The sequence below is a fragment of the Salminus brasiliensis genome, chromosome 12, assembly GCF_030463535.1.
Source record: "Salminus brasiliensis chromosome 12, fSalBra1.hap2, whole genome shotgun sequence".
Lineage (NCBI taxonomy): Eukaryota > Metazoa > Chordata > Actinopteri > Characiformes > Bryconidae > Salminus > Salminus brasiliensis.
The window spans coordinates 29993333-30115789 of record NC_132889.1 but is presented as its reverse complement, the minus strand read 5'-3'; the positions used below and the strand labels follow the sequence as shown (position 1 = coordinate 30115789).

Genomic DNA, 122457 nt, shown 5'->3' with positions numbered 1-122457 from the left:
CCGTGCTAGGTTGTGATACAGCCCGTCAGAATACTCTCCACAGTGCAGGTGTAGAACGTCCTGAGAATGCGGGGGTTCATCCCAAACCTCCTCAGCCACCCGAGGTAGAAGAGGCGCTGATGTGCTTTCTTCGCCACCCGTGTGGTGTGTTCTGTCCATGTAAGTTCCTTAGTAATGTGAACACCAAGAAACTTTAAGCTGCTGACTCTCTCCCCAGTGGTCCCATTGATGGAGATAGGGGTGTGCACTCTCTCCCGTTGCCTGAAGTCCACTACCAGCTCCTTGGTCTTGCTGAGGTTAAGAGAAAGGTGGTTTTCCTTGCACCAGTGTGACAGGAAGCTGACCTCCTCTCTGTAGGCTGTGTCATCATCGTTGGAGATCGATCAGGCCCACGATTGTCGTATCATCAGCAAAATTAATGATGACACTGGAGCTGTGTCTGGCTGTGCAGTTATAGGTGTAGAGGGAGTACAGGGTGATGACGATGCTGCACAGATATACTGTGTGGTCCTCACTTTGAATTACTTCTGAAAGATGACTGAATTATGCAGAAACTTCTGTGAAACATCTGTGAAAGTTTGTATGCTGCAAATTATTTACACAAATCAGCCATAACATTAGTACCATTAGTGCCTAAGTTTAAGTAGGTCCCCCTTGTTTGTTTGTGCAGTACAAACATTTAGTACAATGTACATCTCTCCCATTGGTTCCTGGCACCATCTATTTGCATACTGGGCGTGTCCTCGGTCACTAAGACTCACCGTCAATGTGTTGTTGTGCCTCCACCTTAGATATGTGGCTGTGTGATCAACACAATATTGGGTTTTAATGGTTTTAATGTTATGGCTAATTGTGTAGTGCAAACCACTGTTGATGCTTTTCTGTAAAGAGGTGAAGGAGTGGGGTTAACACAACTATGTCAGGCTAGGACGGGGTTAAGGCTCATGTGGTCAGTGGCTATTGAGTGGACATACTGTACTATTCTGCAGTACATTCAGAGTGGATGCGCGTCCTCCTAGACCAGCCGACTCATTCCACCAGTAGAGGGCGGGAGTGCTCATCAACCCCTCCCTCAACCCCTACTACTTTCACCTCATGTAGGTTAGTTATAGTCTGTTTTTGAATAAATTATTTGGTTGGATTTGAAAGTGCAGAGGTATGGTTGCATAAAAGTATAAGGAATTGGAGTGGAGATAATCTACAATGGTATTTTAAATATACTGAAGTCAACCTTTGTCCAACAGCCCTAAAGTTTATTTATTACTTAAACTATAAGCACTTGATGCTCAAAAAGTTGTTTATCTGTTTATTAAATCCACATTATTTGTACGTTTGTTGTAAACTACTGTAAAATCAAAGCCCAGGTATGTTTACTTCACTGGAAAAATCGACGGTTTGTAATAAATAAATAAAGCTTAAGTTCCATTTGCTTAAAGTATTCAACATCCAATGTTACAACAACTCAGATTTATTACACTTTAATTCTACCGTTGATTAAGAGGTTAAGATTAATCATCCACCAAACACCATCACTCCTATTGGAGTACACAAGCTAACACGACTCTTGCACTCTTGTTGCTCTAAAAGTCGACAACCTTAAAGGCAAGCAGTCAACAACAACTTCAGCAAAATTGGCATATCTGATATATCTGATGATCTGATATCATATGATCCAACATGTTGTGATATTAATAATGCACTGTGTGTATCAAAGACTGGAGAAAAATAAATTATATTGGACAGATCAGCAATACTATTTCCACCACCTGCCTCATATTCAGTAGATCCTCTTAGTTTGTTTGTGGAATACAACCTTTGAGTAAAATTTACATCTCTCCCATTGGTTCCTGCACCATCTATTTGCATACTGGGCGTGTCCTCAGTCACTGAGACTCACCGTCAATGTGTTGTTATTTCTCCTGGACTGCCTTCTCTTGTGTACAAGTGCAGTGTTTGTATTGATTGACGACTTGTGCTTTGTGGGTATGGATTTCCAGTTTTTCAGCAGATTTATATCCGTCTGTTAATTAACACTTGCACAATCTTATATGTGTGTGTGTGTGTATATATATGGCCACCCAGCCCGAAGATTGCCCGCTGAGGTCCCCTCTACCTGCATCAAACCAGCTGCCGCCTACCGGTCTAACCAGCAGGCCCACCACCCAGCACCCATAGCAAACTATCATCTGCCTACCACTGCAACCTGTTTAATGACCATGTTAAAACCTAAATGGAATCGTAACTATCTGCCAATATTAATATCACCACTATTAACTGTCTGTTGTATCTGGTTTGGTCATTTTTATCATTAATGTTTAAATAGTTGTGACCCGAGGAGGATGGGTCGGGTCCCCCTTGTGAGTCTTGGTTCCTCCCAAGGTTTCTTCCTCCAGCTTTGAGGGAGTTTACCTTGCCACTGTCGCCGTTGGCTTGCTCACTGGGGGTCTTTGGTCCTTCATGTCTTACGTTATTTCTTCTTTCTTCTTTGTCTCTGTCTTTCATTAATTACTAATTATGTAAAGCTACTTTGTGATGACAACAGTTGTAAAAAGCGCTATACAAATAAATCTGACTTGACTTGACTTGGCTATATTTTCGGTGTGAATTTTCTTTTGTGTTAAGCAGCAAAATGATTGCACAGTGATGATGAGTCTTTGGTGTTCATGGCCCTGTCACTTTTTCAATGGTTGAATTCATATTGGTGGGTAGTAACTACTACACACCAGAAATACCTCCTAAGACCTATCTGATGGTTTTTGGAGATGCTCTGACCCAGTTGTCCAGCAATCGCAATTGTCAAGGTTTTTGTCAAGGTGGCTCTAAATCCTTATGTTTTATGCTTATGACTGTTCACTTGCTGCCTAATATAGCTCTTGGCGATGCCACTGTGGATGCTTTTACTTCACATGGCAGTGGAGCTAATGTTATAGCTAACAACAATAAAACCTCAACAGCTTGATGTTAGAAACATTTCGAATCATAGTTTCCTTTCATGCCAAAAAAAACCCTTTAGAAGGTAGGTCAGGTTCTCAGAGAAATGGAGTAACTCAGAACATTTACTGTACAAAAATGAACTGGATAAAGTGCTAGAGCTGAGGAAAGCTCAAGCAATAATAAATAAATAAAAACACAGTGCTTTGTCAATGTCAGTGAGAACAGCAGACTATATGATAATTTCTCGCCGCTCTGTTGAATGCTAAATTTTTCAAAGAATAATGCACAGCTATAAATACGCTCCCCTCCAAAGTTTTGTCCAATAATGACAAAATAATTTATGCGAAATGCCTTTATTGTGGAAACCTGCTGCTACATTCTTATGCAGCATATAATGTATTTCTAATTCAAATACACAATATGTTCAAAAGTTTGTGGACACCCCTTCTGATAAATGCATTCAGCTACTTTAAATTGCACCCATTGCTGACAAAAGTATTCGGACACCTGTTTATTCATTGTTTTTTTTTCTGAAATCAGCTTTTGATTTTGATGAACTGTCTCTACTGTCCAGGGGAGCCTTTCTACTAAAGGAGCAATGGAGGAGCATTGCTGTGAGGATTTGCAACAAGAGTGAGAACAAGATGTTGGATGATCACCACCCAACTTCATCCACAACTCCGTAAGTCATCTTAAAAATATTGGATGGAGCACCATCATTCCAGAGAACACACAGTTCCACTGCTCCATAGCTCAGTGCTAGGGGGGGCTTTATACCCTCTCTAGCCCACGTCTGGCATTAGGGATAGTGCCAATAGTTTCATGTTTATCTACTCCAGTCCTATTCTTCTCTACAGCTGTGTGTGTATGTGTGTCAGCAATAGGTGCAATCTAAAGTATGCATTCATTAGAAGGGGTGTCCACAAATATTTGGACATTAAGTGTGTTATAACCAAAACTGAGATGTGTGACTGAGATTTAACCATTAGGTTGAATGATTCTTACAACAGTTACTGTGAGTATGTGTTTGTCAGTAGAGCAAATAGACAAATAGAGATTGTCTCATACATGAACATCAATCAGCCATAACATTAAAACCACTAACATGGGAAATATTAGGCAGCAAGTGAACAGCCTATGCTTGAAAGTGGCGTGTTAAAAGCAGGGGAAATGGGCAGGTGTTAGGTGCCTGTATCTGAGCCACTTCAACAAGAACCATTGTGCAATTGTGCTGACTAGACGACTGGGTCAGAACATCTCCAAAACAGCACGCAGGTCTTGTGTGGTGTTCCCGGTATGTAGTGGTTAGTACCTACCAAAAGGAAGGACAACCAGTGAACCATCAATAATAGGGTCACGGGTACCCAAGCCTCATAAAGCTCATGAAGGCCCCACCTCACAAATTCCATGAGTTGCAAAATCTGCTGTGCCAGATGGAGTCCATACCTCGACGGGTCAGGGGTATTGTTTTGTTGGCACGAGGTGGACCCACACAATATCAGATTTGAATGGTTTTAATGTTATGGCTAATTGTATAATATAAACCACTTTGATGTTTTTTTTCTGTAAATAGGTGAAGGGGCGGGGTTAACACAACTGTAGGATGGACCAGCCCACATCCAGGATAGGATGGGGTTAAGACTCATGTGGTCAGTGGTTATTAAGTGGACATGCTGTACCATTCTGCAGTACATTGAGAGTGGATGCATGTCCTTCTGGACCAGCCCACTCGTTCCACCAGCAGAGGGCATGGCGCGACGCGGGAGCGCTCATCCCCCCTCCTCAGTCCCCCACCCAACCGCCCGCCCTCCCCGAACAGGACAATAGAGGCGCGAGGAGGAGCACAGTGTGCTCGCTCTGGAAGGGAGTGGGCATCCAGGCGCGGAGCTCTCCATGCCAGCCCGAGCGGAACCATGGCCCTAGGGCTGTTTATGGACTCTCTGTGAGCTTGGCCGTGAGCATGGCGCCCCGCTGCCCCTCGCTCTTCCTCCTGCTCCTCTTCTGCTGGCTCTGGAGGGCGCCGGCCAGCTCCGCACCCCAGCGCGGATCCCTCGGTGAGTTTTTCTGGGGTTTGTTTTGGTCAGGGCGACTTTGGTTGCTCTTCTATTCGCAGCGTCGAGGCTAAAGGCTGTTGTCCTCAGAGGAGCGCGGAGTCGCCGGGCTTTCCCGCTTTAAAGGAGTGGACTCGGGACGTTACGTAACGGAACGGCGAGCAGGAGCTGGAGTGGTCATCGGTGGGCTTCATTGGGAAGTAGCTCACAGTTTAGAAACAAAGGAGTCTTATATAGGACGGCCCTCCTGACTTCAGCGTGCTCCGTCCTGCTGATGGGTCACTGCAGTCCAGGCTGGGTAGCTGGAGAAGTGAAGGGGGCTCGTTTAATGGGGTGTTTATTACACACAGAGGGTCGCACTGAGTCTGAATGAGTAGTTTAGGATGGTCTGCCTGGTCTTTGGGTCTGGTCAGTCTCCTCATATAGCTATATAGTGTTTACATATGGACAAGCCTACTGTATACATTCATACAGAATAGCCCTGCATGGCCTCGGCTTGCTTTGGCTGTTGTCAGACCTTTGCTTCAGACACACACGTAGATACTGTTTGGTAAGCTTGAGGGCTTTACCTGATGTGTCATCCGGAGAAAAAAGAAAAGCACGTGATTAATAATCTTATTAGGTTTCGGTGAGATGTTCTATGATGTCTCATCTGACCATGAGCCGGGTCTTCATAGAAGCTGCCAGCTGCTCTGGTTGGTTGCATTGGATGGACGTACACAGTTTCCCCTTTGCTCTAATTGTAGTCGGCCTGTTTGTCACTATTATGACTGGGTAAGTCTCCAGAGCTGAAGCCCAGCCTCGTCTCTGGGCCTCCACAGCCGGAGTTGTTTGTGCAAACTCTCCTGCAAGCACTCCTTTCTTCCACAGGGACATTAGAAGAATATTAATGCGAGCTTTAAGCCGTCCTCCCCACTTCTACTCATTCCCCCCCCGCTTTTCCCCCCTCTCTGCACTCATGCCTGGCGATACTCCTGTGTCTCATTTGCTTGTGGTCCCACTTGCCGCAGAGTAACCGCCGGCTCTTCCTAACTCCAAACTCCCAGCCGCAAACATTTTGGCCTGATCTTCCTAATGCTGTCCCGGTTTTTCAGGAATTGCATACATTTTAGGCTCTGAACCCACAACCATCAGTTACTGTCTTGCATGCTTTTCTGTCTATTTCGACCTGAAACTTCTGAAACGTCGGTCATGCAGAACAGTGCTTGACCAGTCTACAGCCTAAGACCCCCAGTCTCCATTCCGCTCGGATATAGAGTTTCCTTTGAAGCGAAGGGAGCTGCAGACCCGTAAAGCAGAGTCACGGGAAGCTCTGAGAAAGCTCTGAGTTTGACTGTTAAAAAGCTCGCACAGCTATCTTTCCCTGTTGCTGTTACACAGCTCCCAATTGGAAGCGGCTTAGTTGACTTTGGTAGACGTGGTGGACCTGGCAGCGTGTCTCAGCTACGCTGGGAGAAAGCAGTAAGTCATCAGTTTTCCTACATGCAATTAACTTGTGAAGGAATAAAATGGGCACAAATCATTTTTAGGTGGCTATGTTTTGTCAGCTGACTGCAAAGCTCCATTTAACATGATCATGTTTGAGTGTTTGGAGAAGCTGTCAGCTCTTTCCCTGGGAATTGAATCAAAATCTTTAGCAGTCTAACTAATAGGAATTCTAATGATCAGATCCCACTTCATTGACCTTGATTGAGAGCAACAACATTGGCGTGTTAAAAGGGTGAAACCAACTTTACTCCAAGTGTAGTGGATCAGCCAAGGCAAGCTGGGTGTCCAGCGTTTGCTGGCTGTAGTTTGGCCCTGGAGCTTAGAGGCTAATGTAGCTATCGAGGAATGAAAAGTAATAGTCATGGCCTGCCAGTCCAGCACATAAACAATATCATTATTGTGAACAGTTTGGAATACTATCACTTCCTTCCCGTCAAACAAGAGGTTTTTAGACAAACAGAGGAGCTTTGGGTTTACAAGCTTCCACTACACAGTTTAACATTGTAATCCTGTGCTTTCTTTGAAGTCTGTACATCTGTTTAGTGTGTTGTTGGTCTAATGACCTTCACTACTCCAGGTCAAGGCCGCAATGCTGCCCATTCATAATTAATGTGCTATCTGAAGGACCAAGGGTCTGCCACCGGGCCTGAAAAGCCTAAAAGACTATAACAAACCAAAGAAAACTGTGGCATTTTGTTTTGTTAAATAATTTGTTTATTAAAATGAATGTCAGTAAATTGTATTTTAATTGTATTTTATACTATTATAATTTAGTTTGTAGGAAAATGTTTAAAACTACACTTCTTTGCCATTTTTATGATATTGAAGATAACCTTTACCGTGACAGAAAGCTCTAAAAGGACATTATGTAAATGTACAGTTATCTTATGATGTCTTGTGACAATGGTTTTGGACAATTCGGCACCATAAGTACTGAATAAAAAGGAGGAACGGGGGGAGAGAGAGAGCCATGGGCCTTTGTCATGTCAACTCCCAGGAGCCTGACTAATGCATATTTAGTCATGGATACATGCTCCCTGCCGCAGCTCTGATCGTTTCATACATATTAATGATATGTTGTTGCAGTTAATTTATCCTGGAAGCTGCTGTGTGGATGAAGCCTGTTCAGTAGGTGATAATATTATTCAGCAGAATAGCTCATTAGTTTATTAGGAGCAGAGCTCATTCTTAATGAATTCATTGATTATTTTCTCCTTCGACTCTGAAAATGGTAAGGATATCTTCATCTTCTGCTAATTAATGTGAGGAGTGGGGACCACTTACGGACCAGCTGTGACAGATGTATTTGAAGGACCCCTGAATCTGCATTTCTTAAGAAGAAGTGGATTTGGGTTTTGGCTTTCCTAGCAAGAAGATCTCCTAACATTCATACATATTTGATAAAGTGCTCCTCAAGAAATTCAACAAAAATATTTGCACCTAGGATGTTTCCTACATATCTTAGAATTCACAAGGAGCTCCCATTTGAGCATCCGTCCTCATGGTGCTGTTTTGTCAAGTACATGCACCCCAGGTGTCCTGCCATGTACTCGAAGAAGAATTGAGAAAACCTGTGTTCTGTTGATTTGTGGTACCCATCGAAAGCCTAGGCTGCAGCGGAGGTACAGCGGGTCCTCCATAGGACTGTCTTATGAAGACTTCTTCTTAGTAGCCTATTGGTCACACACATGAATCAAGTAAAGGTCCCGCCTCTTGCAATTGCAGCGCAACACGTGTCCTTATTATTTCTTCACGGAAATAAATTAGAATGCTAAAAACTAACATTTTTAAACCAACTCTTCATTTCCACCATATTTGTGGTGCCATTTTTTTTGTGGGGCTGGGAAGGATACATCAGCTGCGTCCTGCAAATGGTTCTGAACGTAGGCTGCATTTCTGGGCTGTATTTGAAGTGTCCTTCATTTTTGAACGGATATCTATGACATAGTGGCTGAGAAATGCAGTCTACCTCAGCTGCAGCCTAGGCTTTGGAACTCAGCTAATATGTCCTTCTTAGCGGCTCTGCATATGTGCCGACCCACAATTCTGAATGTTTTCATATGTTTTTCATGATGATTCTGTTTTCTCAGGTGCAGCATACAATCTGAGCTTACTGTTATTATTCGTTTGAGTGTTACAAAAGTGTAAATTGTGATTCAAATGAAAAAAAAAAAATCTTATCACCCAATTACCTTAGATTTATACTAGATATAGTGCTAGATATTGTGATAGTGCTGGAAACATAATCTGATATGGTGCTTTTAGCTTATTGAAATATCCTACCCATTGGTTTATTTAGGCAGCTTTGCATTATGGTAGCATGCTTTGACAAGGTAGCATAATAAGACAGTACACTAGCGCCACCATGCTACTGTTCTCTATTCTGGAGCTAATAACAATGGAATCAAAGGATGGAAAACTGTAGGAATTTCTCAAGCAGAAACTGTAGGAATTTCACATTCTATGATGGATATGTTTAGAGTTAAGGTTAGGTTTAGCTCATGTTTAGGGTAGAATTAGATTTAGATTGTAGAAGGTTAAGGTCAGGTTTAGCTCATGTTTAGGGTAGAATTAGATTGAGATTGTAGAAGGTTACGGTTAGGTTGACCTAATTATTAAGTATTACACTGGATGCTTTCTAGCATTCTCTGTTCAAATGGTTTGATTATTGCTTGTCTGGGCTGCATCAGTAATTCACAAACTGTCACAATTGTGCTACCTTGCAAAGCCGCTAAATAAACCAGTGGGTAGGATATTTCAATAAGCTAAAAGCATCATGTCAGAGAACGCTGCTAGCAAACGTAAATTTTTACATAGCATAAATCACTTTATCTAGCACTATATCTAGCATAAATATAAGGTAATTGGGTCAAACTATATTTAGTACACATACAAATCCTGAAATGGCTTTTTAGACCTCAAATTCCCTCTTGAGACCAGGCTGTCTCTAAAAATCAAACTGATGTTTGTTCCCATGTTTTTCCCTGAACACTGGTTTACACACGTCTATAAAAGAACCCATAAAGAGCCTGGCCTAGCCTTTGACAGGATGAGGACTGCAGCTTGCTACTGGAGTTCTTGGAAATGGAGCTCAGGATCATCGTACAGAAACCTTCAGTAGTTTCAGTGTTTCAGGAACCTGTTTATCTCTTTAGTTTTTACTTTTTAAGGAAGGCTCGAGGACCTTCTTGAGGTTCTTGCTTGGATTTGTTGAGATGTCATAGTTTTACTCTTTTTACGCTTAAGTGAGACTTCTCTGTGCAAGTATACGGTATCCCTGTCTCCATTGAAGTGAAATCTAACTGTACGACTCTTTACGTAACTGTAATTTCTCTATTGTGGGATCAGTTGCAGGCTTGCTTTAGCCAGACAGTTCAGCAGTCTGTAAAATTGGTCATACGATGTGAATATGATGCTTGTTTAGAATAACGTGGTTTATGGTATAAAGACTCATAAGACCGTGATTAGATATCCTCTTCATCATCTCATTATACAGTTGGTACAGTGCTGCCTGAATAAAAGGCTTTGATGTTTGGTAAGTAGTGCCAAGGCCTCAGATGGTTTGTGCTGACACTGCCTGGAGCAACTACCAAAGCATGAAATTTTGTTATTCTTGGGGTTTTGTTGCTGCATGGCGAGCACATGACCGTCCTAATCGAGCTGACACCCAGTGCAGCCTCCCCTGTGTCTGGTCAAAAGCCTGCGGAGGGAGGGCTGTGCTGGGGACTAATGCAAGCTGACTTCTGGGGATTTGCCCATGTCCAGCAGTGCCTCTGGCCAGGTGAACTGTGGCACTTCGGTAAAATTGCAGGTTTATGCTGTTCTCAAACCAGGTCGTTCCGCAGTGGTTAGGAATGGGCTTTAGTCTGGAGTATGAAGTGAAGTTCATCACATCACAGAAATCTCCTGAAGCTCATTTCTAGAATCAATTAACCTACCATTCAGTTCACTGACTACTTAATTATCATGGCTTCTTCAGTTCCCTACCCCACCACCATACACCATCAAACACATTGCACTGGATGAAAGTATTTTATGAAAATGGGAAAAGTTCATGGATCTTTGCCTAACTATTACAGTGTGTGGGGACCCTTTCTAATACACCTAGACAAGCTGGAGCTCCAGGGCCCATCACTTTTCAGCTAGGTTTACTTATACTGACTCATTCCCTCCCTCATTGCTTTATTTGAGTGTTGCTTCCTCTCTGTTATTTGTATGTAACACTATTTTATTTTCTTATTTAGTCATTTATGCATTTATTAATTTTTATTATTAATAATAAAATTACAAACATTTTTTTTCTTCCTCTTCTTTTCCCTTTGTTCTCTGAACATTTTTAGTATGTGGTTGGTATGTGTATATTTTTGGTCTGCATCTTTAAAAACTGGTAAATAAAACAATACAAATATAATAATAATATATGCCAGTAATAAAATCACATTGCTCGTATAATATAATATATAATTATAATGATATAATTATATATAAAAATAAAATAATAAAATAAAAATATAATTAATAATGAATTATAATTAAATATAATTTTACATTCTGGAGTCATTTGTTTTATTTGATTGTTTTATAGTGTGTTTAATATCTTAATAATATATCTATTATCTTTTAAAATCTGATTGATCTTCCTAATAATACACCTTACAGTTCCTTTAACACTCTGCAGTGAAATTACTTCATGTGTTATGTGTGTACAGGGTTCACTGGGTGCAAATATATAAATTCTGTTGATATGTACTCATCTCAAATGAACACCTATCTGAGTACACTAGGATCACCTGAAGAGAACATCTGGCATGTGTGACTGTCTCCTATAAATACGTACCAATGTTCTGGTATTGTGACATCCCTAATTTGCATTGGATTGTGGAATGAACTGTAGTGGATTTAGTCTGAGTGTCTATGTTTTATAAATGTTTATGGATTGATATCAGCAGATATGTACATGTGAAATTGCAGATATCGAAATCGGCCCACATATCCTTTTATTACTGCAGCTCTGAATATTTATGTCATTTTGTCAGTCGAAATATAGGTGCATTCCTAAATGTAAGCTTCATTAAGGTCTCTGTAGTGCAGAGGTGTTACCCCAGCAGAGGATGCGTTGAGGATGTGCCCCGGCCCCTTGCTTTCTGCTTGTCTGCTGGGCACAATGGCTGCATTATAGTATGCTAGTCATGCTAATTGAATGCCTCAGCATTTCCATTTGGAGTGAACGCTTTTAGAGCTGTTGCTTTATAGTCCCCCTGAAATTAGATCACCCATGACTTGAGTGATGTCAAACACGGGTCAGTCCGCAATAAAGAAGTTGTCCTAGGCAAGTCCTAATAATTAAGAAGCATGGCTGAGTAGGACTTTCTGCTGTCCTCTGTGGTGCGACAGGCAGCTCTAGGTTGTTGGATGCAGGTGTGCTCCAACATATCTGGTCTGCTTCGGCTGAATGTGATTACTGGCCAATTTCAGACTCAATTCCTTTTAGACTGGTTTATTGGTTTCTTGACGGTTCGTCTTCCAACCCAATGTATCTAATGTTTGCTTTGGACTGTTTGTTGCATGAGCTGGAGAGTTCTGGGCTGACCGCTGAGTGAGAACTGAGTGAGCTAGGCACAGTTCAGGCAGATTCAGTTTTAGGGAGTGGACGTCTGGCCCCGAGCCCAGCCTGACTCCCCCTGTTCTGCTGTTGAGGAGGAGGAATTTCCCCACTGACAGCTTGAAAACACTTGGAGGGAGCTGATTGCAGCCTTGCTGACTGGCCATGAGTAGTCTGTCCACATGGTACACTGCTGACTCTGATGGAATTTACACTGACCTCTAAGTGACTGTTTACATAGTACTGTACAATGCTAAATCACCACTGAATGTGTTCGTTTTGAGAATGGACTGTCATCAGTGTTTGAACCCACTAAGGTGGGGAATGAGGCGTGATGAATGTAGTACACACTTGCTCACCCTTAAAGCAGCATTATGCAAGAATTGGTATTTCTTGCTCCTGGGCTCCCCCTTACTGTCGGGAAGAGCAATTTGAGCTTTGAGCCACCTGACACACTTTACACATGCATTTCTGGACAAGCTGAGAGATACAGAACCATCACTGGAAGTAAAAGAAACATGTGGACCGAGGCAGTAAAGTAATCGTAAACGATTTTACACCGAAATCACTCACAGTTTACGCAGTTCTCACAAGTATTGTCCCGCTTGCTTCAGCAGAGTTACACAGTGCAGATAGCAGCGTGCCGAGTCCAGATAAGCAATGCCAGAGGCACTTTTCTTTTTATTACATGATTTAGAGGCTTTTTAAGGTGAAAATGCTTTATGATGTTACATCAACTATTACTGTCTTGGAGTTTGGATTGACAGACCATGTCTACATTAAAACAGCTATATAAAAAGCAGGGCTAAATACCAGACTCTTAGCAGCTGTCATACTCTTCTGGCTTAGATTGCCTTCAACACTTCAACACCTTCGAGAACTGGCTGTTCACCTACTGCCTAATAATTCCCACACCTTGACAGTTAGGTGCCAGCGTGACACGATAATCAATGCTTTTCATTTTACTTTTCAGTGATTTTAATGTTTCAAGTTTCAAGTTTATTTGTCATCTGCACAACATGTCAGGACATTTATGCATTGAAATGCTTGTGGTGAGGCTCAGGTTGATGCTCTACAGGAGGACAAACTGTATACATACTAAACATCTTAAAAATAAAGTTATTTATAATAATAATATATATATATATATATATATATATATATATATATATATATATATATATATATATATATAAATATTAAATAAATACAAAATTTACACAAAATACAGAATATACAAAGACAGAAGGCATCTGTAGAAATTCTTTGATATGTACATTTATGAGACAGGTATAGTCTGAGAGAGAGTGGAGCTTAATATAAATATGTATGTTTTGACTATTCCTTTTGTATAAAGTGACTAGTGATGTTGTCCATAGCAGTGATATATATAGTATTAATAATAATAATAAAGTGTCCGAGTGCAGTGGTGTTGGTGAACGGTTCACATCTTGTTCAGGAACCTGATGGCTAATGGCTTGTGGGTAGAAAATGTTATAGCCAATTCAGTTATATGTTGATTATTAAGTGGTTATCATCATTTTATTTAGACTGTTTATTTATTTGTAGTTTATATATGGCAATGACTCACTGAATATTAGCCCCACACTACGCTAAGATGTTGGGGTAGGTCCTGCAGGAATGCTGCACTCTCTGCCAGATCCCATTTACACTTTCAACTGACATGCATCCCCAGGGAGATTCCTGAGATGTGACTTTCCTGTATGTAAAGCACACCACTATTGCCATACAGATGAATACTTCCGGAATTGTATGGGGCAAGAGTATATCTGCAGATATAGCCAATCAGATTTCATAAAAATAAAGCAGCTAAATACCAATTTCTATAGCAGATACCACACTGTTCTGGCTTAGATTGCCAATATACATTTTGTCACAGGTGTGGAAAGTTATACAAGGCAATGGGCATCAGGTGCAGTGCTGTATGAGGATGCATAATTGAACAGGCAGCTAAACCAGGCCCAGAGTCTGGGATGTGTCTCTAGATATTACATGAGAGGCTAAGTGACATCCAATATTTGATCTAAATATGAAATAATGGTAATCATGTTCACTGGGCCTATTCAGGCTGATTGTGAAGTAACTTCAGCATAGGCCGTTTATTTCCAGTAAACACAAAGCAAGGAATTAAATCAAAGCACATTTATTTTCCGTTGACTGCACACAGCTGTGGCCGTCTGCCTGTCTGAATAATCCTTCTGTCGAAATCTGTGTAGCCTGAGAAAGAAACTACCTGTGTAACATTGTGTGTGTCTTATTTGTGCTGCGGAAACAAGTCTGACCCGTCGAGGCATGGTTTCACAAGACCTCTGAAGGCGTTCCGTGGAGTCTGGCAGCAAGCCGTTAGCAAAGTGCTGCAAGTTGTGTGATGGGACCTTTATGGAACACATGTTCACTGGTGGGCCTTCCCTGGTGCACGTTTGGTAGGAACTGACCAATGCATACGATGACAACCCCACAAGACCTAGCCATTAGAATGTGGCCAATTTTTCAACCTCAAGAACTGACTGTTGACTTGCTGCCTAATATGTAGATCCCGTCCCTTGACAGGCATCACCGTAACCAGTGTGGTTCATTTAATATGTTATGGCTAATTGGGTTATATACTGGTTATTAAGTGGTTATTAACCTTAACATTTATTTAGACTGTTTATTCATTTGTAGTTATATATGGCAATGATTAACCACCTGCTCCCATGCTTAACCCTGAATATTAGTCCCATGCTACACTAAGATGTTGTGGTAGGTCCTGCAGGAATTCTGAACACTCTACCAGATCCCATTACGCCGGGGTGCATCTCCACAATGAACCCTTGTGTTCTTGTGTCCTCCTGCCTTTTTCCCCACCTTACACAAATATCAGTGACCACCAGTAGGCTCTTCTTTGATATGTAACATGTAAACACAGCAACACCCTGCTCTGCTGTTTCTGCAGACTGTGGGAACTGAACTGTGCTGAACTGTGCTGGTTCCCAGCATAAGCTACTGTTTACCCAGATTACTGAGTAATAAAGTTGACGGTGTAACAAAACAGAAGACAACTGCAAGCTTCACCCATCCACTCTAGATGTCTGCAGCTAGTGCTGTAAAAGATAGGGCTAAAAATAGCCCTTCCTCACCGTGATCTTACTGATGACAGCTGGGTTTGTTGTTTGTAGAGTATTCAGGCAGTTAAATGCAAGGTCAGCGGTGGTGCCTCTACTCTTTCTGTATAAAATGTTCCATACAAATCTGTTCTCTCTGGTTGTGGACGCTACTGGGAGGTAGTATTAGGCTAGCTGCTGGTGGTCAGACTGACTATAGCAGTGTCCCTGGAACTTGAAGCCATAGCAGGCCTCCTCAGGAATGAAAGTTGTCACTGGTGTGTGGGTATAGAAGACTCACTGGGTTAACGCTGGTCAAGGTCTGACCATTTCTGAATGTGGAATCATAATCTGATTACAGCACATTCACCTGAACTCCAAATGTGTTCCAATCAACAGCAATGCAGGTTGGTGCAACTGTGAGCGATACTATTTTTGTAAAAGAGATTTTTCATTTGGTAAAGAACCTACATCAGCTTCTTCAAATCTTTTTTTAACTTACATCAACTTCTTTAAAAGGTTCTTCACCTACATTTCTTATATAACTATGGCATCACTCGAGTGAAGATGCAAACAGCTATGCAGATAAAGTGGCCAAATCCGATTTTATGAACAAATCCGTTGGGCTGTTCACACTATTCTCTTAATGAGACCTATATCGGACATCAGTCTGAACAGTTCAGAAGCAACAATGCTTCATGTGAAGTTTCAGCAGCACCACAGGAGCTATCGAGGAGGTTCAGTAGAGAACGTTGTGTTTAAGCTCGCTGTAAAAAGGGCACGTTACTAGACCACGCCCACTTCTTTGGTTTGCGTCTCTGGTTTCTTTAAACTTCGCTTTTAAGCTTTTTATTTTCCGCTGACGCTGCAGCCACCTTCACCTGTGGCTGCGTTTTGCCGTTTCTTTAGAACTGAGACGTCACCCTAAATATTTGAGGTCTCTTACCTCGCTATCCCACCACCTCCCTCACTGCTGTTCCCTTCTCCTCAGCGAATGTCGAGTTAGATTGATGTAAAACTCGCATAAAATCTGATCCGGGTTTTTATACCACATATGAAAGTGGCCCAAATGGGAACTGAAAATGTCAGATTCAGTGTGTTTGTCGTATATGATGTACTTATGATAAAAAAAATTTGAATGTGAGTCTCTTTCACCTGAGCCTCTGTGTCTTTCATTTGGCTTCAACACAAAATTGACTGAATTACTGTTGCATTATTGATCATCCCAGTAAACTTGCCTCTGCTCTTGATTTGAAGCCATTGTATTCTTTCTCTCTTGCTTACAGTAGTGAATTATTTAATGAAAAAGCTCAATAAGAGCAAATGAGCAGTGGGAAAATTTGTCACAGACATCAGTTTGAGTCGTCTTGGCCTGTGCAGATGTTGCAGAGCTCCTCAAGCCCCAGCAGACTCGTCAGACAGGGCTGACTCAAGCCACCGCTGGGATCCGTTTCCTCCCAGAGGAAATGTAAACTCTTTTATGAGCCATAGAAGTCTTTCCACTCACCAAAATCTGTACCTTCTTAATGAGTGGTTGAAGTAAATGTAAGACATTTCAGAGTGTGATGATGATGATGATGGTTAGAAGGGATGGGAATCTGAAGGCTTAGGCCTTTTAAACCTTGTGTGCTTGTGTTTGTGGACCAGTTTGTCAGATGTGTTTAGAGACACCTCATATTTTAACATGGAACACTTCGCTTGGTGTTCTGTAAAAGGAACTGTTTCGCTCCAGTTCGGATATTTTAGCATTTAATCAAGGTTCTCCCTGGACCGAACTGAAACCATGCTGTTGGTTTGGAGCTTCCTGAAACAATGGGCTGGATGTCCTCAGCCCCACTCTTCAGTATCCTCTGGCAGGATGTGCTTTCAACACTACTTCCTCCTCCAGGTTCCTTGATAGTTACACTATTCTGAAAGTCCCTCATTCATAACATCACACACATCTCAAATGTAAACAAATGGAAACACTGCAGAATTGCAGGGTCATCCATTATTGCATGGTAAAACCGGCCTTCTCAGGCCTCTATGGCTATTTGATTTTACCCTGATTCCAGATCAGTGGTGCTGCTGTATTTTTTCTCATGTCGCTGAAACACAGGCCTGATCTAGCTGAGGCCCGTTTCCTCAGCTCAGTCCTCCTGAGTGGAAAGTGGGTTAGTGAGTGTTGCTAGACTGGGGGATATCCTGGTGATGGCTTCCAGCTGGCGCAGGATAACAGGGTGGAGGTGATTTGGGGTGATTTATCTGCACCGTGCTCTTTCTAAAGGCCCTCCCACAGAACGGAGAGTTCATCTGTAACGTTGAAGCAAAGGTGCTGAGAAGTGAGTTGGAGAGCAGTGGGAACAGTTAAGATGCAGAGGTCTGATCCGAAAGGTCAGTGCTGAGCTGGTGGAGCTATGTTTTAAAGGCATACCTTTAAAGGGAGTGTGTTTACCCGATCCCTGATTCTGTTTTATTCAGTGACTGTTGTTGGAAGGACAGAAAGCTACATTTAAATTTTTTGTCCCATGGTTTTGGATCAGTAGGCCACTCGCTAAGATAGCCTTTGCTTAACTAGCTAGTGAGATACAGCTCAACCATGTATCATACAGCCTAGTGCAGCTGCTGCTGACTAACTGCAGAGCTACCGACATAAATGTAGACGATAGGAGCTCCTATATCTGAGAGAGCGAAGATGAGCGACTGGTGTTGGGAGGAACAGTAAGGCACAATAAGAGGCCGGTTCTGTCGTGTTAGAGCCGGCTATCTAGGCTTGGATAAGTTAGCTAGCAGGCTTAACACCACAGCACAGAGCGTGTTCTAGCTAACTGAGGCTTAAATCACAGAGGATTAGAGCATAAAGCCTCATATCTGAGAGCACAAAGTCGAGTGAATGGTCTTTGGAGTGTTTTGGACTGATTTCAGAGCCATTCAAACTCAGCGTCACTAAACTTGCAACTACGGTGGGCTTGTTTTTTTCACCAATCAGTGAGCACCTACAGCGCCCCCATCCTATGGCTCTCTTAAATGCACATGGGGGAATGATCTTATTTGGATATGTACTAGACAGACAGCTGCCGCTGTCGCTGCTGCACTGGCATCATTATCTGCCAACTTTCTAATAGTTGTTCCAGACACGAGTAGCATTGTGGGCCAATAGTGTCCATTGTAACCACACTCAAAAAACGACCGATGGCTAGCAGCACGGTTATCAGACACTCCTTATTTTTGCCATATCAAAAAAAAAAAAAGTTTCACACACCATAAAATATATTAGAACTTGCCGCAGAAACATTCAATCAGGACATCCCAAGTATTTCTTCTCTCCGAGCCCCCTGACTGTGGGCTGACTGTGGGTGGCAGGAAGAGGTGTTTTCTGGTGGTTGCCTGACTCAGGCCTCCTGATAGACTGCCACTCCTGCATGGCTGAATACACAAGCCCTGCTATCTGAACAAACGTCAGCGTGTCTTTTACGTGATTGGTGACACCTTGAGCATCTGTTAGAGGTAGTGGTGGTCAGTGGCACGGTCGACACTTGCCCGGCTGCCTTGCTGTCATTCTGTGAAGCAGTGAAGTATTCCTCCTTAAACTTTCTTAATTAAGAATTCAATATAAAATGTTTGGAGGTCTGCCTGCTGGCCAGAATTCCTTCTCCAGGGGCAGTGCGTCGATAACAGGATGTAGTGGCTAGCAAAAAGTCCAGCCATGTGACCCTCATAGCAAGGCATTTGCAGCAGTAACCGGATATGTTATAGGCGCAAGCGTGGAAAGGAAATTTTCTTTGACTGTCCTAGGAATAGCCTCAATGTGGACTACGGAATTAGCTTGACCCGCATGCCCCTTATTCCTTCCTCTGCTGCTTTGAGTTGTATTTTTTTCCTATTTCCTTTTTATACCTCCTACACTTTTTGGCAAAGCCTCTGTAACATACCACCCCGAGCATTAGCATGTAGTTCTCTCTGGGTGGGTTCCCCAGCCTCTCCCTGTCTACAGCTGTCCACTGTAGGCTGACATCGCCAGTGGAGTCGGTGGAATGCCACTTCAAATAAGCATTTGGACTTGACTTGGAGGCAGGAGGTGTTTGGGCTGGTAGTGCAGGCTTGTGCTTAACCCTTGTTTGCTTTAATGGGCTTATATCAATGCGGAAAGGACTCAGCATCAAAGCTAGCAATGGGATTAGTTTCTGTCGCAGGTCTCCGCCCTCTGAAGTTGATGTAACAGTACAAAGGCGGTTATTGGGAGTGCAGTGGGTCTGAGTGAAGCACTTAGCGGCGCTGTGAGTTTCAGCTCAAAGAATAGACTGGATGTGGAATGTGGCACCGAAAAGAGTGGCTGTGTCAAAATGACCATTGTTTTGCACAAACTGACCAATGTTGAGACCCATGGACCTCCTAGAGGGCTTCCTTCGTGCTCAGGATCTGCAAGCAAAGCGAGAAGTATTGTCAGTGGCTTCAGCTTGCATGAAATGTGCGCATAAGGTCCGGTGTAATACACTCTTACACTCTTTTAACCCAATCTCTCCCCAGTTTAGCTGAGCCAATTAACCCGATCAGTAGGAGTGGGGGAACAAGCAAATGCCTCCTCTGATGCATGTGAAGCCAGCCACCCCCTAATTTCACTAGGCAGCCAACACAGACAGGAGCTCTGATTAGAGCTGGGCAGTATGATAAAATCTTGTATTGTATCATGATAAATTTTGTTATCATGATACACAATATGCTTTTCTGGGCATATCGAGGATATTGTAAGTGCTTAAAAAACACTGAACAACTGCAGGTTTCATGAGATACACAGTAATTAGACTGGTTTAATTAGATGAAGTGTAATAAAAATGACTAAAGTAGTAGTTTAATAGTAGTTTACTGATTTATTTAGTGTGTGATCACATGTATTGTGATAAATATTGTATATCATGAAAAATGTCTGTAAATATTGTGATTTAGCATTTTTACCATATTGCCTAGCACATCCACACATTTCTATTACAGCACCTTTAAATAAAGGCAGCACCTATTTTATAGGTTTACTTTATAGGAGCTAAAATCTTTGGATAATTGATCATATTTAGCCAATATATTTTCATAATCCAAAATGAAAGACTTTATTAATTGATATTTCAAGTATTTATTAGTCTGTAATGTACAGTATGTACGTTTTTAGGAAGTCTCTAGGGTTATATGGTTGAGAAAACTGAGTCTTGCAAAGTTTGTCTTGTATTGGCCTTCATAAATCAAATACACTGCCTCTTACCTGAAGGCTGCTTTACACCACAAGCAAAAAGAAATGTAACTGCTTCAGATCAATGCCCATATTAATCAATATCCCCGTCAAACTGTCCATGTCCAGCTCTTCGGCTGTGGCCATTTCTTTTCTTGCTCAAGCAGCTTTCCTGCTGTTATTGATCAGAAATGCACTGCTGAATTCATTCCTCGCATCACGTTTGGCTCAGCCAGTCACTCAACACTCCAAATCACACTTTCAATGCTAACCTGTGTAGCTGAAGGTGATGAGCTATAGATACACAGGTCAGTGCTGCAGGTAGAATATTGTAGGCTTTCCTTCTTAACATAGGCAGAGGAGTGCAGACCTTTGTGGTTACAAGGCTTTACACATTCCCCTTCATTATTCCTATTACTGTATCTATAACATTATTATACTGCAGAAAGTCAAGTTACTCATTTTTCTTTCATGTGTCTTGACATTTTTATCCTAATTCCCATTAGAGCAACTTTTTGACATATATTTCTACATACATACATTTATATATAATGATCCAACCATCTCATTTAAGAACTCCCTGGTCACTCCATCTACAGAAGCACGAGGCCTTCACGAGGGATGATCAGTTATCGTTCTCAACTCATATTGCAAATCATGCAGGTTTCTCCAAAGAATTTAACCCTTCCTCTCTAGAGAGACCACCCAGGTGTTTGTTTCTTCCTCTTGTCATTTCTAGACATGACTAGTGCAACTCTCTTTTGGTTGGTCTTCCTCTGCACACCATCAGGCCCCTGCAATGGATCCAGAAGGCAGCGGCCCAGGTCGTCTTCCAAGTTCAGCTATGTCACTCCACTGCTGCGTTCTCTTCACTGGCTTCCTGTAGCTGCTTCCCGCATCAGATTCAAAACCCTGACGCTGGCCTACAAAGCCTCCGTACTTGATGGCAGATGTCAAACGATGATCAGTACCGAGAGCTCTTTGAGCTTCAAGTACTGCTCGGCTCGACCTGCCACCCCTTAAGATCCACGGAAGACAAGCATCCAGACTTTTTTCTGTCCTGGAACCGAAGTGCTGGAACGAACTTCCTCTGGGCGTCCGAACCCATCTCTTCTAAGAGTACTTGGGCGAAGTGTAGTGCCGAGTATTATGGTCTCCATATTGACTTTTGTATGTAGTAGTATCTAAAGAGGGGTAAAGAGGGGTCTTTTGGATCCTTGTCGATATAAACTAGCAAACTAGACAACAAACTAGGGTATTTTCTGAGTACACTGACTTTTCGAAGTCGCTCTGGATAAGAGCGTCCGCTAAATGCCTTAAATGTAAATGTATATGTAAGTAAATTTCTCAGTGTCTCTTAATATAAAAAATACTGTATATAACATTTATTTTTGCCAAATCTAACTTTAATGTTTGTCTTGTAAATAGAAAAACATTATTTACACTTTTTATTTTTTTAAATTTTTTCAACATTTAACTAGAAGTGTGTTTCCTGAAGAAACTGTGAATGTGTCTTTGCAAATCTTTGCAGCTGATTTTTGTAACTACAAACAAACTCTCATAACTCATAACTCATAACTTGTCTGAGTGAAGTTGCCCAAATTGCCCAAGTATTAATTTTATTCAGGAGAGGACACTTTGCTGATCGATTTGGTGTAAAAACTGTGTGGAATTCATCAGGAATATATACATTATATAGATGCACAGAGAGATATTTACTATTTTAAGATCCAGCATGCTGTGTTTTTGGGTTTTATTAGTCATATCACCACAACAAAGTAATACTAATCAGTAGCAAGATGCTTCTTAAGAAAAATATATAGTGTGGTCATTTTAAGTTTTTAAGAAAGCAATGGATTTTGAGTCCAGAAGTCCAGAATTCCCCTGCAGCAGTTCATCCCTTCAGCTCTGAGCTGTGCAGATTGACTCTCCGTACATGTGGAGTGGGGTTCTGAATATCTTTAGAGATGTGAAGTAAGTCATGGTCAAATCAAAGAGGCTCTTTTCTGATCTAAACTTGGGTCTTGCACCAGCTTGCCAGGAAAGGCTGGGACCCATTTTTCCACGACTCGGCCTGCTGACACCTTCTTGTATCCATGGCAACTTGCATCAATTGACCTATTTAGAACCACAACAAGAAGTGGCGAGAGCCACGGGAGCGTGCGAGTGTGCCAACAGGGCAAATCGATCAGCGCATGAATGGAGCTGCTCGAGCACTCAGAGCTTTCCCTTCACACGCACAGTTGGTGGGGACTGGAGGGGCTGGAGACAAAACCTCCAACATAAACACATTCTGAAACTTCACTCCAGACATTTTATAATGAATTCTTACTCAAAGAAAAGCTATGGGGACATTCTTCAGCAATGTGACGGGGTTGTCGCTATTCATAATATTAGATATCAAACTGTAAATAAGTGGATGACTGGGCTAGAGCCTCTGCAAAACAGTAGGCTGGTCTTGTGGGGTGTTCCAGGTGGTTCCAGTGGTTAGTACCTGTCAAATGTGGTCCAAAGAAGGACCAGGGATAGGATCATGGGTACCCACCCAAGGCTGTTATTGATATGTGTGAGGAGGCCAGAGTTTTGTGGCACAAGGGGGACCTACACAATATTAGGCAGGTGGTCAAATGTTGTGTTGCTGCCTTTACTGTTGGATGCACTGTGACTTTTCTTCTCTGATTGGTATAATCTATGTGTTTGCTTGCTCAAAACACTATATAAACAAAATCAAAGCCTAGAGATTCTCTGCTTAATTAGTTCAAGCTCTTTATGCAGCAGGAAAATGACAGATTGACAGATTGTGCTATTACAGTGAAATCACAGCTGATATCAATAAATGATTTTAATCAAGTAATCATGGCAGGTCTAGTTATGACAAATACTGGTAAAAAAAACAACAACAAAAAACAGACAGGAATAAAGTTTTGCTGTCCCTCTGCCTCACTAGGTTCTAGCCATGCCCCTGTTAGCACTCATCTAGGGAGACGAACCAGGTCACCGCTTCAGAAAGCAGCAAACGGCATGGCCTGGCCAGTGGAATCAGGCTTTAGCTCAGATGTTTTGGTTTTTGCGCGGCGGCATCAGTGGACTATGGTGGCAGGAGTCCCAGGCTGCTGTAAGAAGGGGGGCAGGGCACGCTTCAGCTGCGCTCCACGCTGTGTGATCCTCTCACTGTAAACATGGCCACATTCTTAACTAGCCCGTTCAGGGCACACACGTCTAAACACAGCCGGGCCTTTCCCTGCTATCTGCTGTATGTGGGCCAGCGGGATGTGTGTTTAGCATTTCTGTCAACAAAAGCAGTGATGACTTACTGTGCTCCAGTAGTTTAACTACGGCTCGCTGGTATAATCAGAACATCATAACCCTCACATGCCCGCGTGTGCTATTTGCTATGGCTTGCAGCGGTAGGTCAGGGGGAACCAATGCACATGGCCTTATTTTTTGCGGCAGTTGCAGCTAGAAGATGCCTTAGAAGTTCTAAGAAGTCTAAAGTTAGAAAATTTGTACATATGATTTCTGGCATTTGTTACACAGTTACAATATAAATATGAATGAAATATGAAATATTATTTATTTTAAATATTAACTAAATATTATTATTTTATTAATTAAATTCTTTACTAGCAGGTTTAAGTGGGTACTTTTCCAGGTTATGTTCATATTGCATTATTTATTCCAAAACAGTTGAGTAAAATAAATTGTAGTGTTGCACCGATATCCATCAGTATCACTGCCAGTACTGACACTTACACAGTATCAGTAATCAGCAATAGAGAGCTCCATTAAGCTTACTGAAGTCCTACTTTTTTGTATTTATATTTATGTTTGCATGCTTTATTATGAAATGCTTAAATAACCAATAAAAGTCTATTAAAATAAAATAAACAATGTAAATCTGGTATTGTATCAGAAAGGAAAAAGTGGTATCGGTGCATCCCTAATAAATTGTGAGAAATAATCTGCCTCTGGTAGATATGTCATGGAAATGAGAACTTTCCTTTTGTATCAAGCAACAGAAATGTATATACTGTATGTTATTAATATATATGATTTACTTATTTACTCATTTATATATGATTTACGTGTCATTTCATGTCCTTCGGTATGACACGTTGCAATGCCGATACTAAAACAATATATTGTGCTGCCCTACTTTATGTTGATATGGCTCATATCTTTACTTTTTTATAAAAAAAAAAAATCAAGTGTGAAAAAAAGGGACAAAAATAAGAGAAAAGGGGAAGAAAAGAAACGGGAAAAAAGAAAAACAGGAAAAAGAAAACAGGAGAAGGGAAGACAAAAGGAGGAAAGGGAATAAAATGAGAAAACAATGGAACTGAAGGATGTATTGATCAAAAGCTGGAAAAGGAAAAAATGATTATGTATGGAAACGCTTTGTATTATGACCTAAAAACTAATAAAAATTGAGTAAAAGAATTATTATAATCTTTCAGAAGAGTTTATAAATGGAAACTAAGCTGCAAAAAGAGCCTGTTTTTTAATGAGCTGTTTTTGTGATGTTTTGAGTTATTGACATATATCCATTTACTCATCTAACAGCAGAAGCAAAGCAGCTTCTTTTTTTTCTTTTTGTTAAAAAATACTACAAGGCGTGAACAAACAATAGCGTATTGCACAGAATCCCATAAATCCAACATTATCTATACATTTCTTAGGTTAAATAAGTTGTTTTAAGTTGTTTGCTTTGCTGATGTTATAGTATATGTTCAAGGACTAGTTCTGCAAAAAATCTGATGAACTTTAATCATTATTTACCCCAGATGCAGACACATTTGGCATCTGTAGCCTCAGATTTATTTTGGCTTAGAATAGACGATGCTAGGCTAACATTGCTAACAGACACTTGATGTAGACTGTCACCAATCTATAACCAAAAAATACAGGCTCAAAATAGTCTCTCAATGCTGCCCAAAAAAGCCTCCAGAATTTTTTATTTGAGTGACCAATCATGGCTTGGAAAACAATGTGAGAGACTATAGTCTCTGCTTAGCTAAAAGGTAAGGTGGGCATTTTAAATAACCATAAGATTTCATCTAAAATTTATATAAGATTAAATTCATGCCATTTAACTAAAAACGTATTTCTGCAGCTTTTCTGCATGTTTTGAAAGCAAATAAAGGAAGAATGTGGCATGTTTTGATTGGTGATAGTGTAAGTCCAGTGTGCGTTGGTGATGTAAGCCTAGCATCTCTAATTTTACACTTTAAAAACTTACTGTATCTGCAGTCAGTGCAATCAGTGATAACTCACGTGGTGTTTCAGTTATAGAGCTGAACTTATAGAGCCCTTTTTTGTATTTTCCTCATGACTTGTTTTTTTCTGATCCCACAGAAGTGCTGATTAAAGTCCAGGTCTTTGACAACAGTGACCTCTCACCTCTGAAAGAAGCTGCAGTACAGGTGTATGGAAACCAGTCCACCTTGGCATCTGGCCTAGCAGGAGAAGATGGCATCGTCAAGGTTACCTTCATGTATCGCCCAGGGACCTGGGTCATTGTCGCAGCATCCAAGCATGGATTTGTAACTAACTCCGCCCCCTGGCACGCCAGTCGCATCCCATGTAAGTAGAGCCTATTCTCTGTGTTGTGTTTCTACCGCAGTAAAAACACAGTGAGACTGATAGAACTTATAGAGAGTCTCTATATTTAGATTTTGCGTTGCTGAAAAGAGTCAGGCTACTGGCGAGCACTGGAAGCTTTCTCCTCCAAGTAAAGGCAGAATCCAGACAAGTTACTCACAGAGAATGTCTTTCTAAAGCACTTCCTTAAGGATGATGTAATGAAGCTCCTCTTTAAGCAGTGGGCTATTGATGCATGAATCATCTCTTCACGTGATGGCCATTGGGTACTACACAGAGCGTGGAAATATTTCTAATGTAATTGAATACAGCTCATGAACCCAGCGTACTGAGAGGGCTTGAAATGATCTCTTTGAGATGAGTCTTGCTGTTGAAATTAAGGGGTTTTCGGTTACAGTCTACAAGAGAGTGTATGGAATCTGACCTTTTCACACAAATTATCTGTTAAACAGTAGGGGCTAGGCATGTGATGGAAACCCCACCAGCTGTCATTGGGATTTTGTCTTCCTTTACCTCCTTTGACTAAATTGCTTACTCACATTTAGCATGCTGACTGTTCTCCACGAGGGCTGCTATTACTATTTGCATATCTTTAACTTTTAAGTGGTGCTTCGGATGAGTGACACTGTGTGTTCTTGTATTCCACATTTTTTTAGCAGGCCAACTTGTGTCAGGTTTAAAAACCTGAAGGCAAAGTAGTGGTTTGGCTAAAAAATAAATGTAGTAGCATCTAAAACCTTCCACATTTTGGCTGCTAAATTGTAGATTGTAGAGCATTTTTCCACTTTCAACAAAAAAACACCAGACCATTGAATCCCACGTAAGATCCAGGGCCTGCTTGGTAGAACACTGCCCTAACTTCAGTGAGATTAAGGAACACACTTTACCACAGATTTCAAACTCCACCTTTAACCCATCTGAAGCAATAAACACACACACACACTCGCACTACTGATAGGGGAGGTGGACAGCCACCTCAGCACCCAGGGAGCAATCAAGGGTTAAGGGTCTTGATCAAGGGCACCTCAGCCATTGATGCAAGTCCTGGCGATCAAACCATCAACTTTCTAGTCCCATGCCCGCTTCTTTAACCTTCAGGCCTTGAAATTTGCAGACTGCAACATTAACATTAGCGCCACGATAGCTAATGTGATTGGACGTGATAGCTTTTCTCTATTTCTTTACAGTCTGCTTTGAGGACTGGGGTGTTAAACTGTCAATTTACTGTCAGTTGCAGTGCTGATGATAGAAAGGAACTGGATAACGATGATGATATTGAGAAGGATATGATGCATTCAGTTGAGCATGTCCTCAGATTCCAGGACAGGAAGACACTAAATTCATCATTTCCAAGAGTAACTAACCAAATTTAAAGGCACAGCTGTATCTTTTGGAATAGGCCACTGGGCCAGTAGATATATATGAAGGTTGGCCAGTGGGATCAAATAAAAAAAATCTTCCATTTGATTGATTATATGGTGAAATATATGGTATCATAAAAATTGTACCAAATCGTGATTCATTCATAAACATACATAATATTGCTTGTTAATCGTAAATATAATGTGCCTGGCTAGAGGTTTGTCTTCAAACTGAAAATTTTGCCCGTTTTTATAGACAACAGTGTGTAGGACCAAACCAACGCTTTTACACAGATGCCAGAAACACTTGGTTTCTTCCGGTATGTTTATGTTTCACTGACGCTTTGCTGACACATCCAGTTGTCAGCTCTCTTACATCTCCGTCCAGCTCCACTCTCCACTGACTATCTGTCTGTCTCTCTCTCTCTCTCTCTCTCTGCCCAACCTCGCCCACCCTGTGTTCATACCCCACGCCTCTTAAGCAGCTAAATCAGGCATAGCTCAAAGCTGTCTGCGCCAACAGCTGGAGGCCACTTAGTCGTGCAGACTCCACTTTTAGAAGCAGCGAGAAATGCGGCCCACCCCGGCGACTCGGGGCTAGAGCAGCCTGGATGCTGCGTACAAGCATCTCCAGCACGGCTTTAGTCCCTCAGGGCATTACACGCATACCCAGCTCTAATCTCCTCTCTAGCCACCCCAAATTAGAAGGGAAGGCCCACGCATGCACAGATGGACGCATGAGAGTCATCCTAAGAGATTTCCTTGTTGCGCCTATTCTCAAGGATTACTTGGGGCAATGCGGTCGCTGATGCTTGACCTACAGTAAATGTACAGTGAAATTACATTGGTGGCAAGTGGCTGAGCTCCGGTCATCATGTGTAGGAGAAGTTATACTGCGGGCTTGGACCCGGAAGGTTGCTGGTTTGAAGCCCTGGACCGGCAGGGAGTTGGGGATGGGAGAGTGACAGAACAGTGCCTATTCCTCCTTCCTTAACATTCATGGCTGAGGTGCCCTTGAGCAAGACACCTAATCCCTAATTGCTCCCCGCCCTGTGAGGTGGCTGCCCACTACTCCGGATGTGTGTTCCTAGTGCCCAGGTCACTTCTGTGAGTGTCTGTTTTAACTCCCAGGTTAAATGTGGAGGGTGAATTCTGTTGTACTGCTGTGTAAAGTGTGTGTCCTAATTCTAATATTGTAGTGTCAGCACAGAACAAGAAGCAGGACGCATTCTTGGTATGGAAGCAAGGAGCTTTGTTTATTGTGAAGCCGGCCAGAACTCTTCACTTGAGTTGATGCATGAATCACGGTGCAGTTGATTCATTAGACAGTGACTCACTGAGCTTCGCTTACACACACACAAACAAAACGTGGCAAGTCACAAACCACAGCAGGCTTAGCCTAACTGACCACATGTGCAAGACTACATTTCCAGCGGCCTTCTAAAGTTATAGGAAAGGAAAGTAAGGGAAGGCACCGTAAATGGAATTCAGCCTCCACATTTAAGGCAGCTATAGCAGTGAACATACTTACACACTCACAGTAGTGAATAAGGCAGTGGCTTCCCCAGAGCTGTGGGAAGCCACCTCAGCAGCCTGCAAGCAATTAGGGGCTAGGTGTCTTGCTCAAGGGCACCTCAGCCGTGAATGTTGAGGGAGACAAAAGCGCTGTATTGTCACTTCCCCCACCTCCAGTTCCTGCCCGTCAAGGGGATTGAACCAGCAACCCTCCAGTCCCAAGCCTGCTTCTCTGAAAATTAGGCAGAAGCTGCCCTACAGTTTATATACTTAGACTCTTATATACATACACTTGCAGAAACACAGGGCAGGTATAACTCGCCACGTAAACGTGAAGGGCTCCCAGGATTTACTGCCTAACTCCGACCAGGACGCTTACTGAATGGTGCCGGACGCCACAATGTATGCATAGGGCGTAAATAAAGTTCTTGTTTTCAGTGGGTAAAAATCTAATACTGAATATCAGTAATAGCACAGTGTTTCATAATCACAATAATACTCTCAAGGTTGTGCTGTACTGAGAAATATGGCACTGGTGTGCTGTGGTTGTAGACAAAAGGCCCAAGGCTGAACGCAGCCCTCTCCTTTACATTCAGAAGTTAAGATTTTTTTGTTTACTCTTTCACTGTAAGTACTTACATTATTGCATGTGTAATTACATTGTGAGTTATGTTTTGAAGTACTATTTGTCCTTTTATTTGATTTAGTTCGAGAAATGTCAGAAATGCAGTAAAATGAGGTTCAGCAATCCAACATGAGATGGAGTGTGTTGTTGCACTGTACTGTTGGATGCTATATCATAGTATTTCCTTTCCTTTGGGAGTTGTTTTAAATAGCATCTGCTCTGCAGTCTCTAGAGTCTCCGGTGTCATCAGTCGCTGCAGCTTCCAACACCTCTATTAATTTGATGATAATGCTGTGGGTGTTGCATAATCAGTCTGTTTTAGCTCTGCCTGTGTGCCAACGTCAGTCTTACCTCAACACCATCTGTAGGCTGCCTTTGTAGGGTGCATTGATCAGGAAGATATTTGCATGGGCATATGTGTAGCTGTCCTTATAATACCTAGTTGTACACTGACAGTTATCAACACAGTCAGGCTACTCTGAAGTGAAGGGTCATTCATGCCATCATTCATTTGTATATGTCTTACACAACATATTTTTGTTATATTTAATTTAACTTTTTTTTGTATTTGTGTTTTTAAGATTGATGTATATAAATAATCTATAGAAATAATCTGCCCTGTATTGTGCCTAATTCAAAGAGCAGTCTGGGCTAAAACACTACCTAGAACATCAGTGTGAATGGGCCAGGATGAGCAGTTTAGGGCTAATGGGCGGAGATATGCTAATGTACATTTTAAAACAGCAGCCAAATTTACACACTAGACCTGGGTTCTTCAAATCCAGCCTTCAAATCCAGTCCAGCACAGTTTGCTTACTTTTTCTGGTCAAACAGGCATACTAAATCTGGGGATCAACAAACAACAATCTGTTAATTTAAGAAGCAAGGAAAATACAATTTTCCATTAGACAGGCATGTTAACTGCATCCAGAGTGAACTAATTAACCCATAAACTCTAATTGAATTATTCAGTTAAACTAAAAACTTCAAAAAAAGCTACAACTATTATGAATCCATTTAGCTTTAGCTAGGCGTCCCACAGGGTTCTATTTTAGGGCCTATGAAACTGATGTAAATTATAAAAACATGACGAGTTGTGGGCTTACATATAGAGTTCAAAGGGTTTGAGGGATTAAGGCAGCATAGCTCTGTGATGTTGTCTGTTTACAATTACAGCGATGCAAGCCTCATCTACAGTGTGGTGTCTTTTAATTGGACACCTTAACATTCATCTGTGTCCCACATGTTGAAGCTGAAAACGTCAGCATGATGGCGTGAGCCATGTGCAGTGAAGTGTTGTTTGCAGTCCAGCACGGTGTGGTTTTTGAGAAGAGCGTGCCAAGGTCACAGATTCCATGTAGGGCTGGACAACATATCATTGGTTACCCACTATTGCAATATTGGCTTTGATCATGAATATAGTGCACAAGGCTACAATATGCAAATGTGTGCGCTAACCATTTGCACTCTTTTCTTTACTTTGTACTTTGAACAGACAGCTGAGTACCAGATGAGTTTCCGTGGGTGTTTGGTTGTATCAAGGCAATCACACGATCCAACATAATCATAAATCAGTTTGGTCAACAATGAAGCCGGCCAGGCTAGTGTTAACCTTATATACTGGGCTTGATTCATAAAACTAAGCAGTAACTGGGCTGAGTATGCAGCTCGGTAATGAAGTATCTATCTATGGCTGGGATTGATGGACCACTCTCTCTTTACAATTATGATATTTTAATACATGCTTTGAGTAAAATGTTAATGTTAAGTTGTTTTAGTGCCAAAATGATCATCAAACTACATCAGAGTATTTCTCAGAGTTACAGACTTTAATGTTTTTACCAAAATACAGTAAAAAATAATTAACAGAAAAATCTAAATACAAATATTTGGTAATATCAACATGATATCAAATGTAATAACAGCTCCCAGACACTGTGGAAATTGGAGACGAGACAATGTGGGGAGTACCAACGCTTCACCTACACTGTATGGTTACTCTGGGTTGAGCTGGGTTGATCTCCTCTTTCTGTATCTGTTTTAATTAGATCAGTCAAGCCACATTCTCATCATAAAATACTCACTAGTATTGAATTCTGTAATAAAGATAATCTCTGCTCATTAATAAATGTATTTGATGACGTTTCTGTGAGATGTTTGAGAACATTAGATAAAACAAATTCTTAAATCCAAAAGATAATCAGCATCTTTCCAGGGAAATTTACCTCCACGCTAGTTCAGGTGGGATTTTTTTGCAGGACGGGGATGTGTTCGGAATCACTAAGAGCACATGGAAATGGGGGGAAAGAGTGTGGCAGTGGCATATATCCTTAATAGTAAAACATACTGGTTGTTAGAAAGTTTTTTTGGTTTCCATGTGGTGTTTCTTTTGGTTCTGAAACCAAATGTTGAGTTTAAGCAGCTTGTTTAAAGGCCACATATTGAAGTTTAGTAGCTTTTTACATAGAGATGTGTAACTGAATGTGAAACTGCTGCACTTTTTTTGTTTCTAACCTAGCTTTTTTCCACTGCTCTGAAATGGGAATTTTAAACATTCATTTAAAAAGCTGTTTGGTGAAGCTTAGCAAGGTTATGCTTCCCTACTTACACATGTTTCTGCATTCTGGCAATTTTTATTTTTTCATAGCTCTGAAACTTTACAAATGTGCAGTTCCTCAACCAGTAAATGCTGTTCTTTCAAGCTTATTATATAGAATTTGGGATAAGATATGAAAAAGTACAGCCTATAAATGGTGGGACACTATAAATATTGGGATTTATAGCCATCTGTCCAGTATTTAAGTCAGAGTTGGTATCGGTATCGGTACTCTGTGTCAGCAGAGACTTAGAAAATATGGTATTGGAAAAAGTGGTATCGGTGCATCCACTAGTTATGTATGTTTATGAATGAACAAATCTCTCTTAACGTCACAGTAAATCTGCTGGTATATTTATGAATCTGGCCCTGCAAGTTATATCATAATCACAGCTCAGGATAATCGCAATGTGGAATTTAATCCATGCCACAAGGCCCTAATTGCATTTGTGCTTTCAATGCATCAATGCTCTCAGCATTTCCATGGCAAAGTCAATACAAAGAGGCGCTGTTGGTGATCCCGCGGTCACAGAAATGGGACAGTGAGTCAGCTATTTGAAGGAGGGCTTTATCAGGCTTCATATTAGCAGAGGGACACATGAGGATGCTGCCACCTGCCCCCGTTTTCTGTCTTTTATTCATAACACAGGAGGAGGAGCGCTAAAAAGAGCCCCGGTGTCCCGAAGCTTGGACTGTTCCCCTACCGCTCTGAAAATCTGTGCGAGTCACGCAAGCTCAGAGTGAGTCATGATTAGAGAGACGACATTTCGCTTGCAGCCCTGACTGTCTGCTCTAAACTCAGGGGTTGATATCTGCCCAGTGAGCTTGCTCTTAACATGTTTGAACAACGGCCTCAGTCTCGTCCTCAGATAGAACCCCTATGTGGCACTGGTTCATTTTCACTTCCGCTTTAGTGTCCATATAGTTCTGCACAGGGATTTTGGTCTCTTGCCTCCCTTTTTACTTGTTTTTTTTTGTTCATTTTTTCTTCACAAACATCTACAACCCCTACTAGTTTTGTTGTTGTCTGTACTGATTTCTATTAATTGCAGGTTGGAATTTCTTTTTCCTTACCTTAAAATTACAGATTTAAAATCAATGTGAAGCTCCAGTAACCTGCATTAGGGAGAATAGGGAGAGTCTCTGCTGTTTTTACTCCGGGCTTGGCATGCCAGAAACTGCACCATGTAACTTTGGTGAAGTGGGCAGGACAACTCTAACGAGAACTAGCGAGAACATGTAATGCTGTGTAACTCTTATTTTTCAGTGAGGGCTCTGTATCTCTCAGCTTGTCAACAAAAGCATGTGTAAAGCATGTGATTTAGCCGTAGCTCAAGCTCAAAATACACTTCTCTACTGCAGGGGAGGCTTGAGCAAGAAATTTTTGCAGCTGCTAGCAAAGAAGTTACCCCCCCCCCAACGTCTAAGGCTTGGCTAATGCTACCCTCTATGTTCTGTGGACGTGAGACGTTTTGTCCTGATTGGTTGGATGTTTATAGGTCCATCATTAGTTTTTTTTTTCCTGTTCACAGAGCCTTGCTGAGCAAATAATAGCAGATTTCATGTCCCGTGAATACATCCCACCTATCAACCTGTCTACACATGTCTAATTTGTCCTCAAATTTCTTACTAACTCTCAGCATCACACCTTTCTGTTGTTGCTTTGTCTGAGGAGGCAGTGTATTATTCTTATCACTTTTTTCTGCTGTGTACCTACTGAGCATAATATTAAGAGAAGCAGGCTCCCTTCTGTTGAGAGCATCTGCGCTTTTGTGTGTGTGTGTGTGTGTGTGTGTGTGTGTGTTTGTGCAACAGATCTTTGATAAGTAAGAATGTGTGGGGAATGCATACCAGGTCTTGGAAAGCATCCTAAGTCTCCTCCATTTAGTGCACATAAACAATTGCAGGCCCATTCCCAAACTAGAAGGTTTAATATGTAAAGTTCATAAATAATAATAATAATAATAGTAATAATATATGTGCAGTGTTTGCAAGATTGTAAGATACCTGATTGCATTATTACAAACTGCTATTAAGAACCTCTGGTAACTCTGTGGGGGACAGACATCCTCACGGCAGGGTCATTGGCACGGCCATAGAGTGCAGCAGATGGGAGCTGGGAGAGGAGGTTTTCAGCTCCCAGCATGGCCCAGTCTCTTGGAGCTTGGCCAACCCATATGTAAGTGCCTACATAAAGCGTGAATCAGTCCTGTTCCACCAGCAGCTAAATTTACGGCTCGATGGCAATAGTGTGGTGAGAAAAGCGTAGTGAACCCATTGAAATGATCCTGGTCTTTAAGCATGAATGATGTCTAAATTATAACTTGAACATCATCTAAGTCATGTAATAAAACAAACATGTATTTGCAGTGCCATAACCCAAATAATCGAAAATTTTGGATCATTGCCAAGACCAAACCTCTTCTGAGTTTTAGTTTCTGACACAGCTTGGAATTCACTAGTTCGTCAGTAATTTCAGTAATGATACAGGATATAAACCTTTAATCATCCTCCACCATGCTTCACAGTTTGAATGTGGGGGAGGTGCAATAAGAGGTGGGCGATATGCCCTAATTATGCACTTTTTGTAATGAATTTAGTTTATCAGTGCTGTAGTTTACATTATATTGTCAGTATCCACAACATGCTCACAAAAGCATTTTTGTGGCATTGTGTGGTATAATGTATCACAGTATAATATCATTAAGTATCTCGTGGTATCATTTTGGAGGAGACCAGCTTTTAGGGATGAGAGTTCACCAGAATTGACCCACTACCTCTTTACCACTATACCAACAGCATGCGCACCAAGCAGCCTATATCTCCCACCATACTACACCATCAATCAAACTCTGCCCTTCGCCACCTAACCTCAGCCCTTCTTACCAGAAATGAATAAAGGCAGATGTTTTAGTGCTGTAATCTGGATTCAGCTAAACATTCTGCAGTTCCCGGGTATACTATGGAACCATGGCCCGGGGGTCGTGAGTTCGAAGACTGAGCCATGCCGCTTTGCCATCAGCGACCAGAGTCAGAGAGAGCACAGAGAGGGAATTGGCCATGCTCTCTGCGGGTGGGTAGCTGGCGTTCTCTCCCCTCATCAATGTTGGCCCGCACAGGCTTCCATTAGCTGGTGTGGTGAAGTTAGGTGACCGGTGCATTCCTCAGAACGTGTCGGCTGCCCAGGCAAAAAGAGGTGATGGCTGGCTTTACATGAAAAGTCCTTACCCTCCTAGGGTCACTGTACTATGGACAGCGAAATGTGTCTCTTTTGCATTTGACTCATCCATGGTGGGGAACACACACACAGGTGAACTAGGGGCAGTGAACACACACACACACAGAGCAGTGGGCAGCCAGCTCCAGCAGAGAGGGTTAAGGGCCTTGCTCAAGGGCCCAACAGTGGCAACTTGCCAAGCCCAGGTATCAAACCCACAACCCTGTCATTAATAGCCTGGAGCTCTAACTGCTGAGCCACCACTGCTAGGGGATGGGTCAATTAACAGTACCAACCTGTACGAAATTTACGCAGTTTTCTTTTAAGCAATTCTGTGCTGATTCCACCATGATGCTGATCATCCCTGCTAGTTCTCAGACACGACCAACACCAGAAGACTAACCTCAGTCCTGCTTCAGATGTGAGGTGTATACAGCACTGTCATTTATTGCACACTTCTCTTGTCATACAAAATCACGAGTTTTCTGTGGATCGTCAAAGCTCTTTGAAGCTAAAACCCAGTTTCCTGAATAGCTTCACTGTTTCGCCCACAACAATGTATGCTGGTGACTCAGGTTTGCTGAATCATGTTCTTCACACATGTGCTGGCATTTAGCGAAACCTCAGGGTTGAGTGTTGGTTGCTTGTCCACAGTGACAGAAAAACATGCTCGACTACTCTGTCCCTATTAATAAAGTCAAGCAAGCTCTTTTCTCCAGCAGCTAAAGCAGCTCAGTTATTACACACAGCCTTGCCTCAGCTCGGATTCTGCTCCTGTCAATAATACACAGCCTCAAACGCTCCGATTTCCCAGTTCTTCCCTTGACGCTCGTTCCAAATATCAAACCCTTTTTGAAATATTCAGACTTAAAAATGATTTCAACTGTTCAGATGTTCCTTAAAGAGGCTAAATAATGCATTTATTGCTTATTTGAAGTAGTTTTTGATGTATAAACAGCAAAAGTATCTGTCTTTGCTCGGGGTGAGAAATGCTCAGATGTGGTTATGATTTTCCTTTAACAAAGGGTTTGTGGTTTGTTTTTATTGGCTGCTTGCATGCAGATGAATAGCTTGGCCTAACCTCGAATAAGTTTAAGACTAGAACAAGAACTTCTTGTAAGTATTCCAGAGTCTTACTCTATAAAGTTGCTCTCTGGGTTGCCTCAGTGTTCAGTTGTCACAGTGTGCTATTGGCTAGCTGAAGAGATTGTAGAGTTTGGAAAGGTTAGCTTTTAGCCTAGCACCCTGCCAGTTCGATCAGCTTCTGATGACTCACTCTACCTTCACCCTGTTAGCGGGTGTTAGCCATTGCGTTTAACCTCAACAGGCTTTTGCTTTGCTTGCTGGCTGTATGTGAATATTGGGGGTGTAAATAAAACGAGTCAAGACAGCAGTTTAACAGTCTTGGGGTTTTGGGATCAGAATGGTTTTCAAGTTCTGATTTACTTGTGTAGAGTTTTGCTTTTGAAAGTGGACACAACAGTATTTGAGGGTCAAGGTTTGTCACTTCTATGTAGCGAATACGAACCTATTCAACCATGGAAAGGAAAAGTCAGTTTTCCATCCTAAGACATCTTTGCGGCAGTTGTATCAATAAAAGGAGCATCATGGAAGAATGGGCATTTCCTGCAATTGAGCTCCCCCTACAGTTGCGGAGTGTAATTGACTTTCACACCACCACAAATATGGCTCAGGTTCCGCAGCGTTACAGTCCCTATTACCAGTGAGTGTAGGATCATCAAAATAATTTTAATAAAGTCATTTAAGGCAAAATTGCTACATAATGTTGCTTTAAAGTGGAATGGGAAATGTGAATTAGAAGCTAGTAAATAAGAAACATCATGATAAAGATTACCTTTTGTTTGGATTGCACGGCATTGAGCAGCAAGAGTTGATTGTCTCAGAATAACAATGGATGTTGATGCCACAAACTGCAGTAAAAGAGGGTACTAATGCTAAATGCTAATACTAAGTGATTTGCAGTAGACGAAATCAGGCATTGGCTTACTTTACCAAACTAGTGCAAATGAACCCTGGGAGATGTTGGAATAAAGCTGTAGAGGGTCTCAGATATAAAATAACAAAACTAGACCACAAAATACCTCCTAGGGTGTTTGATGCTTAGTTAGGTGCTGAAGCCGAGTTGCCAAAATTGTATTGTGGCACCAAGTATTTTGTTCTGAATGTTTATTTAGAGAGCTGGGAGATTAATTTGATTGATTGATTGATTGACAGCACCATGGTCCTTTTTAATAGAAATGAGAAAACACCATGCAGCAAAATATGCATATAGGTTCAGGGTTTTTTCTAGTAGCGGAATTTCAAATACACATTATGGGACAAATTGCCAGTCATTGAAAAAGGTCAGCTTCAATCAGTGGTCTTTTAAATCAGGTTTAATCAAATAATCGTGACGGTCCTACTGATGTGTGAAGCTGTATTACATCTTTACTTAGTGAGGCACCATCAAATGATCCGGAAGATGCATCAGAAAAAACTTACTATGATTTGCTGACTCTCTCTCTCTCTCTCTCTCTCTCTCTCTGCTTAACTGTCTATCTCTCTCTCCCTTACTCTCTGCCAGTGTATGCTTCAGTGAGTCTGTACCTGCTCCCTCAGAGGCCGGCCACCCTGCTGCTGTATGATGATGTGGTGCAGCTCCTGCTGGGTTCTCCAGGTGAGTCTCATTCAGAGCTAACCTCACTGTCCCAGCATTCCCCTGGACCAGTTAGATATCCTCGGGGGGTGGGGGGTCTAGGGCAGGGTGCTTGATGCTCAGTTAGGTGCCGAAGCGGAATAGTATTGGCAACAATTGTATTGTGATTTGTTGTTATATTGTAAGATTTTATGTTCTAATGTTCTAAAGTCATACATTTTTTAAAAATGCTGATTTATCAGGATATCTTTTCATGGTCTCAGACCTTGGTCAGCAAGTTTCACAGAGACATGTTGCCACATGTGATTAGTAACTATCAGCTTCAGATGAACAAAGTTGCAAGCTTTATATATTCTCTGAGTCTTCAAACCTTGTACTGTCGTTGCCCACAAGGCAGGGGAAGGCTATAGAAAGGTAGGCAAGTGGTTGAGCTTGTGGTTTCTACAGTGTGCACTCAAATATTTCAGTTCAGGGGACCTGTGGAGGTCTAGATAAGGAAACTTTATATATGCGGGTAAGACAAGTCCAGCACATCAAGCTGGTGACATCCCACATAAATAAAATTAAGTTGTGGCCACAACTTGGTATGGCATGGGAACAAGGTCCTAAGTTGTGGCCACAACTAAGTAAGACAAGAGCTTGTTCCCACGCGTTCCAAAGTAGTGGTTAGGACTTAAATATCTTGTTCCCACGCCATGGCCACAACCTTGTAAGGCATGCAATTTAATTATCTTATTCTCACAAATTACTAAGATATGACTATGACTTATTTATCTCATTCCCACGTCTTACTAAGATGTGGACAATCAGTGTACTGAAAGTGTTGTACCTCAAATACATTGTTTCATCCATTTATCCAGCCCACTCTGCCCCCCTGCTTTATCCAGGAGACATTTAACAGTTGTAACTCTCAGAGCAGGTTGATTGCTACATGCTTCCAGCAGGGTTATTTGGCTGAGTACGTCTGTATGTGGTGGCTGCCATGGCTGTATAATCCATGTTCCAGACACTAAACTCTGCTTCTGGAGTCAAATAAAGTGGGCCGCTTATTACGAGCACATATTTAAGAATTTATATCTGCTGTGTGTGAATTTGCTGATGTGGTGCTCTCATGTGATAAACACCTCACTCTCATGCCGCCAGAAGTGCTGATGGCTGGATGCAGGGAAGATTAAGATGTGCAATTAAAGAGATTCAGGCGATACGCTCCGCCTGGAGGGCATTTCGCAGCTTCTCAGCACCTATAACACACAATGAATGTCCAGCAGAATTTACACACGTTATCAAACGGCCTGTGAGCTTTAGCATGCTGCTGTTCCCTCAGGCAGTGTGAAAAAAGGAGTTATAGGCCCTGCTTGAGTGCTAGTTGAACAGCCTGAGTGTCTCGTCTCTCTGGCTTTAGCCCACAGCTAGCTTGCTGTTTAGTGATTGGATGGAGTTATGGAGGGAATTACTGGTGTGCAGTAGAGCTTGGGTTGAATGGTTGAATGTCCTTTCTATGATGAAGAAGCACATGAAATAATACCTGCAGACACACAGACACTGGATGTTTCCTTAAAAAGCTGCTAAAGCTAATCGCTACTGTAGATAATCCACGTTTTACCTCAACCCACCACAGAAGAAGCTTTTCTGTGAGGGAACGTCCCTTTAGTGAAATAGTCTGAACTGTGTGGATTGATGGTGTGGGCTCTTTCATCGGGGTTAGGCTTCATTGGTGTGTTTATTACTCCAGATCTAGCTGTCTTTGGTTTGTTTAGTTGGCAGTGAAGGAGCTCTGAGCTCTCAGTGTGTTTATCTCCATCTTCTCCACCAAGCTGGATGATGTAATCCTTCTTGTGAAGAAAAATAAAACATTTCACTCTCATCTCCCACCGCCCCCTCTCACGCTCTGATTTTCTCAAGCTTGTGACCTTCTCCCTCTCTTTCACTCGTTCTCTCGCTGTCTCATTCTCTCTTTCTCACTCGTCCTTTCCCTCTAGCACGTCCTTCTGTCCTCTTCTCTCTCACTTTTTTCTCTTTAGTTTATTTCTCTCTCACTGTCGCTTTTTTTCTCTGCTATGTGTCCACCTCTCTTTTTCCTTCCTCTCTCTCTTTCTCTCTCTCTCTGTCTCTGTCTGATTTCTTGCTCTAGCTCTTGTCTCTCATTTTCTCTCTCTCTCTATATCCCTCTTGTCTCTTGCTTTCTTTCTGTCGTCTCTCATTTTCTCTTTAGCTGTCGTCTCTTCTTTTCTCTCTCTTTAGCTTTCTCTCGTTCTCTATCTCTCTTGTCTCTTGCTCTCTCTCTCTCGCTGTCTTTCTTGTCTCTCGTTTTCTCTCTCTATCTCTCGTCTCTTGTTCTCTCTGTCTCTCTCGTCTCTCGTTTTCTCTCTCTATCTCTCGTCTCTTGTTCTCTCTGTCTCTCTCGTCTCTCGTTCTCTCTGTCTCTCTCGTCTCTCGTTTTCTCTCTCTATCTCTCGTCTCTTGTTCTCTCTGTCTCTCTCGTCTCTCGTTTTCTCTCTATATATCTCTCTCGTCTCTTGTTCTCTCTGTCTCTCTCGTCTCTCGTTTTCTCTCTCTGTCTCTCTCGTCTCTCGTTTTCTCTCACTATATCTCTCTCGTCTCTTGTTTTCTCTCTCTGTCTCTCTCATCTCTCGTTTTCTCTCACTATATCTCTCTCGTCTCTTGTTTTCTCTCTCTGTCTCTCTCGTCTCTCGTTTTCTCTCTCGTCTCTTGTTCTCTCTGTCTCTCTCGTCTCTCGTTTTCTCTATATATATCTCTCTCGTCTCTTGTTCTCTCTGTCTCTCTCGTCTCTCGTTTTCTCTCTCTGTCTCTCTCGTCTCTCGTTTTCTCTCTCTATCTCTCGTCTCTTGTTCTCTCTGTCTCTCTCGTTTTCTCTCTATATATCTCTCTCGTCTCTTGTTCTCTCTGTCTCTCTCGTCTCTCGTTTTCTCTCTCTGTCTCTCTCGTCTCTCGTTTTCTCTCTCTATCTCTCGTCTCTTGTTCTCTCTGTCTCTCTCGTTTTCTCTCTATATATCTCTCTCATCTCTTGTTCTCTCTGTCTCTCTCATCTCTCGTTTTCTCTCTCTGTCTCTCTCGTCTCTCGTTTTCTCTCACTATATCTCTCTCGTCTCTTGTTTTCTCTCTGTCTCTCTCATCTCTCGTTTTCTCTCACTATATCTCTCTCGTCTCTTGTTTTCTCTCTCTGTCTCTCTCGTCTCTCGTTTTCTCTCTCTGTCTCTCTCGTCTCTCGTTTTCTTTCTCTCTCCTCTCTCGTTTTCTCTCACTATATCTCTCTCGTCTCTTGTTCTCTCTCGTCTCTCATTCTCTCCATCTCTCTTGTCTCTCATTTTCTCTCTAGCTATCGTCTCTTTTGTTTTCTCTCTCTAGCCCTCGTTTCGTTTTCTCTATCTCTTTGTCTCTTGGTTTTCACTTTCTTTTACTCGCTCTCTCTCATCTCTTATTTTCTCTATGTGTCTCTCCTTTACTTCATATATGTTTTCTCTCTCCTGTCCCTCTGTCTCTCTCTCGTCTCTTGATTTTTGTCTCGTTTACTTCTCTTGTTCTCTCTGTTTCCCCTTTCTCTTTCTCTTCTTTTTTCTACACTGCAAGTCTCTCTCTCTCTCTCTCTCTCTCTCTGTCAGGTGATCACTCTCTGTCTTTGCTTTTGTCTCTCATTTTCTCTTTCTCTTTCTTTCATGTTCACTTTCTCTTTCTCTCTCTCATTCATGTTCTCTCTCTCTTATTCTTACTTGTCTCTCCTGTTCTCTCTCTCCCTTTCTTTTTCCAATTGTCTATACCCTCTCTCTCTCTTTCTCCCTCTCTCCCTCTCTCTCTCTTTCTCCCTCTCTCCCTCTCTCTCTTTCTCCCTTTCCCTCCCCTCTCTCTGCCTCCTGACGCAGCTCTTTTTATCTAATCCTTATCTGCTTAACAAGCCTCTCTCCACACACAGCTGAATGACTGCAGAAGCTCTGGGGTTTCTGGCTGCTGTTTGAGAAGGCTTGAGCCATGACAATAGAGTCAGCCATCCATCAGTAATGGCTGTGGAGCATTAAATCTCAGAAAGAGGGCTATGTTATGGATAAAGTCCCGCCCTTCAACAGTAAAAGCCAGTCAACATGCTGGTTATGGATAAAGTCCCGCCCTTCAACAGTAAGAGCCAGTCTACATGCTGGTTATGGATAAAGTCCCGCCCTTCAACAGTAACAGCCAGTCTACATGCTGGTTATGGATAAAGTCCCTCCCTTCAACAGGAAGAGCCAGTCAACATGCTTTATATGGATAAAGTCCCGCCCTTCAACAGTAAAAGCCAGTCAACATGCTGGTTATGGATAAAGTCCCGCCCTTCAACAGTAAGAGCCAGTCTACATGCTGGTTATGGATAAAGTCCCGCCCTTCAACAGATAGAGCCAGTCTACATGCTGGTTATGGATAAAGTCCCGCCCTTCAACAGTAAGAGCCAGTCTACATGCTGGTTATGGATAAAGTCCCGCCCTTCAACAGTAAGAGCCAGTCAACATGCTGGTTATGGATAAAGTCCCGCCCTTCAACAGTAAGAGCCAGTCTACATGCTGGTTATGGATAAAGTCCCGCCCTTCAACAGATAGAGCCAGTCTACATGCTGGTTATGGATAAAGTCCCGCCCTTCAACAGATAGACCCAGTCAACATGCTGGTTGTGAATAAGTCTTGTCTATCCAGATTTTGATTACTTAAAGGCACTGCATACGATTTCCAATCCACTACACTTTATGTAAAATTTAGCGGATGTTTCCTCACGGTCCGCTAGCCTTGCGGTGTGTGTGTGAAAGCCCTGGCTCCGTAAATGGGAAACAAACTAATTGGCCAGTTTGTGAATGTTTACTTAGCAGCAGCAATTGTAGCGACAGTTTGCCAACCCACAAACTAGCTAGCTAACGCTAACCCAGCTAAAGCTAATTGTTGTTACCTTGCCAATGCATGTGCGGTACACTAAAGGGAGGAATATGGTTGTTTTGCTGTTGACATCAAATATCATTATGGTTCCCGAATCGCATACAGCATCTTTAATATCCCAAAAACAACAAAATATGAACGTCAGCCGTCGCTACTATACTAAGTCAAACTGATGTTGGCATTAGACGTTGTCCTGACACAGAATTTTGGTCACCTGATGTCACGACCTACATTCACCCAGATAACAACACCTATTAATGTTGGTGGCCAGCTGGGCAGGGTCTCTTTAGTGTAGCCCGGCCTAATAGTCTAATAGCAACTGGCTATAATGGCAGTAAATATAGTACAGTTGTATAGTAAACACTTTGTCTGCTTTAGATAATATAGTTCATATAGTTAATACAGTTATCTTAACAAGAGTGCTTATTAGATCATCAGATCAGACTGGACTGGGTCTCTGTCTCTGCTGCTACAGAGAAGGCCTGAGTAGTGATTTGGGGCACTTCCCCAATAGCGCTAACCAGTGTTCATTGATTTTAGTTAGTCTCGTTTAAAAGGGAGCACTGTGTTCCCCTTTTATTCCCACTGACACGCCAGCAGCTTGCTCTCTGCTCCTCCATTAAGAGGGCCTCTCAATCCCGAATGGCTTTACTGTCACCCATTTATTCACGAGGACTAAAGCAGAGCGTTTGCTGGATGTAAGCCAGCAATATGTTTTATCACGTGATTCACGTTAAAATGTGTGTGTGTGTGTTTACCACCATGGATGGGTCAAATGCAGAGGACACTTTTCGCCGTCTTGGTGAGTCACCACTGGCTTGCTCAGAATAGGCCTGGTCCAAGATCTTTGTAAAGCTGCTTGTGACAATAATTGAGAAGAGCTATTTCAATACATTTGATTCAACTGAATAGAACTAAATTAATAACTCGATTAAACTCAATTAAAAACACTACAATGACAAAAGTATTGGGACACCTGCTCATTCATTGCTTCTTTCAAAATCAAGGGTATTAAAAAAGTACCCTGCTTTCATTGGAGTAACTTTCTCTACTGTCCAGGGAATAGATTTCGGAGCATTTGCAGTGAGGAATTGATTGCGTTCAGCCACAATCACCATCCCACCTCATCGCCAACTCCCCAACTTATCCAGAAGTATTGCATGGAGCATCATTCATCATTCCAGAGAACACAGATCCACTGCTCCACAGCTCATTGCTGATGCCCCTTTAGCTCAAGCCTGGCATTCTGGCATTAGGCAGGGTGACAGTATGGTGTCCATATTTGAATCGGTTTGCCATATGCTGTTATTATACAAGACAGTAAGGTATTAGAGTCGCAGTTAAGGGTGTTTATTGGCCTAAGCATATTGTTCAGCCATGTCACTCCATGGAAGACAAGCGTCCAGGCTTTTTTATGTCCTGGCACCAAAGTGGTGGAACGAGCTTCCCCTGGATGTCCAAATGGCCGAGTCGCTCGCTGTCTTCAAACGCAGACTGAAGACCCAACTCTTCTGAGAATAGCAGAGTGGTCACCTTACTGACTTGTGTTTAGTAATGTCTGAGCTTAGAGGTATCTTTGAATTTAAGCCTATTCAAACTAGCTGAGGTTATTCTTGGGTAAATAGCAAAGCACTTTTGTAAGTCGCTCTGGATAAGAGCGTCTGCTAAATGCCGTAAATGTAAATGTAAATGTTCAAAAAGGTGTATGCTATTGTTACCCAGCAATTTACTTAATGCTGGTGTCGTATATATGAAAAGAACAGAACCATGTGAGATGCAGCCTGGATTTCAACCTGTTAGGGGCAGATCTATCCAAACCACAAACAAATGAGGCTGGTAAGACAGAGCAGATCTCATTAAGGGGCCCTTTAAATGATTGTCAAAAGACTGTCAAAAAACTGGAATATTAAAATATTGCTATGTGATGGTGACAGCCCTAGTTGTAGTCTACTGTATACAGATAGGTTGACTGTAAACTGTATGACAGGTTATGCATGAGGACATAAGCCTTAAAAGGCTCAAGAGATTTGAGTAGATGGAGAGAGATTAGATCACATTTTTTTACTTTGTGTTATTTTCTCACATTGAAACCTATTTCCATGGCAACTTTGGCAGCGGTGGTACGGCACATTATTCAGCAGAGCAAGGCTGAGGCGAGGGCTATTAAAATGCAGTACATCTCGCATGCGGGGGCGGAGGGTGTTTTTGTGGTGTGTGGAAACATCCTCGGCTTCTGCACTTGTGACGTTTTTGGGGCTGCATGTTCAATAAGGCATTGTGCTGCAGAACTGCTGTCTCTGGATAGGTTTTATTATTAACTACAGACTGTCAACAGGAATATACCTGACTCAGGATCAGTTTCTACGCACCATGTTGTGCTCACTCCTACATAAGAGCCTCCAGTGGGATGGATTCTAGCTCACTGTCAGTCTTTGCCAGCAGGCAGGGATGAAAATGCAAAGGTGGCAGTAGCAGCAAACCTTGAGGTCACTGAGTGGGTGACAGTTTGTATGAAAAGTCACTGACTACACGATATGGACAAAAGTATTGGGACACCTGCTCATTTATAGATTTTTCTGAAATCAGGGTTATTAAAAAGTTTTTTTAGAGTAACTGTCCCAAAGGCAAGGCTTTCTAATAGATTTTTGATAGACAGAGCATTGCTGTCAAATGCTGAGGATTTGATTGCATTCAGCATCAAGATTGTTAGTAAGGTCAGGATGTTGGGTCATCCCCAAGTCCCCAACTCATCCCAAAAGTACTGGATGGAGCACCATAATTCCAAAGAACACAGTTCTACTGCTCCACAGGTCAATGCTGGGGGCTTTGTACCCCTCTGCTCCAGAGAGTCCTGTTCTTCTCTACAGGGAGTGGACAAGCTGTGTGTGTGTGTGTGTGTGTGTGTGTGTGTGTGTGTGCATTTGCACATCTGTGTCAGCAATGGTTGCAACTTGAAGTAGCTGAATACATTTTTTGAAAGTGTCTACAAACATTTGGGCATGTCGTGTATTATCAGCCTCACTGACTATGTTTGTAGTTTTTATTAACTGTACATTGTGTAAATATCTAAAAACTCAAACTCTGGCCTTGATTTATTTAGCTGATGCTTTTATTCAGGACAGTTGGCAATGGTAGGGCAATTTGACATGAGCAGGTTTGCTTTGGGAGTCTTGTATGCCCGCCTAGATGGGGAATCAAACCTCTGATCTCCTGGATGAGGAGCTGTGGTGTTGTTCACTATGCTATCCATTTCATGGAGTAATCCACTGGTGAATCAGAAAAGAAATGCTCATGGGACTGTAGGCCATACTTTTTAATATTGGACCAATATGATTTTTTTATTTTTATTTTTAATTGGTTGGCAAGTCATATAGTAGCCTTCTACGTATGTATTCTTATATATATATATATATATATATAGTCACTGCCATGCAAAAGCCTTGTATCATCACATTTGACTTTTTGACATAATGTGAATCTGGCAGTTGTTCTTTACATTATTTTTGAGTTTCATGGTAAATAAAATAAAATGGGCCAATAAAAATGGCTTGAAGTAAAATCGTTTTACATTGACTTCCAAAGAAAGATGTTTTTTTTCTTCTCTTGTAATGTTTTTGTTTGTTTGTTTGTTTTACATTACCATGACAATATAATGCAACCCTACAAGTACATATATTATTGGTGGGGCGCTACTTATAAATGATTCCTCATTGTCTCTTCAGCCCTTCATATTTTGTCCTCACTGTTTGTGCTCCTTGGCTCTCAGCATTGCTTCTGAGGCCAACCACCTGGCTCCTGTCCCTGTTCCATTCCAGACCCAGGAGAATCAAAGAACGTCCTGTGCCATCACACAGTGTCTTATTTTTTTCTGGTTAGCGCAGAGACATTACATAGCTTGGCTGACAGCACTCAGCTTCACCTGTAGCTGAGAGGAGGGATGAAGAAGCACCGAAAAGGAATGAATCCCACGGGAGCAATAGAAAGGAAGTGTTTTTCCGAAATCCGATTGAGGAGGAGTGAAAGCGAGAGTGTGTGTGAGTGTCCCACCATGCTAAACCCCAGAGACATGCCCAGCTGGATAGCTGCCAAGCCTAGGCCACATGCTCCATGGATGAGGTTTACCTTTAATGCTATAATTCAAAACTCCAGCAAGATGGCCACCCATAAGCTATCTGCAAGTCCTTCTAATTCAGGAACTCTGGCTGCGCGCCAGCCGTGGCTTATACAAAGAGGCCAGCTTGGCAGTAGTCAACAGACAGAGGCACAATAGGTCTTAGTTTATCTCAGAGGAGGGCAGAAGAACTGTTTGGGAGCATATGCTGTTGCATAATACAAAACAATGCAAATTCTGAGACAGCATTTGAAAAGGTTCACAAGGATTTTCTTATCACTGTCAGCAGGTTTTTCTCTCTTTCTTTTTTTTTGCAAAAAAATAGCAAGAAATAGCAAGTTTGCGGTTTCTGAAATTAAAAAAGTAAAAAAAAAGTGAAAACACAGATGAACACCAAGTCGAAGACAACACTTGTGGCAGTGGGTTTGTGGTCAGACTGGGTAATATGGTAAGACATTCACAATACATGATATGCATTAGGTTAATTAGGTGTTTTGAGTCTCAAAATACACTAAAAACAATAGTAGTGCAGCAAGACACGCAGTGTCATTAATGCACATCATGCACATCCAAAGCTGTGAGTACTACAGTTTCCCCCTTGTGGAGAATGTTCAGCCCGTAACTTCAAAAAGTTAACTTAAATGATAGAATCGTTTCCTCAAGCAATACGATTTCTGATCCCAATCCTGCTCAAATGAGCACCTGAATGTTTCGTTCTTATGGTAAAGATATTCAGAATGTTAATTAGCGGTTTTTAATTCTATACTACACAGATTAATCAGGCTCAGATACATACCGTTCTCTGATTCACCCAAATAAACCCCCAAAAGCACAAGCCCTGGAGTTTATAACTAATTTATTGAAAGCTCAGTCCTTTGAGCATGAAGGCATGCATAACATAAACCCCTCCCCTGTTTATAGAGGGTAAGCATGTGACGTCACAGTCAAAAACACTCACTCGAGTTGAGCCTCAGTTAGCTGGACATTCCTGGCTGCACATCACTGTCCATGAACCATTGGTTCTTAGTCATTTGGATGGATCGCTGTTGAGTCCAGATAATCGCTTCGTCGCGTTTCACAATCATTTTATTCCTGGTTTGGCTGTTTTCCCTAATAAACACACTCAGTCTGAATAGAGGGAGCATGTTCCAGCGAGAATGTGACGTCAATGCATATAGTACCTGGTGATATGATATGATGATGCATGGGTTACGATTCAGTATACTACAGTATATACTGTACAACCCAAATATATAATGTACAACAAAAAATCGTTGAGTGATTGAGTTCTACATGTTGCTGGAGACAGGATGGGGCGGAGTCATGTGACTATACACACAGTAGTACATTTTGAACCTTCTGAACTCCAGGTTTATTATTCGGTCATTCCTGTTATTAACATTATAATCCTGTTATTATGAATTATTTAGAAACGGTTTGGCAGTTTTTGTGGAGACCCACAGGGTTCTGTTTAAGGGTCTATAAAATTAATGTTAATTATGAAAGTTGTGCAGTTAAGAGGGAGTAGAACTAAAGGGTTTAAGGACTTAAGGGGACAGTACATGAATACACACAGTGAGGAAAGTTTTATCAGAATAAAAAAAAGTATTAATAGAATTAAAAAATAATCAACTTCTGAAGCTCTGAATGTCAGTTTTGATTAATTTAACTTTAAACACTACCCCCTATCTGCCTACTTTATTCTGATAAGCTGTATCCTTGTGCCTGTTTATTGATAATTGTAAATGTATGTAAATGCGTTTCCATAAAACACATTTTGTGGAGGCCAAAGTTTCAAATTCATTTTCATCTGAGATCATTACACTTTTATTAAAAAGGTATAAAAGTATAAAGGTTTAACAATGTTAATGTTGAAATAAACAAAACTAACTACTTGTTTCTATTCAATTAATGCATTTTCTACAGTTGTTGTTGTTGTTGTTTACAGGCTGTAAAATGTAATATCATTGTCTTTGTATAATTGTTCAGTGTTCTGTATTGGTGAAAGCCACAATGTCTCCCCAAAAGCTGTACATTGTACATACAGTATAATCACACTGCCTGCCCACCCTTACTTGGTGGATTATAGGACAAAGGACACTTCCACCAGTTCTTATTTAAATACTGCTGTTGAATAGCAGCCAACTGTAATATGACCACTGATATAAATATTGCATCTGCCACCATCTCAGCACTTACAGCTAATTTCATGGTGCAAAACCAACTCCCATTGTGTTGTAGTTGTGAGAACAGATGGGACGCTTCCATTCACCTTTGACCCGAAGCTCGCTACACCCACAGGACAGTCCCTCAGCTGCACGCCATGTAGCACTGAGTACCACCCCTCATTCATCTCCTGTGACAGCATGGCTCCAAGGTCACCAGTCCATGCTCATGTTGACTGAGGAAGGATCCATACTACGCAGATAGCTCCTGATACAGAAGCACCACTAATGCTAATAATGATGTCTTTGTGATGGAAATGATGATCAATTGGCTGGTTGAATTGAGTAGAGTGCACTTTTCTGATTAATGTGAGTCGTGTTACTCTGTGAGCCCCTGGGGGGTTGTAATCTCTATAGGCCAGCTCTCAGTGGACATGAGCATTTGGGAGATGGATATTGGACTGTCAGATGGTGATTTCTCTTTGTGTAGTGAAAATTTCTTCCTTTCTTGTTTATTGCTCACTTCGGTTACAATATCGATCCATTCCAAAATCAGCTCTTGTTGATGTAGAAACATCTTTCAGGTCAGTGCCTGTCAAGGCGGTATGGTGTTTAATGTGTCAGGAATTGTTCTTGTCCAAAACAGACAAATTATGCTTTTCACCCTAGTTCTCAACACTTTAGTTTCAAGCCACAGTATAGAACTATTCTAATTTAAAGGCTTTAATGGTTTGCAGGCCCAAGCTTTGAACCCACTGTGTCCTCTCTGATGCTATGGCCTCTTCACCTTGGCACCACTCCTGATGTTTCAGACAGACGAGCTCTGTTTTGTGGCAGAAAAGGAAGAGGCCTGAGAACTGGGCCCTGAGGAACCCCTTAACCCCAATGAGCTTCCTGTTTTCTGCATCACTGATGCTGAGCACAGCCATCCTCTTGGCCGGCTGAGGACAGAGTCTAGCACAGCTGATGGCAGGAAACATTGGAGAATGCTAACAAATCATCCGCTGTTGCTGGCCTCCGATCCGGAACATTTTCCCCTCACTTGATTGCTGGCTTGCTCCAGCATTCTGCAAGTTGCTACTGTTGATGTACAAATGCTTAAAGTGGAGCTCTTTCCTGGAATTGTTTGACTAAATGTGTGATTAACGTAAGATCTGTTTTGGCAACTATGATAATTAATAATAATAACACTCATCACTGAAATCATTATTGTTATACATGACATGCTTGCTAGTAAGCACAACCATACTATTGATACTATACTATATACTATACTACAGTTTCATTGTCACAGGAGTATAAAATCAAGCCCCTAGCCGTACAGTATGCCTTTACACACATTTGTAAAAGAATGGGCCACTTAACTTCAGTGTGGTACTGTAATGGGATGCCACCATTGCAACAAGTCAGCTGGTGAAATGTCTTTCCTCCTAGATAAAAAAACCCTGAAAAGTATATATAGCATAGTGCATAAACATTTCAACACTGCTGACTCAATAATTGCACACCTGCTGTTAGAGCTGCAAAGCCAATTCCACTTTAATGCCTATGGATTTAGAATGGGATGTCATAAAAGCTCTGGTATGTGTCCCAATACCTTTGTCCATATAGTGTATCTTTATCAAGGAAAGCAATGTTCACCCAGATATATATCTATGTAAAGGTGAGGCATTCATCCTTTGAGATTTCAGCCAGAGCTACATTCTTAGGGTCAGCGTTGAGGAGCTCACTATTTTCTTCATTAGGCTTTAGTGTAACATTGTTTTTCTGTACAATGCTGATGGACTGCAGTTCAGAGAGCTTCAGCCTAATCATCCATTTACGTTCCATTTGTAGGTATTCCTGCATCACATCCTCATGCTCATGGGGTGGGTTTTGAACCTTGTGGTTTGTTTTGGGTTTAGATTTCGTCTATCTTGACCTTACTGAGCCATCCTCTTTTCTCAGTGTTTTTGAGGCCACTTGCTATGAGGCTGGGCAGGAGATCTTCTTTCTCTCCAGATGGCAAATGTTACCTCGGTTTTTGACACATTGGTATTGGCTGCTTGGTTACAAATAAGCCCACAATAGACCATATTCTTTGTACTCCTTTCTGGTCCAGTTGTGCATTTTTTCTTTTGCTTTGGGCCAAATGCAAATTTTGTTTCGTGAGCTAGGTCTACAGTATTCTTGGTGGCACTGCTAGGTCTAGTTGCAAAAGTTCAATGAATGAGCCCAGCTTGTTCACTCATGATTGCTGATCCATGCGATGAGCAGAGTGGCATGTGCTTCTTGTGGCCATTTTTGAGAGCTGTTGTAGGTGTTCCCTAACAGGCACCACCGATAAGTAGAGTTTGGGTATCCTGTGTACTGCAGCGAAGTATGCATAGTGTTGACCCATGTGGGCAGACCTAGAGTAGCATCTGTGTCATCTCAGACAGCAGACAGTCCAGGACTGGAGACAAGCCACTGTGTTCCCGACTGTGAAGTGGATTCTCTGCTGCTGTGCTAAATGGCCAAGCTCTTCTGGAGGCTGGCCAGTTTGGCACAAAACCAGCCCCAAATAGACTGTTCCGTTCTTTTACCACGTAATCACAGTTTTCAGTGTCAGGTTTACTGGGGATTGGCCCAGCTGTGACACAATCCTTCCAATCCTAACGGGGGGACTGGAGGACAGTCTGCTTCTGTACAATGTGTTTCAGTGTGATGATGCTTAAAAATACTGCCAGAGTTGGGCATCTTTAGGAGTCTGTAAGATAGCTGGTTGCCTTTCTATGGTATAATTAAGGCTGACACCACTTGTCTGATTCAGCTATTGAATCTGGTTGGGAGTTCCAAGTTTGTGATTTGAGCTGTTGTACTGGATGCTATTTCTGTAACAATCTGAGCTCTATTTCTTTTATATATTGGTACCTGTCAGTGCTGAATTGCAGATTGCAGGCTTGGAGAGAACTGTAAATACATTTGTTATTTCAGTCATATGCAATATACAGTGGAATTCCTCCAGGGCCTTGATGCAGCATAGACTCTTGACCTGTGTTTACACACTACAGTTGATCAAAACAGAGACTTCTTCCAGTGCAGTTAAACAAGACACTATTTTACAATACTTACTACAAGTGTACAGGTGGTAGTATCTTTAGGCTCCTGCAGATGGCGCTGCACAGAGTTGATCTTGTTCGATGTGTAGAAAATGGATCGCAAATGTTAATGGTGAGTGCATGTGGGTGTGCCAGAAGACCATAGTGTGAAGGACGTAGCTGAATTTGCAGGTGTATTGAAGCATACGGTCATATGGGTCTACCAGCTGTGGCAAAAATCCCAGTCTGCAGGAAATTCTTGTCAGAATTGTGGCTGAAAGACGACAGACAGGCGTTCTAGAAGTCAGTACAGGTTCTTCACAATCAATTTCTAAAAATGACACTCCACAGGAAACATACCATGGACATATTGTGCAGAGTGGCCTTTGCTCAGTTCTATCCAAGAATGACCAAAATTTTTCATGTAGACTGGGATTTTGCCACTGCTGGTGGTCCTGTATGACTGTACAGTTCCTTACCCCTGCAAATTCAGCTACCACCTTCAATCCTTTCTGGCAATCAATAACATCCTCTTTGTGACCCATTTTCATGCATCGAATGAGACATTTACTGCACTGTACCACCTTTTCTCAATCTTCTCAACTGCAGGTATTAATAGCCTTATAAACATCTCCAAAGCATCTATAATGGGGGTCTGGTACTATTTATAGCTATCATCCAACACCTGGTTTCGGTAAATCAGTGCTTAATGATGTTAAAACCGCTGAGCTGATGATAGAATTGAACACATCTACACACTGGCCCAGGTGGTGTCTTGGAGAAATCTGGAACCAAGCTTTGTTTGTTAAACTAGCTCCCAAGATCTCAACTACTTTCCTGTCACTGGTTACTGTATTTGGGTTTTCTTGCATCTGTTCTAATGTGATCTAGAATCTTACAAGCACAAGCTCTCTTATTCCTTGTGGGTTAGTGCTTTGGCATGCACTGAGCTGGAAAGTGTGTGCCATAGCTAAAAACAATGGCCTGAGTGAATAAACGTGTGAGTGTGATGGATAGATATGAAGATGAAAAGCGAGAGAAAGTGGAGGAGCACCTCAGCGTGCCTGGAGCTGACCTGGAGCTATGCTGCGGTAGCCAGGCTGTCCGAGCCAATCAGCAGCTAGCTATTGCAGCGCTAATCGAAACAGGCAGCCCATAGTTCAAGAGACACGTGTGTATTTTTAGGTCTTCATTTCTCCTTTTCTTTGTCCTTTGGGCCAAGCTGAGCACAGAGTAGATACTGTATAGTGGGATACTCAGGCCTCCCCCCAAAATGTGATCTGGGGAGTTCTAACTACAGATGGGTATAAACAGAAAACAAGGCTTTATTGACCTTTGCATTAAATATGCCTGATTTTTGTGTTGCAGGCTCCAGAAGTCAGCCATGGGTGCAGCTGCAGAGGAAAGCCATCCGGCCGGCCCTTAATACCTCCCACATTGCACTCTCTGCCATGCTCACCTCCACCAGGAGTCAGTACGAGCTTGGGGGATTTCCTTATCCCTTGGGCCTGGAGGTCAACTCCACAGGTGATTTGAAGCCTTCAAATCCTCAAATTCATATTATAATATTTCACCAATTTATCAGGATAAAAACATTATCACCATGTATCAAACAAATATCATCATCATCATTGTTATTATTCTTATTCTTATTCAGAGTTTCTTAACTTTAAAGCCATGACTATCACCTTTGATACATATTTTAAACATAATTTAACATCAGTGTGATTAGTAAACCATTTATTAAATAATACATATATTTATTCATTAAAATGTAATGAATTAGATAAATAAAAAGTCGTTAAATAAACAAAAAACTATTTAAAAAAGTTAACATTACTAGCCAAACTTCTAAAGGCAACTCCAGAGTTTAAGGAGTCAGGCAGTTGTACTATAAGTTTGTTTTAAAAATAATGTTTTTAATTTTATGTTTCATATCAGCAATAAATTATTGATATGAAACAAAAAATAAGTCACATATGCAAAATGTTATGTAATTTTACATAATTTAATTTTTAAAAATTGATCAGAAGGTCAAATAAGAATTCCAGTTTTAAAGAATTTAAATTTTCAGGTAAGTATTTGATGGTTCAGGCTTTAATGGGTTAAGAGTTAATAAATACTCCAAGGAGAATTTATCACATGTTTGGTTTAGTTTATAAGAAATATCTAAACTGTTTGAGGTTATTTGAAATGTGTGTTCGTGTTTCCAGGCTAGTCATGATATCCACAGTGTGGTCTTTATCATGGGACGATGCCTTATTAGTATTCACTTTTTTACTGCCCACCCCTACCATCCAGCGGACCTCTACAACCATTTATATTGATGCTGTTATGATACTAAAACTGCAAACAGTCAACACTGTCTTCTTAAATATAGATGGAAGCAAAACCTGTATCCTCTGCCACTCCCAACAAACAGTCTGGCCAAATCTAGAACACGGCCTTGGGAATTTTCAATTTCACTTGTCCCACACTACCCTCTGAAAGAGAAGTGTCCCCCCTCCCCATGTTAGAGCTGTCATCCCAGTGCTCTTGCGATACCGAGCCAAGCTTCCAGCTCAACCATCTCATCCAGCTCAACAACATTCATAGCAGCAGCACAACCTTGTGCCAACAGTTCAGATGTGTTCTTTGTTTCTCCTCCACACCCAGACATGAGTGTCTGTAGATGCCATTTGCTCTATTCTCCCTGGTTAAGGCTAGAGGTTGAATTAGAAAGATCAGAGATCTGAAGAGTTAGTTGTGTTATTTACTACATTTACACTAATGGACAAAAGTATTGGGACACCTGCTCATTTATTGTTTCCTCCTAAATCAATGGTATTAAAAAGAGTACATGTTGCTTTTGTTGGAGTAACTGTCTCTACTGTCCAGGGAAGGCTTTCTACTATTGGAGCAAATCTGTGAGGATATGATTGCATTCAGCAACAAAAGCATTAGTAAGGAAAGGATGTTGGATGATCACCATCGCACCTCACCCCCAACTCCCTAACACATTCCAAAAGTATTGGATGGAGCGCCATCATTCCAGAGAGCACAGTTCCTCTGTGTTTATTAGAAGGGGTGTCCATAAACATTTGGACATATAGTGAATTTTATCTTGTACTTGCAGGCATGAACTGTGGTAACAAAATACTGTAACTCACACTTGTGAATTATCTCTATGAGCTGTGAGTGAAAAATGTATATAAAATGACACCATGTGTTTGTCATTGCTGCCAATACCTGACATTTTTTAAGGGTTAAGGGGCAGGAAACACCTTCTGTAGAAGATAATGTGGTGCACCCTCATCCAATGTATGGCTGTGATCATAGTAAATTGTCTTAATTCATTTAGTCTCTTACACTCTCTCGCTCTCTCTCTGTTCTGACAGGCTCAAACAGCAGCTGGGTAGAGCTGACTGCAGTGGCAGCAATGTGTGCCAGACTCACTGGACCCAACGGCACTGAGGTTCAGGTCTCAGACCCCATCCATGTGTCTGTTCCCCTTCCCTCAGACTCACCCCTTAAGGCTGCCACCAGTGTACCTGTCTGGAGGTTCGAGGAGAGGACAGGTAGAGCATGCTATACTTTCATAGATGCTAATGGTTACATATTGTCACTCTTATATCTCACATATTGTCATCTCCAAAATGACAACTTTACAGGAGAAGAAATGTTCATGGAAATCAATGTAAAAATATATGATTCTAAGTGATTTATTCTTATTAACTCTAATTATGCCAAAAACTGAAATAAGGAGATTTTTATTCATGTTGGAGATGCAGCATAGATACAAGAGATATTCCTGCTGATCTCGTAGGAAATGCCACAGTTGTCCCTGCAATATCTCAATTCTTTTAGACCACATTCAGCTGCATTATACACATACTGAAGTGTAAGTTCTGAAATATTAAAATGTACAGAAATACTGGTTGTGTACAGTTCAGTTTTTACAATACTGTGCATAGCTGGATGCTGCTCTGTGAGTTTCCTGATTGCTCTTGAAGGAGCTTTAAATAACTCCAGCATTATAAATGCGCGAAGCAGTGGCTAATGCTAGTTAAACCCCTTAAGGAATATCCCCAGTCCAGTCTAGACCAAATGGAATGAACATGGATCCATCTGTGGCTCTGCTGAGCTGCTCCAGACGCTTATGGGTTAAAGCACTAGGGCCCTGATGGCAGTGCCTCTTCACTGTAGAGGCTGTTATGCAACCCTGGTGCAAGCTGGGTGAACACGAGAGGAAGAGGCTGATAACAACCTTTGCTGTCTTTTTGGTGCCGCGCTTTTCAGTTGAAGTGGGGAAAAGGGTGTCGGCGATGTGGAAGGGAGGCTTGCTTTCGTATTAAAATGTTACACACTGGTTCAGAAAGGCAGTCGTTTCTTATTCACCAGAATGGTGTTCCCTGGCTCTCGCGCAGTGCTGCAGTTTACTGCAATTTAAAGAGAAATAGAGGGAATCCGGATGCTGTGTTCAGAGCTGGTTGAGTCAGCCTGCCAGCGGAGGGATAATAGCCTGCCTTACTCATAAAACAGAAGTCATATTAGGCCTCATCTTACTATCTTATCCAAAGAGAATGTGATTAGGTACCTTGCGGGCTTAGCTCGAAATGATCTTTAAAAGACGAATCAGGTGACAAAGAACATTTAAAGAGTTCTTTATGTGAATTATTAATATAGAAATAGTAATTATGGCACTGGTCAAGGCAAAGAATGCTTAGCCTATTTACAACCCTGCTATTTTGCCTCAGAAGGAAAAGCGCTGATGGTGAGCTTGTGTTTACACCTCTTTGATGGCTCACAGCCAAATAGCGTAGCACAGCATACAATGTTTCTGCCACTATCGCTTCAGAAATGTATGAAATTGCAATTACGAAACCTTGCTTTTAATTTTAAACAACAAATTTAGGAAGTGAAATAAAGACAGGGAGAGGAGAGAAGAGAGAACAGTACATTAATCTAGCTAATGTTAAGTTTTCTAGTTAAAAAGAACATTCACAATGTAATGTAAAGCTGCGCCCCCTTACAAAATTCAAGATCATTGTTTATAATGGAGACACACACACTGCTTATCCCATAGACTTTACTGAATTTGTTACTGAAGCTTATAGACTCTCCTATGCTATGACGTTTCCTGTAGACTGAGGAGTAAAAGCTATATTTAGCCTCCATTGGCTGTAAAGAGAAACTCTCAAATTATCTCCAACCAAGCAGCTTAGTCTGAGGAATCCTAATCCTGCTGTCCCATTCGCCCAGTCCTTCAGATGAGAGCATTCTTTAACAGCACTGAGAACAAGGCCTGCACAGTTAGTGCCGTTGCTAGGGTGGCATATTTTGAGATTCAGTGCGAGGGGCAATTTTTTGGGGATTGTGCAGCATTTGTCAGGGACAGAGTGTATCACTGCAAAAGGATTTTCACCAACCACAGCCTCCCTGTCTTATTAAAACTGTCCCTATTGCCATTTGTATGAATTGGATCGAGAAACATAATCTATTTATTGCACTATTCATGGTGGCTGGACACTATTTGGGTCATTGCCTTGTATGTATTTCGCCTGAAGGTCCAAAGTGGGCTTTTTTCCACTTCTCTAAATGATTATTTGTACTTTGTTTATTTGCACCTTTTATTGGCCATGCTCATTAAACCATTACGCTAACTAAATTGTGGGTTTGTCTTAATTTAGCTAAGATGACCTTCAGTGCTAAGCTTGAATGTAGGCCTTTACGTCGTCTCCTGCTGGGCATTAAGTAATAACTAATCCATATGTAGTGGATTGTAATGTCTGGTCCCAAGAAAAATCCCCTCTGATCCTGTTGACCCTCACTGTGTTTACGATGTGGTTGCTGTTGTTTGTTTATGAGAGAGAGGAAGGCCATTGAAGGCCTGATGGAGAGATTTACACATAGACCTTATGTCTATAAATTGATAGTGTCATGGAAATTGATTTCTTTATAGATTCAGATTAAATGGATGTATTATATTCAAATCTACATAGTAAATCTACATGTTTTGTGTTTTTTTGGAAAAATATAAGCTGGTTAATTAACTTAGGATCTACAAGGTTGTCATTGGAAACTGATATAAATAGGGCTACACAATAAGAACACATATATTTATAAATATTGCAATACACATTCCAGTATGTTGAAAATGCACTGGTCACAAAAGACATTTACACATTAATAACAAAGTCTTCTCCACCCACCACCACCACCACCACCACCCCGTCACATCCTTTTAACTCTGCCATATCTCTAATCCCTAGCTCCACTTATTAAAAGGTGTCTACTTATCTTCCACAAATCAGAAGCCACCCAGACTCCCTCCCCTCACAGTCACCTCCCATATTACCCCATGCTGATACATTTGGTGGTGCGGCGCAACAGATAACGCCACTACCTGCCAGTGAGCTACCACACCATGTGGGATGTCTTTAATTCACGGTCTGTGTTACTGCTGTTATGCTGCACTACACCAATAAGAGGCCTGTCTCTGTAATGCAAGTTACCTGGTAAGTCGCTCTGGATAAGAGCGTCAGCTAAATGCCATTAATGTGAATGGTCTGAACTGCTGGATTACCTTTGCAGCATTTGGCTGACACTCTTATTCAGAGTGACTTACAAAAACAAAAATATTTTGTTCACAGTCATTTTGGGGCATTTCTATTGGTCCATCCATCATGACCTTTTTGAATGACAACAATGATGAGAATCAGGTTACACAGGTATGTGGATGTAGTGTTAGGAGTCTTGCCCAATGATTCTTATTGGTGTAGCCTGGTGTGCTTCCTCAGCTGGAAACCAAACCCTAATCTGCCACAAGGGAAGCGTTGTTAACTACTACGCTGCACCAGCACTAATTCATAATTCATCAACACCCACAGGAACTTTTCATCTGGTACTGTGACTGGTCATGATGCTCACACACAAAAAAAAACAAAACAAAATTAGAGATCTAATTTCTGTAGAAGAGGTAACAATATAACCCTTAAACTATATATTGAACAATATATTAAATGATATATTGTGCTTCCATAGACATACAACTGGACTGTCAATGGCTGAAGCCAGCACCAGGATCCCTGATCTGATTTTCTGATATTCTTCTGGCATCAGTTCAAGGCTACTCTGGTCTGGAGAAAACAGAGAGCCTTATTTTCTTGCAATATTGCAGGTCTGGATCACTGCACACAGAATTATACGAGACAAAGTCACAAACAGAGCCTCGTTCCTCAGTCATTTATGTTCACATTTACATTTACTGCATTTAGCAGACGCTCTTGTCCAGAGCGACTTACAAAAGTGCTTCACTGTTTACTCAAGAATAATCTCAGCTAGTTTTAATAGACTAAAAATTCAACTCTAAGTTTAGACACTACTAAACACAAGTCAGTATAAAGACCACAGTACTATTCGTCCAAGTACTCTCGGAAGAGGTAGGTCTTCAGTCTGGGAACACGTTCAGACACCCAGAGGAAGTTTGTTCCACCACTTTCTGTGCAGGACAGAAAAAAGCCTAGACGCTTGTCTTCCGTGGATCTTAAGGGATGGCGGGTCGAGACGAAGGAAGGGCTCTTGGTGCAGAGCGGCTTTTGACCATTGCCATCAAGTACAGAGGGGCTGGTCCGGTCTTGGCTTTGTAGGCCAGCTTCAGGGTTTTGAATCTGATGAGGGCAGCTACAGTCCACCAGACTATGACAGCCCAGTTAAGTGAGCTGAGGCAAAAATGGGCATGAATATGCAGCATGCATGGGGGAAGCAGAATGAACTGGGCTTCAGACAAGAGTCCTGCTATGAAGAAAAGGATGATGCGGCATTTGTTGTGGGCGTGTGTGGGATCATGTGTTTACTGTGTTAATGGGACAGTCTTCTTTTGAGGCCTGTTTGTTTTGGAGATAGTTCACAGACAATGGAGAGCTTAGTCCAGAGAATCAGAGGAGGCTGCCTGCTTTACATGGGCTGTGCTGGGAAAGCCCCCTCATCCCCAACCCACCCCACTTCACCTTAGCAAGGGCTTAGCAAGGGTCTTCATCCCGAGCTGGACATATATCACCCCCTAGTGACAAAACTGCAGCATGGCTTCACACAGAGTGACATGTCTGCATTTGTTAAACTGCTTGTGAGCATTTAATAAATGAGTTGGTGGGGCTTTCAGGTTGTAAATCAACAGTGGCAGAGATCTGCCAAGTACTGGAATTCAGAAACGAGATTGGCTGTTAATAACCTAGACGGGGTAAATCTGTCAGGGTTGACAAACTCATTCAAAATAATGCAAGCCTGTGACAGTGGAAGTTGTGTTGTTCAAAGTTAGAATTGCTCTACATTTAAAGCTTGACTAGTCTAGAGACTAGAGCAGCCTAAATTTGGGGGTGGTCAGAATGACACTGGTGGTTACATGCTAGGGAACAATGTGCTGTTGGTCATCTTCTCGTATTCCCATTGCATAGCATAGAACTGTGCTGAATTAACTGCTTTGCACTGATTTAACAGATTTTTACCAGCTGTTACAACAAGCCCCTCCATCTGTTCCAGTTAACTCTTGTATGTGCTTGTTCTGCACTGTATTTTCTCAAATTAGGCCAACATAAAATATAAAGTAACGGATTACAGAGCTTTTTCTGAGGTCACTCAACTTAGTTTGGTCAAAGGTTCTTCTAACTAACATTTGTTCAGTTCTGGATCTCAGCTTGGTCAACCATACATATTGAGTTGAGCCTCAAAGATGTTAAGCCTTGTCTTAAACTTAAACCTTGCCACCTCCTTTTAACTCTCTAATATCTCTCACTCCAATCTCCATTTAATAGAGAGGAGTCTGACCTTCTATCACAAAGCAGAAGCCACCAAAACCCACCTCACAGCCACCTTCCATATTATCATATGCTGATGGTATGATCCGAGCTTACAAAATCCTTACTTTCATGGCATTTTCTGAGTTTCTTCAAAATAGCTGAAGAAGGGAAAAAACGTAACGCCTTATTGCAGAAAGGCTTATTACACTTATTAAGGGATAATATGCAGTAACTACAGGGACTTCTGTACAAGCTGGTGGGGCTATTCTTTGGTAATAGAATTTTGTAACAACACTTTTGGGCCACAGGCAGTCCATAGGCTTTTTAAAGGGGTTAACTGTCAATGGACGTCAATATAAAAATATTTTATTACTGTGTATGTGCTTGAATGAGCTTATTTTGCACTGTGAAGGCCAATTTATGATGCATTAAGAGAGCGTTTTCTGAGTTAATTCAGCTTAGTTTAGTCAAATATTCTCATAACTCACATTTTCAGTTCTAAATCTCAGTTTAGTCAACAGTACATATTGAGTTGAGCATCAAAAACATCAGTAAATGACATGCAGCTGAAACTGATTTAACACTGTGTAAGATGTTTAGTCTGTATTTCTCCACCTTAGTCTATTTACTATTTATTCCCAACTGTAGGTTACAACTCCCCCATCACACGCCTTTCTCAGACTGCTAGAATTTGAAGTTAGGATCTCCCCACATTAAATAAGCAGGCAGTAGGCAACCTACAATATATTACAAATACAACATCTTACAAATATTTAATAAATTTCAGCTGCAGCTCATTTTTGAGTCAGTGTTAGAAGATTTTGACTAAACTAGAGTTATCTGTAATCAGTTACTTCAACATTTTAAGTTGACATTAATGTTTTACAGTGTGTTTCTTAGCAGATATATAAGGGATCAGGATCAAAAACATCTCTCACCTACAACCTCGGTGCTGATTTCTGTCTTTTGTGATTACAGAAAAAAAGCCAGTTTACAAAGGTCTTGCACACTGTGCCTGTGCAGCTGAGGCATGGGAATATTTTTGGAAGAAACAGAGCTGTTGCAAGATGGAATTGTCAGAAAGCATTAGGCCACACCGTTTGTAAATTCCTCCTCAGGGGCTTTCTGCAAACATCATGCCCCTTACTGCCCAGTGTCTGGTCTACAGCTGCAACTTCTTAAATGACATTATCGTCTTCTGACTTGCTTAAATCTTAGTAATTACCATTCAGATCTCATATTTCCAGCCATTAACAATCTCCCTGTTATTTTAACAACTACATTATCATCTATAGCATAAATAGTGGTACAGCACAATTTCTGGACTACTTTATAACTTTAATCTATAGCTTGAACCTATGTGTGAGTTGAAGCTGTATCTGATATCTGCTCCTCTGCAGGTCTATGGGTCAGGAGTGGTGCTGGCTACATTAAGAGGGATGGCTCTCAGATGATCTGGAGTTTTGTCGCACCACATTTAGGTTACTGGCTGGCAGCTTTCCCTTCAACAGCGGGTGAGTTTTGCCTTTCACTGCCTTTTAACCTTCCTGAATATGCTAAACCGAGGCTGGACTACTAAATCAGTTAAATGATTGATTAGTTTATTCATTGATTCTTAGTCTATTTTTAATAATTAACTTCAGTTCATGATAAGCTAGTAATCTCTCATCTCTCATTGCTCATTTTGTCTGTTGCAGGCACCATCCTGAACCCCTCAGGCCTGAGAGACATCACCACATACCACACCATCTTCCTCCTGACCATTTTGGGCTCTATGGCCCTGCTGGTTTTAATCCTGCTCTGTTTGCTGCTGTACTATTGCAGGTATCCATGTTCAAACTGCCTAAGCTAATCACCTTGAAATTCATATGCCAAAACACAGCTTAAAGGCCTTAGTTACAGAGGTTGGCCTTTAGTTGGCTGTGAGGCCACTTGTACAGTGCAGAGCATGCAGCGACTGTGGCAAAGATAGGAATGTAATTTGTTTCATTATGTATGCTAATTTGCTAATTTAACCCACACCTTGATCTTATAGTGGTCGCTTTAGAAGTTAGAAGGCTATGGAAAGGTATAGGAGATGAAGAAACATATCAGGTGTCTACTCCCCAAATCTCACCTTTTCCATGAATCCATTTAGTACTGTGTAAAGCCACATTTCACATAATGCCATCTGTCTCATCTGAAGTATGTATGTGTTTATTCTGTCAGGAGGAGATGTCTGAAACCCAGGCAACATCACCGTAAAATGCATATCTCCTCCACTCTGGAGAGCTCCAAACGGGACCAAGGAACATCCACTTCTCAGCTCAACCTCATAAGCAGTGCACACATGGAGACTGCGTCCTCCACCGGAGATCCTGACGGTGTGAAATCAGACCTGTCCTCTACACGAGACTTGCACAGTTCGCGGGAGGAATTCTTCAGGCATGGCCCTGGCCCCAAATCTCGACACTCCAAGGGGAGCATGAACAGCAAACGTGGCGAGAGCTTCCCGCTGCAGGCCACCCGCTCCACCAACACCACCAACCTGGACCTGCTCTTGCAAGATGACATGGCCAGAGGCTACAGCTCGGCCGAAGACTCTATTGACCGCAGACACAATCACCATCCCCATCCCCATAACGCCAAGGACAACCAAGGTTATACCTCGGACCCCCCATCTCCACCACCTTTGCTGCCCCCATTTGCTGGTCATTACAACAGCCGGGACAGTAAGCCACCAGATTACTTAGCTTCTCAGGCTGCAGATCACTTGAACACACAGCCTGGCCAGCTCATCTTCTGCCACTCCATGGAGCAGATGAAGGAGAGCATGTACCGCAGTGTAGTTCCCACCTTGGTAATCCCTGCGCATTACATGCGTCTCTCTTCAGACCTGTCGGCTGTAGAGCAGGCCATGGAGAGGCAGCAGCAGCTGCAGCATGATATGGAGGGCATTCAGGTTAGCATGACTTTACCACGCCAGCAGGGTCAGCAGCAGCAGCCATCTACCAAGCCACAGAACGAGGATGACAAGGCTGACCAGCAGGGGGAGGAATCGGCGGAGCAGAACTGGGCTTCAGATGCTTCTTCCACAGGCCCTGTCCACATTCCTGTGCTCTTCGATGACTCCACTATGGCACAGGTCAACGGGGAGCTAAAGGCCCTCACAGAGAAAAAGCTACTGGAGTTGGGGGTAAAACCGCATCCTCTGGCCTGGTTTGTGTCCCTGGATGGACGCTCCAACTCCCTTGTCCGCCACTCTTACATCGAGCTGGGCAACGAGGCCTTGCGAGCCTCTGCCCAGGAGCACCGGGCAGAAACATACCCTGGAATTTCTGGGAAGTCTTCGATGAGGAAGGGCAAAGAAGAGAGCAAGGCGAAGGAAGGAGGTGAGAGGAAGGCCCATGGCAAGATCTATTCCAAGCTTCCCGTTATTGACACTATGGATCCCAGCAGTAGCAGTGAGAGCCACACGGCCACCTACTCACCAGAGGACAGCTCCATGGCTCCACTCCTGGACGAGGCACCAGAATGTTCTAGGGGAGGAACTTTCCCCCGCCGTGGTCGCAGTCGGGACAACAGCGCCTGCAGCAGTGCCACGGAGGTCCACAGGGATTCGGTGACCAGCCCTGATGATGATGACAATGATGACAAGGATGATGATGGAGAGAATAAGAAGAGCCCATGGCAGCGGCGTGAAGAGAGACCACTGATGGTGTTCAACGTCAAGTAGATGACATTCTTTCTGTTGAGAACTCTTGGCACTTCGTCTACACCTTCGCCCCTCTTGAATGCTCACTTACATGTGGTCAAAAGATGGACAGTAAGAACAGGAATGTAAGAAAGCACATGAGACAAGACATGGAGGAGGACATTTTCCTAAGGACCAAGGGGCCGCGGACCTAGTCTTTTAGAAGTTGGCTAGCATCAGGACCGGTGAACTGGGTTAGCAGTAGGAGCCACTTAACCAGTTGCCACCTGGTTAGTGGTTAATACACAAGTCGTCTTACAGATGTAAGTAGGATGAGAAATCACATGGGATGTAGACACACACGTTCACAAAACGAGAGGATGCCATATTTTTTACAGCCTAGTTTTATTATTTGACATTTTTAAATCTTTGCTGTGGTTAACTTTCACTGTCACCCCGATCGAGATGGTGTTTATCCTTCTTCCAGTGACCCCTCCTGCTCCACAGTAGGAATGACTTTGAGCCATTTTTAAACTGACTTTGGGAAGTAATCTCACAGGCCTTAAAGAATTTCTCAGCGGGGAAAGAAAGCCTAATAAGCAAGACAAAAAACACATAGGGACTGAATCAAGGAATTCTTCACGTTTTGTTTGCTGTTCCTCAAGCCGCGGGCTTTATCCAGGTTATGGTTTTATATGACTAATTGAAGCTGGACAACAGAAATGTGTGTATGTGTGTCTGAATCATACCTTTCATGAAAGGAAGTGAATTAGTCTGTGGGTTGTATATGCGCTTACTCAAATTCTCTTATAATTACACTGAATTCGGCTCTTGGTAGAAGCTGCCCTTTTGAACCTGGTCAGAGTGGTCCATTTTACAGCTTAAACAGCAGCACTTTGATGTTTTTTGCGATTTCAGTAACTGTGGTCTGATGTTAGATTCAGTTGTACACAAATCTTGTAAGATGCACTGGGATAAGCGACTAGCAGGTTTCATACAGATGAATGTACAATTACATATGTCTAACATTCATCTCTTCAGATGTACTTTCTTGCTGCCAGTGATTGTTTAGTGTCAGATCCAGGTAAATAAGCCATACTATTTAAAAATGCTGTCTACATTTTGGAGCATCCACCCATCCATTCGTCCATCCATCCATCTTCTTATTCACTTCTCCTGGATAAGAGTTGCAATGAATCCGGAGCCTACTCAGAATCATTGGGCGCAAGGCAGGAATACCCTCTGGACAAGGCACTGGCCCAGCACAGCATTTTGGACCAATAGAAAATAAAATCTCATTATACTAATAAAAACATCATTAGTATTTCTTAGCTTTCCTCTAAAAAGTTGCTCTTTTAGAGAAACAAGGTTTTCTCAAGTCAGTGTCTCATCTTTCACAATTGTCATTATACTGGTATTCTTGCTTGAGACAATAGCTTCTCATCAAATACAGCCTGTTTCATTTTCTACATTACTTTGTTTCTTTCCTGTTCGTTTGCTTTTCTGTATCTTATCCTGTTATATTTTTATATGGTCTTTTATAATTCATGCCCTAAAAGACAGTAAACAGCCTAGGGTGAGTTTCCCAAAAGCAGCCAATATAAGCGAATAATAAACCAACTAATTAAGCATGTGAGAGAAGAACGAGTTTAAAGAACATTGATTTAACTCAGATACAATATTTATTCACTATTATGTCCAAAAAAGGTTTAAAATTATGAAAATGAAGATGCTAAAATCTGATTGCCTGAAGCATGTTCTCAGCTGTACTCATATTCTGTATTTGAGTATTTTCAACACCTGAGAACATCTTTCAGCCAATCAGATTTTAGAATCTTCGTTTTCATAATTTTCATTTCATGACCTCAGAAATCAACTAAAATATAATAAATGCAGCCAGTTATTAAAAATCATTATTGTTGTTATTATTATAATTATGCTTTATAAGTACCCTTTGTCAATTCACATGTGTTTCAGAGAACACATCTGCACATTCTGAAGCATAATTACTATTAAGTAGCTTAATTAATAACATATTGCAAAGAATTAAAAAAAAGTAATGTAATGTGTACGTTTTGTATGTTACAAAGTAATATGCAGACAATATTTGCATCTACCGTTACTTGTACGCCTTTAGATTTTTTAAAGTAAAATTCAGTAAATAAACAGTAAATAAAATCAGTGTGTGCTTTAGCATGTGCAGAAGCATCTCTGTAGAGCCTGTATTTATGTTTTATGTTTATGATGTATCATTGTTTATTTGATGATCATAAACATTTTTATTATTATTATTCCTCCGGTTTCACAACAGTCTCTTTACCGGAACGTAGCGGCCCCTAGCTTTATGGTGCTGAACTGCAGGCAAAACCCAGCTAAAGAAATATTTGATAATTCTAATAATAATAATAATAATAATAATAATGATAATGAGTAGGTCGGGTTAGACTTAAATTTGGAACCAAAATCACATACTGCTTTGGATACAGCAGTTTTGGGAATCCCTCGTTAAATAACTTCTTAAGAGCTAGTTAACCAAGTACTTAGTGTTACAAAGCTTTTGGGAGACTCACTCCTAAGTTGTTTAATGGTACTAGAGCAAAGAAACAACCAGCTCATTGTTCTAGACTGTTTAAGACCTAATAGCTTATCGGATGCTGGAATAATCAATCGTTTCCTTGCTTGCCATGAAACAGTCTTCTGTTTCATAGCTTTGGTTTCAGCATTCCCTACCTGGCATAATGGGAACATGATCCAAGATCAGTCACAGAAGAGCAGCTTCTACCTCGACATGTTTTTGTCCTTCAAATCATCCTGTTATTGAATGGTCTGAGCCACCTTTTTCTCGAGACTCGATACAGCTGGATCAGTGTTGCAAAGGGAAGGAGTGTTTTGGCCGACCAAGCTGTTGTGGCCTGGCTCCTCTTGCCTTGGTTTCGCTAACCTTCACTAGCACTAACCTTTGCTGCGCTGAGCATCGGAAGACACTTCAGACTTCAGAGTCATTTTACTTTCGCTGACTCCCTCCCTGGACAGGTGATGTGCATTGTGCTTGGAATGGTGATGCATGGATGAATTTACACTAGAGGAACTGTATTGAGTATTTTTTTAAACCCTGTTGAAGTATTGCTCAGTGAAGCGCTCTTACTAAACTGTGTGAACCACTTATTGTTAATAACACTGTAATAAACTTCTACTTTTGCTTTGGCCTCACATATTCATTTGGTCTCCGTTCATGATAGGTCATCTGCATTTCAACAATGGGGAGATTGGGACCCCCAATCTGAAAAAATATCTGCTCTTTATTTTGAAAAAGGTTCTGTGGCATAAAATGACCTCTGTTATGTTTCAGGTACCATCTCATGTGACCCTGCCTTGTAAAAAACACCCTCACGCCCTCAGAGTCTAAAGATGTAGACCACATGTTTACCCGTTTTTGGATTGAAGGGCCCAGGACCTCATGAACATGGCTTGAGACTAAGACCACAGTAGTGAAGCTGGGCAAGGCTGGCAGCCAGCGTGAATAATGCTAACGCTGTGATAATAATGACAACACCACAGTAGCCATGCTGGATGAGGCCGGCAGCCAGCACGGTAGGGAGGCTAACACAGCAATAGTGATGCTGATGCCTCTGTAGTGATGGGCAAGGCTGGCAGCCAGCATGGTAGTGATGCTAACACTTTGGAAGAGATGCTAACGACCTAATGAACATGGCTTGTGACTGACACCACAATATCAATGATGGGCAAGGCTGGCAGCGAGCGTGGTAGTGATGCTACCGAAGGCAACACTGCAGTGGCAATGCTGGGTGAGGCTAGCAGCTGCCACGGTAGGAAGCCTAAAGCAGCGATAGCGATGCTGATGCTGCGGTAGTGATGCTGGGCAAGGATGGTGGCTTGTGCGATAGCTATGCTAACACCACAAAACTGATGCCAGTGAACTGCTAATGCCATAGTAGCAGTGATAAGTCGACATGCTACAGCTACGGATTTTGACTCGCACATTAATGCCACAGTATGTGACACCTCTTTCCTTTATGATAATATTTAAAGCAAGGAGATTTGACCTCAGCTTCCCTAAGATTACATCTCCTCTCAGCAGCACAGATACTTGTTAGCTTTATGGCAAAATGTAGCCCTCAGACCATCAGTACCAGAAACTGTTCTCCTCAGAGTAGCCAAAATGCTTTATTTTAATGACAGTCTTACATAATGGGCCATTCAGATATATTTATCAGGTGCAAATGCATTTTTAACGTATGCTCTAATTTATCCAGCCTCAATCTGGCCCAGAGTGACTTTCTGCAGGATCTCTGCAGTATTCCTGACCGCCTATCCCAGAACAGGGGCCCATAATCACTGCTGTCTGTTTCTTTTGTTCCTTTTGAGCTGCTCTCTGATTTCTCCCTTGCATCTGCAGGCCGTGCTGCTTTTTATGGAAACACCCAGAATAGCTTAATTCAGTATTAGTCCCTGTGACACTCGAGGCTCTCGTTTTTTTTTATCAGTAATGTTGTTAGTACTTCAATGGTATTTTGATACACACAATGCATCTCTTTCTGATGGCGATGTCTCAACAGTCCTCTAAGTGCGAAGTTCCAAGTGTGTATAGCAACTGCAGTGGTGGGGGCAGTGGTGGCAGTGGTGGCTCAGCGGTTAGAGCGCCGGGATATTGATAACAGGGTTGTGGGTTCGATTCCTGGGCTTGGCAAGCTGCCACCGTTGGGCCCTTGAGCAAGGCCCTTTACCCTCTCTGCTCCCCGGGCGCTGGAGTTGGCTGCCCACCGCTCTGGGTGTGTGTGTGTACTCACTGCCCCTAACACGTGTGTGTGTGTGAGTGTGTGTTCACTACCAGATGGGTTAAATGCGGAGGACACATTTCGCTGTACACTGTACAGTGACAAATACGTGCACCTTTTACTGACAAATAAACGGTGGGTTTTTGTTCATTTTTGTTGTTATATGCTCACCACAAGTGATGCACTATGAACAGGGGCCTTTTTTTGTTCTGGCTTTGATATGTGCCTTTTCTGATTTTTGTGACTAACATGCACTGTCCTGAACTGGGTAGTGCTTTCTCTTAGTGCACTGGCTTTGACCACACTATATGAATGATAGCTTTTAAATGAGACAATTAAAAGTTACGTTTTAGCTACAAATTCATTGAAATGGAATATGTATATTCTACTATACACAGTAAGCAAATACAACTGGCTTTACATTTTCAATAATGTAAGATTAGTATGGTAGCATAAAAATCACTAGTAAGTGCAACTGCAATTATAGTAATTAATAGGAAGCAGTATAGAAATAAGTAAATAAAGAAATATAATGCATTTAAATTTAGTGTCTTAAACAATAAACAGAGCTCTGTATTGTCACTGTCATATCTCCAAAAATAGCAACTTTTTAATGGAAGTCAATGTAAAAAAATGACATTTTAGAGCATTTCTATTGGTCAATCTGTCATGATATTTTGTAAAGAACAACTTCTGTATATATTCCGGATTTAAACGATGGCAAACATTAAAATGGAAACATGAGGTTTTTGTTGGATAGTGGATTCAAATGAATGTATGAATTTTAATAAAATATATATGCACAATGTGTAAAGTATAATTACTCTATATTATTTATCATTGACATGTCTTTGTTGCCACATTACTTACATGCACTTTAAAAGTACCCTTTGTTGTCTAGTTTAGATTGTTTAAACCTGCATTATTATGTTACTGCATATATAATAATGATATTAAGGGTCATTTCAAACTTTTGAATGGTGATGCACGAAGGGTTACAGCTCTGAGTATGTATGTGGTGTGGATTTGTTTATTGCTTGTCTTTATCATTTCTGTTCTTGCGTTATGATAACAAATCGTCCGCTAGATGGCGCATGGCTGGACGCACTAGTGGGCATAATCGGATTGCGCTGGCTGGCTGGCTGATGCTCAGTGAGTGCGGAATGAAAAGGTGGACTTTTTGCGTTAAAAGAGGAATAACTGACCCATGCTTGTTAGCTTTGGGTCGCGCGCTTTCATGCTCACACTCAGCAGCACTTTAACTAGCACCGTTGCCTTGTTCTGACTCATGAGTCAGTGTAAAAGGTCTAACCCTGCCTCTTCTCCATCTCTGCCTCCGTCTGCTCGGTCTCTCAACCGTGTGTAATATTTATGCACACGTGACCGCTAATAACACGCGAACACGCGCACCTACCCGCGAGAGCGCGCGTGGAAGCTTGACAGAACGCGTGTGTGCGCGTGCGCGCGTGTTTACTTCGTGCGCTCTCCACCCTTTACAGAGAGAGAGAGAGAGCGCGAGAGAGAGAGAGAGTAGGAGAGAGAGCGAGAGAGAGAGAGAGAGCGAGCGAGAGAGAGAGAGCGAGCGAGAGAGAGAGAGAGAGAGAACGAGAGAGAGAGAGAGAGCGAGAGAGAGAGAGAGAGAGAGAGAGCGCGAGAGAGAGAGAGAGTAGGAGAGAGAGTGAGAGAGAGAGAGAGAGAGAGAGAGAGTGAGAGAGAGAGAGTGAGAGAGAGAGAGAGAGAGCACGAGAGCGCGCGCGAGAGAGAGAGAGAGCACGAGAGCGCGAGAGAGAGAGAGAGAGAGAGAGAGAGAGAGAGAGAGAGAGAGAGAGAGAGAGAGAGAGAGAGCGCGAGGGAGAGAGAGAGCGAGAGAGAGAGAGAGAGAGAGAGAGAGAGAGAGAGCGCGAGAGAGAGAGAGAGAGAGAGAGAGACCACCGGCTCTGAGGTAAAAACCGAGCCCGTAAGGAGAAGAGAGGACGGGAGAGAAGGGTGAAGGCGACCGTTCCGCGAGAAGACGACGGTTGCTTTTCATCTCCAAGGTCAACCGGCCGCACCGCGACCGTTAAACCGCACAGAAACCCTCCCAGAAACGGAGAGGTGACGGACCAGCGCCACCGAGGATGGACCAGGCGTACGGGGCGGGCAAGGCTGGAGGTGCCTTCGACCCACTGGCCTTCATTAAGCAGCCGCAGACGATTCTTCGCATCGTGTCTTGGGTGAGTAACGGTTGCTCGCTAACTTTTCAAGGCGTTGTCGTTAAGCTAGCTATAGCTAGCCAACCGCCGCTGACCGTTAATTCTGTCAAGCTGACCCACGAGCTTAGCGGTGTGATGTTTAGCTAGCTAGCGTTACGGTGCCGAGACCGTTAATGCTAGCTACATTTACCTACCTCAGCCAGTCCAGTTTGGCCACTGAAAACTAGTGTCAGGGGTCTTTAATCGAGGCTGTCCGGGGTCTGGTGAAGATGCAGGGCGGTGGAAGTTTCCATGAGTCCATGGAGTCCATGAGGCTGGGCTTTTGCTTGTGTGTAATGGGACAAGTTCAGTGTTCACCCCTCTTTTGAGAGCCCTTTCTCTTCGTGGTTGTAGTGTAAAGAAGCTGTACAGCGCACTGAAGCCAGGGCTGGGCAATAGGACGGTATTGTATCGATATTGTGATTATATTGAGATTATCGCGGTTATCGCGATACTGAATATTTCATGGACGATATTATTGGTGCTTAATAAACACGGATCAACTGCACGTTTCATTACAGACAGTGTGGTTAAATGAAGTTCAGCAGATGTTGAATAAAGTCACTGTACTCAGCACGGGAGAGTATCTCAATAGTAGTTTTTATGAATCGGTAATTGTAAACGCTAATGTATTTAGTCTGTGATTACATGTATCGTGATAAATATTGTGTATTGTGAAAATGGCTTTGGATATCGTGACATTACGCAGTTCGTCCCCCAACAGCGGCCCTCCCCGATATCGGCCCCTGCCGTGTATTGCGCATTACGCTCTTTCTCTTTGCCAATCTCTTGGATGAAATTCCACAATGTAAGCTCCCTCCTTAGAGAGGCATTCAACTTTATTCTTAATATTTAAACATCGCTAACGAAGTGCCCGATACTACAGACAGGCCATTGTTAGGGGACTATGAGTCCTATTTTAGCGATCTTTAGGCAAGCCGTCAACCTCAATTTAGGGCGTGTCAGTGTGTCTTTGCTATCTAACAGCAGGAAAAGTATGTGCAGCTCGAATCACGCAAAAAGGTTAGAGCGCCAGGCTGTCGATAACAGGGTTGTGGGTTCGATTCCCGGGCTCGGCAAGCTGCCACTGTTGGGCCCTTGAGCAAGGCCCTTTACCCTCTCTGCTCCCCGGGCGCTGGAGTTGGCTGCCCACTGCTCTGGGAGTGTGTATACTCACTGCCCCTTGTTCACTACCACAGATGGGTTAAATGTGGAGGACACATTTCGCTGTACAATGACAAATACATGCACCTTTACCTTTACTAAGTCTCTTAATTAATCATGGCAATTTTGGGCGTAACGCGCATTAAACCAATCAGTATGTCACTCACTAGCCATTCCCTTTAAAAGCCAGGTGTGGCCTGACTTTGGCAGATTGCTATTTCAGTGGCGCATCGTGCACTGCCTGGAAAGGCTTGCTGAAGTGGTGTAGCGCGTCGCCTCTAGAATATTGTTATTTTATTTTGTATTCTGTTTGTTGTTGATGTAAAAGTTTGCATAGCTGCTAACTGGCTCTCGCTATGGGTCTGAGTGCTGCTGGGTGTCCATGTGGCTATACATGCAATGGGCACGCAATTCACTGCCAAGATAGCAATGAGCTAGTGAGCTACTACACCACGTGAGACTGGGGTTTGATTCCCGGTCTGGGTGACTATGCTGCGCTACACCAATAGTCCTTGGGCAAGACTCCTAACACTAGGTTGGCCCTCCTCTGTAATATGAGTAACCTTGTAAGTCACGCTGGATAAGAGCATCAGCTAAATGCCCTAAATGTAAATGTCTGACTGTTGTTGTCTGCCTAGGTTGTTTTCAGTAAGTGACACCTGTTTTCTGTTGCCAAGATAGCAATACGGCAGAAATTTACTTGCACACACCTCATTTAAAGGCCCTCACCCATGTCGGCGTAGTTGAATTCCCAAGCACCGCTGCTATTTAACTGCAGTGAACCAGGAATACACTGGACTTCATTACCAATAATATATGTTCAAATGTTTGAAGCTTGTGTCCCTATAGAGATATACTGCTAATAGAATAGGACTCTCTGAAGCAGATAAATGAACATGAACCTACTGGTACCATGCCTAATGCCAGCATTGAGCTGTGGAGCAGTGTAACTGTGCTCTCTGTAATGTGGGTTGGTGCTCCATCCGAAACTTTTGGGATGAGTTGGGGAGTTGGGAATGAGGTGGATTGGTGATCATCCAACAGTCTAACTTTACTAATGCTCTTGTTGTGGAACGCAATCAAATCCTCACAGCAATGCTCCAAAATCCTTCCCTGGAAAGCTTTCCCTGGACAGTAGAGTATTGAAAGCAGGATAAACTCTTTTTTTAAATCCTTGATTTTGGAAGAAATAACGAATGAGCAGATGCCTCAATAATTATGTCCATGTAGTTTTTATATACTGTATATATTAGCCTACACTGTTAGCATACTTAAACATTGGGCTGATGTTTTATTTTGTCTGACTTTGGGATTAAATTTTTTATATTTTATAATTTGATATTTGTTCATTATGTATTATTGTTATGTATTATTTTAGGTAATTTATGCCAATATTTGTTTTTGTAGCTCTAAATCAGCCCAGTTATTATTATTATTAGGCCACTTGAAAGCTGACTGTGTGCAGTCGGCCCCCTGTCCAAAACATGGCAAAGCTGCCTGAAGTGGGCATCTGCTGCTCATATAAAACCAAAAACTTTGGCTCATCTCTTGCACCTTCTGCTCTCTGTGTGTGTGCTCCTGTGTGTTGCACCAGATGCCCCCAGTTTGATGGAAAACATGAATATTCAGATGCTGTGGGGGCGTCCCCACATTCAGCCAGACCCATAAAAATGGTTTTGATATTGCATATCATTTCGTATTTCATGTAGGATTTTCTCTTGGTTTCTAAGGTTAAGGTTAGTGTTACGTTAGACATACCTCAACGAGTAGAGCTGCATTTATGTACTGTAACTCACAGGCAATGAAAACACTCCACAGAGGCAGGAATACAAACTTGTGTGTTTGTGTTACAGAGGAACAATCTGCTGAATGTTGCATCTGGTATTTGAACACATGGTGAGAGGTTGGGAAAGGGAGATTACCGATGGGGGTTGAAGTGGAGTGAGCGCGCGAGAGAAAGGAGGGTGGGGGAAGGGAAGGCAGGTGGGTTTGGAGGTGGTCTACAACTAGTCTACTGTGTGTCCTGTCATTCTTTTATTTCTTATTTGATTTTTGTGTGAACAATATTTTTACATAGATGGAAATTGTCTGAACACTCTGATCTTTAGGTGTTTGTTATGTAAGGTTACTTACCAAATACTGTGTAATAATAGTGTCTAGATTATCATGTGTCCAGTGTCCTGATTGTTTTGAGTATGGGCCATTCTCACATAACTGAGTGATAATCATCATTCTGATAAACAAGATTCATATTATTTAGTGCATCAACGAGAGATTTTTTCTAGTGTCATTACTGATATGTATTTTTTTGTTTGTTTGTTTTTTGATTAGAAAAACTGTTGAATCACTAAACTTACATTTTTATCTAGTAAACTCTTAAGACAGTGAATTAAAACAACAAAACATAAAGGAGAAAAATCCATGGAGACATCAGTCCAGTTTTTTGGGCCACATTTCCCGATTTGAATGTCTAAAGCGATCCACATAATATAAGTATGATCATTTGTTTTACTGTGACGTAATACTGAAGGGAAATGTTTGCATTTAGATGCGTTAATAACATGCAACAATATGTTTGAACACACCCTTATTAAAGTGGGCAGAAATGTTGAACCATTTGACTGACAGGTGCTTCTTGTTGTCTAGTTGCCTTGTTTGATTGATTATTTGAACAGTTAATAGCTTAAAATGCATATTTTTAGTCTAAGCCCTGGATTTGCATGTGACAACTACATTTATTGTTAAGAAGGATAAACCAACTTGAACTGCTAATGGAAGAAAAGCCAGCCATTGGACAAGTGTGGAGCATGGCTAGCACAACAAGTTTGAAAATCTTGGAAAATAAATTAACCACTTGTCTCTTTATCATTTTGGAAGTCAAAGACCCAAGAATAAAAAGACTAACCAAGTCAATTACTAGACCTTAACCAAACTGAGCAAGCACCTCACCTCCTGTAGAAGAGACTAAGGAGAGAACCCCAAAAACAAGCAACAGCTGATAGAAGGAGAGCATCAAAAAAGGAGGAGGTAGCAGTTTGGAGATGACTGGGTTGCCAGGTTGATGCAATTATTTATTTACTTTAAGACGATATCCCTATATATGTCCCTGTACCACCTAAAATGCATCATCAGAGGCACTGTGTCCTAAGTTGTTTGACACATCTTGATGTAAATATTGTGAAAAGGCTGAAATATGCCTTGAAAGAGACCCTACGTAATGATAAACAAGTCATGAATGTGCTGTGATTTCATTTTTCTCATTTCCTAGTGGATAAGCCTGCTGAAAAAAGACAAAATATAGTGGAGCAGTGGTAAAAAAGTGGTAACAAGATCATGCTTCTCCTTCCACAAAAATATGCCTGGACTGGACATTGGTAAAAAAAACAAAACTCAGTTTTGTCAGTTTGTTGATAATGAGAATTTTTATAAATGGTATGTAAATCAATTATTAAACCAGGCAACATTGTTTATATATATATAAAAAAGTGTACGTGTAAGGTGAAAAGCATGTGCTGATTGGCTACCTGTATACCATATACCATGTATATTGTCAGATGTGTGTGAATGTGCACCCGCACATTTTCACACATACACAGATGCAGAGCTATAATTTGAGTCACCTGGGTTATGGAAAACTATAAAAAGAGACTGAAACATCAAGTATATTCCTATTCATATGTTTACCTTCTTAAAACTGTAGTCTGAGACACAGAAAAGTGGTGTTCACCAGCATCTTGCTCATGTTGCTGAGTGCAAATCACTGAGCAAGTGTCCCAGTACTTTTGTCCATATAGGGTATATTAAAATAAATGCAGAAACAGAGTTAGGAAATCATTTTTATAAAGGAGGATAAATGAAAAGGCAGAAATGGCTGTTTTTCTGCCACCACATTTAAGGGTTAATGGGCAAGCAGGCATTACCAGGTAAGGAGTGAGTCATGCCAGCTCATTGTGCAAGCTTAGCCTCTCCTCTCCTCCAGCCAGGGATGCTCTGATAATGTTTTTGGGTACATAGGGTACATAAGTAACTGGTCTACTGTTTGGTAGCTTGTGTAACAATACAAGCAAATGTTTATGTGTTTAATCCAAAGAAGCATTTGTGAAAAGGTTCGTGCTGTTTTGGGCCTTGCTTTGTTTATACATTGTCACAGAGTCGCTCAGAGCTTACTCCAGCCTCATGGGTGAGTTCCCATTGTATATCAGTGGAGGAACACTGTATGTTTTAAGAGACACCAACTGTTGATGAGTCTGCATGGGTGTGTGTGTGTATAAGTGTATGGGGATATGCTGGACCTTATCTGCGAGATAAAAGAGAGGTGTGTCCATCCTTTCATGACTCTGATTGGAGGAAGAGCTGCTGTGTTGGCATGACAACCATCCTACATCACTGCATGGATGCTTGGGTAGTAACAGGCCTTTGGAGAAAAGGAGTCAGGTGCTTTCTAAATGGAAAGAAAGAGACACACAGTTGTATGCAAATGTTTGGGCTGGGAGATCGGACAAATGTCTAGTCCGGGTGTTTGAATGCCAAGTCCAAGAATATCTTTTGTTGATTAAGTGTAAATAAATAAATAAGTCCTCTACATGAAACAGATTTAAATATAGCGATTTTGTCTTCAGATTTTTTCAATATGTTACATTTAGCAAATGAAAACACCCATATTGTCACTTAATAATTAAACAAAACATGTAAAAACATGTAATTTAACCAAGCTCAAAACATGTCTGCTTCCCTTCCACAAAATGGTAAGAACTTACATATATACCCTGTAGGAATGTTGGGTTAGCATAGCCAGCTACTATATGATCAGTGCCCACAGCAGTAGGCTATTTCAGACTGCATATCCTTCGAAAATGTTAAGACCACAAACCATTTGATACAAAATAATTCTACACAAAGATAAGAAACAAACAAAAGGTAATACTGTGTCCATGAGTTTGTGATTTATACGTGGTAAGGTAGTAATAAAACATTTATTTTGTTCTGTATTTAAATATAAATAATGAAACTCTTGTATTTAGTATGACCTTATTATTATGTTTCCTTATTATTTAGTAGGGATGTGCAAATGTAAATGACTCATCAAGGACTGTTGTGAGCAGTTTTCAACACATACCACTGTGAAATGTAACCACACCACATCACAGTGCACAATATTTTATGCAGTATGTGGACACATAGATAAAATGTGGTGTAGTGGCACATTCTTAAAAACCATACCATACTTAGTACAGCGATTTCTCTGCAAAATGGGCAGTAGGTCAGTGCTCTGTAATCACTGACAATATCCATGATATGCAGAGTATATTGGGTATCACAATAACAAAATGTATCTCAATATGATAGTTTAACACTAAAAAGAATAAGTCTGTATCTTTGCATGAAGCTACCTTAACTGTGATGAGTGATAAATGGTAGTATATTATTTATGTTTCTAGACGTGTGCACCTCAATATAAACTTAACATCTATGCTTCCTCTCCATTGTTGTTGTGTCAACAGTGAAAAATAGCAAAAGTAGACATACAAAGATTTTGTGACAGCAATGATAATAAAATAATGATTGTCATGAAACTTCACAACTTCTACCCTAGACAGTATTCACCCGTGACATTATTTTGGTGTCCAAAAACAGGGCTTTTATTTTAACTGATAAGTGTGATGACATTAACCAGTTAGCAGCCAGAACAAAAGCTAAAGTTGGATTCTAATTCTAACTCTCCATCCCACCATCAATAGTGCCGCAGTTACATTGTGTACATTTCAACAGCAGAACGCAACTTTTGCATTATTTAAGGTGAAATGGAAAGTTTGGGGCAGAGGAAAAAGTTTTTAACCGACGCAGAAACAACAAGCATTTCATAGACAAGCAGTTAAAAGAGTGTGTTAGTCTATTTTCTGCTGTTTCTGTCAACAAAGATATTTTATTCCATTGTATCCATCCTCCCATCCTGTTACTTTGGGGATACGCCTGGTTAGAAACCAAACTATGATGGAAATGCTCTGTTCTACCAGCGAGAGAACCATGCTCCTTTCTTTAGTTCTAAACCAGCTCTTAACAGCATATTTATAACCGAGGAGGAGGCTAATGCTAATGCACACACACTGAAACACAAAGTGATTTGACTGCAGAGTTGTGAAGGGACTTGAAGCTAAATGGTCAGGTAGGTCAGTCAGACTGGATTGTAAGTTATTAAAACACTGTAGAGTTTAAAAGTCGTTTAAAAAGTTGCTACCAAACAAAGCAGTAAAAGCAGTTTACTGTTGTTTACTGTTCTGCCCATCTTACCTAAGTTGTGAGACTGTAATATTTATAGAAACAAAGATCAGCCGATAGCCTGCATTAAGAGACCTGGATCAGATCAGGGAGTAAAAAACCTTGATTGGGACATTCCTGGTTTTGATAGCTGATGAATTAGATGAGGTAGGGAAGGAAAATACAGACATATCCATGGGTTGCCCAGGACTGTGAGTGACAAGCACAGAAATAATATATATAGGTGATTTAAGGTTGGAATAAAAGACAAAAGTAGAAGCAAAGGATTTAATATTCTGCTGTAATTGTTACATTTACTGCAATCATCAGTTAGTATTAATCCTCAATGGTGAATGTCCTGGCTGATCACTCTGTCATTCGGAAAGATTAAAAGGTCTAGTCCTCACTCTACAAAATTGCAAGAGATTGTAATAGGTCAAAGTAAAGTAGTTGAATTTCCCGGAGGTTACTGTGTTGTTGCAATTCGACGGCCTTTCGTTCAGTTGTTTATAGGTACATTATGCGTCTTTTTAAGTACACACCAATTGTAAACTTTCTGTATATCACTGTGCTTAGATGTTCTATAGGTGAAAAGTAAGAGTGCCTCAAATTATGATTATGTATCCAAGTAATTATATTTTAATTGTGTGATTATTATGTAATCTGTGGTTCAGCAAATCGCTGTAAATCAGTTTAGATTTTGACATTTTCCAAATGATTGATGGGCTTATTCTCTTTAAAGACCTTAGACTAAATCTAAATCTCCTGTATTTAAGCAGATGTTTGAGCAGGCAAAGGAATAGAAGTGGTCTTCACCCCCAGTCCCATGACTCATGTCTCTCTCTCTCTCTCTCTCTCTCTTTACGCACAAAGTCAGGGAGATTAAAAGGAAGGATTGTGGGGGAAGGGGTGGATGAAGTGGTCAGGCATTCCCTGTACAAACTGAGCGAGAGAGATGTTAAGACACAGAGTAAGACTGTCGCTTCCTAGAAGAAGGAGAATCCTGTTTTACTGGAGTGAAGGCAGTGAGGTTCCAGACATGAGGAGGGCTTTATTTTAGTCGTGAAAATTACATGCAACTCTAAGAAGCTCATATAAGCGCAAATACATTTGTTTTGGTGAACTATTTCTATTTCTATACTATAACTATTTTTGTGGACAGAACCTATTCTATCCATAGTTTACTTGATGGACCATAGATGAGAGTTTGACCACAAAGCCACATAGTGTTTAGATTATAGATAAAGAGTTAAATGTCATACGTTTAAGCTTTGCTTATATATCCTTGTTAGCCTTATTATCTTGCTGTGTTTCATTGCTTGTGTAATCTGCAGATCCCTTTTTGTTCTTGCACATTTGAACCCACACATTCCTTTTTTAATCTGTCGAGCAGCAAGGGTCCATTTAGTTGAGTCTTATGAACAGGTCTGATTGATTTATTAGTGGGAGTGCTATGGTTACCACTGCCCTGATTGAATGACTCACCAGAAGGAAAATCACCTAATACCATTCACATGAACCCAATAGGTCAACTCACTGACCATGGAAATAACAACTGTGAATGGTGTGCAAAGTAATAGCTTGATTGAGAAAATGGCAGATTCTTTACCTATATACAGTTGTAGTTGGACGTTTATGTACACTTATCATGGACATGAATGCCATGGCAATATTTTACCTTCAGTAATTTCTTAGAACTGGGCAAAATGAAAATAAACACAATAGAAAAGGATTGTGTGCCTGGTGGGGTGTCTGAAATCAACACAGTCATAATTATGTATACAGGGCCTTTTAATTTCCTGTTAGTGATCATGATTGACTACAGCTGGTAGCTTCACTGAGCCCACATACAAATGTTTTTGGATAGCAATTATAGAATGATCATATCTACATATCTAAGTCAGGAATGTCTCTTTAAGCCATTTCTAAAGAACTGTAGATTTCAAGATCACCAGAATAAAGATCACCAGCTATTGGGAGGTCTAGCTACTTTGAAGAGGTCTGGAAAAAGACGCAAACTGTCCCCCTTATCTGAGTAAAGAAATGGTCTTGAATGGTCAGAAACAACCCAAGAACCACCAAAGCACAAGCTCGCCATAAACTGGAAGCTGATAGCACACCAGTGTCACTGTCTACAGTCCAAAAGTTTTACATGAAAGTTGGCAGCTGACCAACTGGACAAAAAATGCTTTCTGGAGGATATCTTTATGTATAGATGAGACAAAGATTCAGTTGTTTGGCCACAATGAGGTATTCAATTACAAGAACACTGTAGAAGCTGTTAAGCATGGTGGCAGTAGCATTATGCTCTGGGGTTGTTTTGCTATTATTATTATTCCAGTGGAATAATGAAAAAGGAACAGGACAGGGCAGTTACCCCATGCACACATTAAAGGTGGCTGTGGATGGATAAAGCAAGTTAACAATAAGCTCTGGGTATGGCTTTTCCTAAAGTTCCCAGTTATGTGGATCAGTAGGTATTTACATAAAAATGTTGGCTATTCGAATATTACTACTTACTGCGTTTGAACAGCTTCTCACTTCACTTTCTGGAAAAATGCACCACAATCAAATTCCAAAATAGTTCTCATAGATTCGGTCTTTTGCATAACGCACATACACACAGAGCCTGAAAGATGGAGCATGAAAAGGCTCTGCTGCTGATGATCACAAGATCAGGACCCCACGTGCTGCCTGTTACAATGCCTGCTTTCATGTGCTCATGGGATACAGAGGCCTTGTGATCTGGGCAGCTAATTAAGGAGATGCCAGACGGCTATACTCAGACAAGCTGCATAAAGTTTCGGCCGCTGGTTCACAGTTGTAACAGCCTTTCTCATCAAACACGCTTACAGCTGTTCGGGTGGGACTTGCTCATCTCATGGGAATCACTGAATTGTGCAGGGCTGTGACTCCCTAGGAATGCTTTGCGCTCTCCTGACCTAGATATGTATGTTTTAGTGTGAAATCTTAGGGCTGTCTATCTCTTCATACAAATACAAAACGGGATCAGAGTTGAATTTTCACACTGACACAATTACTTTCTTAGGTCAAAGTTGTGCATAGCAACGTTTAGATGGTCTTTTACAGTCTTTTATTGCTTATTCTTTCCAGAGTCAATGCAAACAACAAATAAGAGGCATATTTAAGTCTAAATTAAATTGACTGTACAAAATAAAGGAGCTATGTAGAGTTTCCTTTGTAGTCACACACACATTCTAAGCAAATGCAGTGGCCAGATGTGAAAAACCTGGGGTTTGCCAAAGCTAGTCTCTCCAAAAGATGGGTGGTTAGGCCCCTGCTGACAAACAAGTTGATCAGAATACAGGCTCTCTCACTGTCAAGCCCTATTTGGAAAGGATTAGTTTTACGTATAGAGGTGTGGTAATGTAATTATTACCATAGTTTATTACCATATTGTCATAGTAATTTAGTTCTTTCTAAATGTGTGATGCCAGTCATTTATACAGACTGTAGAGTCTTACCTGCTGTAAAATAAGCTGTAAAATGAACCTCAGGTTATATGAACCCAGTATGAATAGACAGGTAAGTAAATATTCTTTCAGATCCTGTACAAAATGAGTTTTTAGTGGTCTTTCTCAAGTATGTATGCGCTCGAGGAGGCATTTAGTTGTGTAGTGCATAGTACACTGTGGGGACCTTGGGCCATTCAAGTCTGAGGCATATCATTGTGCAGTGTAGCTTATAGTCTGCATACATGTGATGAACGTGTAGCTGACAGTGCATACCATACACAAGTGCAACACAATACAAGTGCGGACAGACAACACAACACAGTACAGACAGAGGATAATATATAATTGGCGGTAGTGTGCAAATTATGCAGTGTGTAATAAATATTGAGTCCAGTGAGGTAGTAAAGTTATTAGTGCAAATGCTTTGTGCATGAAGCAGAAAAGACATCAGTTCAGAAGTTGAGTTGAGTTCAGAAGTCTGATGGCTTGGGGGAAAAAGCTATTGCAGAGTCTGGTCGTGTTGGACCGGATGCTGCGGTACCTTCTTCTTGATGGCAGGAGGGAGAACAGTCTGTGTGAAGGGTGGGTGGAGTCATCCACAATGCTAGTTGCTTTGCGGATGCAGCGGGCAGTGTAAATGTCCATGACGGAGGGGAGAGAGACTCCGATGATCCTCTCAGCTGTCCTCACAATGCGTTGGAGGGTCTTGCGGTCAGAGGCTGTGCAGGTCCCAAACCAGGCAGTGATGCAGCTGCTTAGGATGCTCTCTATGGTCCCTCTATAGAAGAGGGTGAGGATGGGTGGAGGGAGACGGGCCTTTCTATGATCACACAAAGTGACAGTGAGTACATGTGCCTGGAGCGGTAGAACAGAGAGGGTTAAATGCCTTGCTCAAAGGCCCAACAGTGGCAGCTTGTCGAGCCCAGGTATCAAATGTCACACAGTAAATACTCCTATATAGTGAAAGAAGAGATTAACAATCAAAACACGCTTTAATCATTGCTGTGTACATCACCTACACTACATGTCCAAATGTTTGTGGATACTGCTTCTAATGAAAGCATTCAGCTACTTTAAAGTTGCCGCTAATTTCTGATACAGGTGTGCAAATGCACATACACATCTTGTCTAATCCCTGTTCAAATGTACTGCCAATAGGCCTCTGTGGAGCAGATAAACATGAACCTATTGGCACCTAATGCCAGGTGAAATAAAGCCTCCCCAGCATTGAGCTGTGGAGCAGTGGAACTGTGTCCTCTGGAATGATGGTTGGTGATTCATCTAATACTTTTGGGATGAGTTGTGGAGTTAAGGTGGTGTGGTGATCATTCAACATCCTAACCTCACTAACGCTCTTGTCACTAAATACATTCAGATCCTCCCAGCATCACTCCAAAATCTTGTAGAAAGTAGACTTTCATATAGTGTACAAAGATGGTAGATGAAACTTGACCTATAAATATTTTACAAGAAAAAGCAATGCACTAGGCAGTTACTCAGTAGTTTAGTCTGTGAGTTAGGCCAATCTCTTGTTTCCCAGGAAAAAAAAAACACTGCTCTCACTCAAAGAATCTTGTCTTGTTTCGAGGGCTGATAAGGGTCCAGTGATCATATGCATCATGTTTTCAATTCAGTCTTTTTTTTTTTTTTTGCTTAAATGTCGATATGCATGTGACATTTGTGTGTTGCTTAGAATGCAAGAAAAACAATCATTGCCTGTCTGATAGAAAAGTTTGTCTTCTTTGTCTCTCTGTCCCTCATGTTCCTTTTTATTCAATTGCATTTTACACTGTTCATTTTCTCTCTTTCTTTTCCTTAAATACTTTTAGATTTTTTCCATTGTGATCTTCGGCTGCATTGCTAATGAAGGCTATGTGAATCGTCCGGACGAGGTGGAAGAGTTCTGCATCTTCAACCGCAACCAGAATGCCTGTAACTATGGTGTGGCTATGGGCTCACTGGCTTTCCTCAGCTGCATAGCATTCCTGGCCCTGGATGTCTACTTTCCCCAGATCAGTGGAGTCAAAGACCGCAAAAAGGCTGTGCTCGCCGACATCGGCATCTCAGGTGACACATTTGGTATCTTACACGCCACTGCATCACTGTTAGTTTTGTTGTAATATCCTGTTTTGAGAAATTTCCTCTATCCCACAGCAGTACAATAGTAAGACGTTGCTGTTTGTTGAGCCCTCATTTTGCAGACAACATAAAGGTCAAAGCTTGAGGAGAATATTATAACATATAGAAGTCAAACTATACTGCATTATCACTGATGTGTCCCAATTGAAAAGACAGGTCTAGGTCTAGGATTTTGTTAATCTTGATGAAAAGCTGGCACTGTTATTGCTATATTGGGTTGTAGATGCACATCCAAATGGTCTTATGGTTAAGTAGCATCTGTTGAACAGCAGTTCTCTTCTAACAGTTCTAAATATAATTTTTTTTTTATTAATTTATTCTTTTTTGCCATTTTATAAAAGTAAACAACTGTTCCAATTAAAACAGATCCATTTAAAAGGAGGCTGCAGGTTATCAAAGATCTTTGAATTTAGTGTGATCCTGCTGTACGTGTTACTATATTTAACCATGCCAAGGCTTTTCTGAGATTAGAGCAATTAGAAATCTGAAAGTTTGCTAGTGTAAAAAGCCCAAACCTGCCTAAATTAATTAAGATATTTACTCTTAGAGTACAGTTTATTCATACATGCTCTGCAGAAGTGATTATTCTGTTTCTTCTCTTACATTCTTTAAAATCTTTAAATTGTGGCACATAAATTAGGTCTTGCTGCTCTCTATTGGTTTAACCTGAAACTACAGACAAATCTGCTGTACCTGTGAAGATTAAGTTAGATTGGTGGTGTCACGCTGCCCCCTGTGTCAGGGCATGGTACTGATTCTCACTGTACTCAGTGGTATTAGCCCTCCTTCTTACAGAACATTGGTCGCAGATATCTAGCGAATCACAGTCATTTAGGGCCACACCGATTCTTCTTAAACCTGATATCTTTGCTATTTTGTTGCAAATGCAAAAGTAAGTCTCTTTCACTCTGTTTCTCACAGCATTCTGGTCCTTCATATGGTTTGTTGGGTTCTGTTTCCTGACCAACCAGTGGCAAGTGGCCAAGACTGAAGATAACCCCTTAAAAGAAGGTGCAGATGCAGCAAGAGCAGCCATTACCTTCTCCTTCTTCTCCATCTTCACCTGGGTCAGTTCTGACATGACAGGCACACATTGTAATTACAAAATAAACCATGCACTGCCAAATAGTAATGCACTGAAATGACCTGATTAACCCGATTCATCCAGTCCACACAAGTTTTATGTATTATGTAAGCACAATATTCAATGCATCACTTTTCTACCTTGTGGTTGTAGTAGGGATACTAGCTATATACTAGGAGCTAATCAAATAAGACTTAAGATATTAAAACTTTTTTTTGTAATGCAGTTGTACTCTGCTCTTAAAAGCATCTTAAAGGGATTTTCGTTTTCAATACTCTAATTGTGTTCAGAATTAAAATGCACAAACTGCTATTGTATCTGCTGTGGTATTGTATCATATAACTGTTAACAGCATAAAGCTAAAGATTACGACTGCTGAACATGTCCATACTCTTCTATTTCATTAAAAAGTTTATTTAATTGAGTTGTACTCATATACCTGAATTGCTTCCTACAGTGCTGCAATTGTGTCGAGTGCCTGTAACACTATGCTTTCTGTAATTGCTGTATGCTTTGTTGCTTGCTTAATCCTACACTGATTTACCTTCTTGATTCTCAGTATTCACCTGAAACTGGGTTCAGTCTGCTACCTTGAAATGATCTCTTTCTGTATGACTCTTCTAATCTACTCATTTAAACTAACTCAGACTAGGTATCTTAGACTGTATCTTAAGCTTTGCTGTGCTTAAATGTTGTGCTTATTTTTCCATAATCTAAATTATTAAGCTTCATTTCAACTAATCTGTATTCTTTTCCTCTTTATCCTGAACAAACCAACTGACCTCTTCCCTTTTTTTTTTTTTTAGAATAACGTGCATCTGGCTTGCTCTTTCTTCCTGATTAATGCTTTCTAATGTATACTTCTTTTTGTAGCTTGGACCATTTAACATTTTTCTCTTTAACTATTGCAGTCATTTACATTTACATCTGCTCTGGATAAGATGGACAAAGCAGTAACAATGCTAGGAATGAAAAAGTTAATGTTGTAAATGTGACAATAATGAGAACTGCTTTTGGCCCTTTCCTCCTTCTCTAGGGAGCTCTAACTTTGCTGGCCTTGGAACGTCTAAAGAGAGTATCGTTTGAAGAGGAGTACAACAAACTCTTCACCCCTCAAACACCACCCCCCTTTGTTTAACATGCAGCACACTTATAAATGCAACACAGTACAAATCTGCTTATGTTCATCTCTGACATCTATTCTCTCTCTCTTCGTGGCACGTTCCTTATTCACACAGTCTCAGTGTGTTTGCGTTTACTGTCATAGTTAAGAGAGACGACCAAAGCACATGTACACTTTACTGGATCTGATCAGGTCTTTTACCGTGGATCATGTCAAGAGTTAAGTACAATGAATATAAACTATGAAGGAGGAGGAAAATTTCATTCACACAGATTTTGCTGTGCACAGTGTTCCACTGTGTTCAAGAAATGCTGTTTGTAAAGTCACAATCAGGGATCAGTGAAGTAAGTTTCATGAAAATACTTTTAAAAGGTATATGAAACAGCTGTTGTTCAGGATATCATATTGCTGTAGTACAACAGTAAACAAATGTAAATAAAACGGATTAACACTGTAAAATGCTATTTACTCTTGGTTTCTATTGGCTATATACTAACACATTTCTTTAGTGCTTTAGAAATTCTTACCACCACCTCATGGTTCTGAAATCCCTGATTGTGGCTTCATATGCATTAATTGTCATAAACAGGTTAAGGACATTGTCATAAAAGTGTTCACACCTAAAAAGACATTAAACATTTAAGTCATTAAAAACTATACATTGATGTGAGGTGATGTAATAGGACTGTTAACTGATGTTGAACCGACTTGTGATTTGAATTGCAACATATTTGTTCATACACTGGACCAAGTTTCAGAAGAATGTACTTTCTATTATAGGTGTTACAGCCCTGCTTAAGGACAAGTTTTTCTTGTTTTATTCTCACATCTGGCATCTAGAGGGCGCTACTGGATTACGCTATATTGCTGTCATTCTGTGCACACTTGTTATTGTAGGAGTTGAGGCTGTTTTTAAAACACTGTCGCTTCATTTGACATCAGTTTGCGACAAAGGTTTTTATTCTTAGGCATCGTTCCAATCATATTATTGTGCAATCAGTATTGTGCAAAAGTTTGGAATCTCTTTTCAAAAGATAGGAATTAATGTTTATAATATATATATTATAAATATATATATATATATATATATATATATATATATATATGTTATAATTCACTAGCTCTGTGCACCTTATGAATCAGAACCAAAATTCAGATCTTCATCAAGTGCCAGGTGTGCAAGGAATAAATCTTTTTTAAATAATTTTTTTTTTATTTTTTATATATAGTTTTTAGGTTTCTCCTTAGGTTGAAACTCTAGTTGCTCTGTAGACTGCTTAAATGATTGTAGATGAATACATTGACTTCCCCTCAAAATTAAGTACATTTTGGGAAAGTCAACATTTTGGAGATGCAAGTTTTTCATTGGACAGTGACGATATACAGTATTGAAGAGAATTGAGCAGTAAATAAATTCATTTGAATATAAACATTATAAAACATGTTGACAGAGTTGGTCTTACAATGATAAAGAAACAGCAAGAATGAAGTTGCAATGCGTTTATATCCACAGTGCCTCCAATTGTGGTGGTCAAAAGCTTGACAGTAAATGGTTCTAGTTGGAATACTGAATTGAACATCTAGAAATATCTTTGGTGTATTTAAATATACAATGCAAGTTTTTGAATAAAAAATAACACACATGACTGACATGAAAAGTGGTTTCAGACCTTTAAATTGTAGTGTTTTTGTCTGTTACAGATTGTGTATGGTTATTTTATGTATGCTGTTCATGAACTGTTTATGAACATTAACATATTTTGGTGGTTTTATTAAACAGTTTTGTAAATTGCAAGGCACCTGAGAAAATCCATTAATAATATAATTAATATAATCTTGAAATTAAACACTATTTTAGTAGCACTATCAATATTATCATATAAATATAAACACTGTTTTACTAGTAATCGCTTATTATGTATTTTAATGTGCTTTTTTAACCCTGTCCACATTCTTCCTTGTAAAAAGGTCAGTGTTAATTGCTATCATCCAGTTTGACTAATTGGTGCTTTAGTAGGTTGGATTTGGAGGAGTGCTACTGGTGGATTGGCTAGAGCTGTATCTGAAACTGTGCCCTATTCACTATATAGTGTTCCACTTAGGGGTTCCACCGTTTTGTGGGGGAGTCCAAAAACGCAGTGGCGAATTTTCAGTGCACTATAACTGTCCCGCAATACACCGTAATATATAGCGTACAAACGATGTTCACAAAATGGATGTTGAATACCCATAATCCTTTGTGCTGTTTGGTTTAAATATTTGTTTCTCTGAGAAAGACTACCTTTACTACCTTCTCTATTTTTCTCTCTATATTTTTAAAATGTTGGGGAGAGTGAATAAGACACCGTTTCAAACATAGCTTGGGAACATTAAGGAGAGGTCAGGAAGAAAAACTGTGCTTCTGACTAACTCTCAGCTACTTTTGGAGGCCAAAAAATTGTTGCCTTTTTCTGCAATAATTATTTTATGCCAGTGTTTAATGGTGTTTTTACAAGTATAAACAGACATTGGGGCCAGACAAATGCTTTTAAACTATTTGCTTAGGTGCCTAGGGCCTTTACACAGTGCCTGCTTCTTGAGACCAGCGAGGTTGTTTACAGGAACTTGTTAGAAGAACTCCTTAAATGCATAATCGAAGTTGACCTGTGGCTAACATGCTTCATCAGGTGTACTAACAAACTCATTTTTTTTCCTTTCTCTTTCTCTTTCTCTTTACCAAACACCCTACCTCCACCCTCAAATTCATACTTTCATCATCATGCAATGAATAATGTCCACACTCTCATTTCCAATTGTACCTTTGGCCTAAAACACAATCACCTCCTTCTTCCCTCTCCTAACACTGTACTACTCATTACCATGCAACAAATTATCCACTGCAATCCCTTCCATTCATTTGTTGCCCACCACGTTTTTTCCCATGAACCCTTTCTCTGCTGAACCACTCACTTACTCACCTTTAGGCTGGTCTGGCTTTGTTGGGCTTCCAAAAGTACAAGCTTGGAGCAAGTTCCAGTCTCTTCTCCCAGGACTACGCTGACCCGAGCCAGGACCCGTCAGCGGCCCCCGCTGCAGCTTCGGAGTACACAGGCTATACAGGAGACGCGGAGGCTCCAGCCAATATGGATTCCTCTTATTATGGCTCTGCTGGCTACCAGAGCCAGGACTACTAAGGTGCGTTGGAGGGGCCTGGAGGCTATGCCATTGTAGCCTGGCCTGGTTGAGCAGTGATGGGGACTTTACAATTCTAAGAATTTTGGACAATAGGGAACATTGGGTAGCTTTTTCCGGGGTGGAACCAAAGTTAGCTAATCTAAGACCACTGCTGGATACTGTATATTGGGGTTCCATTTTTGCAAGGCAACTATTTAATGTAAAACCTTTTTAAAAATAAAATAATAGGCATTTGCTGTGTTTTGGAGTTTTGTGTGTTTCAACCGTTTGCCTTCAGCTAAAGATAATGGGGGGTGAGGTGGCATCACTGTTGGTTGGTTACTTGTAGTTTACTGTTGCTAAATCTTACAGGAATCATAGATATAATTCTAGCACAGAAATCTTAAATGTATAAATACCTAACATAGGTCAGTTGAGAGTCCTGATTGTCTGTTGTAAACCACAAAAGCAGACTTATTGTTTGAGGTACTGCAATTAATGTGTGCACCAGTAACTTACAAATCCAGGTGCTACTGAAGACCACAATGTTTTGGGTCTACTTAATGTTACTGTCTGTTATCAATGCTTATGTACCATCAGCTAGCTGTGTTCTATGAATTCTATAAACAGAGTTCCTAATTAACCCAGAGTTGTCAGCTATTGCTATCAGAAACTGTACACTGTATCACCTTTCGAAATCACATTTGTTGTGTTCAGCATAAATCTAGTAATATCAAAATAAAATAAATGCACTTTCACAGGTTCTTTATAGAGGGACTCCAACATGAGATTGTGGTGATTATATCCATATCAAATCATATGAATATGGAAGCCCAATTCTGCCAAAAATAAGGCATATATTAGGTCGTACATAATTTGCATATCTTACAGTTTCTTATAATTCATTTATAAATACAGTTTCTATTATGCGATATATGGAGGTAGTATCTTGTAATTTAAATAATATCATAAAAATATATTTATATTACAGCTATGAAGTGGCTGGCCCAAAGAATTATGAAATACTCCAGTATGTGTTATGTTGGAGTTCGTGTCTTCATTTTATATTTTCTCTTTTTCTCTAAATTATGGTTTGTTTAAGGCATCATACATTCATGCCAGGTATCCACATCACCTTGCCTCAGAGTGTAGCAAACTGCAGTGCTTTCCATCAGGTCATTAATACTAAACTTACATGGGAGCATGGATCATCTCAGATGTCTAAGTATGGTGACCCAAGTACCGCATGGTTAGCTACACTATGTGGACAAATGTTTTGGCACCTGCATTTCTCTGAGAATTTGATTGCATTCAGCAACAAGAGTGTTTGTGAGGTCAGGATTTTGGATGGTCACAACCCCACCTCATCCCCAGCTCATCCCAAAAGTATTGGATAGAGCACCATCATTTCAGAGAACAGTTCCACTGTTCCACAGTTCAATGCTGTGGGGCTTTATAGCCCTCTATAGCCCACACCAGTCATTAGGCAAGGTGCCTGTAGGTTCATTTTTATCTGCTATTCTAGTCTATTGACAATACTTCTCTACAGACATATCTGTGTCAGCAGTGGGGGCAACTTAAAGTAGCTGAATGCACTCATTAGAAAGAGTGTCTACAAACATTTGGACGTATAGTGTGTATGCTTTACACATTATTCGCATCTGGCAGAAAATGGTTAGTATAGTCACAGCTGATTTCAGTTCATTTGCGCTATCACCTGCGCATTAATACAAAAAATATATTAAATTATTATTATTTTATATTAAAAATATAAAAATATATGAAAATTACGTTAAGATTATGGTTTGTGAACTGTAAAAATAACTGTACATAAAGGTGGAATACCAATAAATCAGGAATTCCAAGAAGTGTTCAAAGCCTGTAAAATGCTTGTGAAATGTTTGAACCAGACCTATGAATAACATTCTCATTCTGAGATAATGAATATCACTAGTCATAATGAATTGTTAGGTAATATTGAAATGTCATATCTTTAAAGACAGATACAGACAGGAAGTGATGTAATATCAGTTAATGATGTTTATACCATTCATGTGAAGAAAGTAGATTTCAAGCACAGCCCCTAAACTAATTGCAAAGAAAAGAAAGAAAAGATAGGGTTGTCAGTCCCAGCCTTACCATAGCCAATCATTAGTCACATGTTCAAGGAAAAAACTAAAAGTAGTAATGATGTACAACAAGTCTTACCTCTCTGAATACCGAACAAGCTGCCTAAAGCCTCTAATTAGCACATTTACATAACCAGCAGATACATCTGGCTAAAACACGGACTATGCGAGGATCATTGATACTCATTGGCACTACCTTACTTACTATAGCACTTTTACAAGTCATGCAACAACACACCGTACACCTTACAGTCCAGGAACAATGTGAAGTCACCTCTGGAATTGTTGACTGGTGGAATGTGCTAGGTTCCTCTTGTTGTCCTTGAAATTGTGTCATTTTTTTATTATTAGTACTTCAGGAGAACATTTTTGCAGATGCTATTACCGTACATTCTGTGTGCTGGTAGATCTGTGATGCAGAAGTATAGTTTTAAAATGTATTTATTTATTATTATTTTCTTGTTTATTGAAATTTTGATATGTAAGATGTGTATAATGATAATACTAAACCAGCATATTTTTGTTTGAGGACAGAGAAATGTATAATAGAATCAGTTATATAAATGAAACAATATTTATAGATTTATTTACAATCAATAACTTGAAACAGTTTGAATAAGAAGAATATTATCTGATCAGATATTAGACGTTGAAGTGACATACAGTATGTCTCTATGTATTCATGTATTTTGGGTTTAAAGTGCTGTAGTATAAATCTGTGTGATGTTTTCTGAATCAGGAAGCATTCTCTTTTTCTTTTTCTGTGTGGTTCTCTTGTTAGAAATCCTATTTTGGGGCAATACCTTCAAGAAACAGGAATAACAACAAAATAACCAAATGATTCTGCGTACACAATGTATCGGGTGTGTGAGATCTATGTTTTCAACTGTGGAGTTCAGATAAATGTAGTGTTAAAGTGTTGATGTGATGATTAGTGTTGATTAAATTAATCACTACATCGATTTAGGGGTAAATGTGTTTAATTACTTTTCTTGTGTGTTGCATGATGAAGTTCTGAAGTTTAGTAGATGTGCTGGATTGTGTTTGGAGACAATAAACAAACTGATTGACAGCTATTTTTATTCAAAAGCCTTATTTTTCTATTAAAGTCTAAAATACATAAATAAAATACATAAAAAATGATATATATATATATATATATATATATATATATATATATATATATATATATATATATATATATATGAGGCAATCACTGCAATCAAATGATTCCTGTAACTGTCAATGAGACTTCTGCACCTCTCAGCAGGTATTTTGGCCCACTCCTCATGAGCAAACTCCAATTGTCTCAGGTTTGAAGTTGCCTTTTCCATACGGCATGTTTCAGCTCCTTCCAAAGATGCTCAATAGGATTTAGGTCAGGGCTCATAGAAGGCCACTTTAGAATAGTTAGCCATTCACCATTAGCCATGAACATAGAGCTGATGTGCCTTGGCAAAAAGTTAAATTTTTGTCTCATCTGTCCATAGGACATTCTCCCAGAAGCTTAGGGGCTTGTCAACATGTAGATTGGCAAATTCCAGTCTGGCTTTTTTATGAGTCAAACAATGGTGTCCTCCTTGGTCGTCTCCCATGAAGTTCACTTTGGCTCAAACAACGACGGATGGTGCGATCTGACGCTGATGTTCCTTGAGCTTGAAGTTCACCTTTAATCTCCTTAGACGTTTCTGGGCTCTTTTGTTACCATTCGTATTATCCATCTCTTTGATTTGTAATCAATTTTCCTCCTGCGGCCACGTCCAGGGAGGTTGGCTACAGTCCCATGGATCTTAAATTTCTGAATAATATGTACAACTGTAGTCACAGGAACATCAAGCTGCTTGGAGATGGTCTTATAACCGTTACCTTTAACATGCTTGTCTATAACTTTCTTTCTAATCTCCTGAGACTCTTTTCTTCGCTTCCTCTGGTCCATGTTGAGTGTGGTACACACCATGTCACCAATGAGCACAGTGACTACCTGTAGCCCTATATATAGGCCCACTGACTGATTACAAGACTGTAGACACCTGTGATGCTAATTAGTGGACAGATCTTGATTTAACATGTCCCTTTGGTCACATTATTTTCAGGGGTACCATCATTTTTGTCATGAGTTTATTTTTTTTTTATAATTTTATTGAAGCATGGTATCAATGTCTGATTTTCATTTGTTAATTTTCATTGATTTTTTTTTTAGTTATTATTACTTTCTGAATGAACACTCCACAGGGAACTGAATACCATGAACATGTGAAAAACCTCTGCTCAAGAATGACAAGCAGTACCTGTATACTCTGGATTTTTGCCATTGGTGGTAGACCCATATGATCGTACATTTATATGTATAAATGTATATTTATAAATATGTACAAGGACACCCTAGGCTGTCTTAGCTCATATGCCCCCTTTTGGCTGAAATGACCTCAATTAGGGTATCTCTATTACCACCTACTAGTCTCTGACATTAACTGATGAAATGCTTCTCCCACTCCTCTATGAAGAATTCCTTCAGCTGTGTGATGTTTGAGGGGTTTCTTGCATGCAATGCCTGTTTCAAAACGCCCCACAGCATGTTAATAGGATTATGATCTGGGCTTTGACTTGGCCTTTCAAGAAATCCTATAATGTTTTGGGTCATTATGTTGCATGGTCCACCTCCACCACCACAGTTTTTGTACGGATGATCTGACTTTTTTTGACTGGACTGATTTTTTTTTCTCAAGCACCCTCTGATACAATAGAGTTATATTCTCACTTAGTGTTGTCCAAATGAAGATCAAAGATTTTAAAAATGTTTTCAAGTGGTGTCCTAATTTTTTCACATGGCTATATATCCAATAAGCAAATAAACTGTGTTGAAAGGTAATGTATAATCAACAGTAGCTGTAAAAACAATGTGTATTATTGATTTTTATGACACATGCTTATGCCTGCATAACATGTTCAACATTTCCTGCAAAGGGAACTTGTACATGGCGGGCTGTAAGTGAAAACCATCTTTCGTAGTACAAGCACGACTCAGTGACTGGAGGGTATGTTCTGGTTGCGTAACTCATGACTGGCATTCCATTTCCATACTTCACAGAGTGCTGAATCGCCTGAATGAGAGATAGTGACATCAATTCCTGTATTTGACCTGTGCGTCAGGGTGAAGGTTGCAGTACGGGACGCGAGACGTGTGTATGTGTAAGCTGAGAAGTTGGCCTTCTCTAACATCTGTCAGTAGCGCAGTAAATCATACCAATGACCAAAACCCAGTTCACACAGACTCACTCTTAGTCTCTCTCTATAGATACACTATGACTACTTCACTTTACATTCCCATGTATGTAAGCATTAAAATGCAGCACAGTATATAAATTTATATTAATATATTTCATGTATTTCCCAAAATGCACCAAGACGTTTTTTATACCCTAAAACGAACATCAGTATGAAAGTCAGAGTTTACTACTATATCATTTTATTTATTTATTTACCTATTTATTTTATTATCTATTATCTATGATTACCATTGTATAAAAATACATAACTTAACAAGAGCTACCTACAACATTTGCATTGAATTGTTCACACATTAGACAGTTTACTCAAAATTCATAGTTAATAAAAGAAGTATAATAAGTACCTTTTTTATCACTATACTTATAAAATAGAGCAAAATTGTTTTCTTCAGATAACCCACTTTAGAAAGCTGGGGTCAGAATGCAGGGAGGGTTAAGGGCCTTAGCAGAGACAGTCATCAAACTTGTAACCCTGTGATCAATACCTCAATGAACTAACCAATAAGCCACCACTTAAATAATAACCTTGCTGATAAAAAATAATAGTGTTTGTGATGTGTAATGGTTGAACCTTCTGCAATCCTGTTGAAAATTTGGTATTTGTTCAGATGCAAAGTACCTCACTCATGTTTGCCAGGCTGATATTTTTTACAGGAGGCTTAGTAGTCAAAAAGCCTTTGGTACTCTGTCATGGACACTGCGTGTTCTCATCAGATGTTGTATGGCTTCTTGTCTCCTGATTTTCTGAATGGCAAAAGATACTGTTCCAATTTACTAACAAGAAGTGTTAGCATTAACAGTGGTAAAAGTGATTATTGATCACACGGTTGGAGGTTTAATTCTTGGGTTTCGTCGTTTTCCAAGCTGCCACTGTTGGGCTCTTGAGCGAGGCCCTTAAACCTCTCTGCTCCAGGGTCATCAAACCATGGCTGGATCTCTGCTATGACCCTGACCTTCTAAGTTGGGATATGCGAATAATTTTGTTGTTGTGTTCACATGTATAAATATAATAACAGTAAAAAAAAACTTGTGGAGGCTGTGGAGGTTGAACATTACATCAGCTACTTAGACTTCCTGAATATGAGGCATAGAAGGGAGATACATTTATTTGTTAAATATGATCTATTTAACATTGACTTGAGTTATGTTAGTTGTGAACTGGTTTAAAATATCCTAAAAAAAGCCTTTAAAGCCCTAGCAAATGCTGCAACTGACCAAACAGGCAATGGTCGTTATGCAGGCTTAAGCACTTGCTCACAAAATTAGCCAATTAACTGTGTGAAGCCCCCTTAATTCTCCCATGTGTCCTGTCTTTTCCAGAGTCGTGATTCCACAAGGGTTGTTCTCTCACTTCAAAAGCGTGGAAGCTCTGAGAATGGAGAATGGGATCATGTCTGCTCTTCCGTGACAAAGCACAACACACAAAGGTCCAAAATAGTTTCCATGTGGGCTATCTCTGAGCCTATCTGAGTTTCCACATTAGTGAAGCCTGGCACTGCAGCTCCAGTGCGGCCATTAGAGCTGTTAAAGAGCCCAGGCAGGGTGAGCTTTATGACCGAGATTGTGTTTGCCTCCACAGTGTTGACAACAGTGGCGAAAGGGCATCCACCATAACGGTATGTACTGTATGGGTGTGAACGTCTGCATGTTAGACCTGCACAATACACAACATGTCCAAATGTTTCTGGACACCCCTTCTAATTAATGCAATCAGCTACTTTATAGTTGCCATTGTTGTTGACACAAACGGGCAAATGCACTCACACACAGCTTTCCTAGTCCCTGTAGAGAAGTATTGGCAATAGAATAGGACTTTCTGGATCAGAACGTCCTATAGACACAATGCCTAATGCCAGACATGACTACAGGGGTAAAAAGTCCCGCAGCATTGAGGTGTGGATAACACTCACTGTATTCTCCAATTCAGTGAGTGTTTCTTCTGAAATTAAGGGTATTAAAGAAGAGTTTACCCTGCCCTTGTTGGAGAAGGCTTTCTATTAAATTTTGGAGCATTTCTGTGAGGACCTGATTGCACTCAGAGACAGAGGCTTTAGTGGAATCAGGATGTTGGCTGATCACCACCCTACTTCAACCCTCAACTCCCCAATTCATCCCAGAAGTATTTGATGCATTAGGCATGGTGCCAATAGGTTTATGTTGATCTGCGCCAGAGAGTCATATTCTACTGACAATACTTTTTTCCCAGGGACTAGACAAGCTGTGTGTGTGTGTGTGTTTGCACATCATTGTCAGCAATGCGTAGCTGAATGCATTCATTAGAAGGAGTGTCCACAAACATTTGGACATACAGTGTATTTACAAATGTGCTAATTCTATGTTCTTTAAAGAACCCAAACACACTCTTAAAAGTGGTAAAAATGGAAGAACCACTTTTGGTTCCACAAAGAACCATGTTTGTAATAGAGATATATGTGTGTGTGTGTGTGTGTGTGTGTGAGAGAGAGAGAGAGAGAGAGAGAGAGAGAGAGAGAGAGAAACCCTTTAAAGGCTTAAAGATCCTTGTCTTGCTATACATATTTTGTACCAATTTAAAGATTCACTCAAAGAAGCAATTTAGCCCTCAGTTTTTAAGTGTAGTGTAGGAACAGCTATGTGGTTAACTTATAAAAATACAGATGTTCTGTGACACAATAAAGCCAGGCAAGTCAGCACTACCTGCCTCAAGTGTTTGGGGTTGAAACTAAATCAATATGGACTGCCTTAGCGCATCCCAGAGCACTGGACAAAAAATTCCCCATGTTTGAATAACACACACGTGTGTGTGAGTGTGTGCATGTGTGTGTGTACTAGAGATCATTTCCAGGCATCAGGGAATTTCTAAGCCTCCCCTGCGCTGTTCCAGCACACTGTGGCCAACATGTGTGTGTGTGTGAGTACGAGAGGGAATATCAGGTGTCGGTGCAGACAGACTGTGGAGTGAGGGCATTGAGTGGAAATAGCATCAGAGATGGTATAAAAGGCAGATACACACACTCTCTCAGTCAGACAGCATACACACACTGCTCAGGAAGCAAGTAAAGGCCAGGTGAGGAACAAAGCAAGGCTTGTCCTCTCAGACAACAGCAGAACCAGCAACAAGCCTCGTCAAGAGAAGATCAGAGCGAGCCCGCCACGGTCAGTTACCTCTTAAGTGACAGGAGAACACACACACAGGTTGAAGATGCAGGTGTGCACAGTGCTGGAGAAGCGTGGCGGCAGCGTGGTGGGAGCCGAGCTGAGCTGCAGTGTGAGAGAGGAGAACGTTTCCAAGAGAGAGAGCTACAGCACTGACTGGCACAGCATCAACATGAAAACACAGCACGAGGACCGGTGAGTACACACACACACACTCAAACTCTTGTACTGTTATTTAAATATAAGGTTAATAGGTCATACTGGTCAGGGTTCTCTATCAGCCATAGCAGTTTGCTTTACTGTCTATTAGACCTAAAATGTGGTTTCCAACCAAGTTCCTGCAGAACTACCTTCCCACAGACCCTTAATCCACCTCATCCAACTAACAACTGCCTTCAGACGCAGGATCTGCAGGAAGGTAATCTGCAGGAAGGTAGTTCTCCAGGAGGTCACAAGACTAAAAAGATCCAGAGCAGTGGTCTTCAACTCAGAACTACCTTCCCACAGACATTGGATCCAATCCTAATCCACCCCAGCATGATCCACCCAATCCAACTAACTATTGCCTTCAGATGTCCTTGAGTTATGATAGATTTGGGTTGGAAAGAGAAAGATGGAAGAACACTGATCTACAGAAACGCTTAGAATGAACAATAGGATGTCATTAGGAGGAAACATCTGAAACCCTTAAAGCTCTGATTGGTTGTGAGTAGACCCAGACTTCCCTCTAACTGCAAAGGACTCCTAGTGGTTACTCAATAATTGATAGTGGTTATTAGCAATTGACAGCTGGAAGTCCTTAAGATTAGTAACTGGCCCCCCACCCTCATAACTACATTGCCTTCATATAGCAATCCTGGACCTTAAAAGGGGTTAACCTCTTCTTCTCACTCTTCTGTGCCTCTCTCTGTAGCCAGTCCATGGCCATGTCTGACGATTCTCGGCGGGAGACCATGTCCCGTTACTGGCAGGCCCGCCCCCTCACCCAGTCCTGCCCATCAGGCGTGCGGAGAGTGGGCACTCTTGAGTCTGGCGTGCGGGAACACCAGCTGCTGCCCAAAAGAAACACCCTCCCCCTGCCCATCTTCAAACCAGCAGAGCTGGGGGTCCGGCTGGGCCGCGGCACTCCACACACCCCGGAGGACTTCATCCCCGCCCGCGCTCCCAATGGAGAGTGCCCAGACAAGCGGGACATCCAAGAGATCACCAGAGAGCTGCCACCCGTCAAACCCATCCACATGGAGTTCGCCAAAGCGCCCAGAACACTGGGCAGGTCCATGTCCCAGGAGGCCCAGAGAGGGTGAAGAGAGAGGGACAGCAGGAAGAGGGAATGGGAGAGGGAGAGGGAGCTGAGTCAAAGAATGTTTGGACTTTTTTGAACTGTGAAAGGGCATTGAGAAAAAGGGGCTGACCTTGCAGATGTAGATAGAAGATGTAAGCAGTAGACGTTTTGAAGCCCCCGTTAATTACTGCTCCCTCCCTGCTTGAGAAACTGCAGAGACGCTGTTGCAAATTGCAAATTGTTGCAGGTGGTTTTGTATTGAGGGTCTGAGCTGAAAATAGTATCTGTCTAATTAGAGAGCTCTATAATGAAAGAGAAGCGAGTTGAACTTGAGAGGGATGTTCAGAGCATGTTCTCAGTTGGACACTGTTGGAACAAATCCTGGAAAAAAAAAGAAAAAGCTACAAATAATGAAACAGACGGCATGCGCTGGACTTTTATTCCTTCCTGGTCTCTTATATGACCTCAAAGTTGATCTAACACAGTAATGCAGTTGTAGTGTTGAGTATAGAAGGTCCTCTGAGATGCTGATCTGTCCTCGGAAAGAAAGCTAGAGAGAAAGAGACAGGTGGAGATGGTCAGAGACAGAGATAGTCAGGTCAAGTGTACCTTAGCTGTCCTGCAGGCTAAGCAATGAAGCATGGCGACATTGAGCATGTTTACAGTGTTCAGATGAATGTTTTTCTTTTGTTACAACTCATAAATGAATGGAATTGCACTATTTGTCAGCTTTTCTTCAAAAATTCCTGACAAAACTCAGTTTTAGAGGCCGAAAGCGGTCTATCCTTGTTTGTAAGCCATACAATGTATTGATTTGATCAATAAATGAAAAAAAAAAAACATTCAAGCTTTATTAATGTGTTTAAGAGCACGCTTAAGCACGACATTCTTTTCCTTCTGCTGAATGAACACAAGTGCTTTAAGAGGTTAAAAATAAATTATGAAAACGAATATGCTACAAGCATTTGACAATGCAGCGAAAAATGACATTGGAGATGCTTGATGAACAAGAGAAATGGGGTCATTCAGATTTTCTCAGCTGTTCTATGGAGGATTACCTCTGTTGGGAGAAACAGGTGTAGCTTTAGCCCTGAAATAGTACAAACACTCACTGTACAAACTGAATTACCCTATACCACAGCATAGCACCGCATTACCTTTTGGAACAATGATGAACTGGTTCAACGTTCGAGCGCTGGGGGGAGGGGAGGGGGCTCACCGACTTTAAAAGCTTATGATGGAAAACAAGAAGGGAGGAATGGAATGAGGGAGGAGTGGAGAGCAGGACTGACTGTCCTTTGGCAGTTCGCTCGTCACCATGGCAGACGTTCAAAAGCCCCTTTATTAGAGCTACATCAACTCGCTTTATCTACAACAAAATGTACCAGGCATTGGAAATGCAGCAGGCAGGTTCCAAGGTCATACCCAACTTGATCACAGCTCAACTGACGATAGAGAAGGTTCTGAGAAAGACCATAATGACATACTACTAAAATGTCTGGTGAGGTCTACTTTCATATGGCTGCTGCTGCTGCTGCTTCAATGACCTAAGGCCTTTACCTTTACCTGTACACATCCTATGTTCTTGAGGTAGACCAGGCTATAGTTTTTCAATCTTCAGCTGTTCAGTTTTGGTCTTCTGCTGTCTCAGCCCATCTATCTCAAGTTTGACATAACTGTACAGAGTGGTTATCTGAGTTACTGTAGCCTTGCTGTCAACTCCAATCAGTCTGGCTATTCTCTGTTTACTTCTCTCATCAACATGGCATTTCCAACTGCTGATCCCTGGATCTTTGCATCTTCTAATTTTCAGAAATTTGACAATGACCTGACAAAGACAAAGAGTGTATTGCCATCATCACTTTCTTATTAGGTTACAAGTTCTCATTAGCAGGAAAGGTCAATTCAGTAAGACTGTAACGACTCTATAAAGATAAATAAACAACTAACGTGATGATTCAGAAGCTCCTGTGGAAGACCTCATGACTTTGTATTTCTCACAAGCTATTAATAGTAATATTTGAAGGCATCTATTTTAATGTAAGTGCTGCTGGTGAAGTGATTGATGAAGAGTGGCTGGGAGAGCAGAAGTAATATAAAACTCCAGCACATGCTGTCTGCTTCATCACTCATAGTTCTTCTATGTGTTTGGTACTATTAGCATCCTACTAAACATGCTGTACCCTCCCCACCTCCCACCGTCTGCTCTCTCTTCCTCTGTCTAAAGCTCACAGAATAGTTTTAATTAAAGCATGAAACTTGTATCTAATTAGAGTTGTTTGTCTGACATTCAGTGATCAACACTGAGAGTAGATATTAATAGCTAAATCAACTGAATATGTACTGATGGAAGGAACGGAGTGAGATGTTTCCAACTTCTTTGAAGAACCTTTAAAAACTGGGTGGCACTAAAGAGTTCACTTTCAGTACTAATATATCGACAGTGGGGGAAAAAAGTATTTAGTCAGTCACCAATTGTGCAAGTTCTCCCACTTAAAAAGATGAGAGAGGCATCTTAGGTAGACCCCAACTATGAGAGACAACATGAGAAAAAAATCACATTGTCTGATTTTTAAAGAATTTATTTGCAAATAATGATGGAAAATAAGTATTTGGTCACCTACAAACAAGCAAGATTTCTGGCTGTCACAGACCTGTAACTTCTTTAAGAGGCTTCTCTGTCCTCCACTCATTACCTGTATTAATGGCACCTGTTTGAACTCGTTAACAGTATAAAAGACACCTGCCCACAACCTCAAACAGTCACACTCCAAACTCCACTATGGTGAAGACCAAAGAGCTGTCGAAGGACACCAGAAACAAAATTGTAGACCTGCACCAGGCTGGGAAGACTGAATCTGCAATAGGCAAGCAACTTTGTTGTGAAGAAATCTACTGTGGGAGCAATAATCAGAAAATGGAACACCTACAAGACCACTGCTAATCTCCCTCGATCAGGGGCTTCACGCAAGATCTCAAGAACGGTGAGCAAAAATCCCAGAACCACACGTGGGGACCTAGTGAATGACCTGCAGAAAGGTGGGACCAACGTTACAAAGGCTACCGTCAGTAACACACTACGCCGCCAGGGACTCAGATTTTGCAGTGCCAGACGTGTTCTCCTGCTTAAGCCAGTACAGATCCGGCCCGTCTGAAGTTTGCTAGAGAGCATTTGGATGTTCCGGAAGAGTATTGGGAGAATGTCTTATGGTCAGATGAAACCAAAGTAGAACTGTTTGGTACAAACATAACTCACAACAACAATGATCCCAAGCACACTGCCAGGGCAACAAAGGAGTGGCTTCGTAAGAAGCATTTCAAGGTCCTGGAGTGGCCTAGCCAGTCTCCAGATCTCAACCCCATAGAAAACCTTTGGAGGGAGTTGAAAGTCTGTGTTGCCCGCCGACAGCCCTAAAACATCACTGCTCTAGAGGAGATCTGCATGGAGGAATGGGCCAACATACCAGCAACGGTGTGTGCCAACCTTGTGAAGACTTACAGAAAACGTTTGACCTCTGTCATTGCCAACAAAGAATATATAACAGAGTATTGAGATGAACTTTCGTTATTGACCAAATACTTATTATTTGGTCAATAACGAAACCATTATTTGCAAATAAATTCTTAAAAAATCAGACAATGTGATTTTCAGAATTTTTTTTTCTTATTTTGTCTCTCATAGTTGAGGTCAACCTATGATTTCAATTATAGGCCTCTCTCATCTTTTTAAGGGGGAGAACTTGCACAATTGGTGACTGACTAAATACTTTTTTCCCCACTGTATGTATATATTTGCAATAAAGGACCCTGTTTACACCTGGTCACTTCATGAGTACCAGGGTTATATCTGGATAAGGCCAAGCCACATAAAAATGCAAGTGTAAACACAACCAAGACTCATTTATTACAGACACAAATTCGGTCACTCCCACCATTTCAGGAGATCTCAGGCTCATTTGAGTCACAGGTTATAACAGTGTAAACACACCAGTCTCCCCAAAACAACATTCAACAACCAAAACTCCTCCCAGTATAACGGAAACACCAGTAACAACTGCCCCACAGCAGGCATATTTGCATATTCCATCCCAAACAGCAATCAGATTTCTGTCTGACTATCCACAGATGCATTTGACTGACCAGTGTAAATGCATGTGTAAAAAAAATGGTTCCGTAAAGAACCCAGTTTGAAGAAGAAATGTGTGAGTGTGAAGAACCTTTAAATGGGTCGAGATCCTTTACAATAAATTAAGTCATATAGAGGGTGTCAGTCTGAGCTGGATTTTGAATAACGTATTCTATATAGCCTATTCTATATATTTATTATCTCACACAGAAACCTTGCATCTTCACATGTGCATTCATGTAAATCTGGCAGTTGTTCTTTACATTGTGTACAAATGGACCAATTAAAATGCACCAATATAACTACCTTGACTGCCATTCAGAGTTAAGGTGCTTTTCTTTCTTCTGCAGAGTCGGCTGCTTTTTTTTGGAGCTACAAGGTTTTTGCATGATGATGACGTCTGTTTTCAAAACGCAGTCAGAAAAACAGCTGGTCACTTTGAAATAACTTAAAGATAACTTAAAGATAGTGACGTAAGAATGAGCTGTTCTGATTGGTCTGGTGCATAAAACCATGCAAATATTATAAGCAGAGCTCAGAGACATACATGTAGGAAATGAGCCCTTTAATGTAAACAGTACATGACCCAAGAGAAGGCTGTGAGGACAAGTATTAAATAAAATGAGGCGTGTGTGTGTGTGTGTGTGTGTGTGTGTGTGTGTGCGTGTGTCCCCATATCAACAAAGTGTCCACAGAGCTCTTACATAACCAGCATAACAGATATATCTCCCATTCCCTGACAACACACAAACACACACAAACACACTCGCCCAGTGTTGTGTGAGTTGACTGGATCACATTGCTGAGGAAGCAGCAACTTATTAAGACTCCTGTCAGGCTGCTCTATTAGTAGCAGCAGGAAAGCTGTAAAGAATTTCACAAACCAGCAAATAATATTTTATAATAAATATAATTAGACATTTTTGAGAATTATGCAAGCACCTAATGTGTCGGCAACAGATGGTGATGTGCTGTTTAAGGTACATATTAAACAGGTGTTTCCCCTGAAGCGTTCTTACCTGTAAATCCTGCTCAGCCATTAATATGATGTATCCTTCCCCACTGGCTTTGAAGTGCGAGTAAACTCTGTTCTCTATAAAAATGATTAGTATTTTGTTAAAATAAAAAGTAATTTGTCAAACAAAACAGTTTATTTTATGCTGATCAATTAGACTTCTGCTGTTCCAAGCCTGGCTAGTGCGCCCCCTAGAGGTTAAAAATACTGTTCTGTTGTGTTTGTAACTCCCTCGACCTTCTGACTGTTATTGACCCCAATAGAAACCCAATGGTTTCCGCTGCGAAACACAAAGCAGAAAAGCATCTGTTTGGCTTATTAAGCTCCGCCTTCACACGCTTTTCATCAACCAACAGTAACTTTTATTCCTTTTTATGACCAACATGCATTTTTACAATGTGCTGAAAGGGCGGGAGACCCACTGATACTGATCTCTAAAGGTGAACTGCCCCTAAAAATGTAAAATGCTTGAAATGCTGAAATTTCAAAAACAATTCCGGTGGGTTGAGGGATTTGTCCCACTCACTTTTTTAGTTTATGCGCAACCATTCTGAGGAGCTACAGGATGTTTTTCATCACATTCTTCTTCACATTGACTAAGCCTTTCAGTGACAGATTAAGGAAAATGCCAAAATGCCATTTAGGCAATAAAGTTTAATCTCTCCTGAATATGTACCAGAAAAACATATGTCATATTATTACTTCTGGTAATATTACTTATGATCTTTTACTACTGACATAAAAGCATTTAATTTAATGTAATTTAATGTAATTGGAAGTAATTTAATTTAATTTAATTTAATAAGGATCTGGTCATTCTTGTTCTTGTTTACCTAGTTTTACATATAAATTGCTCAGTATCAGTTATACTGCACATATCTGTTATCATACATATCTGTAATGCCAGCCTCTATCATGACATGTTTATGCCATGGTTATGTCAATGTTATATATATATAACATTTATTTGACATTGTATGACATTTAGTTTGGTTTGCTCTTGATGGTTGAAGTGAGTGGTGAAGATCATCATGGCCAGATCCAAAGATCTGTGTGAGACCTTCAGAAAGAAGGTTGTATTCCTGTGCGTTGTTCGCAATGTTTGGAATCCCCCTCTCATGTAATTCCCGGGTGACCGTCGCTCTGGTCTTTAGCCAACAGTAGAATTCTGATTGGATGCATGTCCCTGTCACCACCCTCACACTTTCTATGGCTTAAGGATGTCATGCTCTTCATGAATCTAGAAAAAACAATGTTCAGCCTAAGAGGGACAGCAGATGGCCTTGTGCAGCAGATGGACAGTGCAGGTGACCTTTTATTAACTATTTGAAAAGTGTGAAAAGTTTCCACAACAACGTTAAAAAGAAATAAATACATAAATAAGAAAGAAAGTAGGTTCTTAATGCAAACGATTTCGGAGAGGAATTTACACAGATCCCAGAGCTATTAAAAATCAGCTGTTACACAAATAAATAACATCACACGCACACACACACATATTCCCAGTGTGCGTTTGAGACATGGGTCAGAAACTTTTCAGAGCTCCACAAATAAAAGGGGAGAACATTTATAACAACAGTCAGCACGGCCAGGGCAGACCGTCCCAGCAAGGTCAGCCCAGGAGCCGACCACAGGATGCGTAAATAAGTCCAACAAGCCAACAGTCCTAAAACTAAAAATGCCATCATTGGACATGCAGGAAAGGAATGGAGTAGAGGTCAAAAATGGAGATGCAAGGTGTTTGCAGAATGTGTTTGTGTGCGTTTAATGTTTACACAAAACCCGACCGCTCTGAAAAATGTCTGACCTATGCCTTAAACTCACACTGGGAATATGTGTGGGTGTGTGTGTGTGTGTGTGTGAGTGTGAGGAAAGAGAGGCTGTGTCAGTGATGAGAGATGTGTCTTTATCACTTCAGAATTTGTTATGTAATACAACCCATCACACACACACACACACGCACACACACTGTCCCACCAGAAGAGCTGTACTCAACATGTGACTGAAAGGTTAAAACCGCTGAATGACACATCAAGTCCTGAGAAACCTGAGCGCACACACACCCCCGGACCCTCTTGTGGTTTGTTCAGTTATTTGTCCTCATCAACTAGTTTTACACTTCATTTGATGAGGTGCCCAAACCTCTGTCACGTTGTGCGGTGTGTGCTGTGTGAGAAGAGACAGTGTGTGCTAAATGATGTGACAGATATAGTCGTAATGTTCAGTAATGCATTCAGTAGATCTGAAACACCCCCCCCCCCTAAACTGCTCTCAGAGCAGTAGCCATTTAGATACAAGGCACAGCAACTAAAGAAATGTTGAAAAATGGCCATAAAACCATGAATTATGACAGAATTTGGTACATAAAACCCACACACAGCAACAAAGTGATCAAAAACATAAAAAAATAAGTAATGTTGTGTCAACAAATATCAAAATTAAGACAGAATAGTTGGTGTTATCCTTGTGTTCCCTCTCCTGACCTCTCACCCACTCTATTCGCACTCCTCCTCTAATGTTCATCCACCCTCTCCCATTTCACTAGCTGCTAATCTCAGTCTTCCTCCTCCCTCCTCCTCTCTTCTCTCCTCCATCACACAGATTACAGACAGAAACACTGGGACACATATAAACTCTGAGTCATCCTTACAGCGAATGAAGTTCTTACTGACCCCTGCTGGTCACTCTAGCCTCTAAATTGGATCCACTTGTTGTTTAGCAGTCAAAATACAAATGATGCTGCATACAGGCCACACGAAAGCTAAATACGCACTGAAAAGACTTCTATTAAACGTCCGCACCAGCTAGATTATTATTGTTTATCTGTGTTATGTCTACTAAGAACAGAATGTCAGAATGACACTGTAATAATGTGCTTTAGCTCATATCAATGTTTATGTCCCCTTCAGTTATGAACTGATGTTAGAACAACATCAGCACTTACACTGCACTACAATGGCCTTGACATCAACTCTTTCAAACTTCACTGCTCCAATAAAATTATAAAAAGTGATCAATTCATTAAAAAAAATCATTCATTCTCAAAAAAATCAAAATGTGTATTTTTACTATAATAAAAAAAAAACAGAAGGATGTTTTAAAGATAACACTGTAAAAAGACTGGCAGGGTACAGGCATGTCTGCCATGAGAGACTGGTTGCGATGGAAATGACACCTAGTGATGGTAAGGACAGGATTTTATGTTAAACTAAACGTCCTTAAACCAGTTTTTCACTGGCTGTGACCAAAAAGGCTCCCTAGGCACTATTGAGTATGTCAACCAAATCATAAAGTGGAATTCAAACGTGATGATAAGGGCACTACAATCTCCCACAATACACTTGCAATCTATAGTAAACCGCGCACCTCAGTGCTTTGGCTGAAAGTCGACCAAAATGCTTTGCAAGTCTCTTAGCAACTGACAGCAGAACGAACTGAAGCCGACAACGTTTGCTCGTATACGCCAGTAATGTTTAGGAGTTACTGAACAATGTAATTTCATATATTTTCCCATGTAGTTCATTCATTATTTCTGTGTTTTATGAAGATTAAAACACGGCTCAGACACTCCCGGGTTCGTTTATGCGACCGGTGCTGGCGCATGATGATGATAATGATGATGGGGAATTCATCCAGAGTTTCTACCACTTTCTATTTTCTACTACTTATTTCAAAAACAGAGCTTAATGTGAACTGAGAAGTGCAGTGACGTGACCTGTTATCAGCCTAAACAAGGCCTCTAATTCTAACTCTCCATTCCACCTTAAATAGAGCAGCAGTTACACTGTGTTACATGTTTCAACAGCAGAATGTAACTGCTGCATCATTTAAAGTGGAACAGACGTTTTGAGTAAGAGGGCAATGTTGACCTTGTTTATCAGTCTTAACGTTCAAATACAGCTCTTTTGATTAGGGAAGTGTTTGAGCTCCTCGCTGCAGCAGGCAGCCGCTGAGAACCTGAGTCTGTTAATGGTTGAGTCACATCACTGTCTGTAGCGGATGTGTGTTAAAGTTCTAGTCAGGCTGATTGCTTTTTTATATCAGTTCTGTGTCTCTTCTTTTCCATGTTGCCTCTCGGCTTCATAAAACTCTGAAAGAGAACGAGAGAGAGAGAGAAAGAGAAAGAGTTAGGGTGATCTCAGCTGCAAACTCAAACTATGGAAGACAGCCAACATAAATGTGCTGTGCAGATGGTGGAAGCAATTATGGTGTGAGTGTGTGTGCATGTGTGTGTGTGTGTGTGTACCTGTAGCAGGAGGGACATCAGCTCCAACCGTTCCAGTTGCACTGGGAGGTGGTGGAGGTGGTACAGCTCTCCTACATAACAGCACTCAAGTGAGTTAGCGCATGTGGGGCTGGGCTGTGCGGTGTTTTTGCATATACAGTAAAATGACAATTACAAATAATATGATATGTTGATGAATGATACGTTAATGTTGGGCATGTATTTTGTGTATTTCTGCACCACATAAGTCAATGTATACTTCAATTGGTCAAAAACTGAACACTGAAACGGACAGACATTTTTTGTGTGTGTTTCTAAAGGCAAATAACCTTATATCGGCACTCGTGTATACTATGTGGACAAAAGTATTGGGACACCTCATTGGGACACCTCATTTATTGTGTTATTAACTGCATTTACTGTCCAGGGAAGGTTGTCTGCTATATAATGGAGCATTGCTGAATGCTGAATGACCACCACCCAACTCATCCTCAGCTCCCCAGCTCCTCCCAAAAGTATTGGATGATCACTCCAGAGAATACAGTTCCACTGCCCCACAACTCAATGCTGGGAGCTTTATACACCTCTAGCCCAAACCAAGCAGGCATGGTGCCAATGGGTCCATGTTTATCTGCTCCAGAGAGTCTGTGTCTGATTAGGATTACCACAGAACCATCACTTACCAGAGAGTGTTTGTTCTACAGTGGTCTTCTTCCATTCATGCACTAATTGTTCAATTACAGTTGGGCTATCGGTGTGGACCCTGGCGTGTGTTTTTGGTGGGTAAACTATTGCGATTAAAGACCCTGCTGGGTTAGGAATTTGGTTACCAACCACAAATATCCAGCCAACAGTGATTCTGTGGTCAGAAACTGATCAGAGTACTGACACTAATTGTCCATAAAAAGGAGGAGACATCTTTGTCTTCTTTGAGTCTGATGTCATCTGAAAGCTCTTGTGTTAAGAATTATGGATGCATAACGACATGCCCACTTACCTGTCTCTGTGCTGTGTGTGGACAGTTTGTAGAAGGTCAGAGGGATGCTGAAAGCTCGGGAAGGTCTGGAGCTGAGGGATTTGAGGCTCAGTCAATGGAGGCATCCACACAGGGTGAGATAAGCCAGGGCTGTATGAGTAGTAGTGATGGTACACCTCTGCATTGTCCTCAGCTGCTACAGGTGGACCTGCTTGCTGTTATGGAGATGAAATATGACAGATGGCACAATACTACCTTTTTATTCTTCTATATAGATCCCAAATTCCAAAGAAGCAGTTATGGGTCTGCCCTCCAAGACCGGAATTGCCCACCCCTGCTCTAAATGTTAACTTGTGCTTGTGAGTGCATGCATGGCTTATTTACCTCGGGCGTACGCATGTAGCCGAATGTACTGAGAGCAGACATGGTCATGTTGTTCATGATGACCTGGTGCATCTGTGCATTCTGCATCATCATCAGCTCTACAAGGTCTGTACCCCCCAACACACATTTTCCATTTTCATTATGTCATCATAACACATAGTTTTGACATTTATAATATTGATGAATAGACCAATAGAAATGCTCCACATGGCTCCAAAATCTTTATACACTGACTTCCATTACAAGCTTATAAGGCTTTTTTCCTTGTGATGTAAAGTTGGCATTTTAGAGGTACAAGGTTTTCTGTGACAGCAACAGTATACTACAATACAAGGCAATGAACCTGTCTGTACAGAATGAGAAGTTCAGGACACAATCATGCTGCAATAACCACTGGAATCCACTAGGTAGTGCTATAGGTTCACTACATTCGTAGCAAAACGGGTTCTATATACACTATATGTCCGGGGTGTTTGTGGATACCCCGTCTAATGAATGCATTCAGCTACTTTTAGTTGCACCCATTGCTGACACAAATGTGCAAATGCACACACACACACAACTTGTCTAGTCCCTGTAGAGAAGCACTATGTTAAGATGTAGAACCACAGCCTTTCCTACAAGGTTTTTTCACACTTCCTTAGGTCATATATATGGGTTTCCTGTGTGACCATCGCTTCATAGAAATGCTTGCAGTATTGGCTTTTTAAACTACAGTAATTACACAAGACATTCATGTCAAGGCATCACAGGGCACTCTGAACTCAGATTGGGATTAAAATAGTCGATATCTAATCCATTCAAATATGGATTAGCCCAGATTAGTATGTAAACCATATGAGACTGATGTGATACAAATATCTTGTAACTAACTAACTTTACAGCAGAAGAAAAAAAACTTCCCTAACTTTTCTTGGAAGTCAAAGTAAAAAGATTTTGTTCCAAGTCAATTTGGAGCATTTCTACGGGTCCATACATCATGACCTTCTCACAGCAAAGTAAGAAACAACTGCCAGACTCACATTATGTCAAAAGTGAAAAATGTCAAAAATGCAGACACCAGGTTTTCGAGCGGTGTTATGAGGCCAGTGTAGGCTCAATCAGGCTTTTATGTGTTCCCCCCCTGTAACCTAGCAGCTCCCTGTAATCTGTTATGAACAGCTGCTATTATCTACAGCAGTCTGGACTGTAGCCCAGTGTCATGTACAGATTCAGGTCTCTGCTGCCCCAACACGTCTGATCCCCAGAGCTAATCAGTTAGATCAGATGTGTTGAGGCAGTGAATACTGACAGGGCAGTGGACTGGATGTACAACAAATCCACTGCAACACACCATGCATACAGTGTGGCGGCTTTGCCATAACTGAACTAAAGAGCACAGGAAATCCAGCACACTTTTACAGTCCAGCAATGCGTTTTTTTAACTCAACTACAAGTTCTAACTTGTAACTCATATATTGATCTGATCCTCAAAAACATTAGTAAATGAGCTGTAGCTAGAATACTGTGTAATATGTTTAGCTAGGTTAGAACTCATGACATCCCCACACTGGGAGGCTTTTGACAATAGAGCACTGAGCCCTTGCTGGGATTTAAACTTATGATCTTCTCACACTTGATTATATCTGGCGGTTAGGCCGTAGGGCCACTCTAGAGCTGTAAAGTTACACTACATAAACACAGTTCTGAGTAAATTTAACCTTCTGTTCTTTCTTGAACACAGAAATGTTGATGGCTTCGCAGCTCTAGAGTGGAGCAACTGTCTAACTGCCTGCTTGCCCAGAGACCATAAGTTCATAAGTTCAAGTCCCATCAACACCACAGCCCCTTATGGTCAGGAGTCCTGAGAAGAGAAAGTCCTCTCTACGTGTGATAGGGGGAGTTCTAAGATGGGAGATGGGAGTAAACAGTAAACAGACTGAGGGGGAGGAGCCACAGACTAAAGATTTCACACAGTATTTAATACATTTCAACTGCAACTCAACATTTTTGTGTTGTTTAAACCGAGATGCAGAACTGAAAAAATGTGACTTAGGAGAAACGCAGCGGCACGGGTCGTCTTCAATGTTCCTAAATTCAGCCATGTTACTCCACTGCTGTGTTCTCTCCACTAGCTTCCTGTAGCTGCTGCCCGCATCAGACTCAAAACCCTGAAGCTGGCCTACAAAGCCAAGAACGGACCAGCCCCTCCGTACTTGATGGCAATGGTCAAAAGCCGATCCGCACCAAGAGCCCTTCGAGCTTTAAGTACGGCTCGGCTCGGCTCGACCCGCCATCCCTCAAAATCCACGGAAGACAAACGTCCAGGCTTTTTTCTGTCCTGCACTGAAGTGGTGGAATGAACTTCACCTGGGTGTCTTCAAACGCAGACTGAAGACCCTCCTCTTCAGAGAGTACTTGGGCGAATAGCAGAGTACTATGGTCACCCTTATTGACTTGTGTTTAGTAAAGTCTAAACTACTTATCTTTGAACTTTGAGTCTGTTCAAACTAGTTGAGGTTATTCTTAAGTAAATAGCAAAGCACTTTTGTAAATCACTCTGGAGAAGAGCATCTGCTAAATGCCTTAAATGTAAATGTAAATGAGAACTTTTAACTACACTAAGCTGAGTTAACAAAGAAAACACTCTACAACCAGTAAGCATTTTAAGTTGGCCTGACTTTACTTTTAATTTTTACAGTGTGAGTACTTAACTCATGCTCATCTCTTTAAGCTAATGTATGTAATCGTTTACTTGAAGGCTGTGAAGGCTTCAGATAATCAGATAATCACTGGCGCAACTTTGTTTAGAAACGCTGGGGACAAGGATAATGGCAGAGTAATGACCAAAAACTTCCATAAGCCACTATATAAAAGATCTGTCTGGACAACACTGGACCACACTTTCAAAAAGTTGTGAGGAGGAAACTGGGCCTTTCAGAAAGTGGTGGAGGCGTGTCCCAGTGTAAATTACGTAACAGCATTCTAGAGAGTGTTCCTGTTGCAGGGAATAGTGATTAGGAGATGTGTGGGAATAGTGATTTAGACAGCGTGAGTCACTGTAGAGCTGCTGTTCTAAAGGAAGAGGTTTGGGGAGACAACAACAAAGCCACAGCTTTAGACCTCAAAGCTGCAGTACTTAAAGTACTTAACCAGATTCCAACTTCACACCCAGACATGTGGGCACATCCACTGTTGCAGTATCACAAATGAGGTAACAAGGATCACTAGGGATTTTCATAGGGGTGTTCAGTGGATGCCCAGTGAGTGAGAATGAGACCAGAGAAGGGATATGTGTCGGCCTCACCCTGCCCGGACTTGCCAGGTGTGTGTGAGCTAAGTGGAAAGCTCAGACACTGAGGGCGTAGGGTGCATCACTCAGACAGGTCAGTGTGGGTTGCGCAGTAGCTGGGGGTAATGCAGGGGACTGCCCCATATGAGGTCAGAAAGGAAACATAGAGACTTTGGAAAACTGCTGGACAGTGCAGGGGCTTGCAGAATAAAAGATCAAATAAAGATCAAACGTCAAAAAGAAGTCTGTGTATAAGATGTCTGGTTGAAGCCTAATACAATCAACGCTTAGACGTTTTCTACGGCGACGAGACTCCAATGCATTACTTCAGTGAGTGAGTGTGTGTGTGTAATATGTATGTATGTATGTGTGTGATGCCATACCCTCTCTGATGTGTCCTGGGCGCAGAGAGGGCACAGGTGAAGCCATCGCTGCAGGCAGCTGCTGGAGAAGTGTTACAGGCTGAGGAGTCTGCGGAGATAAGACATACAGAAAAGCTTCATTCCAGCTGAGTATTGAGGTTCTCCGGGTTACAGCACACTCCCTGCAGCGCTGATCTAATAGACAATAAGGGGACAAACACCTGTGAGAACACACACTGTCTGCACTCGCAACCGCAGCACAATTAATTAATTAAATGCAATACAATATAATGTTCTGCTGACTCAAATAAATGCAATAAAGGCTTAATCATCTACAAGTTTTTTGGTCTCTTGGTTTTACCCGTCACATGCATGCAGCAGCGTGAATCTGAGTCAGCTGTGTTGTTTCTGTGAAACACAGCAAGTTATCAGATTTACTTAACAACCATGCTGAGTAAAATCCAACATTCTACTCAAATAAAAAAAGTGTGGAGTGATTGTGCAACTTTCCTAGATGGTTGCTAAGCAGTTCCAAGTGATTGCTATGGAGTTTTTAGGCAGTTGCTAAGTAGCCATTTAGATATGTTTTTTCATGTGGTTGCTGTGGGGTTGCTAAGCAGTTGCTATGATATCCCAGGTGGTTGATATGGAGTTATTAGGCAATTGCTGTAGTGTTGCTAAGAAGTTGCTATGGTTGTATACATGGTTGCTATAGGGTTGCTATGCAGTTGCTAAGTAGTGTTTTTTCACACAGTTCCTGTGGGGTTGCCAGGTGGCTGCTCAGCAGCTCCAAGTGTGTTTAAGGTGTTGCTAAACAGTTGCTATGAAATCCCAGGGGTTGCGATGGAGTTGTTAACATGGTTGATGCTATGGTTGCTATGGTGTTCCAAATGCACTGAAAAAAATAAATATACTTTTAATTTACAGAATATAAATAAAGTGATGGCACATAAATAAATAATCTTACATAAATGCAAGTTTTGCCAAAAAAAAGAGCTTAAAGACAGGAGGTGGTTGCTATGGTGTTGCTAATCAGTTGATACACTCTTGAAAATGGTTGCTAAGCTGTTGCAAAGCAGTTGTACACAGCAAAATGCCACTAAGTGTTAAGTTGAAAACCCTCACTGTGTCGATTACACTCGATTACTGGCACATTCACTGTGTGCTAATCCTGGAAACGAGTTCCAGTGTGAGGCAGGAACTAAAGCACTGGGTCCAGTGTGTTCGTGTCTGAGAATTTAATACAGTTCCTCAAGGGAAAGCTGACAGTTAAGATTTATGGTGCTCATGTCCAATACTAAAATATGATGGGAATAAACCAAATGGAAATGTTTTGTTTATGATAAGAAAGAAGACAAATGGGCGTAATCCCTCTCTCAATTTCCACGCTGTGATAATGTCATGTGGTTTTACTGGGCTCTGTCCTACTGGGAAAGGGGTTCTTTAACGAATGTCCCGCTTTAGCTAAAGCTGGATAGACTGACTGAGATCCCTGTTGAAAAATACCCTGCTGATGAGCCTAACATTTGCTGGCAGCTGGATGCAAAGGGCATAAGCTGGTGTTTGAGGGTCAAGGTGGTTGAGAAGCTTTTTATTTGAGTTTGATGATTTAACTGAGCAACCAGCATAACCATCTTGACTGCTAGGCCAGCTTGGTCATTCTAGTTATGCTGATCGACTAACTTGGCCAAGCTGGTAAACCAGTTAAACCAATCAAAGATATCTGGATCAATAAGAGACTGGATAAGAATGGCTTTACCATCAGGATTCCACTTAAGGCTACTACACACACACAGCCCAGCTATTGGCATACACCTTTTTGCAGCCAGCAGGCTCCGCTGTATTAATTGCTGGTTCACAGAAAGAGAACTTACTGGCTGTTGAACGATATGGATGTTTGACAAATCCTCCGACTGAAACTGCAGCTCTGTCGGCTCTGTCCACGCCATGTTCTGCCACAGCATGAAGGCCAACCTCAGCCGCAGGTCGACCAGTCCACTGGTACACCCGGAGCGTCTTTCCCACCCGTATTCCGACGAGTCCCATCTGCTGCGTTACGATTGGCTGGAAGTTGTAGCGTCCTGTGCTGTGATTGGCTGCACGTTCAGACTCATAGGTTTGTATACGTCTCGATTGACTGCTGGTCGATCCGTGTGTCAGAAAACGGGCGGGAAAAGAATGCGTCGCCATGGTGAACAGACGCGTACGAACTGAACCGTAAACAAATGCGTGTATGACGGAGCCACAGAACAGCCGGGTACTTTACCCTCCCGTGGTACCACGCCCCTTTTTGGGTAAAAGCAGCCTCTCTGATTTGGCGGTAAATAGAAATTCAGAGTCCGACAATTTAATAGTATAAAATAATAATACAAATAAAACGTTTTATTATTACGATTTATAGCTATTTAAAAGCTAATCCTTAAATCCTGTGGACAGACGGGCAAACAATGATGTCATGTCGTTGCCGATCAATGAAAAAATAAATAAAAGAAACCAGGGTTGATGATCAGGTCGTCGTTTCTGCCTGCATTTATCAACGTAGACAAATAAATAGTACTACTACTAATAGTACTATTATTAATAATAATAATATTTTTTCTAGTACTTAAGTTTACTTATGGTAGCAACGTGCTGCTCTTTGACTCTTATGAATTTCACGATTGTGGGACTAATAAATGATTATCTTATAATATGTTATATATTATAATATAATAATATATAATATAATAGAAGAATATATGTTATCGTATCGTATCTTATTATTATTATTAATTATTATTATTGTTGCTGTTGTTGTTTTTGTTATAAATAGTATTTATTATCATAATTTTGACATGACATGACATAAAACATTCACTGTACTTTTGATCCCACTTTGACAGCCTGAAAATCGCTCATTCTGCTGTCCCTCTGCCTTTGGGAATGAAGAAATCATACATCAACTTTTTTATTATTATTACTGTCAGACATGTAAAATACAGGACAGCAGTCATGGTGCAGCTAGTATTTCCAGTTGCCGTGGGCTGGCACTTATTTTCAGTCCGTCTTCTCGCCTGTTGGTCTACCAGTGTTTCTCAGTCACAGCCCGGCTCCCGCCAAGTGTAGTCCAAACGCCCGGATGTGTTCCTGCCCCGTCTGCAGCTGTAGTGTCCCAAAGCCTGCTGTGTTCACAGGCGTTCCCAAATTGAAGGACACCCAGACATGCAGCCTACATTCAGAGCACTTTGGAGGATGCACCTGATGTATCCATCCCGGCCCTCGGTTGCCCACAGTTCTCTGTGCCCACCCAACACACAGGAGAGAAAATAAAAATGCAGCATTAAAAATGTCAGAAACCAAAGTCACCTGAGCAGATTAGCTTTAAAAATGTTATTTATTTTTCTTTAGAATTAATTTCTGTGAAGAAATAAAAAAAAGCACACAGGCATCTAATCGGTCACCTGTGGGTGAATCGGGAGGTGACTTCCCAGAATGCCTTTCACAGCTATCATTTTCAGAATATAAATACAGCATTTTAAGGTAATAATTTAGCTTATTTTTCCAATATGTGGTTAATGTATCACATGTAATTACAGTGATATTATAATTATATTTATAGGCATTCTCAATACAATGTACGCTAAGTACAGACACGGTGCGAGCTGCATTCTGGGATATTTGGCTGTGCCAAATCATAAGTAGCACACAGGTCACGTCCTGATGCACCCTCGATAAACACGGGCGGGACCAGATCACACGCGGCCCTCCCGAGTCCACAGGAACACAAGTACAGACAAGAACGCAGATTGGGACGCGGCCGGTGTGCTGCTGTCCCATTCGCCAAGTCCGTACTACTACCAAGTACACTAGTCCGGACTTGTCGTGCTTTGTATTTTGAATCCCCTTAGCCAATTAGCAAACGGGGGGCGGGGCTTCCAGGATCCAGGTGTGGGTGTGCTTTTGGCGCTGTAAGCGGTGTTAGCGATGCGAGTGGAATAAGTCAAATCTGTGAGTGTGAAAGAAGGCGTTAGCATGAACACCTTAATAATTAACGTAGCCTCTCGTGGGCTGACTGTTCACGACAATAAAATAAATCCTCTGATGGTGGAGGAGGAGGTGGAGGAGGGGTGGGCGTGCGAGGCTACAACTGGCTGCGTGTTGTTTATTTATTTATCTGTTTGCTTCGCCGCCTCAGTTCTGCCAAACTAGCTCCATTTCCTGCTGCCAGCGCGCGACACACCGCGTGGAGTGAAAGGAAATAAAGTTTCAGATTCAAAAACTAAATTTGCGAGTTCATGTCTAAGGGCGCGCGATTGCGGAGCGAAGGCGGAGTGTGTGTGCGTGCGTGCATGTGTGTCTGCGCGCACGCGCGCGCGGCCTAACATCTGCGCTTTCACGCGCTTTCTCTCGCTGTCCTAGCCCCCCTCCCACCCCCGCGTGCTGTCCGCGTGCTGTCTTCGTCTCCGCACCGAGCCGCCCGCGCTCGCGCCAACACTTCAAACGTAGTAATTAATCAAGGCGCGCGCCATAATCTGGAAGGATCACCGCTATTTTTAAAAGCCCCCAGTCAGTGTGTGGGAGAGAGAGAGAGAGAGAGAGATGAAGAAGAAGAGAGGGAGAGAGAGAGAGGAGAAGAGATGGAGAGAGAGAAGAAGAGATGGAGAGAGAGGATAAGAGATGGAGAGAGAGAGGAGAAGAGATGGAGAGAGAGGATAAGAGATGGAGAGAGAGGAGAAGAGATGGAGATAGAGAGGAGAAGATATGGAGAGAGAGAGGAGAAGATATGGAGAGAGAGAGGAGAAGAGATGGAGAGAGAGAGGAGAAGAGATGGAGAGAGAGAGGAGAAGAGATGGAGAGAGAGGATAAGAGATGGAGAAGAGATGCAGAGAGAGGATAAGAGATGGAGAGAGAGAGGAGAAGAGATGGAGAGAGAGAGAGGAGAAGAGATGGAGAGAGAGGAGAAGAGATGGAGAGAGAGGAGAAGATATGGAGAGAGAGAGGAGAAGAGATGGAGAGAGAGAGGAGAAGAGATGGAGAGAGAGAGGAGAAGAGATGGAGATAGAGAGGAGAATAGATGGAGAGAGAGGATAAGAGATGGAGAGAGAGGAGAAGAGATGGAGAGAGAGGAGAAGAGATGGAGAGAGAGAGGAGAAGAGATAGAGAGAGAGGAGAAGAGATGGAGAGAGAGGAGAAGAGATGGAGAGAGAGAGGAGAAGAGATGGAGAGAGAGGAGAAGAGATGGAGAGAGAGAGGAGAAGAGATGGAGAGAGAGAGGAGAAGAGATGGAGAGAGAGGATACGAGATGGAGAGAGAGAGGAGAAGAGATGGAGAGAGAGGAGAAGAGATGGAGAGAGAGGAGAAGAGATGGAGAGAGAGAGGATAAGAGATGGAGAGAGAGGAGAAGAGATGGAGAGAGAGAGGAGAAGAGATGGAGAGAGAGAGGATAAGAGATGGAGAGAGAGGATACGAGATGGAGAGAGAGAGGAGAAGAGATGGAGAGAGAGAGAGGAGAAGAGATGGAGAGAGAGGAGAAGAGATGGAGAGAGAGGAGAAGATATGGAGAGAGAGAGGAGAAGAGATGGAGAGAGAGAGGAGAAGAGATGGAGATAGAGAGGAGAATAGATGGAGAGAGAGGATAAGAGATGGAGAAGAGATGCAGAGAGAGGATACGAGATGGAGAGAGAGAGGAGAAGAGATGGAGAGAGAGGAGAAGAGATGGAGAGAGAGGATAAGAGATGGAGAGAGAGGAGAAGATATGGAGAGAGAGAGGAGAAGAGATGGAGAGAGAGAGGAGAAGAGATGGAGAGAGAGGAGAAGAGATGGAGAGAGAGGGGAGAAGAGATGGAGAGAGAGGATACGAGATGGAGAGAGAGAGGAGAAGAGATGGAGAGAGAGGAGAAGAGATGGAGAGAGAGGATAAGAGATGGAGAGAGAGGAGAAGATATGAAGAGAGAGAGGAGAAGAGATGGAGAGAGAGAGGAGAAGAGATGGAGATAGAGAGGAGAATAGATGGAGAGAGAGGATAAGAGATGGAGAGAGAGGATAAGAGATGGAGAAGAGATGCAGAGAGAGGATAAGAGATGGAGAGAGAGGATACGAGATGGAGAGAGAGAGGAGAAGAGATGGAGAGAGAGGAGAAGAGATGGAGAGAGAGAGGAGAAGAGATGGAGAGAGAGGTGAAGAGAGGGAGAGAGAGATAGACATACAGAGCAAGAAGAGATGGAGAGAGAGGAGAAGAGATGGAGAGAGAGGTGAAGAGAGGGAGAGAGAGATAGACATACAGAGCAAGAAGAGATGGAGAGAGAGGAGAAGAGATGGAGAGAGAGAGGAGAAGAGATGGAGAGAGAGGAGAAGAGATGGAGAGAGAGAGGATAAGAGATGGAGAGAGAGGAGAAGAGATGGAGAGAGAGGAGAAGAGATGGAGAGAGAGAGGAGAAGAGATGGAGAGAGAAAGGATAAGAGATGGAGAGAGAGAGGAGAAGAGATGGAGAGAGAGAGGATAAGAGATGGAGAGAGAGGAGAAGAGATGGAGAGAGAGAGGAGAAGAGATGGAGAGAGAGAGGAGAAGAGATGGAGAGAGAGGAGAAGAGAGGGAGAGAGAGGAGAAGAGATGGAGAGAGAGAGGATAAGAGATGGAGAGAGAGGAGAGAAGAGATGGAGAGAGAGGATAAGAGATGGAGAGAGAGAGGAGAGAAGAGATGGAGAGAGAGAGGAGAGAAGAGATGGAGAGAGAGAGGAGAAGAGATGGAGAGAGAGAGGAAAAGAGATGAAGAGAGAGAGGATAAGAGATGGAGAAGAGAGGAGAAGAGATGGAGAGAGAGAGGATAAGAGATGGAGAGAGAGGATAAGAGATGGAGAGAGAGAGGAGAAGAGATGGAGAGAGAGGAGAAGAGATGGAGAGAGGTGAAGAGAGGGAGAGAGAGATAGACATACAGAGCAAGAAGAGATGGAGAGAGAGAGGAGAAGAGATGGAGAGAGAGAGGATAAGAGATGGAGAGAGAGGATAAGAGATGGAGAGAGAGAGGAGAAGAGATGGAGAGAGAGGAGAAGAGATGGAGAGAGAGGATAAGAGATGGAGAGGGAGAGGATAAGAGATGGAGAGAGAGGATAAGAGATGGAGAGAGAGAGGAGAAGAGATGGAGAGAGAGGAGAAGAGATGGAGAGAGAGAGGAGAAGAGATGGAGTTAGAGAGGAGAAGAGATGGAGAGAGAGAGAGGATAAGAGATGGAGAGAGAGGAGAAGAGATGGAGAGAGAGGAGAAGAGATGGAGAGAGAGAGGAGAAGAGATGGAGAGAGAGAGGAGAAGAGATGGAGTTAGAGAGGAGAATAGATGGAGAGAGAGGATAAGAGAGGGAGAGAGAGAGGAAAAGAGAGGGAGAGAAGGACACATTTAATTATGAGTACTATGACCCCCCCCCCCCCCCCCACACACACACACACACATATACCCTATATCTAATGGGTCCTTGCGAAGGATCCCTGAAGTGCCTGCATAGAGTGAGAGTGGGTCAGAACATTAATCACATATTAATGCTTTAATTGAAAGACTTATTCCTAATGCATTACAGACGTCCCTGAGGCAGACCACATCAGATCAGGGGTTGGCTTTCTTGTACAGGTCTGAATCAGCAAACGTTCTCTGGAACGATGGTGCTCCATTCAGCATTTCTGGCGATAAGCTGGGGAGATTAGGATGAGGTGGGGTGGTGATCTTACCACATCTTGATCGCACAAACACCCTTGTTGCTGAATGCAATCAAATACACACTGCAATGCTTTAAAATAAGGATTATTTTCCAGTACCATTCGAAATCTTTTATGCTTATGGAAAATATGTTGTGTTATGCAGGGCAAGGCTAAAAGTATATATATATATATATATATATATTTTTTTTTTTTTCTACATATTTATTTATATACATATTTATATGTTTCTACACTTTACGCACTGTACAGTGTAAATTTGAATGACACTAAAGTCTGTCTAAGTCTAAGCCTAACGTATGCTCTGCACTTTCTGGTGGGCCAAACACAAACGCACCATGGCTCGACTCTCATAGAAGCCCTGCTGGCAGGCATTGAATGTGCCCTGTGTATTTATTGTATTCGGCTCCGTTGGCATCATTTCATCAGATCAGAGGTAACAGGAAATGCACTTTCGCACCATGGGTGTCTATTATTATCGACTCTGACACTGCACAAGTGCTATTGTATGTTTTGTCTGTT

At 41.4% G+C, this 122457-nt stretch overlaps 4 protein-coding genes across 5 annotated transcripts; 3 read left to right on the top strand and 1 right to left on the bottom strand.

Annotated features, from left to right (window-relative positions):
- The first annotated feature begins 4767 nt into the window (after positions 1-4767).
- On the top strand, positions 4768-67839 carry fam171a2a (family with sequence similarity 171 member A2a). The gene is made up of 8 exons (XM_072694483.1): positions 4768-4988; positions 25732-25959; positions 37876-37968; positions 53561-53719; positions 55570-55749; positions 62367-62480; positions 62664-62790; positions 63175-67839. The coding sequence occupies exons 1-8, from the start codon at positions 4895-4897 to the stop codon at positions 64679-64681; spliced, it is 2502 nt and encodes an 833-aa protein (XP_072550584.1). The 5' UTR covers positions 4768-4894; the 3' UTR covers positions 64682-67839.
- A 3372-nt stretch (positions 67840-71211) lies between these two features.
- syngr1a (synaptogyrin 1a) lies at positions 71212-93265 on the top strand. Of its 2 annotated transcripts, none has more exons than XM_072694485.1 (4): positions 71212-71648; positions 84391-84628; positions 85622-85767; positions 86821-89864. In XM_072694485.1, exons 1-4 carry the CDS (start codon positions 71553-71555, stop codon positions 86920-86922), a joined length of 582 nt encoding a protein of 193 aa, XP_072550586.1. In that variant the 5' UTR covers positions 71212-71552; the 3' UTR covers positions 86923-89864. The 2 variants fall into 2 exon arrangements, with proteins under 2 accessions (XP_072550586.1, XP_072550585.1); XM_072694484.1 differs by lacking the exon at positions 86821-89864 and adding an exon at positions 89871-93265 and having other exon boundaries at positions 71219-71648.
- Positions 93266-98657: 5392 nt separating this feature from the next.
- tcap (titin-cap (telethonin)) lies at positions 98658-99915 on the top strand. The gene is made up of 2 exons (XM_072694389.1): positions 98658-98806; positions 99525-99915. Exons 1-2 carry the CDS (start codon positions 98658-98660, stop codon positions 99913-99915), a joined length of 540 nt encoding a protein of 179 aa, XP_072550490.1.
- A 6393-nt stretch (positions 99916-106308) lies between these two features.
- Positions 106309-116214, bottom strand: LOC140574014 (proline-rich protein 29-like). The gene is made up of 6 exons (XM_072693695.1): positions 116127-116214; positions 114274-114361; positions 110620-110726; positions 110257-110450; positions 109281-109351; positions 106309-109124 (listed from the first exon to the last, which is right to left on the bottom strand). The coding sequence occupies exons 1-6, from the start codon at positions 116199-116201 to the stop codon at positions 109075-109077; spliced, it is 585 nt and encodes a 194-aa protein (XP_072549796.1). The 5' UTR covers positions 116202-116214; the 3' UTR covers positions 106309-109074.
- Positions 116215-122457: the final 6243 nt, after the last annotated feature.

What these genes read in the sequence shown, in the direction of transcription:
- fam171a2a (XM_072694483.1), top strand. Translation starts at nt 4,895, where the DNA reads ATGGCGCCCCGCTGCCCCTCGCTCTTCCTCCTGCTCCTCTTCTGCTGG. An exon ending in GCTCCTGCTGGGTTCTCCAG is followed by an intron (nt 37,969 to 53,560) that starts GTGAGTCTCATT and finishes TTTGTGTTGCAG; the next exon opens with GCTCCAGAAGTCAGCCATGG. An exon ending in AGCTTTCCCTTCAACAGCGG is followed by an intron (nt 62,481 to 62,663) that starts GTGAGTTTTGCC and finishes TGTCTGTTGCAG; the next exon opens with GCACCATCCTGAACCCCTCA.
- syngr1a (XM_072694484.1), top strand. Translation starts at nt 71,553, where the DNA reads ATGGACCAGGCGTACGGGGCGGGCAAGGCTGGAGGTGCCTTCGACCCA. An exon ending in TTCTTCGCATCGTGTCTTGG is followed by an intron (nt 71,649 to 84,390) that starts GTGAGTAACGGT and finishes AAATACTTTTAG; the next exon opens with ATTTTTTCCATTGTGATCTT. An exon ending in TCTTCTCCATCTTCACCTGG is followed by an intron (nt 85,768 to 89,870) that starts GTCAGTTCTGAC and finishes ACTCACCTTTAG; the next exon opens with GCTGGTCTGGCTTTGTTGGG.
- tcap (XM_072694389.1), top strand. Translation starts at nt 98,658, where the DNA reads ATGCAGGTGTGCACAGTGCTGGAGAAGCGTGGCGGCAGCGTGGTGGGA. An exon ending in AAAACACAGCACGAGGACCG is followed by an intron (nt 98,807 to 99,524) that starts GTGAGTACACAC and finishes CTCTCTCTGTAG; the next exon opens with CCAGTCCATGGCCATGTCTG.
- LOC140574014 (XM_072693695.1), bottom strand. Translation starts at nt 116,201, where the DNA reads ATGGCGTGGACAGAGCCGACAGAGCTGCAGTTTCAGTCGGAGGATTTG. An exon ending in CACACACAGCACAGAGACAG is followed by an intron (nt 109,352 to 110,256) that starts GTAAGTGGGCAT and finishes GCTGTTATGTAG; the next exon opens with GAGAGCTGTACCACCTCCAC. An exon ending in TGATGTCCCTCCTGCTACAG is followed by an intron (nt 109,125 to 109,280) that starts GTACACACACAC and finishes GTTCTCTTTCAG; the next exon opens with AGTTTTATGAAGCCGAGAGG.